The sequence below is a fragment of the Sceloporus occidentalis genome, unplaced genomic scaffold (genome assembly GCF_023333645.1).
Source record: "Sceloporus occidentalis isolate IW3139 unplaced genomic scaffold, rSceOcc1.0.p SCAF_179, whole genome shotgun sequence".
NCBI lineage: Eukaryota > Metazoa > Chordata > Lepidosauria > Squamata > Phrynosomatidae > Sceloporus > Sceloporus occidentalis.
In genome coordinates this window covers 125,693-269,871 of record NW_028317159.1, presented here as the reverse complement: position 1 = coordinate 269,871, position 144,179 = coordinate 125,693, and the positions used below count along the sequence as shown (strand labels likewise).

The window sequence follows — 144,179 nt, the reverse complement described above, 5'->3', positions numbered from 1 at the left end:
GGGACCACACTGACGTCAGTGTGCAGTCCTAGCCGCGTCCCACAAGGGAAGGCTCCGGGTAGCCGGAGCCAAGAAGTTCCCAGGTATGCTTATATCTAAAATAATAGTTGGGAGTTGTCATACTTATAAGCTAATGCTAATAACCCATGTTATTACCTTTGTTATAACATTTGCTTTAGTATAGTATAGTAGGTTGAAAAAAGTCTCCAGTTCATCCAGTTCAACCTTTCACACATAAACACTTCTAAAGTTCTAAAGTTGATTCAAAAGAAGGCAACAAAAATTCTACTTGGGGTAATTACTCCTCTTTGAACTCCTTTCAAGTTCAGTTTTTCTTGTTTTTCTTCATAACTAAAATTCTTCATTCCTCTAATTAACTTTGTAACCCGAAATCCTTGTCAATATATCACTCCTATAAGTTTCCACCAGTGATCAGGTATTACAATCCTGTCATTTCTCACCAGTGCAAAACAATCCAACCAGGTGCGCTCGTGTTAACCGATAAAATAAAATGATATAAAAAAGAAAAAATAATAGTGTAGAGGTATAAACAAGAGTACTGACTGATAGGTTTACTTTATGCACTCACAAAGTGAGTGGTGTTTCAAAGTGGGGTTCTCTTTAGGTCCGTATATCCACTTGAACATGTAGACAAAACACAAAACCAAAGAAACATGGGATGGTATCGTTTAGGAAAAAACACCGTGAGGTGATGGATGCACTTACTCTTATGTAGAAAGTGTTCAGCGTGTAATGTTCCAAGGTATCTCCCAGTCAGTTCCTCTCCCGTGTGTGTCCGCAGTTCCGTGAGGGTCTCAGTGGATATTCTCAAATTATTATCAATGTTAGGAACCACTATGAATTAGTGTCCAACCAGATGGTTAATAAAAAGAAAATTTATTTGAGGCAGAGCCCTGTATATATTCCAGGTGAACTACAGGTACATGATTCCAAATAAATAAATAAATATTGCATCAATAAATAGATAAGTATTTAAAAATCCGTCCGTATAGTGCAAATTCCTTAAAAAAAAATATATTAAAAAAAATAACTACTATTGTACAATTGTTTATACCTCTACACTATTATTTTTTCTTTTTTATATAATTTTATTTTATCGGTTAACACGAGCGCACCTGGTTGGACAGGGTCGCAGCTGTGTAGCCGGTCCAAGAAGGGCAGTATCCCTCTTTTCTATTTTATTTATACACTTTATATACGGTCTGAGACTGGTTTTCACAACCTTTCACTCTTTTACACATTTCTCACCAGTGATCAGGTATAACAATCCTGTCATTTCTCACCAGTGACCAGGTATAACAATCCTGTCATTTCTCACCTGTAGCAACAGTACTATAATGTAATATGCAGATTATATTGGAAGATCGGGTTGACAGATTACTGGGGGGGGGCTGGAGAAGACCCAGCAGTCATGGTGCACATTGGCACCAATGACAAAGTGAGAGGTAGGCGGAGTGTCCTTAAAAATGATTTCAGGGACTTAGGTAACATAGTAACATAGTAACTGTGACGATACGGATACCTGGAGCAGCCTCTCCCCCAGGATGTATCGTCCAGAAAGGAGCGTTGCTGAGACCGGGGTCAAGTCGGTGACTATATCTCCCCCAGGATGCTGGTCTCAGTAGGGTAAACTTCTGGAGCGAGGCTGAAGGGTCAGTAGACGGTAGCAGGTTTGACCTGAGCTGGGGTAGGCATCGAGTCCTTTAACCACTGGATAGGAAGGCAGGTATTGATCCCTCTGCCTCCAAGTACAGCCCTTACAGAGGCTGCCAAGTGTTAAGCTCAATGCTGACAGATCCGAAGACTCTGCCGCAACCCTCCCAAGAAATGGACGCACACCAAACTCTTGGGGAAGACTTCTCTCTTTATTGCAAGGCATACAAGGTTATATAGGAAAACAAGGGGTGGGTAAAACACTACAAACAACCAAGTACTTTGTATACAAAAGGAAAGTTAAAATAAGGAGATTAACTCAGGCATTTCATTAATACAATACAATAGTTCACGCCACAACAAAGGATCAATACCATCACCTCAAGATAATGGTATTGCAGACGGGAAGCGGCACCAATAAACATAACGGGATTATACAGGGCAAGAACTTTTAAACACATGAAATACATCCTGGGATACAATAGTTCACACCACAACAAAGGGTTAATAACATCAGCTCCAGATAATGGCAGTACAGACAGGAAGCAGCACCAATAAACATAAAGGGATTATACAAAGAAGGAACATCAGTTTGAAAATACAAAACACACATTAATCCTTGTATGCCCAAAAGTCTCAGACGGCTACCATCACACTTCTCCCCCAATTATAGAGGGCAGATTGGGGTGGTCCCTCCCGAGACCTCACAATGTCTGACCTGCAATATGTACGAGAGATTTAGTTAAACATCCTCTTGGCGGGATAGTCCATCTGCATTACTATGAGCTCGGCCTGGTCTATATTGGACATTAAAATTATAAGGTTGGAGAGAGAGACTCCAGCGCAACAACCTCCCATTGTCCCCAGATACTCGATTCAGCCATTGCAGGGGGTTATGGTCAGTCATTACTGTAAACTCCCTGCCATAGAGATAGGGCTGGAACTTTTTAAGGGCCCAGACTAAAGCCAGACATTCCTTCTCAATGGCTGCATACCCTACCTCCCTATCCAGCAATTTCCTACTAAGGAAGGCTATGGGGTGTTCTTCTCCCTTTTCATTGATCTGGCTGAGGACAGCTCCAATACCAAACATGGAGGCGTCAGTTTGGACTACAAACCTCCTAGAGTAGTCAGGGGCTGCTAGCACTGGAGCATTGGCTAATATTTCCTTTAGCTTTTGGAATGCCTGAGCACAAGCCGGAGACCAGATGACAATACGGGGTAAAGCCTTCTTAGTCAGGTCCGTCAGGGGTTTGGCAATACTGCTGTATGATGGCACAAATTTCCGGTAATAACCAGCAGTGCCTAAGAAAGCCAAGACTTGTTTTTTGGTAGTCGGGGTGGGCCAGTCTACAATAGCGGCAACCTTTTGGGGGTCAGGTCTGAGATGTCCTCTTCCTACGTTATGACCCAGGTAGTTCACTTCTGCCATCCCTATCTGACATTTATCAGGACGTATAGTAAGTCCTGCAGCTTGTATTCGGTCTAGTACATCCCCAAGGTGGTGTAGGTGTTCATCCCAGTTACGGCTATAGATGGCAATGTCATCGAGGTAAGCGCAGGCATAACTCTGCGCTCCATCGAGCAAGCGATCCACAAGCCGTTGAAATGTGGCTGGGGCATTCTTCATCCCGAATGGCATAACCTTAAACTGGTATAGGCCAAATGGGGTGATGAAGGCCGACTTTCTCTGGTCCTCTTCCGCTAGAGGAATTTGCCAATAGCCCCGGCTGAGATCCAGGGTGGTCAGATACTGGGCTCCTGCTAATTTGTCTAAAAGGTCGTCTACCCGGGGCATGGGGTAAGCATCAGTAACAGAGATGTCATTGAGTCGACGGTAGTCAACACAGAAGCGAGTGGTCCCATCCTTTTTAGGGACTAACACTACTGGCGATGCCCAGGGACTATCCGAGTGCTCAATGACACCCAGAGCAAGCATCTCTGCTATTTCTTTCTCTAAATGGTGTCGCACTGCCTCGGGCACTCTATAAGGAGGCTGACGCAGAGGACGATGTCCTGCTGTGTCAACCCCATGCTGTGCTAGGTGCGTGCGGCCTGGGAGGGAAGTAAACATAGCGCTCCTAATCTCAAGTACCTGTCGGACCTGTCTGCCGGCCTTTTCTCCTAATTGGGAATTTAGGTTAACCTGGTCAAGAGAGATTGCCTTACGAGTCTCTTCAAGTAGATCAGGGAGAGACTTATTCTCTTGTTCCCCCTGAGGGGCGATACAGATGGCTGTCACTGTCTCAGGACGTTCCACATAAAACTTTAGCATATTGATGTGAAAGGTGCGTTGACCGCCCTCTGGGGGGTCTCGCATTGCTACATATGTGGTATTATTAAGTCGCTCGCTGATGGTCCAAGGTCCACACCACTTAGCTTGCAATTTGTTCTGGGGATTAGGCACAGAGCTAAAACTTTCTGTCCCACTTGAAACTCACGGTATCTAGCTGTGCGATCATACCAGACCTTCTGACGTGTCTGAGCAGCTCGTAGATTATCATGGGCAAAACCGGCTAGCGTCACTAATTTTTCCCGCAGTTCTAGAACATAGGGAAGGATAGCATTTTCTTCCGAGAGTGATTTTTCTTCCCAGTACTCCCGGAGTAGGTCTAATGGTCCCCGTACTTTATGCCCATATAGTAGTTCAAAGGGGGAGAATCCTGTTGATTCCTGTGGCACCTCCCGATAAGCAAAGAGGAGGTGCGGCAGATATCTCTCCCAGTCTGGCTCAGTGTCCACGAAAGCCCCAATCATGCTTTTTAATGTGCCATTGAAGCGCTCGCAGAGACCATTGGTCTGGGGGTGGTAGGGGGCGGTCCGAATGGCTCGGACCCCACACAACTCCCAAATTTGTTGTAGGAGGTCCGAGACAAACTGAGCACCACAGTCCGAGAGGATCTCCCCTGGGAAACCTACACGGGTAAAAATGACAATAAGGGCTTCAGCTACCCTCTTAGCAGTGATGGAAGATAACGCCACTGCTTCAGGGTAGCGGGTAGCATAATCAACCACTGTAAGAATATATCGTTTCCCTGATCGGCTGGGTTTGGCTAATGGACCAATAATGTCTACAGCGACCCACCAGAAGGGCTCCTGAATGATTGGTAAGGGATGTAAAGGCATTCGGGAGTGATCTCCACTTTTACCAACCCGCTGACAGGTATCACAGGATTTGCAAAAGTTACGCACCTCTTCTGTGACACCGGGCCAAAAAAAAGCCTTCAACAAGCGTTTAGTAGACCGTTTCACCCCCAAATGACCCGCCAGCGGAATCTCATGGGCGACTCTAAGAAGTGTCTCCCGGTAGGGTCGAGGTACCACTAGTTGTTTTTTCTCTAACCAGGGTTGTGCGGGGTTTGGGCTCTCTATTATACGATACAACAGTCCATCCTCCCATTGCACTCGAACCATGTTTTCCCCCCTGCCCCCTGAATCTGCTTGGGACCGGAGAGATGACAAGGATGGGTCCCTTGCTACCTGTGTCTTAAAGTCAGCAGGGTGGGGCCACTTTAAAGGTGAACAGTCAAGGTCAGGAAAGTCAGAAGGCAGCGTACTCACTATAGAAGGGTCTCCAGCTGGTTCAGATACATCTAGGTTGCCGTTTCCTCTGGTCTGGCTGCGAGTTACAGCAGTTATTTCTTCCTGCGGCCAGTATTGGCTAACCAACATTCCCAGATCATTTCCCAATAATACATCCGCAGGTAATCCATCCATTACTCCAACTACGACAGTCCCTTGTCCTGTCCCCCAATTCAGGTGGATCTTGGCAGTGGGGAGGGTATGATAAGCACCCCCGGCTGTGCGGATAGTAACCTCCTGAGGTAACAGGTTATTTGGAGGTAGACATTTAGGTTTGACCAAGGTGATAGTGGCCCCAGAGTCTCTCAATCCTGTGAAGGGTCGCCCGCCCACAGTAACAGCCTGCATATGTCTGTCTAGACTTGAGTTACTAGGTAGATGGGTAGTGTAGGCCTCATAGACAGTCTCAGTCACAGGAGAACATTTGCAGTATGGTTCGCCTTGGACAAATCCCACAACAGCAGACCTCGGACATTGAGCTTGGACATGTCCAAATCCATTGCATCTGTAGCATTGTTTTCCGGAGGAGGACTGCCGAGAAGTAAAGGATGTGGTTCGGGTGGGAAAAGGTGGTGTGTTCTCTGTCTTAGGTCTGGTGTTGCCAGCTGGCGCTCTGGCCCACGGCTGTCTGGTCAGTGGCTCTGTTAGTGGGTTATGATGGCGAACCTGCATATCAATATCTCGATTTGCCACATATTCGTCTGCCAGCCGGGCAGCATCACTGAGGGTAAGAGGTTTCCTATCCCTTACCCAGTTCCGAATGTCCTCGTGGCAGTGCCAAAAGAATTGCTCCATTAACATCAGCTGTTTTAGTTTATCAAAGTCCTGGATATCTGCCATTAGGAGCCACTGCTCATAGGACCTGTTTATGCGACTGGCCCATTCACTATGGGTTTCTGAATCTTTCAGTCTATCATTTCGGAATTGCCGTCGATACGTATTGGCATTTAAGGCATATCGGTCCAAAATAGCTCTTTTTACTGTTGCATAATGGAGGGCCCCCTCACCTTGTAGAGCCAGAAAGGCAGCTCTAGCACGACCCGTAAGGTTACCTTGCAGCAGGGGAACCCAGTCAGCCTCTCTGATCCGATAGACCTGGCACTGCTTTTCGAAGCCCTGTAGAAAGGCGTCAATATCCTCTTTAGTTTCATCAAAGGGTAGGAAGGATTGTCGAGTCACCCTTAAATCAATTTGTAATCCATGGGAGTCAGACTCCCCTTGTGTACGCTGGCTGCAGCTCTGCTGCTCCTCTCGAAGTTCCAAACGAATTTTATCCCGCAGTGCCAACTTTTCCTCCAAGGTGACAGGCCTATCATAGAGAGCAAGAACCTCCCTCATCCGGAGATCAAACTCTGTCTGCGGGGTAGCCATGTTGTGTTGTTCCCCATCCATGTTGTGCAGGGTTTGGATTAATGCTGCTTTTCGCTGCTGGCCAGGATCACCTCCTCGGGCAGTCACTAGTTCACGAAGAGTGGGAACAGTCAGCAGTACATAGTCCATTAGTATTAGTACTCACCAAGGTAGAGTAGGTACATCCCACCGCTTGCCACCAAATGTGACGATACGGATACCTGGAGCAGCCTCTCCCCCAGGATGTATCGTCCAGAAAGGAGCGTTGCTGAGACCGGGGTCAAGTCGGTGACTATATCTCCCCCAGGATGCTGGTCTCAGTAGGGTAAACTTCTGGAGCGAGGCTGAAGGGTCAGTAGACGGTAGCAGGTTTGACCTGAGCTGGGGTAGGCATCGAGTCCTTTAACCACTGGATAGGAAGGCAGGTATTGATCCCTCTGCCTCCAAGTACAGCCCTTACAGAGGCTGCCAAGTGTTAAGCTCAATGCTGACAGATCCGAAGACTCTGCCGCAACCCTCCCAAGAAATGGACGCACACCAAACTCTTGGGGAAGACTTCTCTCTTTATTGCAAGGCATACAAGGTTATATAGGAAAACAAGGGGTGGGTAAAACACTACAAACAACCAAGTACTTTGTATACAAAAGGAAAGTTAAAATAAGGAGATTAACTCAGGCATTTCATTAATACAATACAATAGTTCACGCCACAACAAAGGATCAATACCATCACCTCAAGATAATGGTATTGCAGACGGGAAGCGGCACCAATAAACATAACGGGATTATACAGGGCAAGAACTTTTAAACACATGAAATACATCCTGGGATACAATAGTTCACACCACAACAAAGGGTTAATAACATCAGCTCCAGATAATGGCAGTACAGACAGGAAGCAGCACCAATAAACATAAAGGGATTATACAAAGAAGGAACATCAGTTTGAAAATACAAAACACACATTAATCCTTGTATGCCCAAAAGTCTCAGACGGCTACCATCACAGTAACATAGTTCATAAGGTTGAAAAAAGACCAAAGTCCATCAAGTTCAACCTATATACATATTGTGTCCCTACTGTGTTGATCCAGAGGAAGGCAAAAAACCCTTATGAAGCAGATGCCAATTGCCCCATACCAGGGGGAAAATTCCTTCCCGACTCCAAATATGGCAATCAGAATAAATCCCTGGATCAACGTTCTGTCCCTATTAATCTAATATCCATAACTTGTAATATTATTGCTTTCAAGAAACACGTCCAGGCTCCTTTTGAACTCTTTTATTGAGTTTACCATCACCACTTCCTCTGGCAGAGAGTTCCATAATCTCACCGCTCTTACTGTAAAGAACCCCCGTCTGTGCTGGTGCAGAAACCTTCTTTCCTCCAACCGTAGAGGATGTCCCCTTGTTATAGATACAGTCCTGGGTATAAATAGGTCCTGGGAGTGATCTCTGTACTGCCCCCTTATATATTTATACATAGTTATTAAGTCCCCCCTAAGCCGTCTTCTTTCCAAACTAAATAACCCCAATTCTGATAATCTTTCTGGGTACTGTAGTCCTCCCATTCCCCTTATTACTCTGGTTGCCCGTCTTTGAACCCTCTCCAGCTCCACTATATCTTTCTTGTACACTGGTGCCCAGTACTGTACACAGTATTCCATGTGTGGTCTGACTAGTGACTTGTACAGGGGTAGAATTATTTCCTTGTCGTGGGCATCTATGCCCCTTTTGATGCACCCCATGATTTTATTTGCCTTAGCAGCAGCTGCCTGACATTGGTCGCTACAGGTAAATTTACTGTTAACTAAAACTCCTAAGTCCTTTTCCATGTCAGTCGTCCCCAGTGTTTTCCCATTTAATACATATCCCCAGCCTGGATTTTTCTTCCCCATGTGCATAACCTTACATTTATCTGTGTTGAACCTCATCTGCCACATCCCAGCCCAAGCCTCCAACCTACGCAGATCCATTTGTAATCGTGCGCTGTCCTCTATTGTGTTAACCACGTTACAGAGCTTAGTATCGTCTGCAAAGATTGATACTTTACTATGCAATCCCTCTACAAGGTCATTAATAAATATATTAAAAATAATAGGACCCAAAACCGACCCCTGTGGTACCCCACTAGCAACAGTCACCCACTCAGAGTATGTACCATTAATAACCACCCTCTGTTTCCTATCACTGAGCCAGTTACTTACCCACATACACACATTCTCCCCCAGCCCAAGCATTCTCATTTTATGTACGAGCCTTTCATGTGGCACCGTATCAAATGCTTTGGAAAAATCAAGATATACGACATCCAGCGATTCACCCCGATCCAGTCTTGAGCTCACCTCCTCATAAAAGCTGATCAGGTTAGTTTGACAGGACCGATCCCTTGTAAACCCATGCTGATATGGAGTCATACATTTATTTTCATTGACAGGGGCGTAACTAGACGCCTCAGGGCCCGGGTGCGAGAATCTGTTAAGGGCCCCCTCACCCCCCCCAAAAAAACATGATTTTTACCCAACAATTTTTTTTCAACTAATTCAACAAATTCAATTTACATATTGAATCATAATCAAAGAAAAAGGGGCGCATGTACAAAGGGCATAATCCAGGGGTGTCCAAGTTTTTTCTGCAGTGGGCCACTTCATCAGAATTGTATACGTGTGCGGGCCGCACTCATTTTTCACTGTGACAAAAAATATGGCCTTTAATAAAATATGCAGATTAAAATAAAGTAAAATGACACAAAACCTTTACTCTTCCTCTCACTGATTTCTGGGCCTTGAAAGTTTCGCGACTACAAATTCAGGATTCCCTAGATTTATTCTAGGGATGAACTAAAATGAAAATTCTGGACCAAAACATTCAGGGTTCACTTAGCCAAAACCGAAAATGACCCCCACCTTTAAAAATAATAATAAAAACTCACATGTTTAATAAAAGTAGGTAACACGCAATTGGACAAAATTAGCAATATGACTTGGCATGATAGGAGTGTGATTGCTGTTAGCCTAGGCAACCAGTAAATGCTGGTACCTAGGCATGATGGGACTGTGCTCGCTGTGATTGCTGTTAGCAATCACACTCCTATCATGCCAAGTCAGCCAGTACATGCTGGTACAGGGTGGCTGTAAGTGATGTGCAGACCCCATACTGCTGGCAGCATCACTACACAAGGGGGCAGCTAGCTAGGTTTCAGCATGTACTGGCTGACTTGGCATGATAGGAGTGTGATTGCTAACAGTAGTCACAGTCCCATCATGCCTAGGTTCCAGCACTTACACATCCATCCAGTAAATGCTGGAACCTAGGCATGATGGGACTCTGATTGCTGTTAGCAATCACACTCCTATCATGCCAAGTCAGCCAGTACATGCTGGTACAGGGTGGCTGTAAGTGCAGACCCCATACTGCTGGCATTATCACTACACAAGGGGGGCAGCTGGCCAGGTTTCAGCATGTACTGGCTGACTTGGCATGATAGGAGTGTGATTGCTAACAGCAATCACAGTCCCATCATGCCTAGGTTCCAGCACTTACACATCCATGCTATCACACACACACACTCATTTATTCATATAATCATTAATTCACAGATTCATTCCCTCAATCACACACACTCATTCAAACACCCTCCCCACCCCCTTACCTGTACTGCAGCTCCCTCGATGCCGCTCACAGACTTCACCAGGGGGCGCGGCCTCCCTCTGCCTTCTCTGCTAAAGCACAGAGGAAGTAGGAAGTCACGTGAACTCCGCTTCCTCTGTGCTGTCCAGAAGACCCTCCCACAAGTAAGTAGCAGGGCTTGAGGTGCAGCTCGTGTAAGATCGGTTGCCCTCGCTGCCGATCTTACGCGGGCCGCACCTCGAGGTCTCGCGGGCCGCATTTGGCCCGCGGGCCGCATGTTGGATGCCCCTGCCTTATTTAAAAACGTAAAAAAGATTTCGGGCGGCCCCTTGGCTTGGGCCCCCCTGCCGCCGGGGCCCGGTCGCAGTCGCGACCCCTGCGACCCCGGTAGATCCGCCACTGTTCATTGAGATACTCCAAAATAGCATCTCTTAGGAAACCCTCAAACAGTTTACACACAACAGAAGTTAAACTAACAGGCCTATAATTCCCCGGGTCACTTTTTGCCCCCTTTTTGAATATTGGCACAACATTTGCTATGCGCCAGTCCTGGGGAACAGACCCTGTCACTATAGAGTCCTTGAATATTAGAAATAGGGGTCTGTCTATTACATTACTTAACTCCCTTAGAACGCGGGGGTGAATGCCATCTGGACCTGGTGATTTGTCTATTTTGATTTTTTTTAGGCGGCACTGCACTTCTTCCTGCGTTAGACAGGCGACATGTACTGGGGCATTTATCTCATCCTGCTGTATATTACCTGGCATTTCATTTTCCTCTGTGAATACAGCAGAGAAGAATATATTTAATAGATTAGCTTTTTCCTGATCCCCGTCTATAACTTCTCCCTCATTACTTTTTAAGGGGCCAACGCTTTCATTTTTAACCTTTTTACTATTTATATAGTTAAAGAACATTTTGGGGTTTGTCTTACTCTCTTTGGCAATGAGTCTTTCTGTCTCCAATTTTGCTGCTTTTATCTGATTTTTACATATTTTATTTTTTTCCCGATAGCTTTTTAGTGCTTCCTCACTGCCTTCCTGTTTTAGTAGCTTAAATGCCTTTTTTTTGCCATTTATTGCCCCCTTTACATTTTTATTTATCCACATTGGTTTTCTCTTGTTCCTGACTCTTTTATTCCCATACGGTATGTACAGGCCCGGACTGGGACAAAAAATAGGCCCGGGCATTTGAGACTGAGCAGCCCATTTTTATTTATTTATTTATTTATATGCCAGAGATGCCACTGTGCCCCCTGATATCCCTTATACCTCCTATATGACACTCTGTCCCGTGATAGAAAAACTGACAGCGCTAAAATAGGTATGAAAATATATGCTTTAATAAATAGACAAAAAAAATTGATAATACATAATACAATATCAATATATATATATAAATATATGGACAATACAAGCAATAAATCAAATATTACAGCAATCAAAAAAAAATAAAAAAAAATTCAAGAATGCACATAATTAATAGATCCCGAAAAAATTATATCTGCCCACCAGGGGTTAATATATCAACAGAAGAAACATGGGGCAAATAAGCAAAAAAATAAAGATAATACTCCAGGCTAAGCTTACCCAGTGGTGCTTATTTGCCCTGTTTTTCTTCTGTTGATATATTAACCCCTGTTGGGGCAGATGGAAGTGAAGTAGTGGAAGTTGCGCACTAAAATCCAAATTCCCCGCAGCACTGCAGGGGACCTGGATCCTCTCTCGCAGCCAGTCACAAACTAAGAAACTCAGACCACGCCAACTGAATTGCGGCGCTCAGCCAATCTTCTAGGCTGAGCAATGTGACTAAAAAAAGTCATCATACACGGGACCCCTGAAGCCACAATCTAGTGCCACAAATCCTTTTTAATAAGATACGCAGGTTGAAATAAGAGTAAATAACACAATACCTTTACTTTTGCTGGGCCTAGAATGTTTTGACCTCTGAAGTGACAAATTCAGGAGGGCGTTTTATCTCTGGATAAGTAAAAATTAAATAGTTCAATTTAATCCTACAGAAAGTAAAGAGCCAGAAAACCGATGACTAAATACACATCAGGACAGGCTCTGCCACCCAGTCAGTCACACACACACACACAAGGACAGGCTCTGCCACACCAACACCTAAACACAAACACCAGGACAGGCTCTGCCACACTGACACCCGCATCTGGAGGGTTTCCACGGACGCTTTCCCTTTGATTTAGGTGATGGCCGCAGCTGGCTCTCTTGTGTATTGATGCTGCCAGCCCCCACGTGTATTTATGCACTCAAGAGAGCAGCCCCACTTTAGTATTGATTTATGTGATGCACTGATGCCCCAGCCAGCACTCGCTTGTGAATTAATGCCCCCACACCCTTGCGTATTGCCCCGTCAGCCAGCCCTACATTGTGTATTTATGCCAGCCACCCCCCTTAGTATCAAATCAGACCTGGCACCCAGACCTGCCTAGGACCCAGATTGGAAGAATAGGACTTGCCATCTTTGGCCCCAAAACAGCCCGCCTGTGGCATCTTTGGCCCCAAAACAGCCCGCCTGTGGCGTCTTTGGCCCCAAAACAGCCCGCCTGTGCCATCTTTGGCCCCATAACAGCCCGCCTGTGGCATCTTTGGCCCCAAAACAGCCCGCCTGTGGCATCTTTGGCCCCAAAACAGCCCGCCTGTGGCATCTTTGGCCCCAAAACAGCCCGCCTGTGGCGTCTTTGGCCCCAAAACAGCCCGCCTGTGGCATCTTTGGCCCCATAACAGCCCGCCTGTGGCATCTTTGGCCCCAAAACAGCCCGCCTGTGGCATCTTTGGCCCCAAAACAGCCCGCCTGTGGCATCTTTGGCCCCAAAACAGCCCGCCTGCGGCATCTTTGGCCCCAAAACAGCCCGCCTGCGGCATCTTTGGCCCCAAAATAGCCCGCCTGCGGCATCTTTGGCCCCAAAACAGCCCGCCTGTGGCATCTTTGCCACCAAAACAGCCTGCCTGTGATATCTTTGCCCCCCTTACACATCCATGCTATCACACACACACATATTAATTCACAAATATTTACTCACTAATTCACAGATAATCCATTCACTCATTCAGATATTCATACATTGATACTCATTAATTCCCTCATTCAGACACTCATTTACATATACTCATTCACAAACATTCATTCACTCACTCCTTCACAGATACTCATTAATTCACTCAATCTCAAACACTCCTTCATGCAGCCTCCCCTTACCTGAACAACTGAAGACTTAAAGAGTACGTGCCGCTCGGCGCTCGCAGACCAACCTGTTCTTCTGCACAGGAGGAAGCAGATGCGCAGCAGGGTCATGTGACGTACGTCACGTACGTCACGTGATTCTTTTGGATTCCTGCGTCCCCGGCATCCTCGGCTAGTCAGTAAGTAGCGGGCCCCCGCGGAATTAGTCGTGGGGGTTGCACGGGCCCCCTAGAGTGGCGGGCCCGGTCGCAGCTGCTGCAGGGTTAAGGGGCAGGTGCCCCTTTTGCCCTGCGTTATAGACGGCCGTAGAGGCCCAGTCAGTCCGGTAGGGGCTTGGAGCTGCAGCTCCATCAGCCCCTAAATCAATCCGGCCCTGCCGCGGCCCGGCCCACCGGGCAAATGCCCGGTGTGCCCGATGGCCAGTCCGGGCCTGGGTATGTACCTTTCACAGTGAGAATTTAAGATATTCTTAAAAATCTCCCATTGAGCATCTGTACTCTTGTTTTTGAGGACATTTTCCCAATTTACAGTGTTAAGGGCTTCTCTTAGTTGATCAAACTTTGCCCTCCTAAAGTTCATAGTTCTTGTGGCTCCTCTAAGAGTTCCCTTATTGAAGGACAAGTTATAATGCATCATATTGTGATCACTATTTCCTAGATGCCCCCTGACCTGCACATTAGTTACTCTGTCAGGTCTGTTGGTTAATATTAAGTCCAGTAGGGCGCCCCCTCTGGTCGGGTCCTGTACCATTTGGGACAGATAATTATCCTTACTTATAGTCAGAAACCGGTTTCCTTTATGAGATTCACAGGTCTCTGTTTCCCAGTTTATGTCGGGATAGTTAAAGTCCCCCATAAGAACCACCTCATTGTGATTAGCTGCCTTGTTTATTTGCTTTAATAATTGATCTTCTGCTGCTTCCATTATATTTGGTGGCTTATAGCAAACCCCGATCAGTATTTTATTATTTTTCTTTCCATATATTTCTACCCATAATGACTCCACATTATCATTTCCCTCACATATATTCTCCCGCAGTGTGGCCTTTAGGCTGGACTTTACATAAAGGCAAACTCCTCCCCCTTTTCGTTTTTTCCGATCCTTCCTGAATAGACTATACCCCTGTATGTTAACCGCCCAGTCATAGCTATCATCCAACCATGTCTCTGTTATACCCACTATGTCATAATTTTCTTCAGACATTATTAACTCCAGTTCGTCAGTTTTATTGGTCAGACTTCTGGCATTAGTAAGCATACAATTTAGAGGTGTATGGTTTTTTTCCCTATGAAGCCTATCCCTATTAACTATTCTAACCCCTCCCTCTGCTCCACCCCCAGGTACATTAATAAGCCCCAGCTCTCTATCTACACTATCTTCCCCTTCTATATTGTAGTTTCCCTCCCCCCCTTTCCCTAGTTTAAACACTCCTCCACCCTTCTGACCATCTTCTCCCCAAGCACAGCTGCACCCTCCCCATTGAGGTGCAGCCCGTCCCTACCGTAGAGCCTGTATCCGACAGAGAAGTCGGCCCAGTTCTCCATGAACCCAAACCCCTCCTTCCTACACCAGCTTCTGAGCCACTTGTTTAGCTCCCTAATCTCCCGCTGCCTCTCTGGTGTGGCACGTGGTACAGGTAATATTTCAGAAAATACTACCTTGGAGGTCCTTGCCTTAAGCTTGCTACCTAAGTCCCTGAAATCATTTTTAAGGACACTCCGCCTCCCTCTCACTTTGTCATTGATGCCAATGTGCACCATGACTGCTGGGTCTTCTCCAGCCCCTCCCAGTAATCTGTCAACCCGATCCGCGATGGTAGCAAGCTTAAGGCAAGTGGCCCACTTGGCATTTGCCTGGTGTGCCAGATGGCCAGTCTGGACCTGCATGGAGTTGAAGAGAAATTAGAAAATTATACTATGAAGAATGCTTTTTATATTTGGAAAGTATATAAGCTGTTAGGTTCTTAAATGATTTCCAAAATATATTTTCATGGGAATGTGTATTTTTGGAAATATTCTATATTTAGGAAACAAGGAAAATATTAAAATAAAATATATTTAAAGAAAACATAAAAATATACAAAAAAAATTAAATAGAAAAAAACATCAGCTAGCAAACAAAAAGCCTGTGCAGGTAAGAGAAGAAAGGTAAAAACTGTATCCCTGCCGGTTTAAGGTTGTGCTGGGTTAAACTTTTTCCATAGATCAACACAGAAAGTAAATATTTCCAGATGTGTTCATGAAATACCATTGTATTCAGGAACTGATTGATCAGCCAAGGCAACTAAATATTGTAAAAGGACTAAATGGACTCATGGAGATGAGGTGTGGATGCACATCAAGGGTATATTGTTAATCCTAGATTTTTGAATAGAAGTAAGAGGTGTAAGAATAAAAATCACAAGGGTTACCCTCAAAGATCTTTCCTGAAGTGTCTACTGAAGCTTCTTAAATATCACCCCACATGTCCCCTTCCAGAGAGGAGCCTACTTCCTGCTTAGAAGATTTCTTATGGGTTGTTGGGTTGTAAAATGAACATAGATTATGTTAATAGACCATTTTGTGTGAAGTCCAATAGCACAAGTTTTTTGTTTTTTTCTAATCACAGAAAACTGTACACTTCTATATATCTGAATAAACCTGAACGCAGATTTCAATATAAGCTTGATATGAGCAGAGGGTCGCAGTATTGGCACAATATGATCTTCTTGAAACATTTCCCTAAACCTACTTATGCCCAGTTGTTCCATATGAAAATATATTGGGGTCATACACAACTGGTTGCCTCTTTAAATAGAGCCAGGAGAAGGAAGAGTTACTAGCCCTTCTAATAACCTTGCCCCATTCTGAAATAGACTCAAGGACAGCTGGACAATGAATACGTAATATGAGCCATTTCTAATTTTCAGGATTAATCCCTTTTAAGTGTTCATCAATTGCCTATCCCCAAGTGACCATTCGATTAATTTGTGTTTGGTCGAATGCATTAAAGTACTATTTAATATTTCTGGATATTTCATTTACAGCATATTTAATTTTTTACCATTTCAAATAAATTTTGAACCCAATATATAAAGTTTTTTTTAAATAAAAGTAGTACTTTTAAAATTAAAAATAGCTTGAAGTTAAAAGAAAGTTAGAACTCTTGATTTAAAACAGACAGATCCCAGTCATACAGTTATATTCCCCTTAATGGAAAACAGAGACAACTCCACTAAATATTTTGGTTACAAATTTAAGTTGTCAGCCGGGTCTATGGGGCCCAAAGAAGCAGGTCCCTGATCTGTCTTGGCCCCTAATTGACCCTCGTAATCCACTACCATGGACTCAGCCCCTGCCATCTGCTACCCAGAAATGAGTCCTTGTGCCACACTACCCATGTCTGAGTCCTTGTGGGCTTTGGGAGCCCCAATGACCCCTTTCCAAGGATTAGGGCCCAGTTGCCCTCTTTTTCAGGCTGTAAGGCCTAGTGATCCCATTGCAAGCATAGGGCATGGCAGTGGGAAGAGAATGGGGCAGGAGGAACACGGAGAGGAACAGTGGTAGGAGCATGGGTGAGATGGGGCAGGGTTTCTACTGGGCCTCATTGAGACATCCTGTCCTGCCTTTACCTTTATATAATTACATTAAAATGTCCCTGGATTATGGTCAGTTTAGTCTGTAGGTCAACTAGGCCACATAGAGGGTGAATTGGTGGTGGGTGCTATTGGCTTGTACACGGGGACCGCAGATGTAATTCACCTAGAGTGCTACAATGACTAGGTCAGACCACACTAATAAACTTTGTGCTCTTTTTATTCAATTAAATAAATCTGCTGGTGTCAGACTTTGGGACACAGGTGAAGCTTTATATCGCAGAACAAGCAATTTGTACTTTGGCCATTGTAAAAAGATTTGATTAATATTTGATTGTATAATGTTAAGGATGATTTGGTCATGTGTTGCCTTTTCAGTGCCCTGCTTTCACAAGACACGAGAAAAAAAGTTGATGTTAAATGGATCAGCATGCAAGCAGGACTGGTCATATAATGCACATGTTCTTTCTGCATGAAGTGTCATAGCTGGTAACTTCCCAAAGCAGATTCCCATATAGGAAGCAGAAGGGATCATAGTCTTAATAAAGGGTCAGGGCTAGCCCACCATAGACATGAGGCTGTCCCCAAATAGGCTTGAAAGGGGTGTGGAGAAGGTATAACATAGGTGTAGACTAGTTGGGCCCAGTGATGTATCCTGGCTTAGGCTGACTAGGAACAGCATCCATAGAATGCATTAACTGATTTCTGCCTTTGGCAAGTATGAGAGTGAACCCTTATAGCCATACCTGGGAACTCTCTGGGTTTGACCCGGAGATTGCCGGGTGAGCGCTGCTCCTCCGGTTCTCCGGGTCAAGACCCGAATCCTCCGGTTCGCGGGAGCGGGGTCTTGACACACCCCGCTCCTCGCCCATTTTTCCATTAAATGGGGGTGTTTCCCGCTGCCGTCAGCGGGAACGCCCCTGACGTCAGCGGGAACGCCCACTGGCGTCAGCGGGAACGCCCACCGGCGTCAGCGGGAACGCCCACCAACGTCAGCGGGACCACACTGACGTCAGTGTGCAGTCCTAGCCGCGTCCCACAAGGGAAGGCTCCGGGTAGCCGGAGCCAAGAAGTTCCCAGGTATGCTTATATCTAAAATAATAGTTGGGAGTTGTCATACTTATAAGCTAATGCTAATAACCCATGTTATTACCTTTGTTATAACATTTGCTTTAGTATAGTATAGTAGGTTGAAAAAAGTCTCCAGTTCATCCAGTTCAACCTTTCACACATAAACACTTCTAAAGTTCTAAAGTTGATTCAAAAGAAGGCAACAAAAATTCTACTTGGGGTAATTACTCCTCTTTGAACTCCTTTCAAGTTCAGTTTTTCTTGTTTTTCTTCATAACTAAAATTCTTCATTCCTCTAATTAACTTTGTAACCCGAAATCCTTGTCAATATATCACTCCTATAAGTTTCCACCAGTGATCAGGTATTACAATCCTGTCATTTCTCACCAGTGCAAAACAATCCAACCAGGTGCGCTCGTGTTAACCGATAAAATAAAATGATATAAAAAAGAAAAAATAATAGTGTAGAGGTATAAACAAGAGTACTGACTGATAGGTTTACTTTATGCACTCACAAAGTGAGTGGTGTTTCAAAGTGGGGTTCTCTTTAGGTCCGTATATCCACTTGAACATGTAGACAAAACACAAAACCAAAGAAACATGGGATGGTATCGTTTAGGAAAAAACACCGTGAGGTGATGGATGCACTTACTCTTATGTAGAAAGTGTTCAGCGTGTAATGTTCCAAGGTATCTCCCAGTCAGTTCCTCTCCCGTGTGTGTCCGCAGTTCCGTGAGGGTCTCAGTGGATATTCTCAAATTATTATCAATGTTAGGAACCACTATGAATTAGTGTCCAACCAGATGGTTAATAAAAAGAAAATTTATTTGAGGCAGAGCCCTGTATATATTCCAGGTGAACTACAGGTACATGATTCCAAATAAATAAATAAATATTGCATCAATAAATAGATAAGTATTTAAAAATCCGTCCGTATAGTGCAAATTCCTTAAAAAAAAATATATTAAAAAAAATAACTACTATTGTACAATTGTTTATACCTCTACACTATTATTTTTTCTTTTTTATATAATTTTATTTTATCGGTTAACACGAGCGCACCTGGTTGGACAGGGTCGCAGCTGTGTAGCCGGTCCAAGAAGGGCAGTATCCCTCTTTTCTATTTTATTTATACACTTTATATACGGTCTGAGACTGGTTTTCACAACCTTTCACTCTTTTACACATTTCTCACCAGTGATCAGGTATAACAATCCTGTCATTTCTCACCAGTGACCAGGTATAACAATCCTGTCATTTCTCACCTGTAGCAACAGTACTATAATGTAATATGCAGATTATATTGGAAGATCGGGTTGACAGATTACTGGGGGGGGGCTGGAGAAGACCCAGCAGTCATGGTGCACATTGGCACCAATGACAAAGTGAGAGGTAGGCGGAGTGTCCTTAAAAATGATTTCAGGGACTTAGGTAACATAGTAACATAGTAACTGTGACGATACGGATACCTGGAGCAGCCTCTCCCCCAGGATGTATCGTCCAGAAAGGAGCGTTGCTGAGACCGGGGTCAAGTCGGTGACTATATCTCCCCCAGGATGCTGGTCTCAGTAGGGTAAACTTCTGGAGCGAGGCTGAAGGGTCAGTAGACGGTAGCAGGTTTGACCTGAGCTGGGGTAGGCATCGAGTCCTTTAACCACTGGATAGGAAGGCAGGTATTGATCCCTCTGCCTCCAAGTACAGCCCTTACAGAGGCTGCCAAGTGTTAAGCTCAATGCTGACAGATCCGAAGACTCTGCCGCAACCCTCCCAAGAAATGGACGCACACCAAACTCTTGGGGAAGACTTCTCTCTTTATTGCAAGGCATACAAGGTTATATAGGAAAACAAGGGGTGGGTAAAACACTACAAACAACCAAGTACTTTGTATACAAAAGGAAAGTTAAAATAAGGAGATTAACTCAGGCATTTCATTAATACAATACAATAGTTCACGCCACAACAAAGGATCAATACCATCACCTCAAGATAATGGTATTGCAGACGGGAAGCGGCACCAATAAACATAACGGGATTATACAGGGCAAGAACTTTTAAACACATGAAATACATCCTGGGATACAATAGTTCACACCACAACAAAGGGTTAATAACATCAGCTCCAGATAATGGCAGTACAGACAGGAAGCAGCACCAATAAACATAAAGGGATTATACAAAGAAGGAACATCAGTTTGAAAATACAAAACACACATTAATCCTTGTATGCCCAAAAGTCTCAGACGGCTACCATCACACTTCTCCCCCAATTATAGAGGGCAGATTGGGGTGGTCCCTCCCGAGACCTCACAATGTCTGACCTGCAATATGTACGAGAGATTTAGTTAAACATCCTCTTGGCGGGATAGTCCATCTGCATTACTATGAGCTCGGCCTGGTCTATATTGGACATTAAAATTATAAGGTTGGAGAGAGAGACTCCAGCGCAACAACCTCCCATTGTCCCCAGATACTCGATTCAGCCATTGCAGGGGGTTATGGTCAGTCATTACTGTAAACTCCCTGCCATAGAGATAGGGCTGGAACTTTTTAAGGGCCCAGACTAAAGCCAGACATTCCTTCTCAATGGCTGCATACCCTACCTCCCTATCCAGCAATTTCCTACTAAGGAAGGCTATGGGGTGTTCTTCTCCCTTTTCATTGATCTGGCTGAGGACAGCTCCAATACCAAACATGGAGGCGTCAGTTTGGACTACAAACCTCCTAGAGTAGTCAGGGGCTGCTAGCACTGGAGCATTGGCTAATATTTCCTTTAGCTTTTGGAATGCCTGAGCACAAGCCGGAGACCAGATGACAATACGGGGTAAAGCCTTCTTAGTCAGGTCCGTCAGGGGTTTGGCAATACTGCTGTATGATGGCACAAATTTCCGGTAATAACCAGCAGTGCCTAAGAAAGCCAAGACTTGTTTTTTGGTAGTCGGGGTGGGCCAGTCTACAATAGCGGCAACCTTTTGGGGGTCAGGTCTGAGATGTCCTCTTCCTACGTTATGACCCAGGTAGTTCACTTCTGCCATCCCTATCTGACATTTATCAGGACGTATAGTAAGTCCTGCAGCTTGTATTCGGTCTAGTACATCCCCAAGGTGGTGTAGGTGTTCATCCCAGTTACGGCTATAGATGGCAATGTCATCGAGGTAAGCGCAGGCATAACTCTGCGCTCCATCGAGCAAGCGATCCACAAGCCGTTGAAATGTGGCTGGGGCATTCTTCATCCCGAATGGCATAACCTTAAACTGGTATAGGCCAAATGGGGTGATGAAGGCCGACTTTCTCTGGTCCTCTTCCGCTAGAGGAATTTGCCAATAGCCCCGGCTGAGATCCAGGGTGGTCAGATACTGGGCTCCTGCTAATTTGTCTAAAAGGTCGTCTACCCGGGGCATGGGGTAAGCATCAGTAACAGAGATGTCATTGAGTCGACGGTAGTCAACACAGAAGCGAGTGGTCCCATCCTTTTTAGGGACTAACACTACTGGCGATGCCCAGGGACTATCCGAGTGCTCAATGACACCCAGAGCAAGCATCTCTGCTATTTCTTTCTCTAAATGGTGTCGCACTGCCTCGGGCACTCTATAAGGAGGCTGACGCAGAGGACGATGTCCTGCTGTGTCAACCCCATGCTGTGCTAGGTGCGTGCGGCCTGGGAGGGAAGTAAACATAGCGCTCCTAATCTCAAGTACCTGTCGGACCTGTCTGCCGGCCTTTTCTCCTAATTGGGAATTTAGGTTAACCTGGTCAAGAGAGATTGCCTTACGAGTCTCTTCAAGTAGATCAGGGAGAGACTTATTCTCTTGTTCCCCCTGAGGGGCGATACAGATGGCTGTCACTGTCTCAGGACGTTCCACATAAAACTTTAGCATATTGATGTGAAAGGTGCGTTGACCGCCCTCTGGGGGGTCTCGCATTGCTACATATGTGGTATTATTAAGTCGCTCGCTGATGGTCCAAGGTCCACACCACTTAGCTTGCAATTTGTTCTGGGGATTAGGCACAGAGCTAAAACTTTCTGTCCCACTTGAAACTCACGGTATCTAGCTGTGCGATCATACCAGACCTTCTGACGTGTCTGAGCAGCTCGTAGATTATCATGGGCAAAACCGGCTAGCGTCACTAATTTTTCCCGCAGTTCTAGAACATAGGGAAGGATAGCATTTTCTTCCGAGAGTGATTTTTCTTCCCAGTACTCCCGGAGTAGGTCTAATGGTCCCCGTACTTTATGCCCATATAGTAGTTCAAAGGGGGAGAATCCTGTTGATTCCTGTGGCACCTCCCGATAAGCAAAGAGGAGGTGCGGCAGATATCTCTCCCAGTCTGGCTCAGTGTCCACGAAAGCCCCAATCATGCTTTTTAATGTGCCATTGAAGCGCTCGCAGAGACCATTGGTCTGGGGGTGGTAGGGGGCGGTCCGAATGGCTCGGACCCCACACAACTCCCAAATTTGTTGTAGGAGGTCCGAGACAAACTGAGCACCACAGTCCGAGAGGATCTCCCCTGGGAAACCTACACGGGTAAAAATGACAATAAGGGCTTCAGCTACCCTCTTAGCAGTGATGGAAGATAACGCCACTGCTTCAGGGTAGCGGGTAGCATAATCAACCACTGTAAGAATATATCGTTTCCCTGATCGGCTGGGTTTGGCTAATGGACCAATAATGTCTACAGCGACCCACCAGAAGGGCTCCTGAATGATTGGTAAGGGATGTAAAGGCATTCGGGAGTGATCTCCACTTTTACCAACCCGCTGACAGGTATCACAGGATTTGCAAAAGTTACGCACCTCTTCTGTGACACCGGGCCAAAAAAAAGCCTTCAACAAGCGTTTAGTAGACCGTTTCACCCCCAAATGACCCGCCAGCGGAATCTCATGGGCGACTCTAAGAAGTGTCTCCCGGTAGGGTCGAGGTACCACTAGTTGTTTTTTCTCTAACCAGGGTTGTGCGGGGTTTGGGCTCTCTATTATACGATACAACAGTCCATCCTCCCATTGCACTCGAACCATGTTTTCCCCCCTGCCCCCTGAATCTGCTTGGGACCGGAGAGATGACAAGGATGGGTCCCTTGCTACCTGTGTCTTAAAGTCAGCAGGGTGGGGCCACTTTAAAGGTGAACAGTCAAGGTCAGGAAAGTCAGAAGGCAGCGTACTCACTATAGAAGGGTCTCCAGCTGGTTCAGATACATCTAGGTTGCCGTTTCCTCTGGTCTGGCTGCGAGTTACAGCAGTTATTTCTTCCTGCGGCCAGTATTGGCTAACCAACATTCCCAGATCATTTCCCAATAATACATCCGCAGGTAATCCATCCATTACTCCAACTACGACAGTCCCTTGTCCTGTCCCCCAATTCAGGTGGATCTTGGCAGTGGGGAGGGTATGATAAGCACCCCCGGCTGTGCGGATAGTAACCTCCTGAGGTAACAGGTTATTTGGAGGTAGACATTTAGGTTTGACCAAGGTGATAGTGGCCCCAGAGTCTCTCAATCCTGTGAAGGGTCGCCCGCCCACAGTAACAGCCTGCATATGTCTGTCTAGACTTGAGTTACTAGGTAGATGGGTAGTGTAGGCCTCATAGACAGTCTCAGTCACAGGAGAACATTTGCAGTATGGTTCGCCTTGGACAAATCCCACAACAGCAGACCTCGGACATTGAGCTTGGACATGTCCAAATCCATTGCATCTGTAGCATTGTTTTCCGGAGGAGGACTGCCGAGAAGTAAAGGATGTGGTTCGGGTGGGAAAAGGTGGTGTGTTCTCTGTCTTAGGTCTGGTGTTGCCAGCTGGCGCTCTGGCCCACGGCTGTCTGGTCAGTGGCTCTGTTAGTGGGTTATGATGGCGAACCTGCATATCAATATCTCGATTTGCCACATATTCGTCTGCCAGCCGGGCAGCATCACTGAGGGTAAGAGGTTTCCTATCCCTTACCCAGTTCCGAATGTCCTCGTGGCAGTGCCAAAAGAATTGCTCCATTAACATCAGCTGTTTTAGTTTATCAAAGTCCTGGATATCTGCCATTAGGAGCCACTGCTCATAGGACCTGTTTATGCGACTGGCCCATTCACTATGGGTTTCTGAATCTTTCAGTCTATCATTTCGGAATTGCCGTCGATACGTATTGGCATTTAAGGCATATCGGTCCAAAATAGCTCTTTTTACTGTTGCATAATGGAGGGCCCCCTCACCTTGTAGAGCCAGAAAGGCAGCTCTAGCACGACCCGTAAGGTTACCTTGCAGCAGGGGAACCCAGTCAGCCTCTCTGATCCGATAGACCTGGCACTGCTTTTCGAAGCCCTGTAGAAAGGCGTCAATATCCTCTTTAGTTTCATCAAAGGGTAGGAAGGATTGTCGAGTCACCCTTAAATCAATTTGTAATCCATGGGAGTCAGACTCCCCTTGTGTACGCTGGCTGCAGCTCTGCTGCTCCTCTCGAAGTTCCAAACGAATTTTATCCCGCAGTGCCAACTTTTCCTCCAAGGTGACAGGCCTATCATAGAGAGCAAGAACCTCCCTCATCCGGAGATCAAACTCTGTCTGCGGGGTAGCCATGTTGTGTTGTTCCCCATCCATGTTGTGCAGGGTTTGGATTAATGCTGCTTTTCGCTGCTGGCCAGGATCACCTCCTCGGGCAGTCACTAGTTCACGAAGAGTGGGAACAGTCAGCAGTACATAGTCCATTAGTATTAGTACTCACCAAGGTAGAGTAGGTACATCCCACCGCTTGCCACCAAATGTGACGATACGGATACCTGGAGCAGCCTCTCCCCCAGGATGTATCGTCCAGAAAGGAGCGTTGCTGAGACCGGGGTCAAGTCGGTGACTATATCTCCCCCAGGATGCTGGTCTCAGTAGGGTAAACTTCTGGAGCGAGGCTGAAGGGTCAGTAGACGGTAGCAGGTTTGACCTGAGCTGGGGTAGGCATCGAGTCCTTTAACCACTGGATAGGAAGGCAGGTATTGATCCCTCTGCCTCCAAGTACAGCCCTTACAGAGGCTGCCAAGTGTTAAGCTCAATGCTGACAGATCCGAAGACTCTGCCGCAACCCTCCCAAGAAATGGACGCACACCAAACTCTTGGGGAAGACTTCTCTCTTTATTGCAAGGCATACAAGGTTATATAGGAAAACAAGGGGTGGGTAAAACACTACAAACAACCAAGTACTTTGTATACAAAAGGAAAGTTAAAATAAGGAGATTAACTCAGGCATTTCATTAATACAATACAATAGTTCACGCCACAACAAAGGATCAATACCATCACCTCAAGATAATGGTATTGCAGACGGGAAGCGGCACCAATAAACATAACGGGATTATACAGGGCAAGAACTTTTAAACACATGAAATACATCCTGGGATACAATAGTTCACACCACAACAAAGGGTTAATAACATCAGCTCCAGATAATGGCAGTACAGACAGGAAGCAGCACCAATAAACATAAAGGGATTATACAAAGAAGGAACATCAGTTTGAAAATACAAAACACACATTAATCCTTGTATGCCCAAAAGTCTCAGACGGCTACCATCACAGTAACATAGTTCATAAGGTTGAAAAAAGACCAAAGTCCATCAAGTTCAACCTATATACATATTGTGTCCCTACTGTGTTGATCCAGAGGAAGGCAAAAAACCCTTATGAAGCAGATGCCAATTGCCCCATACCAGGGGGAAAATTCCTTCCCGACTCCAAATATGGCAATCAGAATAAATCCCTGGATCAACGTTCTGTCCCTATTAATCTAATATCCATAACTTGTAATATTATTGCTTTCAAGAAACACGTCCAGGCTCCTTTTGAACTCTTTTATTGAGTTTACCATCACCACTTCCTCTGGCAGAGAGTTCCATAATCTCACCGCTCTTACTGTAAAGAACCCCCGTCTGTGCTGGTGCAGAAACCTTCTTTCCTCCAACCGTAGAGGATGTCCCCTTGTTATAGATACAGTCCTGGGTATAAATAGGTCCTGGGAGTGATCTCTGTACTGCCCCCTTATATATTTATACATAGTTATTAAGTCCCCCCTAAGCCGTCTTCTTTCCAAACTAAATAACCCCAATTCTGATAATCTTTCTGGGTACTGTAGTCCTCCCATTCCCCTTATTACTCTGGTTGCCCGTCTTTGAACCCTCTCCAGCTCCACTATATCTTTCTTGTACACTGGTGCCCAGTACTGTACACAGTATTCCATGTGTGGTCTGACTAGTGACTTGTACAGGGGTAGAATTATTTCCTTGTCGTGGGCATCTATGCCCCTTTTGATGCACCCCATGATTTTATTTGCCTTAGCAGCAGCTGCCTGACATTGGTCGCTACAGGTAAATTTACTGTTAACTAAAACTCCTAAGTCCTTTTCCATGTCAGTCGTCCCCAGTGTTTTCCCATTTAATACATATCCCCAGCCTGGATTTTTCTTCCCCATGTGCATAACCTTACATTTATCTGTGTTGAACCTCATCTGCCACATCCCAGCCCAAGCCTCCAACCTACGCAGATCCATTTGTAATCGTGCGCTGTCCTCTATTGTGTTAACCACGTTACAGAGCTTAGTATCGTCTGCAAAGATTGATACTTTACTATGCAATCCCTCTACAAGGTCATTAATAAATATATTAAAAATAATAGGACCCAAAACCGACCCCTGTGGTACCCCACTAGCAACAGTCACCCACTCAGAGTATGTACCATTAATAACCACCCTCTGTTTCCTATCACTGAGCCAGTTACTTACCCACATACACACATTCTCCCCCAGCCCAAGCATTCTCATTTTATGTACGAGCCTTTCATGTGGCACCGTATCAAATGCTTTGGAAAAATCAAGATATACGACATCCAGCGATTCACCCCGATCCAGTCTTGAGCTCACCTCCTCATAAAAGCTGATCAGGTTAGTTTGACAGGACCGATCCCTTGTAAACCCATGCTGATATGGAGTCATACATTTATTTTCATTGACAGGGGCGTAACTAGACGCCTCAGGGCCCGGGTGCGAGAATCTGTTAAGGGCCCCCTCACCCCCCCAAAAAAAACATGATTTTTACCCAACAATTTTTTTTCAACTAATTCAACAAATTCAATTTACATATTGAATCATAATCAAAGAAAAAGGGGCGCATGTACAAAGGGCATAATCCAGGGGTGTCCAAGTTTTTTCTGCAGTGGGCCACTTCATCAGAATTGTATACGTGTGCGGGCCGCACTCATTTTTCACTGTGACAAAAAATATGGCCTTTAATAAAATATGCAGATTAAAATAAAGTAAAATGACACAAAACCTTTACTCTTCCTCTCACTGATTTCTGGGCCTTGAAAGTTTCGCGACTACAAATTCAGGATTCCCTAGATTTATTCTAGGGATGAACTAAAATGAAAATTCTGGACCAAAACATTCAGGGTTCACTTAGCCAAAACCGAAAATGACCCCCACCTTTAAAAATAATAATAAAAACTCACATGTTTAATAAAAGTAGGTAACACGCAATTGGACAAAATTAGCAATATGACTTGGCATGATAGGAGTGTGATTGCTGTTAGCCTAGGCAACCAGTAAATGCTGGTACCTAGGCATGATGGGACTGTGCTCGCTGTGATTGCTGTTAGCAATCACACTCCTATCATGCCAAGTCAGCCAGTACATGCTGGTACAGGGTGGCTGTAAGTGATGTGCAGACCCCATACTGCTGGCAGCATCACTACACAAGGGGGCAGCTAGCTAGGTTTCAGCATGTACTGGCTGACTTGGCATGATAGGAGTGTGATTGCTAACAGTAGTCACAGTCCCATCATGCCTAGGTTCCAGCACTTACACATCCATCCAGTAAATGCTGGAACCTAGGCATGATGGGACTCTGATTGCTGTTAGCAATCACACTCCTATCATGCCAAGTCAGCCAGTACATGCTGGTACAGGGTGGCTGTAAGTGCAGACCCCATACTGCTGGCATTATCACTACACAAGGGGGGCAGCTGGCCAGGTTTCAGCATGTACTGGCTGACTTGGCATGATAGGAGTGTGATTGCTAACAGCAATCACAGTCCCATCATGCCTAGGTTCCAGCACTTACACATCCATGCTATCACACACACACACTCATTTATTCATATAATCATTAATTCACAGATTCATTCCCTCAATCACACACACTCATTCAAACACCCTCCCCACCCCCTTACCTGTACTGCAGCTCCCTCGATGCCGCTCACAGACTTCACCAGGGGGCGCGGCCTCCCTCTGCCTTCTCTGCTAAAGCACAGAGGAAGTAGGAAGTCACGTGAACTCCGCTTCCTCTGTGCTGTCCAGAAGACCCTCCCACAAGTAAGTAGCAGGGCTTGAGGTGCAGCTCGTGTAAGATCGGTTGCCCTCGCTGCCGATCTTACGCGGGCCGCACCTCGAGGTCTCGCGGGCCGCATTTGGCCCGCGGGCCGCATGTTGGATGCCCCTGCCTTATTTAAAAACGTAAAAAAGATTTCGGGCGGCCCCTTGGCTTGGGCCCCCCTGCCGCCGGGGCCCGGTCGCAGTCGCGACCCCTGCGACCCCGGTAGATCCGCCACTGTTCATTGAGATACTCCAAAATAGCATCTCTTAGGAAACCCTCAAACAGTTTACACACAACAGAAGTTAAACTAACAGGCCTATAATTCCCCGGGTCACTTTTTGCCCCCTTTTTGAATATTGGCACAACATTTGCTATGCGCCAGTCCTGGGGAACAGACCCTGTCACTATAGAGTCCTTGAATATTAGAAATAGGGGTCTGTCTATTACATTACTTAACTCCCTTAGAACGCGGGGGTGAATGCCATCTGGACCTGGTGATTTGTCTATTTTGATTTTTTTTAGGCGGCACTGCACTTCTTCCTGCGTTAGACAGGCGACATGTACTGGGGCATTTATCTCATCCTGCTGTATATTACCTGGCATTTCATTTTCCTCTGTGAATACAGCAGAGAAGAATATATTTAATAGATTAGCTTTTTCCTGATCCCCGTCTATAACTTCTCCCTCATTACTTTTTAAGGGGCCAACGCTTTCATTTTTAACCTTTTTACTATTTATATAGTTAAAGAACATTTTGGGGTTTGTCTTACTCTCTTTGGCAATGAGTCTTTCTGTCTCCAATTTTGCTGCTTTTATCTGATTTTTACATATTTTATTTTTTTCCCGATAGCTTTTTAGTGCTTCCTCACTGCCTTCCTGTTTTAGTAGCTTAAATGCCTTTTTTTTGCCATTTATTGCCCCCTTTACATTTTTATTTATCCACATTGGTTTTCTCTTGTTCCTGACTCTTTTATTCCCATACGGTATGTACAGGCCCGGACTGGGACAAAAAATAGGCCCGGGCATTTGAGACTGAGCAGCCCATTTTTATTTATTTATTTATTTATATGCCAGAGATGCCACTGTGCCCCCTGATATCCCTTATACCTCCTATATGACACTCTGTCCCGTGATAGAAAAACTGACAGCGCTAAAATAGGTATGAAAATATATGCTTTAATAAATAGACAAAAAAAATTGATAATACATAATACAATATCAATATATATATATAAATATATGGACAATACAAGCAATAAATCAAATATTACAGCAATCAAAAAAAAATAAAAAAAAATTCAAGAATGCACATAATTAATAGATCCCGAAAAAATTATATCTGCCCACCAGGGGTTAATATATCAACAGAAGAAACATGGGGCAAATAAGCAAAAAAATAAAGATAATACTCCAGGCTAAGCTTACCCAGTGGTGCTTATTTGCCCTGTTTTTCTTCTGTTGATATATTAACCCCTGTTGGGGCAGATGGAAGTGAAGTAGTGGAAGTTGCGCACTAAAATCCAAATTCCCCGCAGCACTGCAGGGGACCTGGATCCTCTCTCGCAGCCAGTCACAAACTAAGAAACTCAGACCACGCCAACTGAATTGCGGCGCTCAGCCAATCTTCTAGGCTGAGCAATGTGACTAAAAAAAGTCATCATACACGGGACCCCTGAAGCCACAATCTAGTGCCACAAATCCTTTTTAATAAGATACGCAGGTTGAAATAAGAGTAAATAACACAATACCTTTACTTTTGCTGGGCCTAGAATGTTTTGACCTCTGAAGTGACAAATTCAGGAGGGCGTTTTATCTCTGGATAAGTAAAAATTAAATAGTTCAATTTAATCCTACAGAAAGTAAAGAGCCAGAAAACCGATGACTAAATACACATCAGGACAGGCTCTGCCACCCAGTCAGTCACACACACACACACAAGGACAGGCTCTGCCACACCAACACCTAAACACAAACACCAGGACAGGCTCTGCCACACTGACACCCGCATCTGGAGGGTTTCCACGGACGCTTTCCCTTTGATTTAGGTGATGGCCGCAGCTGGCTCTCTTGTGTATTGATGCTGCCAGCCCCCACGTGTATTTATGCACTCAAGAGAGCAGCCCCACTTTAGTATTGATTTATGTGATGCACTGATGCCCCAGCCAGCACTCGCTTGTGAATTAATGCCCCCACACCCTTGCGTATTGCCCCGTCAGCCAGCCCTACATTGTGTATTTATGCCAGCCACCCCCCTTAGTATCAAATCAGACCTGGCACCCAGACCTGCCTAGGACCCAGATTGGAAGAATAGGACTTGCCATCTTTGGCCCCAAAACAGCCCGCCTGTGGCATCTTTGGCCCCAAAACAGCCCGCCTGTGGCGTCTTTGGCCCCAAAACAGCCCGCCTGTGCCATCTTTGGCCCCATAACAGCCCGCCTGTGGCATCTTTGGCCCCAAAACAGCCCGCCTGTGGCATCTTTGGCCCCAAAACAGCCCGCCTGTGGCATCTTTGGCCCCAAAACAGCACGCCTGTGGCGTCTTTGGCCCCAAAACAGCCCGCCTGTGGCATCTTTGGCCCCATAACAGCCCGCCTGTGGCATCTTTGGCCCCAAAACAGCCCGCCTGTGGCATCTTTGGCCCCAAAACAGCCCGCCTGTGGCATCTTTGGCCCCAAAACAGCCCGCCTGCGGCATCTTTGGCCCCAAAACAGCCCGCCTGCGGCATCTTTGGCCCCAAAATAGCCCGCCTGCGGCATCTTTGGCCCCAAAACAGCCCGCCTGTGGCATCTTTGCCACCAAAACAGCCTGCCTGTGATATCTTTGCCCCCCTTACACATCCATGCTATCACACACACACATATTAATTCACAAATATTTACTCACTAATTCACAGATAATCCATTCACTCATTCAGATATTCATACATTGATACTCATTAATTCCCTCATTCAGACACTCATTTACATATACTCATTCACAAACATTCATTCACTCACTCCTTCACAGATACTCATTAATTCACTCAATCTCAAACACTCCTTCATGCAGCCTCCCCTTACCTGAACAACTGAAGACTTAAAGAGTACGTGCCGCTCGGCGCTCGCAGACCAACCTGTTCTTCTGCACAGGAGGAAGCAGATGCGCAGCAGGGTCATGTGACGTACGTCACGTACGTCACGTGATTCTTTTGGATTCCTGCGTCCCCGGCATCCTCGGCTAGTCAGTAAGTAGCGGGCCCCCGCGGAATTAGTCGTGGGGGTTGCACGGGCCCCCTAGAGTGGCGGGCCCGGTCGCAGCTGCTGCAGGGTTAAGGGGCAGGTGCCCCTTTTGCCCTGCGTTATAGACGGCCGTAGAGGCCCAGTCAGTCCGGTAGGGGCTTGGAGCTGCAGCTCCATCAGCCCCTAAATCAATCCGGCCCTGCCGCGGCCCGGCCCACCGGGCAAATGCCCGGTGTGCCCGATGGCCAGTCCGGGCCTGGGTATGTACCTTTCACAGTGAGAATTTAAGATATTCTTAAAAATCTCCCATTGAGCATCTGTACTCTTGTTTTTGAGGACATTTTCCCAATTTACAGTGTTAAGGGCTTCTCTTAGTTGATCAAACTTTGCCCTCCTAAAGTTCATAGTTCTTGTGGCTCCTCTAAGAGTTCCCTTATTGAAGGACAAGTTATAATGCATCATATTGTGATCACTATTTCCTAGATGCCCCCTGACCTGCACATTAGTTACTCTGTCAGGTCTGTTGGTTAATATTAAGTCCAGTAGGGCGCCCCCTCTGGTCGGGTCCTGTACCATTTGGGACAGATAATTATCCTTACTTATAGTCAGAAACCGGTTTCCTTTATGAGATTCACAGGTCTCTGTTTCCCAGTTTATGTCGGGATAGTTAAAGTCCCCCATAAGAACCACCTCATTGTGATTAGCTGCCTTGTTTATTTGCTTTAATAATTGATCTTCTGCTGCTTCCATTATATTTGGTGGCTTATAGCAAACCCCGATCAGTATTTTATTATTTTTCTTTCCATATATTTCTACCCATAATGACTCCACATTATCATTTCCCTCACATATATTCTCCCGCAGTGTGGCCTTTAGGCTGGACTTTACATAAAGGCAAACTCCTCCCCCTTTTCGTTTTTTCCGATCCTTCCTGAATAGACTATACCCCTGTATGTTAACCGCCCAGTCATAGCTATCATCCAACCATGTCTCTGTTATACCCACTATGTCATAATTTTCTTCAGACATTATTAACTCCAGTTCGTCAGTTTTATTGGTCAGACTTCTGGCATTAGTAAGCATACAATTTAGAGGTGTATGGTTTTTTTCCCTATGAAGCCTATCCCTATTAACTATTCTAACCCCTCCCTCTGCTCCACCCCCAGGTACATTAATAAGCCCCAGCTCTCTATCTACACTATCTTCCCCTTCTATATTGTAGTTTCCCTCCCCCCCTTTCCCTAGTTTAAACACTCCTCCACCCTTCTGACCATCTTCTCCCCAAGCACAGCTGCACCCTCCCCATTGAGGTGCAGCCCGTCCCTACCGTAGAGCCTGTATCCGACAGAGAAGTCGGCCCAGTTCTCCATGAACCCAAACCCCTCCTTCCTACACCAGCTTCTGAGCCACTTGTTTAGCTCCCTAATCTCCCGCTGCCTCTCTGGTGTGGCACGTGGTACAGGTAATATTTCAGAAAATACTACCTTGGAGGTCCTTGCCTTAAGCTTGCTACCTAAGTCCCTGAAATCATTTTTAAGGACACTCCGCCTCCCTCTCACTTTGTCATTGATGCCAATGTGCACCATGACTGCTGGGTCTTCTCCAGCCCCTCCCAGTAATCTGTCAACCCGATCCGCGATGGTAGCAAGCTTAAGGCAAGTGGCCCACTTGGCATTTGCCTGGTGTGCCAGATGGCCAGTCTGGACCTGCATGGAGTTGAAGAGAAATTAGAAAATTATACTATGAAGAATGCTTTTTATATTTGGAAAGTATATAAGCTGTTAGGTTCTTAAATGATTTCCAAAATATATTTTCATGGGAATGTGTATTTTTGGAAATATTCTATATTTAGGAAACAAGGAAAATATTAAAATAAAATATATTTAAAGAAAACATAAAAATATACAAAAAAAATTAAATAGAAAAAAACATCAGCTAGCAAACAAAAAGCCTGTGCAGGTAAGAGAAGAAAGGTAAAAACTGTATCCCTGCCGGTTAAAGGTTGTGCTGGGTTAAACTTTTTCCATAGATCAACACAGAAAGTAAATATTTCCAGATGTGTTCATGAAATACCATTGTATTCAGGAACTGATTGATCAGCCAAGGCAACTAAATATTGTAAAAGGACTAAATGGACTCATGGAGATGAGGTGTGGATGCACATCAAGGGTATATTGTTAATCCTAGATTTTTGAATAGAAGTAAGAGGTGTAAGAATAAAAATCACAAGGGTTACCCTCAAAGATCTTTCCTGAAGTGTCTACTGAAGCTTCTTAAATATCACCCCACATGTCCCCTTCCAGAGAGGAGCCTACTTCCTGCTTAGAAGATTTCTTATGGGTTGTTGGGTTGTAAAATGAACATAGATTATGTTAATAGACCATTTTGTGTGAAGTCCAATAGCACAAGTTTTTTGTTTTTTTCTAATCACAGAAAACTGTACACTTCTATATATCTGAATAAACCTGAACGCAGATTTCAATATAAGCTTGATATGAGCAGAGGGTCGCAGTATTGGCACAATATGATCTTCTTGAAACATTTCCCTAAACCTACTTATGCCCAGTTGTTCCATATGAAAATATATTGGGGTCATACACAACTGGTTGCCTCTTTAAATAGAGCCAGGAGAAGGAAGAGTTACTAGCCCTTCTAATAACCTTGCCCCATTCTGAAATAGACTCAAGGACAGCTGGACAATGAATACGTAATATGAGCCATTTCTAATTTTCAGGATTAATCCCTTTTAAGTGTTCATCAATTGCCTATCCCCAAGTGACCATTCGATTAATTTGTGTTTGGTCGAATGCATTAAAGTACTATTTAATATTTCTGGATATTTCATTTACAGCATATTTAATTTTTTACCATTTCAAATAAATTTTGAACCCAATATATAAAGTTTTTTTTAAATAAAAGTAGTACTTTTAAAATTAAAAATAGCTTGAAGTTAAAAGAAAGTTAGAACTCTTGATTTAAAACAGACAGATCCCAGTCATACAGTTATATTCCCCTTAATGGAAAACAGAGACAACTCCACTAAATATTTTGGTTACAAATTTAAGTTGTCAGCCGGGTCTATGGGGCCCAAAGAAGCAGGTCCCTGATCTGTCTTGGCCCCTAATTGACCCTCGTAATCCACTACCATGGACTCAGCCCCTGCCATCTGCTACCCAGAAATGAGTCCTTGTGCCACACTACCCATGTCTGAGTCCTTGTGGGCTTTGGGAGCCCCAATGACCCCTTTCCAAGGATTAGGGCCCAGTTGCCCTCTTTTTCAGGCTGTAAGGCCTAGTGATCCCATTGCAAGCATAGGGCATGGCAGTGGGAAGAGAATGGGGCAGGAGGAACACGGAGAGGAACAGTGGTAGGAGCATGGGTGAGATGGGGCAGGGTTTCTACTGGGCCTCATTGAGACATCCTGTCCTGCCTTTACCTTTATATAATTACATTAAAATGTCCCTGGATTATGGTCAGTTTAGTCTGTAGGTCAACTAGGCCACATAGAGGGTGAATTGGTGGTGGGTGCTATTGGCTTGTACACGGGGACCGCAGATGTAATTCACCTAGAGTGCTACAATGACTAGGTCAGACCACACTAATAAACTTTGTGCTCTTTTTATTCAATTAAATAAATCTGCTGGTGTCAGACTTTGGGACACAGGTGAAGCTTTATATCGCAGAACAAGCAATTTGTACTTTGGCCATTGTAAAAAGATTTGATTAATATTTGATTGTATAATGTTAAGGATGATTTGGTCATGTGTTGCCTTTTCAGTGCCCTGCTTTCACAAGACACGAGAAAAAAAGTTGATGTTAAATGGATCAGCATGCAAGCAGGACTGGTCATATAATGCACATGTTCTTTCTGCATGAAGTGTCATAGCTGGTAACTTCCCAAAGCAGATTCCCATATAGGAAGCAGAAGGGATCATAGTCTTAATAAAGGGTCAGGGCTAGCCCACCATAGACATGAGGCTGTCCCCAAATAGGCTTGAAAGGGGTGTGGAGAAGGTATAACATAGGTGTAGACTAGTTGGGCCCAGTGATGTATCCTGGCTTAGGCTGACTAGGAACAGCATCCATAGAATGCATTAACTGATTTCTGCCTTTGGCAAGTATGAGAGTGAACCCTTATAGCCATACCTGGGAACTCTCTGGGTTTGACCCGGAGATTGCCGGGTGAGCGCTGCTCCTCCGGTTCTCCGGGTCAAGACCCGAATCCTCCGGTTCGCGGGAGCGGGGTCTTGACACACCCCGCTCCTCGCCCATTTTTCCATTAAATGGGGGTGTTTCCCGCTGCCGTCAGCGGGAACGCCCCTGACGTCAGCGGGAACGCCCACTGGCGTCAGCGGGAACGCCCACCGGCGTCAGCGGGAACGCCCACCAACGTCAGCGGGACCACACTGACGTCAGTGTGCAGTCCTAGCCGCGTCCCACAAGGGAAGGCTCCGGGTAGCCGGAGCCAAGAAGTTCCCAGGTATGCTTATATCTAAAATAATAGTTGGGAGTTGTCATACTTATAAGCTAATGCTAATAACCCATGTTATTACCTTTGTTATAACATTTGCTTTAGTATAGTATAGTAGGTTGAAAAAAGTCTCCAGTTCATCCAGTTCAACCTTTCACACATAAACACTTCTAAAGTTCTAAAGTTGATTCAAAAGAAGGCAACAAAAATTCTACTTGGGGTAATTACTCCTCTTTGAACTCCTTTCAAGTTCAGTTTTTCTTGTTTTTCTTCATAACTAAAATTCTTCATTCCTCTAATTAACTTTGTAACCCGAAATCCTTGTCAATATATCACTCCTATAAGTTTCCACCAGTGATCAGGTATTACAATCCTGTCATTTCTCACCAGTGCAAAACAATCCAACCAGGTGCGCTCGTGTTAACCGATAAAATAAAATGATATAAAAAAGAAAAAATAATAGTGTAGAGGTATAAACAAGAGTACTGACTGATAGGTTTACTTTATGCACTCACAAAGTGAGTGGTGTTTCAAAGTGGGGTTCTCTTTAGGTCCGTATATCCACTTGAACATGTAGACAAAACACAAAACCAAAGAAACATGGGGTGGTATCGTTTAGGAAAAAACACCGTGAGGTGATGGATGCACTTACTCTTATGTAGAAAGTGTTCAGCGTGTAATGTTCCAAGGTATCTCCCAGTCAGTTCCTCTCTCGTGTGTGTCCGCAGTCCCGTGAGGGTCTCAGTGGATATTCTCAAATTATTATCAATGTTAGGAACCACTATGAATTAGTGTCCAACCAGATGGTTAATAAAAAGAAAATTTATTTGAGGCAGAGCCCTGTATATATTCCAGGTGAACTACAGGTACATGATTCCAAATAAATAAATAAATATTGCATCAATAAATAGATAAGTATTTAAAAATCCGTCCGTATAGTGCAAATTCCTTAAAAAAAAATATATTAAAAAAAATAACTACTATTGTACAATTGTTTATACCTCTACACTATTATTTTTTCTTTTTTATATAATTTTATTTTATCGGTTAACACGAGCGCACCTGGTTGGACAGGGTCGCAGCTGTGTAGCTGGTCCAAGAAGGGCAGTATCCCTCTTTTCTATTTTATTTATACACTTTATATACGGTCTGAGACTGGTTTTCACAACCTTTCACTCTTTTACACATTTCTCACCAGTGATCAGGTATAACAATCCTGTCATTTCTCACCAGTGACCAGGTATAACAATCCTGTCATTTCTCACCTGTAGCAACAGTACTATAATGTAATATGCAGATTATATTGGAAGATGAGGGAACCAAGTAATCTTTATAGAATTTAGAGTTTTAAAGATCATATACCTTTGACAGCCACAATCAAATATTTCTGGATAAAAAAGATGAATAATATTATGAAAACTTATGAAGTGATTACATATTCATGAAGTGCACAACTATTTTATATATATAACACTTTTCTTTAAAAGGTTAAGAACACTGAGTTCTGAGTTTCTTACGAAGCTGTTTTATGCCACTGAAATTTACTGAGGGATCTTCAGGCTTCAAAGGAATTTAAAAATGGCTGCACCCCTATTCAGTTCTCTCAGCTTTGTTCGGCTTCCACAGTTTCTTGGCTGCTGCACGGGGATGGAAAGTTCTCAAAAAGAGACTCAAAGGATTGAGTTGCAATTGCATTTTAATCATTCTTTTCCTCCTCACTCATGCATTCTTCCACCACTGACAACGCAGCTATTGGGGTAACCTGGGACACCATTCATACTGGGCCTGTGATGTTTGCTACCAGACTGATGAAGTACTCAGTTAGTGTCTAATGTAGTTTGATCTGCAGAATATCTAGAAAGACTCAGACAGTGTAGCTGTTTTAGCCTCATAACACAAATCATGGGGCTTCCTGCAAGATGGCAAAACTTTAGACCGTATACTGTTGTCCATTTAAGTCAGCGGCACTCAGCATGGAGGAAGGCGGCTGCAGAGATAAAAGGCAATGGTGTGGCTGACTCAACCTGTGTTGTGTGATAAAAACATTTTCATGAAGTTTGAGTTAACTTTGTCCATTGGCAAAACATCTAACTCCAACAAAAAAGTTAAGTAGGCTGAATTGGAACAGAAAGCTTTACACAATGTAATCACTGACATGAATGTTGTTACTAGGAACTATACTAAATGCAAAAACAATTGGAAGATGATGGCCTTGCCTTGGCAGCTCCAAATAAAAAGGTGATATTTTAACATCCAGTTGCTCCCATTTACCAGAAGTTCACAAGTCATCCTACAATCACTTTCAATAGAAGAGGGATTATGCTTGGCTGACAATACAATTAGCTATTAGGCTAGGTTTCCACTTGGTTTTTTTTAGCTAAAAACGCCCATAAAAACGCCAATAGCGCCACCTGGCGTTTTTTTTAGTGAAAAAACGCAGCAGCCAGATGTTAGCTGTTCTTCAATAGGAAATCGCAGAATGCCATATCCACTTGGCGTTTTTTTGTTTGGCGTTTTTTCAGTCCTCTTTGGCGTTTTTCTGCTTTTTTGGGCTCTGTGGCAGTTTTTCAAAATCGCAGCATGTTGACACTGGCGTTTTTTGCAAGGAAATCTTGGCGTTTTTCTCCAATAGAAGTCTATGGGAGAGAAAAAAAGCCATGAAAAAGCCATGTGGGTTTATTGCCTTGGCGTTTTTTATGATGTTTTTTCCACAGTTACAATGCAGAGGATGGACCCAGTATCTGTGTGTCCTACGAGAAATAGGCTGGAAACAAACAGTTTGACACAAAACAAAGTTCATATTGAATTCTACACCATTTGGAACAAACATGCCATTACAAACAAACACACCCAACTGGATCCTGCGTGCCAAAAGCAACAGCAAACAATTTGCACCATCATTTGGGGCCAATCTTCCTAGAGGAGCAGACATTCGGAAAAGTGACAAAAGGGTCCGCCAGGGCGTTTAAGTAGAACTCTACCAAGTAAATGACATCAGGGGGCAGATACTTGCCATTTATCCGAATCCCTTTTAGCTGGGTGAAACTTCTAACTTGTAAAGGCTGGAAAAACTGCCTAAGGTCAAAAAAAGCAATTTCCACAGAAAGGCTAAAACGCCAGAAAAAACTCCAGAAAAAACGCCAAAACGCAGGAAAATGCAGTGGCAGTTTTCTTGGCGTTTTTCATCAAGAAAAAAAACGCAGGACAAAAACCCAAGTGGAAACCTAGCCTTACTGAACCTTTTCTTTTGTTTTTTTATTTATCCAATTTATCCAAATTGGATTATGCTTGGCTGACAATACAATGTAGTCTCTGCTCTAGTATATCGCATACCTTGGGCTTAACAGCATTTATTATATTAATCATTTCTTGTCAATTGCGGTTGAAAATGCACGATTCGATTACATGTCTAAAGGCAAGTTGACATACATGCCAGAAATGTATCAATCTTTATTGATGAATACCCGCTTCTGCCAAGAAAATTGATTAAAGGCACCTTAATGCTATGACAGCTATCTGGTTCCTTTACATTTTTGTGGTATCTGCCTTGCAAATAAGTACTTTTTGGCACTCTATTGGTTAATCACGTGAAGGAAGAAAAAAAAAGACTGATGCAAACACAGTAAACAGTTAAATAATTAAAATATATTAAATCCACCCAACACCTGCCCAACATTAACCTCACTAATTAGTACATTTTACTCTTAATTTATAATTTAATAATCTTTGTATAATTAACGGATTACAACAGAATTTAACCAGCATCTCAACATTTATAACAAAAGGAGAATCTCTGTGTGTTGTTACAGTTTATTTAACGTAATTGAACTTCATTTGTCAATTATGTTGGCTTTATGAGATACATGCCCTAAATGTGTATGTGGCTCTGAGCTATTACTGAACTTTTTCTTTTGTTTTTTAATTTATCCACTTTATTTAAGTTAGTATTTTTTTAGTGAGAATATTGAATAATCAGATTATTGATATTATTGTTCATATTATTGTTCATTCACGGTTTAAAATTACCCCATATTTGGTATTAGCTACCTTTATATTAAAATAATCCATAAACCTGGCTTGTTACTGTAGGACACATATATATATATATATATAAAATTATAGGTGTGGGTGTAACCATGTCATTACATTCTACAAACTTTTAGAGTTCAAGTGTTCAACTAATCAAACTATCTACCCAAGGAACACTATGCTAGCGTGAAACTTACTCACACTGAGCATCATGTAATAATGTAATAAAGTTACATATATAGTATTGAATGTCATAAGAGTATTAATAGATAATTGTATCATACAAACATTCCGACCATTTATTTATTACATTATCAAATAACTTATGTTGTGTTGTTTTTCAACATCATCTATGTTTTTTCTATTTGGGAATTATTAATATATTATGTTGTTTGGAGTCTAAGGTTTAAGTTGAGTTATTACGCATGTTGATTGGCTCAATTCTCTGCTTATGATTACGTCCCGGTTGACGGTTGACCAACAGGAGATGTTCTACTAATGGCTGGCATTATCTACGTTGTGATATATTGAATTTGGCGTGTCCATGTTTTTATTGAGCAAATAAATATATTTCTTCAAATAACACTTATCTCTGAATATTTTAATCGAGTACCTTGGTACTGCCAAAGTGGGTGCTGTATTATGCTACAAATGTAGCACGTTCCCTCTGGTCTACTAAATAACATTAATTTGCTTTGTAAAACTTAATCTAAACATCCTATAGAAGGATTGGGTAATATCTTCAATCAAGTTGTTCTTTGACTCTTGTATGAAACTCAACAAAACCTTTGTGCAAAGATCTCTTTATACAGAATATGTAAAATATGGATTTTCTTTGTCATATTCAGTTTTATTCCATCATTCATTCCACCTCCTTTCCTTTGTCTTTCATCTTTATTTGAATATCATTTGTTTCTATTTAATTTAGATCCTGCTCATTTGTTTTTGGCTATTTCCACACAATTCCTCTATTTGATCCTTTCCATTCCCTTCTATTTGTCCCCTTTAAGACTTCCTTTTAATTTTGTATTTAACCTCACCTTTCCCACTTTAGGAAACAGCACCATTTGTTAGCCAGGCTTTGCCAGCCTAATCCACCTATGTGTTCCATGACATCAAGCCATTAGAAGTTAATGTCTATATTGACACCTGGCATATTTGGCACAGTTTGCATAATACTTTGGATCTTTGGAGCCAGTAAATTAAATCAATATTCATTAGATGTCATCAGGTAGGTATCGAGCACAAACATGAACCAATAATTGACCCAAGGTGAAAGTGCTGTTGGGAACATAATACATACTGACTAGTGACTACATAGATGTGATGGTGAATTGCAAATCAATTTGACCTTTTTGTCTTCTGTTTGTTTATGATGCAGTATGATGAAGATATGACATCGACAGTATTCAAAAAAGACTAATATAAGACATAGTAAACCAATGTTTGAAAACTGTATTATGTGCCCACAAACAGAACATGTGTGTCCCACAGCAATATCGGCATACCTGGGAGCTCTCAGGGTTTGGCCTTTAGTCTCAGGGCTTTTGCCCTAATGTTAGGGTGAAGGGGCATATTCTCATAGTTAGAAATTACAGTAACTCCTTACTATTCAACACTGCTAGGATGTAAGTGTCCCAAGTGGCGCTTTTTCTACCAGAATTTAATGGCTGATATCCTAATTTGTCAACACATTTTGGCGAGTCACTACACAGAATTTTCACGGTGGGTTATTTCAAGAGTCATAGGGTCAGCAAATTGAGTTCCCAGGTATGAATATTTGGGATTGTGCAATTACCTGCATTTTAAAGATTTGAACATTGACATATATATGTATTTCAGCATTTGATTTTGCTATGCAAAATGATTTACTTTAGTGCTTGCCTTGTGTAAAAATTTTCTTATACACAAGAGACAGTGTGGTAGGTTTGAGTAAATATTCACTATGCCCTGATAGATGTCCCATGAAGAAGTGAGCATTCTCACAAAATGCGTAGGGCATGTAGAGCTAACAATTTGCAATTTAGTACCGCTTGGTGTGGAGCCCGCGATTTATGTTACTAATTTCTGATTCACTATATTAATTTGTTAGTTTTGATTCATTATTCAATATTTTTCAATGTCACTTATTGTTACTGTTACTTTACCTTTATCGTATAGTTTCAAAACAAGTCCATGCCATTTCAGATGACTATGTTTGAGTTTTAGTTAGTGTGGCTAAATACGGTCAACATAATACATCAACTACAGTCATGGGGGCAGAAAAGAAGGTGGGGGGGCAATTGATGGGAAGATCAGTGCAGATCAAGCAGCAGCATACCAGGGGGCCTGATCACCCAAATAGTTAACCCCTCCCGGGTTTGTGGAAAAAGGACTGTCATCCTTTGGACCTGCTACTCTTGGCCTATGCCAGAATATGTCACTCCTACTATCATCACATTTTCCCTCCTGATCAACCCAGGAAAAAGGGAAACTAGATATCGATTTAGCACTTGCTTGTGGAAAAAAATACCTCTGTGTGTAGAATAAGGGTGTGGAAACAAACATTAAAGTCCACTATTAATGCTTGTTTACTTTGCTTTAAATTGTATAAGGTAGGAAACTGATGCTTAGTATGTTCCATAGAACATAAAATATTTCCAGAGCACTTCTATCGAAGATAACAAAAAACTGTATTTTTTTCTTAGTTCATAACAGTAATATAATGAAAAAAAAATCTTAATATTTGATTTGGCTTTATATTATATTAATATTATATTACTTTATGTGTTCAGTTAGTAAAATACTTACTTAATGTAGCCCCTTAATGATAAGAATGTTTTTTTACTTGTAGTATAAACAAAGACATTGTTTGGAGACAAAAGCTGTTTTAACATTTTTGCGGTGCACTTTCTTATTTAGTGCACCCACACACATTATATATTGGGGGGGTTTTCAGGACAAGCAGGGCTTTCTTTAGATACCATTATTTTTATCATATCATCTAATTTACTATAAAAAAAAATTTGTTTGAAAAATCTTTTAGAAAATATACTTTATATATGAATTTACAGCTCCTGGTATATGCCACTGTCAAACAACACCTCAATATATGTTCAGCAACATTTCTTGAGTATATGGATACCACCCATGCATTGATGTGTTGGGTTATCTGGGAGGTAAAAGGTCACCTTTGCGGGGTGTGCATTTTTTGGAATTTAGACATTTGGTCAGTCTGTGCCCATGTCCTATTTTTGAGACATCTTTGAACATGGCCGATTCGAATTACCCCATCAAATCATACACTTTTTAAAAATAGACACCCCATGAGCATTTAAATGGACAATGCATTTGTGACAAAGCCCATACATGTATGGGCTGCTTTTCAGTGCCAGCGATCGCCGCAATCGGCGGCTTTGCAGCATCTACGGAAGCCTCACAAGTGGATATTGGGAGGAAAGCCATCCCTCCCGATCACAAAGACGTGAAGGGGTTAATACATATGGCTTTTGAGATAATAAGGACCATTAACTGTCCCCTATATTGCTTAACAAGAAGCTGAAGTAGTGGGACTGCACTGCATTTAACCCAGTGGCGGAGTAAGCAATATATGGTCATATATTGTGACGGAATCCCTTATATTCATGCCTTAGATTGGTGTTTTTTAAATAGTATCTGCTGGGATTGCACTGAATCCTTGCTTTGTTTTGTGTATTTATTTGTTATTATTATTATTATAGCAACACTAAATGATGGACTATATGTGTAAACAATGCATCACAAGAAACCCTTGTCTGTCCTTGATACACTAGCTAGGAAACAAAAAAATAAACGAAGGTTAAATAACCACATGGCTTAATTAGCAAAAAAAATCCTGCTATCAAAAATTACCTTAAAATGTATATCCTTTTCAGGACTTTATTATCCATCTGCCACTTGATTTTTTACTTTCCTTTGACTTTTAGGTTACATGTTTTTGTACTTGCTTTATTATATGCTTTATTTTTAAATAGTTTTCTTCTTTTTGAAATTGCTCATAGGCTTCCGAAGCTTTATCTGTGCTGCTTAAACCTGATTGTCTGTTCTTTTTTGAGTTGTGCTCTTATTTTAATCCCTCTCTACTCTATAATTAACTTTAAGACTTGTATGTTTGCTCTAATCTAATCTAAGTTTAAGATAATGGAGTTTGGACCCTGTTCCTACCTTACTTAAAGCTGCTGTGTCACCTACTCTGCTGAATTTAACCCCCTCCACACATTCCAAATGATCACGAGGGGCACTTAGGAGGCATGAATTTAGTGCCCCTATGGTGAGGTTCCTTATAGTCAGATACCAATGCTCTATGGCCTCCAAGCAGTGACAGGCTTCTCTGCCTCTTCTCACAATGCAGTCCCTGGCATTATTGGTTTGGTCAGACATTCTTCAAATGATGATAAAACATGTGTGTTACCAGCAGTCTCTAATACAGAGGAACCAGAGAATGTAATCTTTTCAGTATCTTGAAATAAAATATAATATTATTAGAAATTTTGGAAGGTATGGAAATGTATCATAAAATTGCCCTTCATTAACAGAGTATGCTTTCAGTACAAATAGACTATATGAACAAAATTATTGGAACATACTTCATAATTACTAGATTCAGGTGTTTCAATTAGACCCATTTTCACGGGTTTATAAACTCCTAGCCATGCAGTCTGCATTTACAAACATTTGTGGAAAAAATGGGTCATTCTGGAGAGCTCCGTGAATTCAAGTGTGGCACTGTGATAGCGTGCCACCTTTACAATAAGTTAGTTTGTGAAGAGTTCCAAACTTCCGCTGGCATTAATATCAGCACAAAAATTGTGCAGTGGGAGCTTCATGAAATGGGTTTTTATGGCTGAGCAGCTGCATGCAAGCTTCACATCACCAAGTACAATCCCAAGCGTCGGATCAAGGGGTTGTAAAGTACACCGCAACTGGATTCTGGAGCAGTGGAAACGTGTTCGGTGGAGTGACAAATCACGCTTCTCTGTTTGGCAGTCTGATAGGTAAGTCTGGGTTTGCCGGATTACAAGAGAACATTATTTGCCTGACTGCATTGTCCCAACTGTAAAGTTTGGTGGAGGAGGAATAATAGTATGGGGCTGTTTTTTCAGGGGATGAGCCCTTACTTCCAGTGTAGGGAAATCTAAATCCTTCAGCCTACCAAGACTTTTTGGACAATGCTATGCCTACAACTTAGTGGGGACAGTTTGGGGAAGGCCCTTGTTCTATTCCAGCATCACCATGCCCCATGGCACAAAGCAAGGTCCATAAAGACATGGTTGGATGAGTTTGGTGTGGAAGAACATGACTGACTGCACAACCCACACAGTTTAACACCTGAATGTTCATTTGTTCTAAACATTGCTTGGTCTAATGGGTTTATTAAATTACATTAATTACGGATGTTTTATTTCAGAGTGCAGCCTGCTGATTTACATTGAATTCTGCCACACGTGTCTACTAGACATGTCCAGATGGGCTAAAAATGATTTGGACTAATTTCTTTGGTTCATCTTTGGCCCATTCGTTTTCAGGCAACGAATTTTGGGGGCATTAATTCAGGAACTAAATTCTTTGCCCGGTGCCCACTCTCACTCATTCTCGCTCACTCTCTCTTACACAGACACAGTCTCTAAATGTTTCCCTACCTTCTCTGCTGACCACATCGACTTATTTGTTCTCACCCCATTCCCTCAAGATTGTGAGCAGGGCTCTCTCCACCTAATGTATCGGTTTGTCTTAGTCTGTCAATTCTCGTCTTGTCATACTTCATGAATATATTCATATATTCATACTTCATGAATATATGAATTGTATTAAGTGCTGCGTACATTGTTGGCGCTATATAAATAAAATATAATAATAATAATAAAATCTATCAAATCTTTACTTTAATCATTTACATTAATATCTGCTATAATAAAATAATCAGCACATCATCAACATATCATCAACAGAGGAACAGGTTCGCTCCAAAGGAACAATTGTTCCAAATATTTGTATCTTCCCAAATGGCCATGAAAATATTCAAGAAAGCCCCGGGTGAAAGAATGGAGCAAAAGGGGCACATGACTGAGGAGAGCCATTATATATATTATTATATTAAGGCAGCCATTATATATATTATTTCTATAAATTTTATTGAGTTGGGTTAATTCCATGCTGAGCCTGGGCATAATATCGTTTAATTTTACCTTTCTTTTCACCCCGTAATGGTATTTCATATAATTTTGCATATAGAAAAGGTGTTGCATGTAATTTCTCACTTCCTGATAAATTTAATTTTAGTTTTAACTATCATGATATAACAAAATGGATGTGGCCTGTATTTTTGTGGCACTTTTCTTCGGGGGTGAGGGGAAGCATTTCACACTCCATCCCAGGCAGCACAATGTCTTGGGCCGGCCCTGTATTTCAATCATTCAACTGTCTTTCTGCTTCCTCTCAATAAAAAGACTATTTTCTAATAAAAGTCACCCTTCCTTTATCAGTCTGTCTCACTCCAATATCATGTTTCTCTTTTAAGAGTTTAAGAGCACCTGAATCTTTTTATTAACATTTGAATAGACATTTACTTTCTTACATATTTTTTCCAACTCTCCTGAAAGACTGCTATCTGTTCACCTTTATCCCAAACTGCATAAAATTTGGGATTGAGGCTTCAACTGGGAATGAACAAAATAATTGGCATTTTGTTTGAAGTTAGCAATCACCAAAAACACGTTTTGTTGAATAACATAGGGAAAAAGAAAAACCAATGTTTAAAAGAGATATGTACATACACAATATGGAGTATTGGGGCACCCCTCCTAATTATTGAATGTAGGTGTTTCAGCCACATCCATTGCTAGCAGGTGTATAAAATCAATCATATAGGCAGCCATCGCCATTGAATGGGTTGTACTGAAGGGCTCAGTGATTTTAGACATGGCAGTGTCATAGGATGCCACCTTTGCCAAAAGTCAGTTTGCAAAATTTCTGCCCTGCTAGATCTGCCCCGTCCATTGTGAAGTAAAAATGTCTAGTAGTAGCTAGAGCTACCAAGCAGACCAAGGCTGGCGAGTGCTGAAGAGCTTAGTGCGTAAAAATGATCTGTTCTCTGTAGCATCTTTCACTACAGAGTCCCAAACTGCCTCTGGAAACAACATTAGCACAAGAGCTGTGTGTCAGGAGCTTCATGAAATAGGTTTCCATGGCTGAGCAGCTGCACACACGTCAAAGGTCACTATGCGCGATACCAAGCATCGTCTGGAGTGGTGTAAAGCACACCACCACTGGCGTCTGGAGCAGTTGAAATGTGTTCTCTGGAGTGATCAATAAAGCTTCACGATTTGAAAGTCAGAAGGATGAATCTGGCGAATGCCGGGAGAATGGTACCTAATCGAATTACCCTTAGTTGCAGTAAAGGGTAATATTAACGTTATAGTGTCCAAAGACATTTTAGACAATTGTATGCTTCCAACTTTGTGGGAACAATTTTGGGAAGGCCCTTTTCTATTCCAGCATGACTTGGCTGGGGATGCGTTTGGTGTGGAAGAACTTGACTGGCTTGCACAGAGCCCTAACCTCAACCCTACCCTTTGGGATGAACTGGAACGGAGATTGCGAGCCAGGCATTCTCATCCAACATCGTTGCCTGTTCTCACAAATGCTTTCGAAGAATAGGCAAAAATTCCCACAGAAATGCTCCAAAATCTTATGGAAAGCCTTCCCAGAAGAGTGGAAGCCATTATAGCTGCAAAGGTGGGACCAACTACATATTAATGTCTATGTATTTAGAATACAATGTCATAAAATTCTCTGTTGGTGTAATGGTCAGGTGTCCCAATACTCTTTTCAATATAGTGTATATTTAAAAATGTGATCTAAAAAGATACAAAATGAGATTTCATTATAAAATTAAGTCTTGAATAATTATTTTTTAAGAATAAAGAATATATATATATATATCCTTTAAACAATTTAGACACAATTTAGGCCTTGGTCTTCCCTGTCCGCGTACTTACTACAGAGCTTTCCATTACAGAAACAGTGAATCGGAGTGGAGAGGAAATGTGTTGGAGTCCTGATGCAGACTTTGATTTGGCTCAAACCGCCTGATGCCATTGTTGCTGTTTACTATATTGTACTGATTGTACTGATTGTATACTCTTCTTTGAAAATCTACAAAAAGTGATTTACCTTAAACACATTTATATTTAATGTGATTATTGATTTTTGTCTGTTTTTGATGCACTTCAGTTATAAATTTAGAGCACCTGGTATATGTCACTGCCAAACAACACCCTAATATGTGTTTAGCAACATCCCATAAGTGCAGTGATACAATCCATGCATGGGTTTGCCTGGTTGTTTGGGAGGTGTGCATTTTTCAGTTTAGAATTTTACCATCTGGTAATCCTTTGTCAAATACAGTGGTAGTGTTTTTCACACACATTGTACTTTGGGTATGAATCCACAGCCCTTGGCATATGTCACTGACAAACACCCCAATATGTGTTCAGCAACATGCCTTTTTCGTTTGTCAGGTTGTTTGGGGGCTAAAAGGCCACATTTGGGAGATCCACAGGTTTTTTTCATTTTGACATCTGGTTAGTCTGCGCCCATGTTCTATTTGGGGCATCTTTGAACCTGGCCAATTCCATTCATGCCATCAAAGCATACATTTTTTTAAACTAGACACCCCATGGGTATTTCAGATGGTAGTATTTTAACTCTTTCCATGGCAGGATTTTTGGGAAGATACAGCACTAATTTTAGCACTTGTTCATTAAAATAAAACTTTTTAGATTTTTATTTATATCACTGCATTGTTATTTTTAAATAGTACCACATTTTTTTCAGCTATTTTGATTTTTTTCCAATTTTTTAATATTTTACTAATCATTGTGATTAGAAAGTTTGTGATTGTCTTGCATGGTTGAATGCAGTACTTGCATCTTGCAAAATCTCTCACAGTGGCGCTTCTGACCTCGCAGTGTGCGTCCTGGGGTGGGTTATCCGTGTCACTGAATGCCTTGCAATACAGATTAAAATGTATCTTAAAAAACTGGAATGAGCTTGTTCAATAACACATTTAGTCAAACTACTTACAAGTTACCTTTGTTATTTAGAGCTAATTTTTGCAGATTGACTTCAAGCATGAATAAACAGAGAAAAGTAAAGAAATTAAAAAATGAGGAATAAAAAAGAAAAAGCAGGAGAGAAAAGGGGAAGAACATAAAAGCAGGGGGTGAAAGCATGGCAGGCGTGTAAAATAGGGGCAGCCAGTTAATCCTTAGTCCCAGCAGGGTTTATGGAATAAGAGATTCCTTTCAAACCGGGAGAATACTGATTTTTCAAGTATCACCTAGCAACTCCTATGCCACATTGCACTAGTTAAGTGACAAAGAGAGGAGGTGGGCTACAGACAATAACAGATACAGCTATGGGGGAACTGTAATCGTCTTAGTTTGTAGATAAATACATATATCTAACTGGCTGTAGCTTCTGCTTTTTGTTTTGCAATCCATGATATTGTTTTAGAGGTATGTATGAAACATAATTTGTTAAATTACCTTAGTGTAGCAGAGATCTTGAGCACAATGTGACAAAACTAGCATACGCTATCAAGTGAACTGAAAAAAAATTGAGGAGCAATAATCATGCAGATCACTTTAATGATTTCATTTACATGAATTGTAATGTGAGACACTGTCTCTTTAAGAGGATATGTTATAAAAATATATAGATTCCTGCATCTTCTGCTTGCCATGTTTAAATCCAGTGATGACAACTGACATGCGAGGCATGTAGTTAAACGAGCATAGAAAGCAATCAATGATTGCTTTCCTTTTTTCAGCTGGTGTTGCTGCAATGCTTCGACATTGAGACATCCAACAACACCAAAAAAAAAAAAAAAAAAAAAAAGGAGCCCCGTGCAATCGCTCCTAGGAACGGTCGTATTCATCATAAAGAAAGGCCATACGCTTTTCAATTATGGCGGCACCTGGCGGCTAAAAAAAAGGTACTTATCAATGTTCCCCTCCTAAGCTTAGCAGGTGTTGCTGAGGTGTCTCTATATAGAGGCATACAGTGTCACCCAAAAAAAAAGTCAGGGGCCCTGTTTAGTCTCTCCTAGGAGTGTTTCACACTGCCTCCAACCAGATGGGCCTTTTAAAATAAACAAATTCCCAGAGGGTCTTTCCCCCTGCAGGTTGACTTCAGGTAATGCAGCCAGTCATGCAGGTCAATGGAGCCCAGCTCAGTGATCAGTGAAATAAACGTAAAAAAAAAAATGAAAGTGTAAACATAGTTACAAAAATAAATAAAAATGTAATAAAATGTAAACATAGTGATGTCACCATGGCATCATAAGGGAAATCATCCAGTTTAAAGAAAATATCTCCAAAAAATCTGACCACATGGTAAAATTTAAGGAAAAAAAATTGTGCACCTCCCAAATGTGACCTTTTAGCCACAAAACAAACCTATGCATGGGTGGTATCACTATACTCAGGAGATGTTGCTGAAGGCATATTGAGGCTATAAATACATACCTAAACTACAATGTGTGTGAAAAAAAACAAAATAACAAAAGATTACTACTACAAGTTTTGGCAAAGTCTGGTGGTAAAATTAGTACAAGGAAATAGTTAAAATACTAGCATATGAAATATCCTGGGGTGTCTAGCTTTAAAATATATATGGTTTGAAGGGGTAAACGTTCAAAGGTGTACCTAATAGGGCATGGGCACCGAATCATCCAAAGTCAAAGGTGAAAAGTGCGCACCTCCCAAATGTAGCCCCCAAACATCTAGGCAAAGCTATGCATGGGTCACTGTAGATGTAGCTGAACACATATTGTTGTTTGACAGTGACATAAACCAGTAGCTGTAAATTCATACCTAAAGTAGAATGTGAAAAACACACACACAAAATACTACTGCAAACTTTGACAAAGACTGCAGCCTTCTAAGTACTTTTTTTAGCTGCCGGGCACCGCCATAATTGAAAGCCATATAGCCTTGCCAAAAAGAAAAGCCACGGCAGGAACCAAAGCAGGTAGTCAGACGAGCCAGAGCCAGGAGCAGGAAGATCAGCAAAGTCAGGAGGTTAGTCAGACAAGGCAGGTCATACTCAGGAACAAAGGAATACATTTGGTAGCAGGAAGCAAAACACAAGGGCAATGCATGCTGAAGGCTTATATAGGCCAGATCAAGGTGGAGCTTCAAAGAACCACCCACAGTAAAAAGGCAGAGAGCTCACAACACTAGAGAAATCTCAAGTGTGGCTGTGAAACCATGACACAGGGTCATTTGAGGAATCTGATTAAGGTAACTGTCTGAAGATCGTATCAACAGACTTTCAATATCATTATTGGGACTAACAAGACTTTAGGTCTGATCTGTTTTATTTATTTTTTACTTTTTTCATTTGTGTGTTTGTTTTACTCTGTCTCATTTTTGAGCAATTCCTTTTAATCAATTCCTTTCCAATTTGCACATATGTGTTAAAAGATATATGTTTTGATAATTTATTTATTCACTATTAATGAATTCCCTCTTGTAGAGTTTCTTTTGATTTACTCTATTGAAAGCCCAGCTCATGTGTGAAGTGGTCGTTTTATACAATTTCATTAGCATTTTTTTTGGTGATATAATTACTGCATTCTGTGGCTACCGACCCAACACATTGTTCCTTCCTGCAAAGGAGGCTTACCCTGTGGTGGGCTAATAGGATGGGAGCAGTGACCTGTGCCTCATAATGGGACACTCCAGCCATCATATGCACTTTAATGAATTCTGCAGAATCTTCCCAAATCCATTTGCCCCTTTCCTCACCCTCAGATAAATGCCCTGCAGGAGATGTATTTGGCCAAATGCATTTCCCTGCACATGATGTACTCACCTCCAGTCAGCTCCAGCTCCAGCTCTGGCTCTGTTGAATGCTATGCGCCATGCTCTGTTTAGACCCCATATTCAATGTGTAAAGTCTTCCCATTGATTTCAATGAGAGCACCTTCCAGCCAATGGTGGCTCCTTAAGCATTCAATGGCCTTAAATGTCTGATCATGGAGATAAATACATGGCTGCAAATTCTATGGCAGGTAAGTGCTTTATTAATTTTTTTCTTTGTACGTTTTCAAAGATACATATTAACATACCCACTGATGTTTAGGGTTACTGACAAAGTGCTTTAATATGCATTCTTCTATGGTATGAGTGTCAGGGACACTAGCCTGTCAAAACCACCCTAAACCACATCAAAACCACTTTTTGGCCATGTTTTATATATTTATACTGGATGTCAATACTTTATCATATTGTTTTATTTATTTATGTTAAAACAGGTTGAATAGGGCTGTATTGTGGCATAAAATGGCTGATGTATTTCCACCATTGAACCTGGTCCAAGAATGTTATGGTTACCTTCAGCATTATATGTTGGCTCACCAACTCAAGAGACATATAGGAACTAGTTATTACACAATGTTTTTATATGTGCATGCAACCGTTTTTAAACATAATGCAGGAAATAACTGAAAAGAACAGATATTAAGACTCAACTACTCCATTTACACAGAGGTTCAAAACATACACGCTATCTTCCAGAATGTTGTCTCCAATGAAGCACTGCCTTACTTAAATGAGAGTGCCACTTGGGTATTCATGACTCTCGGCTTTCTTGACAACATAAAAAAAATCTCCAACTTTGTCATTCCAACTTGGAATCAAACTGAATACAGCTGTGATTTTTTTTTTTTGCAAGTTAATTCTGTTAACTTCTGTCTGGGGCTTGGTTACTTATGAACTCGAGTTGTCGGGGGTAAAATCGCTATGTTATTAGACACTTAATGGATTTTTCTTAAATGAAGATTTGTGATCCTTGTGTTCTGTGTATTTATAATATGTGTGTGTATTTTAACACAAAGCCTGTTGCACTTAGCACAGAACTCTCATGGTTTGCCTCTGAGTATCTAGTTTTTTACCTTAGCATGAAAAGTCCTTGTTTTTCTACATATTATTAAATGTTATCTGAACACCCCAGTTGGTGCTTTACTTATTGATATATAGCGATTGAAATCCATGCTTGAACACAGGTGACTTAATTCATGATAGCTTTACTTCTGGTCAGCAAATGGCTCTTATATGAACTGTTGGTAGAATAATTTTTATTTCTGCCCTTCAGGGACACACTATGATGCGGACACACTATGATGCGGACACACTATGGTGCGGGTGAGATTAAACCCACAGGTGTGTATGTATGTATATATATATATATATATATATATACCGTATTGGCTCGGATATATGCCGCACCAAAATATAGGCCGCACCCTAAAAGTAGAGGTGCTTTTTTAAAGAAAAAAATTTCTGCCCCCCCGCCAAGATATGCTGCCACTCTGCCCCCAAGATGTGCCCCCCCGAGATATGCTGCCACTCTGTCCCCAAGATGTGCCCCCCCCACCAGACTTACTGGTGCAGACTCCAAGGGGTCTTGCAGGGCCGGCGGGGGACATCTACACATAACGTGTATTCAACTTCCGGTGCCGGCACTTCCGCCGTGGAAAGTACCGGCAAGGAAGATTAACGTACATTGGGCAGACGTTCAGCGGCTGCGGTGATGCGAGCATAAACAACCTCTGCTGCCGGCACCTCTGCACGATGTGCTTTAACAATCTCCCTTGCCGGGACTCCCCCCGTGGGAGTCTTTAAAGACTTAAAGTGTGGGGGGGAAAGTGCGGCCTATATTCGGGCGAATACGGTATATATATATATATATATATATATATACACTATTATATATTAATTGTTAGGAAGGCTTGGAAGCCATGTTGATTTCAGATTTAATAATATACATACAATCATTACAGACATGAGTGGATTCAGAGTGTTAACCCCTCTATTACCAGGCATGAGCAGATTCAGAGAATCAACTCCTCTATTACCAGACGTTACACACACAGTCACACAAACAGACAATCACAGTGACAAACAGACAAACACAGTCACATACACACGTACCTGGTGCTGGCTGCAGCTTACATTGAGCTTGGTGTGAAGGAGGGACTCCTAAAATTGCATTATATCTTCACAAAAACCCTGGCATGTAAGGAGTTAAAATACTTGCACTTGAAATACCCATGGGGTGTCTACTTTGAAAAAATGTATAGTTTGATAAATCAAATTGGCTGGGTTCAAAGATGTCCCAAATAGGACATGGTTACAGACTATCAAAATTCCCCAAAAATGTGCACCTCCAAAATGTGGCTCCCAAACAAACCAATACATGGATGGTATCACTGTGCTCAGGAGGTGTTCCTGAATACATATTGGGTGGTGTTTGGCTGTGGCATATACTAGGGGCTGTAAATTCATACCTAAATTGCAATATGTGTAAAAAAAAAAAAAACACAAAGAAAAATTCTACCACAAACCATTACAAAGGATTCTGGTAAAATTAGGTAAAAGCATAGATTTATTGAGAAATACTTTAATTCTCTCATTTACATGAATTAAAATGTGAGTCACTGTCTCTTTCAGAGGATATGTCATAACAATATGTAGATGCCTGCACTCCAGTTGATAAAATAAGAATAATTTTCCATATCTTCTGTTTGACATGTTTTAAACATGTCTTCGGTCATCCATAGACTGTTAATATCACATCCAATGTTTCAGATCCTCCCCTAAGGAACTTCTTCAGGTTCCACCCTAATAGAATCATCTCTGGATTTGTCCCTGAGAGCGCAACAGAAGACTGGTCTTATCATTATTATTATCCTTTATTTATATAGCGCCAACAGTTTACGCAGCGCTTAATTATCATATTTATGTCCTTTGGTAGAGCTTAATTATGTTTTCTCGATGCAGGTTCCTCCATAAATCTCTTTCCAGAAGAAAGTCATGATTAATATAAAAAGTTATTGGAATCTTCATCTGGTCATAGTAATGATCAGAATAGTTCATGTAATCATCTGTCATGAAACCATAAGCACTGACCTTCAAGAAAAGTTAAACAAAAAGATGTTACATAGACCTTTGTGGTGTTGAAACAGGGGACAATTATATCATACAATGGGAGGTTTATGGAAATAAATTGGAGCAATGCATAACAAGGTATTAGGGAGGTAATATATGGGGGCAACTTGAATTCTTAATTACATGAGCTACATTGCATGCCATAAATCAAGTGTATTATACAGCCATAAGTATCTCAATAAACCTGTAGGGAAACATGAAGAGAAACAAATATGAAGATTATAAGTTAAAATAGTAGACTGGGAAAAAATAGAAGTGTGTTGGAAAAAGCTATGAGCAATAGAAGCATGTATTATTATTATTGGAAAAAGCTGTTTAAAACAAAGAAAAAGATCAAAGATGTAACACAGTGGAACATACTGTTCATGATTATACACCATCCTCTTGTTCCTACAAGTTCTTGTAATAGGTGACAGATTTGTGGGATCAGTAATAGTCACTATAAATCCTAGCTACTTCAATGTGCTTTGGGTTAGGCACACACATAGGCTACTTTATTCAATAAGGGGCATGCAATCCTTAAAGGGGGTCTAGTGTAGAATGTACACTATATGGACAAAATTATTGGGACCCCCCTCTTAATTATTAAATTCGGGTTTTTCAATCAGACCTATTGCCAATACATATTCCATGGTCAACCAAGTGGTATTATTGGAAAGTGGAAGTGTTTAGGAACAGCAGCAAATCAGCCACAAAGCGAAAGGCCAAGTAAAGTCACAGAGCTGGGTCACTGATTGTGTAAAACTCTCTGCTGATTCCATAGCTGAAGAGTTCCAAACTTCCACTGGCATTAATATCAGCACAAAAACTGTGTGGTGGGAGCTTCATGGAATTAGTTTCCATGGTCAAGCAGCTACGTGCAAGCATCACACCACAAAGTACAATACCAAGCATTGAATTGAGTGGTGTAAAGCACGCTGCCATGGACTCTGAAGCAGTGAAAATGTGTTCTGTGGAATGACAAATCACGCGCCGCTGTTTGGTAATCTGATGGGCAAGTGTGTGTTTGGCGGATACCAGGAACGTTGCCTGACTGCATTGTGCCAACTCGAAAGTTTAGTGGATGAGGGATATTTGTATGGAGCTGTTTTTCAGTGGCCCCTTGGTTCCAGTAAAGAAATTCCCAATGCTTCAGCATACCAAGACATTTTGGGCAATGCTATGCTTCCAATTTTGTGGGAACCATTTGAGGAAGGCCTTTTTCTATTCCATCATGACTGTGCCTCAGTGCACTAAGCAAGGTCCATTAGGACATGGTTGGATGAGTTTGGTGTGGAAGAACTTGACTGGTCGCACAGAGCCCTGACTTCAACCTCATCAAACACCTTTGGGTTGAACTGGAACGGAGGTTGCGAGCCAGGCCTTCTCATCAGACATCAGTGGCTGAACTCACAAATGCTCTACTGGATGAATGGGCACAAATTTCCACAGACACTCTCCAAACTCTTATAGAAAGCCTTTCCAGAATAGTGGAAGCTGTCTATTAGAATACAATGTCATAAAACTCCCTGTTGGTGTAATAGTTGGATGTCCCAATCATTTTGTCCATTTAGTGTATATTGGGGAGAATAAATTGAACATATATTCTTCTAGGTACAAAATAACAGCCAAAATCCAGTTACCTGGTTAAATATACTGGAATGCAGTAACAGCAGGTTCAGTGATGACATATAGTAGATGACATTTGTGCAGATAGACTCAAAAAGCATACATAACATTTTCATGACCAGTAAGACACAGAACCTATTTAGAATTATGTAGTTTTCTTTCTGTTTAGTTCAACTTGAAATGGTAATTGTTGTACTTAACTAGATAGCATAGAAATATATTCCTTTATCAATTAAAGAGCTGCTGTTCTGACATGCTACACATAGTTACTTTTTGGTTGTTCAAACTCCACCAGTTTCTCACAATATCATGGTTCTGTCCCTGAAATCCAATAATACATTGTTTTGTATTGCTTATGTTTATGGCGGTCTGTCTACAAGGATATGTAGGCTACCTGGAGTTATCCCTCTTCTGTATGTAGCAGAGGATGACCCAATATAATATAGCTAACTGCTGCAGTGCCATTATGCTAGTGATACATGGGGGTAGTGTGGAAGGCATCATCAAGGCCATAGGGAAAAAAAACTCTCAGGATTCACTTAATTGTAACTGGGGCTGAATTGTCTGAACAATTCTGTCTCACTTAACTATGCAATATGAAGGGCCAACTTGGACTTTTTAGGCAGAAATTGTAAGTCCTCCCAGGTGAATATAGTAACATGCATGGGATAGGCATATGGCTATTCTAAAGCTAAGACAAGGCATAGGATTGATTAAGACTTTAGTCATCACATCAGAAAAAATGCCAAGCTAGATTAACCGAGGGGTTCTTATCTGCCGTCAAACTCTTTGTTTCTGGTGGAGTGACTTTGTGTACAGGCAGGGCTAATTTCAGACGACCTTTAGTGTGAGAGACCTATGCGGGCGCAGAGGAAGGTAGATGAGGGGCGGGTTGAATGTGGACAGGGAGTCGACAGGACTTTACCTGGAGACTCCGGGTCAAACCCTGAAAGTTTCCATGTAAAGTCATTAGATGCGTCCTCTTACCGTATCACACAGATGCATTGCCGTCAGCAAAACTAAAGCACCTGTACTTGGCCTGTAGAGATTCCAGTGTTTTCCATCCAATACATCTGACCTTAAAAACCTGAAAAAAATGAAGCAGAAAACCATTCATGGTTCTCTTGTTAAAATGTGTGTATATCAACGTATATGGTATTCTTGTCTTGTGAAAATATCAATGGCTTTGTATACATGTTTCTCCCAGTATTTAGAATGTCCAGAGGCATGCTTTAGTTTTAAGGCATTGGCTTTACCAATACTTTTTATATGATTTAGTCGAGGAAGACATTTAGAGGAGATATAATTTTTAAATAAGAAAAGAGGGATATCAGGGGAGCTGCTGACCTTTGTTCTGTGTGCAAGATGGCTAGTGAGCAATATCTAAACCATATATTTTAGGTACTAAACCAAAGTAATGTACATGCAAAACATGGTCACTGTTGAATGTCATAATTATATCTGTATTACCAAAAATGATTTAATGCCCTAATGTTGACTCTGTTACAGGAATAGCTTAGCTTTAGCAATTAAGCTTAATAGTTAATAAGGAAACTCCAGGGAAGCAAGCAGAAAAAACATAAATAATAAAAAAATATATATAATATAGAGGCCATAGTCTTACAGTTGTAAGACTATGACCTTTATATTTTCTATTTTTTTTTACATAACACATATGGGTCACTTAAGTTAACTTTTTTATGCCCCTTTTTGCATATTATTAGATTCAAAAAAGTATAAGGGTGATAGCAAGTCTAACAGGTTAAGAAGAAAGCATACATTGTGAATTTCTGTAGATTTTCAATGTACCATGATAAAAATAAAAACATAAAATATACGTACTGATAATAATAGTATTAAAAAAAAATCTGTTGGCCTAAATATTCTAGATCGCATGGTCTCTCACCTGTTTTTCAGATATCTTACAAAGTCCGGATGAGCGACTAATAGCTTCTTTGGATCAAAAGAATTCCCAAAATCATCTTGAGGACGCAGCCTCGGAATAGAGAAAAAGATAAATATGCATGTAAAAATAGGGTTGAAAACAGCATAGATATTGCATGTCTGTAAAGTTATTTTGTTTGTTTCTCAATTTATAAAGATTTATATAAATAGTTCAGTAAAGAATTTCAGTAAACTTAAATTTCAGTGAAGGGTGAAAAAAAAAAAGACTTAAAGGTCATCTATATAATTTTTAGGAACTGGAAATGAAAACCCTTGGCTCACACAGTTGATGCAGCTAGAGTTCGTATTCTTCATCACATCATTCTATCTATGGGGAGTTACTCTCTTATATCCTATGTATTGGAACATTGATTTCGACCTCTATAAAGCCTACACTACAGAAGGGGCTTGTAAGCCGGCAGTGGCTCTTATGGCTACCGCTAATACCCTTGCATATCAGGTGTGAGGATATTGAAAAATGAATCTGCAGACATCATATTCTGGACACAGTCAGGGATATCACACAGGTTTCAGAATGAATATAATAGACATCCACAGATTTATTGAAGATTTTCTCTAAGCCTTTGGCCCTGTCCGCTGCAGCCTTTTAGCCTTTAATCATTGGGGCTTCAAACAGATGCTATATAACATTTCTTCCAAGGAAGATATGCTCTTCATCAAGGAATTAGTTGAGGCCACAAGGAAGACTGTAGGGGGGCAACAAGGTGAATTCCTGATAATGATATAAGAGGAAGATAAAATGGATTATTAACCTCTTAGATAATGCTGAAAGGGATAATATGACCCTATGGATTATTGCAGTAGATGCAGAAAAGGCCTTCGACCAGGCATCATGGGACCTTATGTTTCAATATGTAGAGCTTTTGGAATTAAGGCTTTTTTCTGCGATGCAATAAAAACTTTGTACTCGGATCCTGTGGCAAAAACAGCAGGGCAAAGTATAAAAGCAGAGTGGGCAACCAGACAAGGCAAGGTTGCCGCTTATCCCCTTAACTATATTTTACACACATAAACCATAAAACCAGCAGCTATTCCATTGCTAGAGAGGAGTTCAAAATTAGTTTGTATGTAAAGGACATATTATTGACTGTAACAGATCCTCTGAACTCCATGCAAGAACTGATGGCAACAATACAGGAATACTCTCTAATGTCAAATTATAAGTTGAACATTGAACAAATTATGCCCTTTATAAGAATATAAATGATACTAAATTAAAGAATCTGAAAGCAAAATTTTGCTTGGAATAATCAAGAATTCCAATACTAATTATTACTACCGGCATTGAATTTAAGATGGATAGAAATGTTATGGCATTACTAAGAGAAACAATTATTTCCAATTATAAATGGAAAACGGATTAAGATGGATGAATAAGGACATGAATAAAATCTGCAGCAAAATGCGGGTTGTTCCAAACTGAAAGCATTAAGCAAATAACTTTTTGTATGTGATGGCTTGTGAGGTCTGGGGCTACTGTACAAAAGTTTTGAAATTAATAAAGATGTAATAAAAACAAGTTAAGGAGAGGAAGGATGAGGTGAACAAAAACATATGAAAAAAATGAATATTTGAAGGGTTTTTATTCTTTTTTTTTCATGGGGTCCTTCCCTTTGTTTCAGATCAATCAATTTGAATCAATGCACAAATTGGGCAAAATTAGTTAAAAATGAAGCTCTTTCTAAATGGAAAATTTTCAAACTTGACCAAGGTATTAAGTGGAGTACCTCGGAGGCCTGTCTTCAATCCTCTTGTTTTTAATTTGTTTATTAATGATCTCCCATATTGCAGTCTAATACTGCAGTCTATTGCAGAGTTATACAGTCTAACCTTGATCTTGCTTCTCTGCAGGAAGATTAAGTGGGAGAGCAGGCAAGCAAGTGGCACATTAGGTTAAACAAATGAAAAGCTATGTGTTATAAAGAAAATAATGCAACATATACTTTAAATGCTATCTCGCTGGGGAAAAAAGATTTATGAATAATTGTAGACAATAAACTTAGCCACAGTGCGCAATGCCAGTGAGCCGCTGCAAAGGCCGTTAAGATATTGGCATGTATAAAAGAGGGTACTGATTCACAGGAGAAGTGATATCATCTTGCCTCTTTATAAGGCAATGGTAAGACCTCACTTTGAATATGTTGTGCAGTTCAGGACATAAGGATCGGTATCCTTAATAAAGGACATTATGGAAATAGAAAAGTTGCAAAGTAGAGCTACAAAATTAATAAGGCGATTGGAAGATCTTATTTAAGAAAAATGGCATCTTAGATAAAAAGACCTATCCAGTGACCTGTTCATTAAGAGCGGTGATTTCATACACAACAAAGGAAGGGATTCTTAGGACAATAAAGGTATGGAATTCACCGATAAGGTGATTAAATAAAATGGATGCAATCAAAATGGTCTGGATATTTTTTTGGAAAAGCAGAACACACAGGGCTATAAATGATAAAATAAATATATATATTTTTAGACCTTCTTGATCCAAGGAAAAATCTGATTGCCTTTTGGAGTCCAAAGGGATTTTTTTCCCTAAGTGGCAAAATCCCAAATAATAATTCAGGGTTTTTTTGCCTTCCTTTGGATTAAAAGCAGGAAGGGTAGATAAAAGGTTTGAACTTGATGGATTTACTATGTTACAATGTTACTCTTACAAGTCTAGTAGGCATGTATTGTTTAATTTAGCAGTAATAGTGTAAATAAATGGGGTACAATGGCATCAGTCATATAATAAGTATAATAGTCATGCTAACAGTATTATTGGGGCCCAATAGAGTTTACACTCTAGAATGTTACAGCTATTGGCTATATCGGTAACATTCTAGACTGTAAATTCTCACAGGCAGAGACCTCCTTTCCTAATGTTCCCCAATCATAATGTCAGCATGACTACTATACTTTATTTACATATATTACTATTTTAGTAATAGGTGTAACAGTTTTCAAATGGAGAACTGTCATGGAAACCCAGCACTTAGGGAATTCAATATTTTGCATGAACAGTATCCCAGTTGGTTGGAAAAAAAGCCAAGGTATTTATCTTCTGAGATTAAATGATATAATGTAAGTGAGCAGAATCTGCCCCCTGTATTGGATAATGAATTCGATGGTATGAGATCATATATTGACCATATATTGAACAAGATTACCTTGATGGCAGTGATAGACCACACTGTGAGAGACCTCATGGCGAGTATTGCGTCATATGGGGAGAAGGAGGAGCATTATATGGATGGGTAGCTCCAAAGAAAGCATTTTACAGATAACATGTGTTTTACCTGTAATGCTCCAGAGTCCCTCTGCTGATCTCTTTGTTCTGTTGTAAAGCCTTTAACCACTCGTAGTCTCTGCTGCCCTCAGTGTAAAGGATGTACTTTGTCTCCTGGGAAACTCACAAAGAGAAGTATCATTACTTTACTAGCCCTAATTATCTGCATTAAATATGGATAAGTCCAGGTAGCATTTACAAGGACTCTTTTATTCAAATGTTCAGCCTGCAAGCCTATATATAACCTGTCCAAGCTTATATAACAACCAGAAAAATAACTTTTGAGCCACTTGATGTGGGATGGAGTACCAAAAAAATATTATTTAATGACAGCTGTGCTTATGGCATCTTGATCTCTCTGTGTATTAATTTGACCTACCTTGTCCTTTGGGATACTGGAAAACCCTTTTTCAGTAAGGAGGTAGAGGGAGGATAGCATGGTGAAAGCTGTGAACCCATAAAATGAGGTCCTTGTTCCTACATCTTTTTCAAATCCTTGGATCACCGCCCCATTGACACTAAAGGAAAGCATTAAATAACTTTGAATATGATAATAAACAATTACAGAAGTGAGAAAATTTTATATGTGCCAGCTTCAAAGGGCTTGCTTGTGTTTATAAGAAACCTTAAGTCTTTCTAAGACCCGGAGAATCCCTTGTCCTGCAGGAGTTGCAAGGCCAGATAGTAAATATCTGTTTTATTATCACTATAATAAGACAGACTTGGGTAACTAAGTGAGTAACACAGTATGCCATCACACAGATCAGTAACGGCGTTAAGGGCTTTTTAAAGCTAAATTAATGGCAAAACACCCACTTACTTACAAAGTAAAAATACTCTGTTGAATATAATTGATTGATAGCCAGTGTTATGCCCTAGAGACATTTTTACTGTCATTTTGCCCTTATGTCCTTGGGCCAACTTTACGGGCATTATACCGTGGTTAGACCTTGAAGTTAAAAAATGTTTGGTTATACATATCCTACATTGTTGCAAGTGCCATGTAATCTAAATGATATGAACCTGTGGTCTGCCACCATGGTAGCATGGATACCATGTTGATTTGGCACCCTCAGATTTCCTTTGCTTTTGAAACAAAGGCAATTTCCCGCATGTTTATTTCTTATAGACAGATTTATTAGAATTTTTAAACTTACCGAAAGACATAGTCATGTGAGTCGATCTCCTTACCAAGTCGTGACCCATTCAGAATCCCCCCATTACCCACTACTGCACAGCTAATACAGAGTGGACTCTCACTTTTCTGGGCAGAAAGAAGGATTTGCTGATCAGGCAGATGAGGGAGAACAGAGACCACCTCTTTGACCACTAGACATGGGACAAAAGCAAATAATAACAAGACTAGAGGACATAGCTCAAACCTTAGTCTAAGAAAGAAAAAAACTTTAGGTCACTAATTTATGCTTTTTTTTTTTTTGCAAACTAGGTAGATCTGATTTCCTCTTTCCCAACAGGCACTGACCCCTGCTGGTGCTAAATCAGCCTGACATGTCATGATAAAGTGTGTTTTAGTTTTTGACATTATTTTTTTCTTTTAAGAACTAGACCTGTGCTTTCGGATTTGTACAACTTTTTATTTAAAACAAAATTTCCATTAATTTGTAGGAATGTCCAAAAACAAGGAGGGGGCCCAATGAAACAAACCAAAATGAAGCAGAGAGCCCAAAGCTTTTGTTTGCGTTTCATTGTTACTCAAGCTCTCTAACACTCTTACTCTCTCTCACACTCTCTTTCATACTCATTTTCACACTTTTTCACACACTGTCTCCTGCTCTCTCTGTTTTTCCCTACCTTCTCCACTGACTGCTTCTATGTCCCCATTTCCTCTTCTACAGCTCTGCTTCTTCTCTTGCTTCTTCTTGTTCTTCTGTCTTCTCTCTTTGTCTGCTTCTCCCAGATATCAGCTCCATTCATCATGCCTCCAGAGCATTTCCTTAGATGGGCAAACACATACCCTCTCCACCAATTGAAGGAACAAGAGAGAGGCTGCCCCAGTGACTCCGTCCATTTTTGGAAGTACTCCGAGAGGCCAGAACAATGCAGACAAACATGTGGAGAAAGAGAGGTGCAGAAACGCTTATCTTTCTTCACTGATCCATCCTCACTATTCTGGCCTCTTGACTTACATTCATAAAAGGTCGGCCTCTTCCCCATTCCTCCTATCAGGGAGAGGGTGTCCTTTTTGCAGAACAACTCCCGGAGGCCTGATTTAAGGAGCTGATACCTGGAAGAAGCGGACCTGTGTAAAAGGACACAGGTATACGGAAGTTGTAGTCAGAGAAGGTAGGAAGACTATGAGAGAGTGTGAGTGAGGGTGAGTGAGAGTGTGAGAGAGTTTGTGTAAGATGGAGTGAAAAAGCAACAAAATGCAAAAGAAAATTTGGAGCTCTCTGCTTCATTTTCGTTGAGCCCCACACTTTGTTTTCAGACATTCATATGAATTCATGGAATTGGCAGATTTTCTTAAAATAAAAATTTGCACAAATCCGAATGCACAAGTCTAGCATTGAAAAAGCCCTCCTTAATTTCATCTGACCTGAAAAGGGCAGGAAACAAAATTAATTGTCTGAAACCGAATGGACCAAAAACAATAATTTTTTGTCCATTTGTCTTTAAAAAAGCTGTACCCATTTCTGTGGCAGATATAAGGAATAATACTAAACACACAGGCATAGACTGATGGGTATGTATCTGGTATAGCATTTCAACCTGTATAATTTAATTCCATCCAACCAAAAGGTGGAATGAAGTGTCCGAGTCTGTCCCATTCCTGCTTGTCGAAATGATGTTTTTCCATGAAAATCACAACTTGAGGAAGAAATAGCTCCTTCAGCCAAGATGAGTTGAGAGCCTTGATTTTCACAGATATTGGGCAGCTCTAAAATATGATTGAAAAAAAATCAATATGCATAAAAACAGGGAGGTTAAATAGAATGGCTTCTTTGAAAGAAAAAGGAATATTACCGTATTTGCCTGTATATAGGCCGCACTTTTTCCCCCACTTTAAGTTTTTCAAGTGGGGGTGCGGCCTATAATCAGGGTTTAGGGCAGGGATGCGCAATTCGTATCGCCCGACGCCCGGGACATGCAGTTCCGCTAGGGCTTCAATGCTGGAGCTGACGGTTATGTCAAGACGGTGCTCCACCATATAAGCCCCGGTGGAAGGCAGAAAGCATATCTAGGGGGCGGAATGGCATTTTTAGGGGGCAGAGTGGCATGTCAGGGGAGCAGAGGGGAATATCTATAAGTAAGGTGCGTTATGAATTAAGGGGAGAGGACCTTAAAATGGGTATTGTTTTTCCAAATTTCTGTTTATAAATAACATATGCTGACTAACAGCATATTAGATACCAAAATGTCAAAATACATGTATCCCGGTAATTGGATAGAATACTGTTTTACCTTTCCACTATGTATTTTTCTTTAAAATGGCACCAAACTTTTAGGGTGTGGCCAATAATCGGGTGCGGCCTATAATCTAGCCAATACAGTATATAATTTTTTACATAGATTTGGTAACTAATCTGCACAATTCTGCATACTTTATGAGTAAAACATTTAGGTTGACTTCTTACAAGGTGCTTTCCATGGCCAAATCCTTTTTCTAATATTTTTTGGGCCAACAGAAAAAGATGTAGAATCACATAACCTTTTTAGGACCTCAGGCGTATTTTACTACATGTCAAGAAGAGATGGATGAGGTGCAGAATGCATATATGACTTTACATCTTTTTCTATGCTGACTCAATGAAAGGTATCAGCATCAATTTAAGACTATATCTTCTCTTTGACCAGAGACATTTGAGAAAGACACGATGTAAAACAAGTACAATATGCAAATATGTTTTTTGTGCAATAAAATCATAAAACCTGAAAATCCAATTTGTTTCTCTTCACATTAAAATTCTATGTACATGTCTGATTATAGACATTAGTTATGTGTACCCTTCTATGGATATAAAGGAGGTACAACAACTATGGAAGGCCTGAAATAGGAAAGGCTCCCAAAACACACAAATCAAAAGATCAGTGCAGGTCTCAGTTCTGCTGCTTGTGTGTGTCTCCGCTGTATCTCTGAGGATATGGTGATAATGTGAATTTGGAATTTACCCAATTTAAGATCTGAAACCTAACATCAATTTTCAAATCTCCAGTATACATTAGAGATTAGCTTTGCTACGTCTGTTCGTGCTTTCAACAAATACTTAATATAGGCTGAGAAATTACATGATGCCAGATTGGCTGGGACACAAGTGGGTCACATATTGTATGTATTGACATAACAACAAGTCTATAGCAAGATACAACTGACTGATTCATTGACTGAAAAAAAGTTTCAGTGATATCATCATACAGCTTTGCTATAATCATTAATTCCCTACATCAGAATAAAACAGATCATGTGTGCATTTATTTGTGCACATATACAGTACATATGTATATATATGTGCACACACATAATGGCTAGATGGCGTGCCCAGTTAGTTGTGTGTAGGGTTTGTTCTTTTACACTTTATTGATACTTACTGTTTGCGTAGAAGAAGTGTCTAGAGTGTAATCATCACCAAAAATCCAGTGGGGCTCAGCAGTAAAGTACTCAATCTTCAGAGGTTTCCTTTGAGTGTGGACCGTAATGGATGATGAATTTCTAATTTTAGCTGTAAACACTTTAGATTGAACTCCAGTAGAAGATATCTTGAGCAAAATTCCACGTTCCTGGACAGTTCTAGAATATTTGACCGAAGGACCTCTTCTTGTTGTGGCATTTGTAGTACTCGTTTGGGTTCTGTGTGATTGTGAAGAAGGCCGTAGTTTTAGTTTAAAGTTTGGCTTAAGGGCAGACTTGGCTGTGGGTATTGTTTTTTTATTAGCAGATGTTTTACTCAGGATCTGTTTGAAGACCATTGGAGGATTCTGGGGTCTGAACTCATCTTGTGGATTGTTCTCAACCTCAAAGTCATCTTTCTGTGTTGAGTATCTATCTGCAACATCTTGGCTCTCTATGTTCAGATCTTTAATGGTTAAGCTTGTGTTTTCTTGATGCCTGGGAAACCAATATATGCTGTTAGTATGGGCATTTAAGCCTTATTTATATATATATATATATATATATATATATATATTGTGACAAACCCTATAGCATTAGGGCCATACATGTCACTTTTAGGGGTCCTAAGCACAGTCCTCTAGGGCAATCAGAGTCCGGAACAGCAGCTTTGAACAAAACAGTGCTTTATTTTAACCGCTTAAACCCCAAAACCAAATCATAAAAAAAAAAAACCTAGCTCCCAATCGGAGCCCTCTCTAACTGAACTATGCTGGTCCAGCCTAATCACCCACTACCTCAACCTCCCAGCCAGACCCAGCTACGCCAGGTTTTGGAAAACCTCCCCCAGACAACACACAAAATGTCCAGGCAGGTATTGCCTCACTTGGCTCCGCGATGGTCCTCTTGTGCAGGGCATCTCCTTGCCCTGGGAGCTCAGGGAAACTTCCTCTTCCCCCAACAGTCTCTCTGAATATCAGGCTCCAGGGGTTTTTAATGTCCAGCACCTGTGCCTGACGCCAGCCCCATAGGAATCCCGGACCGGATCCTGCAGATTTCTTGCCTCCTGGAAAACCCGGCATGGAATTTCCACAGCATGGGGAAACGGAGCATTGGCCGTTCTCCAATTGCTCCACCCCAGGGACCCATATGTATAATCTGCATAGCAGCTGTACCCAGATGCCATGCCAATCAACTCCCTGGGGTTCACAGTCACACAATATATATATATATATGTTGTCAGTGTTTAGCCCTGCCCAAGTTCTGCCCCTTACCCTTCTCTTTTAAGTCTATTGAACTTATCCCAACCCCTGCATGGCTAGCCTTGGACCTTAAGGGGCCTTAATCACCTAATTTTGTGAAGTCACAAAATTTCTCATTTAAAGTGGACAGAGCAATGCAAGCAGAGCTGGATTAACGTAGGGGCTGATGAAGCTGCAGCTCCAGTCTCCTACCTAAAAAAAAAAAAAAAAAAAAAAAAAAAAAAAAGCCTAGTCAGTCAGGGCTGGACTGGCCCACCAAGAAACCGGCAGATTTCCTGGTGGGCCCGCCGGTCCGAAGCTGTGTGACACCACCACCTCCAACAGCCACCTAATCTTAAAGCGGCTGGCTTGTGGACGCTATGCCGCCTAATGCTTCAGTGAGGCTCCTTGTCCCTCTCCCTTGAAGATGCGCCATGACACTCTAGGGGACGGGCTCACAGTTACCGGGTTCCTCGTGTGGCAGTCTCGTGGAGGAGTAATCGGAGGAGATCAGTTATTTATTGAAATGGTTGTTGCATTATTATGTTATTAAGGACATAACAGGAGGGCTTTGGGGTTTTAGAGCACTGGGCTTATTATGATTTGGGGTACAATCTCTATTGTCATGATGGATTGCATCTGAATGGAAGATGGTCCAATGTGTTCGGCAGAGGATGGCTAGACAGCAGTAAGATTTTTTAGGAAGGGGGGCAATAAATATTGGGCTAGACGGTATAGAAATAGAAATTGAGGGCTTGGTTAGTACAGATAATAGGGGAATCTATCATGGTGGAAATTTGGGATTTAGGGGGAGGAATTGGGTGGTAGGTTATTTAAGGTGTTGGTTTCCCGGGCCAACTTAGTATACTTAGGTTGCGTGTCCCTCCCTCCTCTTTTAGATTCTGGGAAGCTGTGTGTGGAGTTTGTCACAGTCTAAGGGGAAGCAGCTTGTCAGCTATCCAGGGGGTTAATGCGGTGGTAAGATAAGTGTTGGTAACAACTGGAGGGAGGTTCTTGGCTGGTGGTGCTTGGAACCTCAGGTCCGGGTGGGGGCATCGGGGTATGTCAGTTCACTAATTGGTATTTGGCTTTGGTGCCTGAATTACTTGGCAAGCTTAGTGGGTCTTCTTTATTGCGCCAAGGGGGTCGCTTAGTATATCCACCTTGTAAATATTATAGTACCATTAGTTACTGTGTTTGGGCAGCAGCTACTCAAAAGTCTAAATATATTTGCACATGTGCAATTATTCCATTACATGTTTTGCTCTGTAGTATAATTCGCTATGAACCATATCATGTTAATACCTCTGTAATGCTTTCAAGCCTTGTGTACATATTATTTTTCCAGTTTTGGGTTCAAATTGTACCTCTATGTTTCAGAAAGGAAATATCATTCTTATTCCATATCTTGATGAGTGTTTTGGAAATAAATCAACTTCTCTGTAGAGAAATGATTTATTATGTGTTGTTGTATTCAGGGCCGGCCCAAGGCAAAATGCCGCCTGGGGCGAATTTTAAAATGCCGCCCCCCCTTATCTACCCTTCCTCTCCCTCCGTCCCTGCCGCCCCCCCTATCTACCCTTCCTCTCCCTCCGTCCCTGCCGCCCCCCCATTATCTACCCTTCCTCTCTCTCCGTCCCTAACGCCCCCCCTCCCTTGTACTTACCTTTCAGCAGTCCTGCGGCGAGTCTCCATGTTCGGTCTCGGTGCCAGCTTGTAATGCTGAGCACCGGAAATCTTCCAGCACTCAGCATTACAAGCCGGCACCGAGACCGAACAGGAAGACTCGCCGCAGAGGAGAGAGAGAGGGGCGCCGAGCGGGTACTGACAGCTTGGTAAGCGAAAACCACTCGGCGCCCCTTTCTCTCTCTTTCGCTTTAAAAAAAAAAGGGCTTGGGGCGGCAAAGTGCCGCCCCTTCAAAAGTGCCGCCTGGAGCGGTTGCCCCACTCGGCTCCATTGTCGGGCTGGCCCTGGTTGTATTACGGTAGCTGTAATTTCACAGCGCTGGGACATTTATTAAACCTCCATTTGTTTTAAACATTTTTGGGAACTGGAAGGTTCTCCTGATGGTGACATCAGTGGGAAATTATTTTTACATGTTACCATGTTAACATTTTTTTTTTGCGAGTGGCAAAATCACTTGCACTGGCGGTTGTGACCGTTTTGCAGAGCGGTCACAGCGCGTCCTGGGGCTGGTGTTCCTGCAGCCGTTTAAAGCCATGACGGTCCTGGCACATCAATTGTCACTAACTGTATGTTAGTGCATGACGTGCCCGGACCATCAATTGTCATTAAGGGGTTAATGGTTTCCGCAATTCTGAGAAGCTCAGACATACTTTTCCATCATGCAATACCATAAGGGAGGCATCTGAGAGAAGCAACTGAGGCTGCCGTAATCCACACAAGAAGTGTGTTTAGTTCTCCACAATCTTTGGAACAACCTACCTGCCGATTTCCTTAAAAAAAAATAAAAAAAAAAACTGTCTGCAATTGATTCTGTTTTGAAGGCAAAGGGTGGTCACATCAAATGTTGATTTGATTTAGATTTTTCTTCTGTAAACTCACTTTGAATTTTGTTAAGTGAAGTTAAAATAAACTCTTAGCATGTCTATTTTGAAAGCATTCTTACGTTACACCTTTTTTTTTACATCTGCCTAAAAAAAACCACAGTACTGTATATGGCAATAAACTAAAGGCGGTATTCCACGTTGTTTTTTTTAAGTTAGTAGCAAAACTAAACATTATGTTATTTATCTAGTGCAACTATGTTGGCCCCTAAATCTTTACACTGGGCAAAATCTTGGGACAATAACTATATTTCTTACACATTATATTTCTTAAGTACAACACAAGGGTGGAATGAACTGATGTTTCAAACAGGTAGGTATAGAGATTGTTGGCCATGTGCCTCTTATCTGTCATCTTATTCTGCATCTGACCTGCGCCAAGGGTGTATAAATGTTTTATTTGGGAAGGGCTGGTCCTTTTCTTTGTCTTGGCAGAAGCAAAAAGAAACCTAGTAAAGATAATCCTGGGGTTTTATTTTTTTCAGAATGGCAATATCTCCACTCACAAACTATGAATTACAGACTTGAGATAAAGAAACTGACAGTAATAGCTCAACTTTAATAAAGTATTGTGAGCAGTAGCGTGACTACAGGGGTCTCAACTGCGACTGGGCCCATGCCTCTAGGGGGTCCGGGCTACTCCTGCAACCACTTCTTCCTGTAATTGTGTGTGTGTGTGTGTGTGTGTGTGTGAGCAGGGATGTGTAATTGTGTCTTTGTGAGCAGGAATGTGTAAGTGGTGTGAGATAGAGTGTCTGTTAGCATGAGCATTGTAAGAGGGAATGTGTGTGTTTATAATGAATGTGCACATGTGTGTTAGTAAGTATAAGTAAGTTTGTGTATTTGTGTAAGTGTTTACATGTGTGTGCCAGAGTGTATGTTGGGGGGGTAAATGACAAAGAAGGCACAGACAAGTTGTTTGGGGGGAATGATGGCACAGACCAGCTGTTTGGCACAAGGATGGCACAGATAAGCTGTTTGGGGCAGTGGTGGCACAGACAGGCTGTTTGGGGGAAGGTGGTACTCACAAGCTGTTTATGACAATGGTGGCACTGTTGGACATGTTGCTTGGTGAAGTTGGGGGGGCAATTTACACCCCTGATTGTGAGCCAATGCATTTTATTTTTAGATGTTGATCCACAAAAAGAAGTAACGGGTTGCAGACACGGATTAAGTCAAACCTCCCCATCTTGGAGCAAAAAAGGGAAACTGGTATAAAGCGGCATTAAATATACATTTTTACCCATTAATTGTTTACAGTGATATTTTTGCCTGTAGAGAACTAAAGCTTCTGTACCTGGGATAGCATTTTCAATTTGTAATTGACAATTCAATTTATCTGATATTGAAATACAAATTGTTTTTTCTTTTATAAACATTATTTTGCTGTGTGTGGGAGGGTTTGAGTTGGATTTTTTTGTTACTGTTTAATTTTTTTATTAGTGGTTATCGAATGTTGCCACGTATGAATAGAAGAACCTTTTAATAGATTTATTAGTATTACCCAACAATACATACATTAAATACATAGTCACATAGATTGAAAACATTTCCAAATACCCATATCTATTGATCCAGTAGAAAGGAAATAAAAAAATCATAGTGCCACTTTTATTCAATATTGTTCCAAGAGGTATAATCTTTATTGACTACAGAGATAATGGGATTAGCATTACCTATGCTAATGCTAGCTTGTTATAACCCTGAGTGCCTTTTTTAAGTATTGACTGAATAAGCCAAAACCACAACAGTTGGTAGTGTATTCCACATCTTAACTGCTCTGACTGTGAAAAGAAACATTTCGTTTGTTCAACAAGGAGCCTGTTTTCCTCTAATCTTAGAGCAAACCCGTGTGCTGTAAGGTTCTATGAGCGAAAACTAGCCCCAGGCAGGGCTTTGCTTTGTCCTTGAATATTAATTTTAGAACATCTTCTAAAATTAAACATCTTTGCAAATTCAAAGCAGGATTTATGGAATAGTTATCCAACAGAGGTGGTAACTTTAAAATAAAAAAGCCACATTTATATACTTTACAATGATTAAACAATCTTAAAATATTCTTAAGCCCTACATCACAACCCAACCACAGAGATAAGGAGAAATATTTTGGTATCTAAACCTTATTTAGAGAACCACCATCTGCAAGACCAACAAAGACTCCCTGTTTCAATGTCAGAGACTTACCTTCTGGGGTACACCTGTTCTTGTCTGGGGTTCCGAAACAGGAGGATCAAGAACAGAATTATCACAACCTGAGCAGAGAGGCAAAGGTATGTTTTAAGACGACAGAACTTCATTGTTTCATGGGACAACGGGTCATCTTATGTTAAAGGGTGAGGTTTCAGTCTCTTTCTAGCTCTTTGTTGAATCCAACCCACCAGCCTTCTTTTACAAACCTGTACACAGTTTGCCTGCGGTTCTATCTGACAGGAGATTACACATGGATAACGTCTGTGTAATTCCCACCAAGTGAACTGGTGTTTGCACTGCTAATACACCCACAAATTAAACAAAACGTGGTTCTTTTCCTTAGGAGAAACTTTGATTTGAGAAAGCATAGACAATTAGCAGCCAGAGCAAAAAGACAAATTGGTTCTTTTATTTAACCAATGGAAGAGTTATGTAGATCTATTTTATATTACAATACAGTTACTTATAAGAAGATACTAACTTATCCGGAAACTTGCTCTGTGAGCTGAACTAAGGACTCCTAAGCTAAGTATGATGTAAAGCCAACATCTAGTGTTGTATATAGGTATGTATGTTGACATTGACAAATAGCTGGTTTTATCTACTTTTCTTCCCATGAACCTCCTTTATCTGCAGAGCTGGAGGCTGCCGTTGTTGTCAGCATGTGATATTTTGAGGGACATTCCCTGCACAGTCACCACACCAAGCAATGCCATGAAGTCCCTTTATTACATAGATTTCCATTAGTCTGAATGTCTGGCTGGGTGATTAACAATGAGCCATTCTGTTTTTTACTACATGCGGTATGATAAGGAGTCAGTGTGTTTGTCTAGTAGATTGGGCTGGAGCTAGAACACAAATGGCAAATATGCAGCTGCCTAAAAACATTATAATCTATAACCAGCATCATTCCATCCTCTTCATGCCCCCTATTCACTTCATGTCTCACGACCAGTATTTCCAATAGACCAAGCGTCCTCTGGATGTGGATCTTTTTATAAAACCATGTAAATATTGCAAGTATGTGACTGGGTGTTTTAGTGTGTCTGTGTTGGTATGTTAGTGTTTCTGGGTATGGTATCCATGTGAGCATGTATAAGTGTGTGAGTATGGATTGTGTATGTGTGCGAATGAATCTGTATATGTTTGTGAGAGCATATATGTGTTTGTGTAAGTCTGTGTAAGCATAGATGTCTATATGTAATTGTGTGTTAGTGTGTGCATGTGTGTTGGTGTGGTTGTGTAAGTCTGTGCAAATGTGAGAGTGTGTGTAAAAGTGTAACTTTTATTTGCCTGTGCAACACTACATAGACTTCAAAGATTTTCTTTTTAGGCCACTCAAATGTATATTCCGGCTTCACAACTAGTTGTGTCGCTTATCAAGGATTGGCCAAAGACACCCCTTTTGTGAATCCGCTTTTCCATAAATAAGGCCATAATTTGCAGCCTTTTTAGAAATCCGCCACCCATATATTTATGCAATGCCGTTGCACACTACATTGTATGCAACACTACCACTGCATTGCTCCAAGTTCCAGAAGGCTTCAGGCCTCAAGGTAAGACGCAAAAAGTGCCAGAGGATCATGGGTAGGTGAATATACCTGTTAAAGCTCCAAGTAACAAAATGAAAGATTTAATCAGAAACTTAAATAAAACATTAAATACGTATAACTTACATACTTAATGTTTTATTTTTAAAAACAAACTTTTGGGAGGTCGATGGGATCACCTAAATGCCCGTTGGAGTCAAAAGGAACTTGTTGTGTGGACAGAATTCCAAAGAGGTAGGCAAGTATTTAGTCTAATTTATCCCTTAATGCCTTAATGTTTTGTAGCTAATAAAATCATTAGAATCATATTTTGATACCACTGCATTTTTATTATTCAATATATGCAAATAATTAAACATCTAGGTGCAAGAATCAAGGATCTTATTTATACAAAGAAATGTTGTACAAAAAATTAGCGAGCATAAGGTTTGCAAAATATTTTTTATTAGAAATTATATGAAATGTTAAAACAAAAGTCAAATGTTATCTGCAAAAGGCCTGAACATCTAGAACACCCAGCATAAGGGATTATACATCATCTTCTATGTGTTCTTGTTTAGCAAAATGAGAAACAGCATATATAAGGCAGAACTAGCCACGGCAAGCCAGGACATATGTACAAGTAATGTCCTACTCTGTGACATCTGAGTCTAACAGAACTAAATAATTAGTCAACGAGTTCCACATTGGGAAAAATTAACCCATGTTGTGGAGTTAGACCAAGACCCATAGGTAAGATCATGAGGATCATTGGCTTCTGGTTTGCCTTAAAGCATTGTAGCGTGTATGCACACAAGCAATGTTGCCCACCTTATTACAAAGCTTGGTGCCATCTTAAAGTCAACACCTCAGTTTTCTTTAACAATGCATTTTTTTAGAATTTTTACATTTGTACAAAAGGATCATGCAGTTCTTGTTTGAAGATATCTTGTACCATTTTTGAAGGGGCTAAACACCAAAGGCTTTTATTGACCTCGGACATGCGTAATAAGCAGTGCTTGCAAATTCCATTCAAATTAATTAGGCAAACATTCCTATTTAGTATCAGGTTATATCCAAAATCAAACTCTTATCAATTATATAAAACACATCTAGAAAAGATATTGCCATTTTAATCAGTTTGTCTCCTTGAGCACCCACATGGGATTAGCACAGTCCCTGAAGAGATGGACATAATCTTCCATTTTGATGCAGGTTGCTACTTTAAGGCATTGTATGACAGCACAGGTTGATTTTATAAAATAGCCATTTCCGCAGTTTTACCAGAACCCGATTTCTTTTGCTGGAGGAACCTCAGGAGGTTTATGGTTTGGCTCTGATCAGCAACGTTTTGTCAAAACTACATATTTTTTTGGACAGGCTCCTGTCTGCCCTAACCATGCCATGCCCAAAAGGTATTTTTCTCAATATTATTTAAAAAGTAGAGTGCTTCTGTAGTATTTCTTCCAAGAGATGATTCGGGTGTAAATTAAGCCCTAGTGGAGTTTCATCTCTTTTAACTTCCTATATGAGAAAATGAGGAGGAAGCATTATAAACTTGGGGCACCTGGAGATAAAGAGATTGGCAAACCAGCAATAGACATAGAATAGTTACAAAATGTTTTGTTTTGTAACCTGAAAGTCCCAGTAATAATGATATTCTTGCTAAAAATAGAGCATTATTATATTTCCTGCAACATCAAATCATGCCAGCAACATTGCAATTTACCAGTAGAGTCTGCCCTGCTTTGGAACTTTTTTCCAGCTACATATTGTAGAGCTTCAGCTGGTCCTTGACATCATGGTCAGACATCTTCCCAAAAGTCTCCTGGTTTTGCTCCATCATTTGGAAAATGGCACCCAGCTGTTCTCTCTGTACCCTGGCAAGGAGAGCATACATTGTATCGGACTTTTGCCTGGTCCTGTCATTGTAAAATAAATCCCCATTGTACCTTGCAGAGCTTGCAATCCACTTTTGGTGGTTTGGAACGAAGTCAAAACATATTCTGGTCTTTCCTACTTAGAGGGCTATTAAGTGACTCTTCACCTTTAACATTTATAATAAATAGAGAAGGATTTTGGATTGAAACGTGCTTTGGTCCAACAATATTATGTGTATAAAACCTACACAATTACATGCAAGTTACTTGAAAACATATGGTTTGTTATATGGAGTAGTCTAGGAAGCAGTTACAGACAGGAGTTAAATTTGGTGTTATATGCAAAAGGTGAGTAATGATTTGTTGGGGGCTATAAGGAATCTATGACAGGAAGGTAGTGTTAAAAAAACAAAAAAAACAAAAAAAAAAAAAAGGGGATACCTGGGAACTACGGGCTAAAAAGCCAGCACGGGCTGATCCAGAACCCAGGCTTGGTTTATTGAGCTGTATGCAGGCCGAGCCAGACTTACGGCAACAAGTTCAAGGACCTAAACGCTTAGGTAGTGGAGGCATTTTAGCCGGCTTTTCACCTAAACCAGTTTCCCATAAATGTCGCCCAAAAGGTCTCCCCCTCACTCTGCATGGCAAGGGGAGCACACCAAATTCACATCATGACTACCTGCAGGCCAGTGGTAGAACACAACAGGAAGTGGAGCTTTACACCTTCTCCCCACACTCAGAAATCAGAACGACTACACCATAGCTTATGGCGCACATTCTTTAATTTCCAGAGGATGATTACAGAGGGTCAGAGGGTCTCGAAAAACCACGATCAAGGCCCGCCAATCTAAAGAAAATTTGTTAGGAGGGAAGTCCTACAGAGCACTCAAAATGGAAGACTTAGGAAGCATGGAGGCTCTGACGTGAACCTGATTATTATGTAGCTCAGTATCTATTTGTATAAAACATATCAATATGTATTCCCCACATGCGTCATATCATCACAACTCCTCTTTGTATGTGATCCATCAATTCCCAGGCATTAGAGCTGCTAACAACAAATGAAAACCATGCTAGCATCAAAAATAGTTATTTAATTATGCCATGCAGATTTCTTGATTTACGCTTCTACTATATATCTTAACCTCGGAATAAATCCAGTGTTATTTTTGTGACCATTTAAGGCATCATTGCACAGGCAAGGACTAAATATTGCATATATATAAAATATATATATATATATATATATATTCAGACTGACAGGTCAAGGGCGCTGTGTCTCCAAGAGCCTTCCAATACATGGATGTCATTTTACACACTTTGTGTACACGCAATGCTGGTGGGGGGGCCCCTGTCAAGTTCTCTCCAATGTTACCAAACATGTGCAGGCTGGGGGGGGGGGGGGGTGCCAGAGACATTGTCCACCGTGGGGGCTCTAGTGTAGCCCGGTATAGGTGGGTTACAGTCCTTGCCTCCTTATCTGTGTCAATCTTCCAATGCCATTGGAAATAATACTACCTGCATCACATGCTATGCTTTCTACATACTTTCAATGACTATATTTTTGACACTTTTTTTTTAAGTTTTCCTTTTTAAAGTATCTATAAAATGTTGGTGAATAAGTTTGATTTTTTTTTTTTTTGGGTGAAGAAAGATATTTTGGTGTTTTCAGCAATTCTCTTTAGCGGATTATGAGGATAACTTCTCAACATCTTCAGTTCTGTAAAGAAAGAAAAACAAAATGGAATAACTAACTTCACATGAGTATTAAGACTCAGTGCGATCCTTATTTTGTGATGTAAGTTTTACCTTCTATTGGAAAAGCTGGGCATAGTGATAGAATACAAAATTTCAAGCTGCTTTGAACTAAATGTTACAGCAGACATGTCACATGGCACAGAACTAGAATGAATGTGTTAAAGGGAAAAATTCCATGGAAACATTAATATTTTTCTTTACGCTTTAAACAGGGCGTTGTTTCTATGGTGTGTTGTAACGTATCATCACAGTAAAGAAAAGCAAATTTTGTTTCATATTGTTCCAATAAACTTTTTTTTTATCTGCAGACCTGGAGGTTACCGGGCAGTCAAGTTATGTTTTATTCATCCGCTAGTCAAAAAAATAGCTCAAGGTAGAGAAGGATGAGTCGGCTATAACACTCGAAAACCTGAATTGATGGTCAGCCCCATAGACATGCCCAAGGATGGAGGTTGTGGGAGCACTTAAGTCAGATTGAACTCCAACTTGGCAATGGCTGGCTGGATTATACCGTTCTTGCCAAGCAGGGCTGAGCCAGGCATAGGGTTCAGGCCCAACTTGAAGCTACCCCAGCCTCTCAGTGCAAATGAATGCTATGTTGTACGTGCTATGTTAGAATGTATTGGGGGCATGTGAAGATATCAGGATGGCTATCCTTATTTGACCTTGCTGATCTCCGTGAACCTGACCCCGGGTATCCTTCTTTGACTTTGCAATTCAACTCTTAAGGCACAAACCTAAAAAGCAACTAATGTGAACTTTTAAAATGCACCTACACATTTTAGAGAGTGCATCTCATAATTACAACCTAAATTACATTGGGTCTGACAAGATCGTCAAAAAACCTTTAAATTGATGTTATAAAAAGTAGCTGCCACAGCAGAAGCCCATTACAAACCAATGTGCTCTTACCAATAGCATAAGTACTTTTATATTTACTGATGTTTCTTTTGATGTAACTCTCTATTAAATGAGTATATTTGCTTTGCTCTCCAGTTAATATGTATCAACCAATCCAGCCAAAATAAATAAAAAACATAATCACATGTATGTGCCAAGTGTGAGAATCGTAGTAGACAAGGTTTTTTAATAAACAAAAACTGTCTGAGCTTCTCACCCTAATAAAGTGTTTTTAATAATCTTAAATGCACAAGTAGAAATGTGTCCTTTTACGTTGCTTCAATAGTCTGCAGACTAAAGTAAATTGCTTTAGTAGTTTGATTTTTATTGATATTACTGCTGCAGTCTGGAACCCACAGGTGCAATTAGGAGTTGCGGCAGGGAGCTGAATCACACACCATGCATTTTCTACCACCATCAATACCAATCACGGTTTAGAGGGGTCATTAAATCAAGCCCAGGAAAAATACTTTAAACATCAAATGGGCCGAAACTTAAGGAAAAGACTGTCATTAGTTTGGGAAATAAAAAAAGTCTGATCTACAGATAGCAACCATTATTGTGTTTATTTCCTCCATTGTAACAGGAACTGCAATATAATGCAATGAGAATGCATCATTATCTAGCAGAAAAGTATTATTGAGTATTTATGGCACAGTCCCACCGACTGAATAAAGGGGTCCGACAGCAGGATTTTGCTTCCCTAACTCCTGAAGAATGCTCCTGGCAGCGGCCATCTTTTTTCTCGCATGGACAGTTTCACGCCAAAACATTTCGACGTGAAAATACATGTACAGTAAAAACACTAAATTAAACCAAAAATAGTTAATTACTAATTAGTATTAAATCCTTCATGCAAGGTCGATTAAAATAGGAATCCACAATGTATTAATAACATCTCTCTTGAGAGTCGCCATGTTTTATGGGTAATGGTCTAAACGTGGATGAGCCATTAGGGTGTTCTAAAAACGGTGATATAACATTGATTTAAAATGTCACATAATTGTTACTGCGAATGAATGATTGTAATCATTGTAAGTCATCGAAGTGTGTCCCTGAATAGGTTGCGTTACAGGGAGGTTTCTGGCAGCGAATGGGTAAAGGTCAAATGGTATGTCCAACAATAAAAATCCAAGTGTCACCGTTACATGGTGTCCCTTAAAGTTACCAGGAGAGGGAGGCAGAGCTCCACCTGAAATAAGGTCCTTTCTGCGCATGGAATGGAATGGAATGTCTCTTCCTGTGACATGCATTGAACAGTAAAGAAGGAAGGAAAGTTATGGTAATCTCTAGTACCAGGGCAAAAGGTCCTAGTACTCTGTATACGGTTCCTTATCATTTTTACAAATATACTACTGACCACTGGAAAAAAAATATCCCCCATATACGGATCAATTAAAGAGCATGCATGAATAATTCTTTACATATAATCAGAGCTGAACCTTTAACCCTTTCAGTGCTAGAGTTACCATAGTGATGGAATTCACACATGGGTGGGATTCGGGATTCTGTAAAGGGTGTTAAAAGGGATTACTGATGTAGTCTAATTACTAACAGTGGGTAGAATGCCTTACCACATAGTAACAGTGTATGTTACAAGGATGTGAGATCAGAAGTCAACTCAATCCTGCAAGGCAAATGTACGTTTCTTATCACAGAGTTGAGCGTCACGTGGGAAATTTAAGTCACATGTATGATGATATAGAATAGTACATATGGAATGAAAGCTATGCTTACCTGAAGTTCACTTCTTCTGCCGGTGAGTGGGCTAACATGTGCATCCTCATGCACCTATTATGCAATACACTCACTGGCAGATAAAGCAAACTGTATTTATATCTGTAGGCTGATACATAGAGATATAAAAGTTTCACCCAAAACATATTCATTATATAGTTTGGTGTCACGTGTATATAGGAAATTTCCCCTCTATAAAGTGCAACCAATAAATGTTTTTGGGTCATATTGGTGAATTTATTAAATTACTTCCAGTATCTCAAAGGAGGACCTTTACCTGTAAATCTTGCAAGTATGAGAGGTGAACAAGCCCAGAATAAGTCTCCTTTGTACACACTTTATTTTATTCTTTTAATAAATTCCCTTCCACCACCAAAAGCCGATTGCAAGCTCTTTGATATAAGGGCCCAGCGTCTGTGTAGTGCTTCTGCTTATTATCAGGAACGTTCGAAGCTGTGCTATAGTAAGGATACTGTGTTTATTTTATGCTTTTCTTTTGCGTAACTGAATGGAATGAAGATTTTTCTGTGACTTTTATTCACACATTAAGCTGTATTGCTCCAGAGATATTGCAGGGATTATTCTGCAACTCTTTTATGGTGCAGAGTTCATAGAGCTGGGTGGAAGTTGAGAAAAAATGTTGCCACAGAAGATCCTGAGGACAAGACACTTATTCCCATCTAACACCTATGGGGGGCATCGATGAGCATGGAAGATGGCAGAGACCACCGGTTTCCTACTGATGACGTCTCACGGAGATGAAACCTCCGGTGCTTCATGATGTCATAGGCGCTCACATGATGTATACGCTATGATGCATATAGGAAAGAAGTATCAGGAAAAACCAACGGATCTTAATATATACCTTTGACAATGAACTGTGGGGTACAACTGGAGGCTTAAATGCTTAGATATAAAGTGAGAAAATAGAGTGATGGATGCATGAATAGAGTGATGGATGCATGAAATAACCTTCCAGCAGAAGGTGCATAGGTTGGTGAAAAGTCAAGGGAATAGGAACCAAGTTATAAAATGTGTGGCTTAGATAAATGAAGCCGGAAGGCAGAGTTGGACAGCATCCAAACCTAAACACATCATTAAAAAGAAGAGGTACAAAAAATCTGTAATATCTGTGGAGCAATGAAGCCATGAATTGTAAGTCCCATCTTAAAGGCTTAATGTAACATTTCCAACATTAAAATAATTGCAGCGACTATTTTTGGACAATCTAAGGAATTAGATATGTGAGTTGTAGGCAAGAAGAATGGTGCCCAACTTCAATCTATGTTAAGATGTATCTTTGAATGCAGTTCTAAATTAGTCTGGCCCTACTCCTTAGGTGCTACTACTACATGAAACTACATCTAGAATGCAGGTATATATTACCTCTGTTCTTCCTCCAACTCGTCCTTGGTCAGCATTTTCTCATACTCACTCCCACGCAGTTTTCCTGGGCAGTATTTAAAGGAGAAATCTTCATCATCTGAAAAAAAAAAGTGTACAAAAATGCACCTGAATTGTTGGATAGAATACAACGGAGAAACAGAAGGTCTTTGGCTAAGTCAGCCCATAAATCATTCATTACAACTTGGCAGATCTCTCTGGAGAACCTAGAGAGATGAGTAAAGCTTGAGCTTGTAGCGATTGTCCCACTGATTTGAAAACCATCTTCACCTTTGCAGCACCGATATATTCAAGAGACATGAGGGACCCCAAGCATACAATTGTTGCAGACAAATTACTATATAAATGTGTATATTGTGTATAAAGGCTGTTTCCCAAGATATAAAGCAAATTAAACCGACAGTGAAAATCTTGAGACCACAAAATGCTACATGTATGTAAAAAATGGATAATAAGCACACAATACACCAATCATATTTAACATGCATGCTTATAAAAGGTATAGTCTATTGATGCTAAGAAATAAGGTGGACAATACATCATGACAGTATGAAGCCCATACAGCTGAAGGACTTATTATAAGAGTAGTTGATAAATCAATGAGGTAAGGCAGTAGGATACAGGGAAACATTTCCATACTACTACTTTTTTCATGCAGGTACTCGTGCTTCTTATCTGTCATGTGAAAAATTGCGGGTTGGTGCTCCAAAAGTGGTAAGGCCACGGTGGACATCAGGTCTCCAGACTTCCCCTACTGGGGCCCACGGGGGATATGTAGCCCCTTAATTCCCTTCCCAGACCAGAGCCAGCGTTGTGAGTTTTCAATCATTTATTGTGGATTCACACTATTGTACCATCTTTTTTCTTCCCTTTTCGTGGAGCCATTAACCCTAGGAGGGAAACATCAAGTGGATCTCCCTTTGAACTTTCGTTAATTTATTTGGATGATTTTCATGAACTGAGTATTATTAGATTGGACTTTGCTGAACGGGTTACCTATTTATTAATTATTTACACCAAATAACATTATGACCACTGACATGTGAAGTGAATAAAACTGATGATCTTGTTATGATGGCACTTGCCAGTGGGATATATTATGGAGCAAGTGAACATTTCATCCTCAAAGTTGATGTTTTAGAAGGAGGAAAAATGGGCAAGCGTAAGGATCTGAGCTTTGACAAGGGCCAAGTTGTGATGGCTAGAGCATCTACAAAACTGCAGCTCTTGTGAGGTGTTCAGTACCTCTCAAAAGCAGTCCATGAAAGAAAAAGCTGTGACCGGCGACAGGGTTTTGGGCGGCCATTTTGTTTTTATTATCTATATATATATTTATTGATATATTAGCACGATTCCTTTGCACATATTTATAATGTATTTATTTACACATACTTATTGTTCATTAATTGCATACTGCACTTTAAGATAGCACAGAACGTATCCCTTTTTATTGCTAACACATATCTTTAGGAGTTAATGTTACGTAGGATCTTTTTTTCCCTAAGAAGGGCTGGATCTCTAAGGTTTCTTGGAAGATAAGACCCAATGAAGTCTTACAGGGGGGTGGCAGCCAAATGGCTACCAGTGTGCGTCCATTGCTAAGCCATGAAAGAGAGAGAGAAGCAAATTAATAGGATTTTCTTTGGCGGCGGGTATTTAGATTGCAACATCAGACAATCAAGGGTTTAATTGGCAGTAAAGAAATCGGGTCAGGAGATGCACATTTCATCTCTGGGTCTTCCTCTTTGTTAGATAATATGTAAAAAGCATTCCATTCTAAATAGGGAGATTCACAAATGCCTTATTGTTTCTGGAAAAGTGATTCTGTTTATAGGGTCAATGATTCAGCACAAACACCTACAGATAAAATTATCTGACCAACAAAGCGTCCTTTGAGTTTGGTCTCATTAGAGTAGCTCGTTAGAAGACAGACTTGGAAGCTCACTAGCAAGCTGATATTTTGCAGGAGTCTCTGATATCCTCACTGGTTGAGGTTTAGAAGATGATGCCTTTATTGCCGAATTGCATTAGAAAACTTTTGAGATTACGTATGTCTCTTTTTCAGGCATATCATACATTTAAAGATGAAATTACTCATATATTACTCATATAGATTTTCCAGTAGGCTGCCCCAAGGCAGATGGGAGATTGTGATCTCCCCAACCGGCCCTGCTAATGTCCGCAGTGCATACCCAGGCACCATGAGTGCTGGTCTGGGTAGCAGGTGGCCACGGGGCCCCCTGCTGACCAAGGCCGGTTGTGGAGTTCACAATCTCCCTCTGACCAACACAACTACAATTAAGGGAGCGTGAGGTTTGGAGTGACAGAACTTGCACTCCCACGACAGACAGAAGATGGAAGAAAGAAGATGGAAGAGGAGAAAGATAAGAGATAAGGAGAAAGGGGCTGAGAAATGGAGAGAAAGAGGTGCTGTAAGGACAAGCGTGAGCCAGCATGTTGGTGTGTATGGGCAATCATCCATGTGTATGTACACATGTATGTGTATGGACAGACCTGTGTATGGGCAGTGTATGTGTATATGTGTTAATATAAGCGGGCATGCATAAGGGCAGTCTATGCCTCTCCGACCAACTATAGGGTGGGGTTTCTTTAGCAAAGGCTATTTTGGGACTCAGTAGCTATTTACTCCTTGTCAGGTAAAGACTTGTTTAGCTGTTCTCTGGGCCTATTGTGATTATTCTGTGTGTCTCTGTGTATAGAACCCTGGCTTGTCTTTGACCTTTCTGCTTGCTCCTGACCTTGACCTCAGCTTCAAAATTGACCTCAGTTTTGTGTATTGTGTCTGTCCTGGCTTGTCTACCAGGCTTTGCTACCTGACCCTTCAGTAATACTTACCTGAGTTCTGCCCTGTGGATTCGTTTCTCCTGTTCTATCATCAGTTACATATGTGTGTAAGGGCAGTGTATGTGCGTGTCTGCTTTGCCCAGGTCCTACAACGTTGTTAAGACGACCCTGGTCTGCGAAGTTAGGGAGATTCAGCTGGCGCAGACATCACCCCTCGCGCTGCACTCCCTGTCTGATGCGTCCCTGCTATTTAGAGCGAATTCAAGGCTGAATGGTGCCAGACTTAGGTCATGAGGTGACATGTTTCAGGTCACATTGACCTGTACACAATTCTTAGTTTAGAGACAAACACATAAACCCCTATATCTTTGAAATATACAACATAAAAAAGGTCTTAAAAACCCAAAATTGTAAATATACTTGAAGTACAGATAACATAACTGGGATAACCTAAACAGCAATTCCAGTGCAAACCTGTAAAAATGGAGACATCAGCAGGAAGATCACATCTGTACTTAAGATGATTGGACAGGTTTTATCAAAATTACACTTTATATTTCAATTAAGTTTCAACTCACCTGCATCATCAGCCTCACTGATCTTCAATATTTTATCACTTTCTACTTCAAAGTCCTCGTCCTGTAAAAGTCACATAAAGGTCCATAATTTAAGGGTGCACATATGCCCTTTTAAACCATAGCTATTAATTAGTTAATAATTTACCTTTTGATTACTTTTCCCGATTTTACAGCATGTAATACGATATATAAACATTATACAAACCTGTTCAGTAACAAAATAATATTTTGTACAATTAACACATCTTATGGGCTGACAGCTTGGTTATGTGCAGAGAGTCTTAACTATTATTTTAATCATTACCTCTATTTATATACAAATAAAAAGAAGCCCATTCTCTAGATCAAAACATTTACCCCGAATAAACAAAATATTAACACTGGGACACAAATTTTAGAGTTAAGAGTATGGATGGTCTGTTCTTCTCTGCGTCATCTTGTTCTTTGTCAGGTCGTGTTAGAATATTCATGGATACCAGTTGGTTAACTGTGCTAAATAAAACCTTCCTTTCCCAGAATGGCCCTGTAGATGTTACTCGTGATTGTATGTACTGGAATATGTGACCTTGTCCTTCCCAATACCAGAACTTATTCTCTGCCGCAACCTATAAATGGCCTCACTTAATAAAATGCACTCTGTATTTAAGGTAAAGGTTTGTCAACGAAAAATGAACTCAACACGGCATGGTAAGGAGACGTAAATCCAGCAACTAGGCAACTGTAGTCCCGAAATACTACATTCTAAGCACCGAATGTGTATTATGTTAAATATTGCTCAACCATTTATAATTTTGACAAAAACACAAAGCAACGTAAATGTAGTGATGCAACCACCTAAACACAGTGTCTCTGGACTGAGATATATGCTAAGGACATTAGTGAATGGAATGAAAATGGGCCAGAGAGCGTCTAAACCCTGATCTAACCTATCTTTATACAGTGATAGACATTTGCAAATTTCGTTGAGCCAGCGCATGGCAGGAGATGTTTTCAGCCGCCACGGAAAAAAGCAGGGGGTTAGGTAAAGGGGCAAATGGGAGATTCTGCAGGGACTGCCATGATAATTTAAAGGGACCTCTCAGCTATGATTGCATTAAAGTGCACTTTATGGCTGGAGAGTAAGGGTAAATAATTCTGAGACTGATGTGTCAATATAATGCACATACTGAAACATCATCCCATTCTTCTCTTACCCTCCATTCCAAACATACATAATTATTATTATTAATACAGGAAGAACAAATATACATTTTTCACATTTGGAAACGTTTTCAAATAAACCGGAGGAGAGACGCCAAGCTCATGCTGAGCAGAGTCATGCAGAACATGGCATCTGGAATGCCAAGTCTTACATGTATACGAGAGACAGTATGGTTTAAAAAAAAAAATAGAAAATAATTAAGTAAATTGTATTTATATTAAAAGTAGGGTTTATATAGTTCTTCTCCAAAAACAAAGAGTAAAGAGTAGTTTATCTTCTCTACTCTGTTTTGCTTTGTTAAATCTCTTTTTCATAATGACTGTTTCATTAAGAAGAAATAAGTCTCATCAATAAATGGAAGTGATCTTTTAAAGAAAAAAGAGCAATGTTTTCAGGTTGGAGAAGTCTTAGTGTATTGAGTTCAGAAGAGGAGGTACATTATATGGACAAAAGTATTGGGACACCCCTCTTAATTATTGAATTCAGGTGTTTCAATCAGACCCATTGCCACAGGTGTATAAAATCAAGCTCCTCGACATGCAGTCTGCATTCACAAACGTTTGTGAAAAAATGGGTTGTACAGCGCTGCGGAAGATTTCTGGCACCTTATAAAACAATCAGATAATGTTAGCTTGTTGGTTCATATTTTGAGCAAAATTGCATTTTTAGATCCATTTAGATCCAAAACAGGAAACATATAGGGGGAGAGGACCCTCAACACATTTTGCAGAGAGGGAGCAGGATTTTGTGTTACACCACTGATCCTATGCATTAAGGTAAGATATTTCATACTTTAATCCATGGTGGCTGACTTGTCAAGTTATTCCAAGGTGCATCCCCATTTCAATTGAAAATGGGGCTTAAAGTATGCATTAAGTACTCTGTGAGTAACCTGTGAGTAACCTGTGAGTAGATGAAAGATGAAGAGAGAAATAGAGATGAATACAGATAAGGAACGGAGACCTCTTTATAGGAAACAGTGAGAATAGTCTTATGACATGCTTTTCTGTACTCATTTAGATGTAGAATCATTTCATAAATAAACCCAAAATGAATATGCAGATTTCCTGAAGCCGTAGCGTCTGATACCTAGCAGCAGAGCCACTCATGGTGATGAAATTCTATGGTGGACCTCGTAGCTGAAAGGTTAATTAGATAAATGGTATAAATGTTTAATAAACTATGACGTACTGTTCTACTTGTAACATCCTGGTTCTCACTTAAACAAATGTGACTATTAATTGTATAACAAAAATGACATCCTTATAAAGAGGGAACACTTACCAAACGTGTCAGATAAAATACGTCTTTGAAAATAGCGTGCTGTACAGAAAAACTGTTCTGGTATTTGCATAATAGAATGTTTTCAGGGAGCTGAATTAAAATTAGTCCTTTAGCTCTATTATCTTAGCCCAGTGTCATTAACAAGCATTGCCGTAAATAATCAGTTCAGTGTGATGATTGTGCACCCTTAATATCACATGACTGACAACAATGGCAGCCTCCAGGCCTACAGATAAATTAAGTTTATTGGAACAATAGGAGATAAAGACAGATTATGCAGTGCACCAGATGATACCAGAGGAGAACGCCATGGCTTTGGTCCATAAATTACATTGCTGGCTCCCTGCTGACTGATTGGCGCCAGTACACTGTCATTAAAGGAATGCCTGATCACACGATTGGGCATTTCTTTCTGGTAGGTGTCACTGCTGACACCCACCAGAAGTTCGATTTGAGCACAGACGAACCTCAACAAGGTCTTTTTAGACCCTGCTTGACTGTCCCATTACTCCCTCTGTTGGCTGATTGCAATTAGTGCAATCTGCAATGCAGGGATATGGGGCCCTGCTTGCTGATCACATCGTGATCTGCACAAACAGATCAGGAGGAGACGGAGGAAAATAGTATCTTCCCTCCCAAAAAAATAAAAAAATAAAAAAGGGGAAAAAATATAAATGAAATAAATAATAAAAAAAATTATTGGGAGCCAAGTGATGTCACCATGACATAAAAAATGACCATGACAGGCATAAAAATGTATGAGAGATCTCAAGCCATACTGCACTGGAACCATGGAAAGTGAAAATAAAATCATAACATAAATAATTAAAACATTCTAAAAAGTGCCCCTTGGCCCTTCCACTGTAAGTAAAACAAATATTAAAAAGTACCCGAAAACCTCTTATGTAAATAATATAAACAATATGTAATAGAGTGTCATATGTAACGCATAGATGTGGCAATCTGAAACATAAAGCTATGTGTGTAGGGTATGACTGTAACCTGGGGATGTTGCTGAACATAAATTGGGCCATTGTTCAGCTGCGGAACCTACAGTATAGAAGAAAATGTGAGCAAGATTTTAGTATAGGTTATTTTCATCTATTAATCACTAATAATAATTATATTGTATGTATTTCTATTATTTTGAAAAAGGCCCATAACTCTTCTGAACAAAATTATTTATTATTTAATATATATATTTTTATACGGAAAAGGGGAATCATGTTTAACAAACATATAGTAAAAAATGACAAAAAAATATTTTGGCACTTTAGTTATGAAAACATGCTAACACTCTCACGATGTTTCCTTACCTTTCCTGTCTCTCTGTCTCCTCATCATAGATCTCCCCCTAACTGCCCCAAACAGTGGTGTAAATACAGAGATCCTGTCTCACCATGTCCGTTCAAAATTGTTCAAAAAAGGCCATTCCAACCTAGACCGGGTCAGCCCAGGTCAGAAGGGCCCTTTCTAAACAATGTCACAGGGTGACAGGAACATATCAGGGTCACATTACGTCACGTGACCCCACGTTGAACCCGAGGCTGCTCACACAGTGTGCAAGCATCAGGACCTAAAGTAAGCTGCAGGAGCGGTAAGGAGGTGCGGGGGGGTGGGGTGCAGGAGGGGATATGTATCTTTGAATGCATGTATGTTTAAATGCATGTGAGCATTAATGTGTTTGTAATCATGAATGTCTCTGTATAAGTGCATGTGAGCATGAATGTCGGAGGCTGGAGGAGAGGAGACAGAGAGACAGGAATGGTAACGAAACATTGTGAGAGTGTTACAAAGCATGAAGCATGTGTATAACAAACAATAACTTCCATCAGTGGTGTACAGTGCACCTTTACTCTTATCACTATATACTAAGCCAGGCACTGATTGTGGAATCTCTGGCGCAGTATATAGTGATGGCAGTTATACTGTATCACTTTCAATGTCTGGGTCAGTATATAGTGATGGCAGTTATACTGTATCACTTTCAATGTCTGGGTCAGTATATAGTGATGGCAGTTATACTGTATCACTTTCAATGTCTGGGTCAGTATATAGTGATGGCAGTTATACTGTATCACTTTCAATGTCTGGGTCAGTATATAGTGATGGCAGTTATACTGTATCACTTTCAATGTCTGGGTCAGTATATAGTGATGGCAGTTATGTCATAGTAAATATATTTACTTTTATATTTTTTAGATTGATTTTCTATATTTATATATTTATGATTAGGATTACTTGTATTTTTTAATTGCTGCCAATATTATTTAATATTAATTATATTTATATTGGAATTGGTTTACACCAAAAGTAATTTTTTCTTTTATTTCTACAAAAATCTAAAAAAATAGATCTGAGGGGGTGTAACCACAAGGGAGGGCTTAACCAAGAAGAGGTGTGGTCATGATTGGGTGTGGGTAAGGGAGGGGCATCACCACAGGGGGGGCCATGCCTTTTTGTTTCTCGGGGCCTTGGATGGTCCCCTGTTTCTTGCCTTGTAGACATTTTAACGTGGGTTGGCTTTGTTATGAGTCAAACAATGTTTATTCTATCAATAAAAGGTGCACACTATATGCTAGTTCCATCTAGACATACACAATAAAAAAAATACTTCTCTGAGCTGCATGTCATTTAGTTACAAAAAACAGGGGCTGGAAATATTATTGTAGAATTAGGAGCCATCCTGATGTAACTAGTAGTCAAGAGTGAAAAGAGGGGATTACGTATGGGGGGACCAAACAAAAACTTTAACAGACCACTCAACTATCATATAGGTTAAAGTGTGTGTGATGGCTGAGTGGCAATGTTAACATCAGAGTGTCAGCCAATAGTTATTCTATTCTTACAGAAAGTATTAGATGATCTTGTCTAAGATTAGATGGTTTAATCTTTTACAGACTATAATCTTCTTATTTGCTCTGACAGGCCCCAATTACCCTCGCCACTGCACAATATACAGATAATCCCACTGCATACCTGACAACAAACTCTAATTAAAGAATTATAGTCCTGGCAACACAAAATCTAGAATTTGCACAATCAGTGTCATTAGTGATCAGAAACACAAGACTAGAAATGACACGAATGGCGAGAGGGGGCAGATTCTGGGACAATGAAATGATGGAAAGGATGAAGTGTGGCAAAGGGAAGAGGAAAAAAAAAGGAACTGGGAAAGAGGAACATAGCAATATGATGGGGAACTAGTCTCGGCTTTGGGTGCAACATCAAAAAAAGTTTTATAATCCTGGAGAAGGCACACAGAGTGAGTCAGGATCTGAACCTTTGCCTTGTAAGGCTGGATCTCAGGATCTCAGCTGGAGTGACTCACTGTGGAATGAGATGCATTAACCCCTCATCTGCAATAATTCACAAGGCAAAATCTTGTATTAACCCCTCTATGAACAGTGCTGTGAAATGAGTTATTGCTAACTCTATATGCCTAGTACAATAATATATAATATTTTGCCCCACTTGTTGTATTTGTTGGGAACACTTAATGGTCATATGACACAAAAACAGGCCCTTATAGGTTGTTTTTGAAAAAAGTTTTTTTTATGTGATTAAACCTTTAAGAGTAAAGAATGAAATGATGGATCTGCCAAGGTATGTTTCACAAAAAAATGCAATTATAATAAATATATGGAGCATATTTTAATCTGTAAAGACCCTTATGTAGGTATATAACCTCTAAAAATGTATACATCTGGAAAAGCGAGCAACATTAAGCCATCCCAATGAAATGTCCCATTAAACCCATGATATATGCAGGTTACTCCTACTCTTGGTCTGCTTTGGGCTACTCTGGTACTTGGCCATTTGGTGGCCTAAATGTTCCCAGCCCCCCCTTGGTTAGAAGTAATTTGATAGAACTGTGAAAAGTTTGAGGTCTACAACGTTAATTTGACATGGTAGCTATTGGTTATTAGCCGCATAATGCTGATTACAGATCAGTCGGAAGGGACGTGCTTTTGGTGGCCACTCCACATTGAGCACATTTCTCTTTTATAAGTCTGAGCTGGCAGGGAAGAGTTACGAGCCTGGAATGTGGGGAGGAAATTAGGCAGCTTCTGGATATTCCATTCAAATTCCAGAGCCAGAGGGCAGAAACCAAAACAAACAAGGACGGACAGACGGACTCGCAGGCCAACAAACTAAAACGTTGAGCAGTAGCATTTACATGCTCACGATACAATTAAACAGGTTTATGTATACAATGTGATCTGTATACACACAGACGTATGCACAGACACCTATACGGGAGACATACAGATATACAGAGACTGCCGAAATGTGGCACAATCCTAACAGTGGTATACATGCCTTCAGAGGGGAGACAGATACATATAGGGGTAAGAACTAGAGACAGATATACAGACATTTCCCTAGGCAGACATAAAACTAAAACAGCTTATATTAGTGATAAAACAGTATTTAAAGGTAAAGTGAAAATGATATATTCTGCATTGTACCCAATGGTTAATCACTGTAGAGTAGAATAAGATGGTATATTAATTATATTATTATTATAATTATTATAGTAGTTAATATAGTGTTAATACAATCGCTCATCCTCTTTCAAGTGAACATCACCCGCATACTTAAAACATATTGAGAGTATAGTGTAGTAGTGTCTGCTCGGAGTGCTATGAACTCACTGGCGTGACATCATTCTTCCTTTGAACAATGCACACTAACTATTCACAGGCTGGATGCCAGTTACACGCTGGCACCAGGATCTCGCCTGCAGCCATTTTACTTAACAAAACTTTTGAAGGTGTTCTGCTACGTAACATAGAAAACTTTGTAAAGTATTCATATTTATTATTGGACGTCATATAAGCCACATTCCAAAAGCATTTACATTTACTTCTTACGATGCTGAGATAAATGTCGAGGTAAGGTGACCCTTGACGTTGGAGGCCTGTGTGAAGTGTAAGCTCTTGAGTCAAGGTGATTAAGTTGCAATGTAAGGAATATGAAAATACTGTGGCTTAATTTAGAGACACCCTGGAGGAGACATCACCTCCATGCCTTGTATAAACATCTTACCTTACTGTCCTCTTCTTCTTGGCTGGAATGGTTGGATGCCCTCCTCTCCTGGACAATACATTGTTCGTCTGTCTCGTTATCTTTTATGCTTTCTTGAGGAAGCTCCTCACTTGCCCCAACTTCTTCCACTGGGATTCCCTCTGTTTGTGGTCTCACCCCCCTTTCATGATCATCTCCCTTTTCCTCCTTTTGTATCTCCTCTTCTTCTATGTGCTCAGTCACTTTAGACTTCTCCTCTTCTTGGGGTGCCTCCGCTTGCTGCTTTTCCCCTCCAGATCGTAGTTTGATGAGGACTGCGGCTACTATGACAGCTAACACAGTAAAAATCAGCGGTACGGCCAAGGAGTAGTCATCTTCGTATTCCATACTGACTTGCGATGAGAAGGCTTTTGTTCTCAGTCCTGGCAGGAGCTGAGCAGATGGGAGAATGATGGAGCTGCTAAGGGAAATGATCCTTTTCCTCCTCCCAGCTACCCTTCCATAACACAGCTGTCATAGACCTAGCCCTGCCTCTCGCTCCAGATTCCCTCTCCCCGGCACAGCTCTCCACCCTGCTCAGGATAACTCACACAGTGTCAGCGACCACAATAACTGGTGGGCTCACCCACTGCGTCCTTTAAACCTCATTTAAAACCGTTTCCTCTCATCCCAGCTGATACGTATTTAGTTAGCTCGTTTCTATATTAACCCTAATCACATTTTACAAGATAGTCACACAAAAAGTCCATGAAACCCGGTTAACCCCCGCAGCGCCACATCATGATCCTGGGTACTAGAAGGGTAAGCTTGCGAGCAGGGCCCTCTTTATCTCATGTATCGGTTTGTCTTAAGCCTGTCTGTTCTAGTTTTGAACGTATGTATTGAAAGAAGCGCTGCGTAAATTGTTGCCGCTATATAATGAACGATAATAATAGTAGAACTGGGGGTCCTGAAGAATTTCACGATTCCCAAGTTAACGAAGCCATTAACACTGTGTATTACTGAACACTTTACCATGAAAACAAGGTGTGTCTGTAGTCATCGTACGCAGGAGTTTGTTGTCCTGGATTTAGATCACAAGGACCCAGAACTGTGTTATTTATTACTGCGCAATTATAATTATTGTGCCTCGTGCAAGGATTGCGTAATAACACGCATGCAACTCCCGGCAAAATAGAAATGGAAACCAAATATAGTACTTAAAAAGCCAGAATACCCCAGTAAAATGTTATCGTGCAATATTACATAAAGATACATATAGTATATATAATATAAAGTCTGCTGCTGGTGATTTTTATTAGGATACAGTCTATCAATCAATGTTTTTTTAACTTTGAGGTACTTTGGAAGTATGTTCAGGGGTGGGCAAAGCCCTACAGGGGTACTGGTGTCTACAATAAGGCCTTTTAAAGGGATTAATGCCTAGGGGCATGATTTATTGATAGGCCTGCCACAAAGCATGTTGCTGCCTGCCCCTGATTCTTCAAAACGAATGCTTATCATCCAGTAGCAATACTAGGAATGAAGGGTCTAGGCCCCCGACTGGCCATCGGACGCATTGGGGAAATGCCCCGTGTGGGCCAATGGCCAACAGAGCCACACACTCCCCCAATACGTTCCAGATCCGGTGCTGCAGCCAGTGGCTGGATGTGCCCGGCTACATACATGCTACACGGGCATAAAAGCGGAGCACGCAACTGCACATATCCAGACGTCAGCTGCACTTATGTCATCAGACCTTAAAGTGCCAGGGCCGACAGTCTAACCCTGCAAGCGTTGCACATTTATAATCACAAAAAGCAACCGGAAGAACACATTTGGTAAAAATGACACTTTTATCGGCTATAAAAAAGTGTCAGACTGTTTCAGAAATATATAATACTATCATCTTTACTAAACTAGTTATTTTTATTTCCAAGGCTAACGCGGTACAACTCTAAAGGTATAAACTTTGGAAAGCGAGCAGAGAGTTAACGTTTGTTTTTTTTATCGGCTGTCACATTGTGTTTATGTTCATTTCAGCGTTGCGTTCTAGCGGGAGTAGACAGGGCGTCACCGGGCGCCTGCCCATAACCGGGGAGGGTGCGAAATTCATTTTGTTTGTTTGGAGGAAAACAGCATCGTTCCAGCTCCAGCACCTACGGGCTACTTCGAGGAGGAGCCCAGGATTTAATCTTACGGCCCAGCTGTTTATTTAGAAACGAGCAGCTATTTGCAGTAAGAGCTCCAGCCACTTCTCTTAATCTATTGTCCCACGTGCTGCGGATGATTAACGGGGGGGATTTGATGAGAAGCAAGTGGCTTTGTGGAATGTCCCAGGCTTTTAATCATCGAATATATCGCAGATTTGTTCTGGGAGAATATCATTCATGTCGTTCTTTTGTTATATTGTCACAATTTTATTTGCATAAATGTGTTTTTTAGTTGCAATGCTTTCTTATACAATTCACAACTAAGCACATCATCCAATCTATCCGTCAGCGATCTTACAGCACATCCATTCTATAATAACCATCTCCCGTTTACACAGAATTTCCGGTCACCCCAGGGGAGGCGAGTCTGATGCAGTGCCGGGAGTTGCATGCGTGTTATTACGCAATCCTTGGACGCGGCACAATAATTATAATTGCGCAGTAATAAATAACACAGTTCTGGGTCCTTGTGATCAGTTAATTGTATTATTTTGTGGTTCCCCTGTAAAGTGACGCTGTACCCATTCCTTGGAATTCCCTAACCCCTTCTTATCAGACTAGTGATAGATCCGGAGCCTGGTCTCGGGAGGGGCACTCACACTAACATAACCCGACACAGACACCAAGACATTCACACATACTCACGCACAACCAGATACACACACTAACAAATCCAGGCACTCACACCAACACACACACAGACACCGAGACACTCAAACATACTCAAACACCGCCACTCACACTTACTGCAACACAACCATACACTAACAAATCCAAACATCCACACATACTGAAGCACAACCAGACACACACACTAACAAATCCAGACACTCACACCAAACACACACAGGACACACATACTCAAACACAGCCACTCACACTCACTGTAACACAACCAGACACACACATTAACAAATCCAAACACTTACACCAACCCCCACCAACAGCAAGACATTCACACATCTTCAAACACAACCACTCACTGTAACAATCAGACACATACACTAATAAATCCAGACACTCACACACCAAGACATTCACACATACTCAAACACAACGACTCACTGTAACAATCAGACACATACACTAATAAATCCAGACACTGACACTAAAATATTGCCCTGAATTTTGGAGGGGACAATTGCCCCATTGCCCCTCCCCCGCATCAGACTTCCTATAACTTTCAAAATTCAAAAACACCCAAGAAACATGTAATATGTCCCCCTTAACAACCATCCCCTGCATTCTAGAAGCCATAAATTCTTCCATGTTTGAGGCCGCTAGGTTACTTACACCACCAGCAGTCCCTCAGATTCTGCCTCATTCCTCTTTAACCTCCTATTAGATTGGAAGCTCACTTTAATTTACATTATCCTGTTTAAAGGCCACCACCCTTAAAAGAAATAACTAAGTCTTGATATACTTGCCATGTTTCAGATTTGTTTGCTTAATTATCTTTGAAGAACAGACCTCAGTCTTGAAATCTTGTGTTAAATACCATAAAAACTAACACTTTATTACAAAAGTACCGTTGACACTGTACTAATTGGCTTTTAAGATTCATCATAGAGGGAGCTAAATAAGTAAGGGAATAATGGTTCAGGGTAGAGGAGACTAGGCATAAAAGGCTTATGGCCAAGACAGAGTAGCAGCTCATGGACCTGGTACATAAGCCAAGACACGTGTCACTATACATATACTGAGGGCCCATGGGGACCAACAACAAGTGGAGCTTGTTTATGGCAATTTAAACTCTTGCCCCTGCCTATGGGATAGGGGCCCATACATTGCATCTGGCTCAGACTTTCCAACTGAGCTCAATGCACAATCCAGTTCTGTCAGCGCTTGGCTGCATAAACAGGAATACAGAAAGCAGCCATTGTTGGAAGAAATTCAACCTAAATACCAGACCGCATGTTATTCTCATTGCCATTTATGGAACTGAAAATGGTGGCAGCCTTGGGACAAAATCCCCCTATCAACATGGCAGCACATGCTATCAACGGTCTTCCTTCGGCCGAACTACAGAAAGAAAATATAGAGCACCGAGAACTATATAGAGTTTTGTCTTGCCTGTGAATTCCCACGATAGCATAGAAATTGTGCCTGCTGGCAGGGACGGCAAGGAATATACTGGTCCCTTAAGCGGTGCTCCTGTTATATTTTTTATAGGAACTATCACGTTTGTATTATACACTTCTATGCTTCTTCACGAGAATCCTTGCGTGCTTAAATGGATACACATACAGCCTACAAAGTTGCTTCACGATAATAAAAAATTCAACTCTGGATCAATCAATTTATTTTTGTTAGAAAAAATATATTAAGAAATACAATTAAAACAAATGGCGGAAAGCACATTTTAAATAAACACTTTATCACAAAAGCATTGTTTTTGCTAATTTGGTAAAGGAGCGTATTAATTTGTAAATGTGGTTCATGGAAAGATAGCGTCTGAACAGTTCAGATTCTTAATGACATCACAAAAATGCATTCATAGAGCATGAGCACCTACGCTAAATTGTTAACGGTCTGACGTAGAGCTCCTAACTATATATTTATTATTAATTCATTGTGGGGCAGTGGGTATCGGTGAGCCGTCACATTATAATAAGTGCAAGAGTCGGACTGCATTTAGTTTCTTAGGATTAAAAAAAAAAAAAGACAACTCTACTCCAACAGTGCCAGTAGGCAAAGATCATTAGGATACCGTTATGTAGATGCTGGTAAAACAATTTGGGGGAAAACACACTGTATTACGACATTACGTAGCAGTTTAGCTGTAACATTGTATTCATTGTTTTTGTGTATTTATAAACATAGCATAAAAAAACGTGAATTACGTCAACCATCTGGATTTAAGCAAAACAGTCGACCCAATGATGTTTCCTTCACGTATTAAAAAAAAACAAAACAACAAACATTTAAAAGACCTGTGAGAAATAAGCTAACCGGCAAAGATCTGCTATGTAATGTAAATTAGCGCTACATGGATAATACATAGCACACAGCTAATAGGCACAGTAATGTATCACCGCCAGTCCAGGAGCACAAAGCTGGGGTAGACGTAGATGCATGTTGTGCGAGAAAAGCACGGGTGTAGCACATACGGCTTTGCTGGTACCCATGCTACAGTAATTCCTGGACTGGCAATAATAATGTGTTTGAACGCTAGAATATTGCATTATTACACATCAGTGTCTGGAAAGCAAACTGTTTCATTCAAGGAAGGAATCAAGCAGAGTGCATGGCCTCTGGAATATGTCTGTGCAAGCCAGTGATGGCCATAGCTGCCTACTGACACCCGGGCGAGCATAATTTACATCACGTCCTCCCTCAGGACCTGCAATCATGCAATAATGAAGCATGGTTTACTACGCATCATAAGGGTTGCAGACGTATGCCGGTTATCCAATGAAATGTTTAGGTTTATGGAACCTGATGGGTTGTTAAAGTCCCCCCCCCCCTTTATGTCAGGTATATCAATGCAACATATGCCCTCCCAAGATTTACAAAAGGGGATATGTTGGTCAGGCACATGGGCACCATTACTGGGGCACGGACCACGTGTTTTATTTTAATGCAGGATTGGTTGCTCGCTTATACAGGTTGTATTAGTTATATGGTAAACACTGCACTGCAAGAGACGTTACTATAAAATACTCTAAATGATTTGATAGAATAACGGTTCTGGTGATAAAGAATAAAAAGCTAAAGGACGCCTCTGTATGGCTAATACAGTTTGTACTTAATGCCATTGGTCGCAGAACCGGTGTCCTATGTCATAATGCACAGTTTTTACTGAAATACAAGAAGCTGCCAGGTCGGTAAACTGAGGTTTATACCAAGAAAAAAATGTAACGCATCAAGACACTGGGCGTGAAGGTCATCAATCATCTGAAATCTGTTCTACAAAAATTAGGTAATCAGGATGTCATTTACAATTTTGCAGGGATTTTCCAGTTCTATTCTTAACATCAGAGGGTAAGGATCAAGGACCCTAAGTGACTACCTGCACATAGCATCCGATATTTGCCTTCATTTTTAGGTGGCTGTCGAGTTTCTAATTTTGACCAACATTCATAAGCATTCAAATCAATCTGAAGCCAGAGGAGCTTCCACAGGTGAAAGAGAAAATAAAAACAAACCACATGCCGAACTAAAAATATATACCTTTTAAGTCTCTGCATGTGCAAATTATTGTACAATACATTGGCATTGAAATTGTTCAGCAGGTACGCGGCAGCAGAGGGCTGAAGGGGTTATCAAGACTCGGCCCCCTTTTGCATTTGAGGGAATAGGCGTTGTGACAATTCTATCCCCGGCTCTGGTGGGGCCGTGTCACCTGGAGGAGCTACGTTCTTTGCTGACGCAGTCATCCTGGGTGGACGTGTCCCCGTTCCCCATCCCACCACACGTTCTCCTCTTCTTTTTGCGGTGCGATATTGCTTCTGTTCCAGAGCTTGAGTCATCCTGTACAGAGAATCGAGAGTTGATATTGTAATAAAAAAAAACAAACCCAAAAAACCAAACAGTCACATACAAATTAAAATACCCACAATGTCCCTTTTTGTACCTCTCTAATGGCTCTTGAAGTAGGACAGGGGAAAGGAAACCTTTGAAGGTTATTGCTGAACTATACTATTATACTAGGAGGTGAAGTATGAAGTCAGACAGTTACTACTCACCTGTGGGACACTTTTAGATGACAAAATATCACCATTTTTATATATTAAAACAAAAGATTGTAAGGACAGCTGCAGACTTCAAGTCCTCGCAGGGTTGTAACTGTCTTTGTTTTATGGTTACACTCACTATATTCTTTTTGCATCTGCAGCTTGATTTCTGCCTGGCATTTTTTGACCTCTACAGAGGTTATGGTCCGTTGAAAGATCACACTTTGCAGCATTGTATTAAATTCTGGTCCTACTTGCATATTTGTACAAAAACAGCTGTTAAGAAACTTATTTAGGAGTTTTGAGAGATGTTTTGGAAGCGGTTAATCAGGTGACTTCTGCTTGGTGTCACCGAGCCAGCAATAGGATTTGGACGCACCACTGATCCATCAGACTAAATCAGACTCACAGCTGAAATGGGCATCGCCTTACAGTGATGGCATCACCTATTATCTCTGCGTGTCAGGCGGGATTACCACTCAACTTCACAATCTGCTGCAGGGAGAGAAGTACGTTTTTCACCCATGTCTCCTTTTTGTTCTGGTTTTAGTTTTTCAGACCTTACCTCAGAACCAGACTCTGAAGAACTGGAGGATGAGGAGCTGGAAGAATCACTGGACGAGTCTGAGGCGATGCCAGTGGATTCCTGTAGATCCACAGAATCCGCCAGTGCTGCGAGATCCGGGAGCTCCTGCTTCAGGATTCTAAGGGAGCGAGCAGGCACAAGAAAGAACATTACGTCATTTCCCCCAATCCACGGCAGGTTCTGACACTTCTTTATAAATGGTAAAGTATGGGTTCAATGACAACTCCAAATATTTAAATAAATTACTTCGGAACAAAAAGCGATCGATATTTGAGGATGCTGTGTAAGCGAAATCTTCATGATGTGGATGTTACTTGAAAGAACAAGCACCTTATTGCCATTTAAAAATGAAAAAGCATCTTACTGCTTACATCTCAACTTTGTACTGTCCTAATGGATTCAAATAAAAATACTATTTTGGGGACAAGACCAAAAAGGTGTGTTCTCTGCAAGCTTGATCCCTGTAGTTCTTGGGGGCTCTTATATTAGACCACAAGAAAAACTGGTAACCAGCCAAACTACTACAGAAAAGAGGTTAGATCGGGGGGAGGAGGTTAATGCGGCATCAACACATGCACTGTATGCAAATTACGCATTAAAGAAAGATAAAATTAAACATTTGACCGCTATAATTCAACATCAATCATTCTGCTGCATGGAACGGGGGTGTATTCGATACATGCAACCGTCTCATTAAAACTCCCATCTCACCTGTACCATTTTCTTGAAAGTTTTGGTCTGCCTCTTACAGTCTTGTGCCAAACCACAGGAAAGTTGGTACAGCTGGCAAAATTTTGGGTAACGGCAATAGCAGTGTCCAGGTTCAGAACAACATGCCACCAGCCACCTGAAGACAGAGAGTCTTAGTCACTTTAAGAGCAATGAATAAATCCCGGACTCGCGCGTTCCTTGGATCATCCTATCCAGAGATTGGAGGAACCATCGCGAACAACACAAATGTACATATTGCAAACAAAGTGGACAAAGTCTGGAAGCAAAAATGTCAGAAATCCAAGCGGGTGATGGGTTTGAGCTTGTGAGTTTTAACATGCAGGTGTGTGTGTTTTCGCTGCTCTCACTGCATGACTTTCACATACTTTGAGTCTGTTTCCTGTGTGGCGTTTGTTCACCAAACAGATGGAATATTTCTTCTCACCATAAAATATGCACTTGGGAGTATCTGGCTGGCCACTGACAACGCAGGGTTAAAGATAAGAAATATTTGAATGACATCCCAGGGATTCCACCCAACCACTCACCTTTCTTTCTCTGAACCAACAGCGGGCTGGGGAAATGGGGGCACATGTGCCGCACCTCCCCTTGGAACCTATATCATTAAAAAGAAGAGGTTCATGCTGCTGCCCCCAGGAAAGCTGGGCAATTAAACATGGGGTTCAATGTAAAGCAAAAAAAATTAAAAAACACAGATTCTAGTGGAGATGCCCATTTACCTGGCACAAACACGGTCTCTCCCGGCTTCTGTAAAATCTCCAGAGGTTTGAATTCAGCCGGCCAGGTTGGAAGCAGCGTGCGTGGATAGATGACATTAAACCAGGTGATGGCCTCATCCTGTTGGTTGCCCCCCTCCTCCCGTGTCACTTTGATCAATTCACGGGGTGTGTTGGTAGGAAAGAGGCACCAACGCTTGTGCCCATGAACTAAGGAGTTCCAGGCGCTGGTGCCTAGCGGGTCAATGTGAATTCCAGTTCCTGAGCGCTGAGGACCCATCACAAACCACCTAAAAAAAAAAAGAAACATACACGAAGCTTAGCTATTGCATTTTGTTAATCCAGTGCAATATGCATATATAAAAATACTACTATACAGTACGGTATATAGGGATAATCCTTTCTGAAGGCTGCAGCAAGCGCCATTTATATTGGAATAAACAAAGGGAGGCAAAAGTGTAGTTCCAAGGGACCACAGCAAATACTACTTTTGACAACTTTTAGGTAAACTGTCACCACCACAGCTTTTAGCTTGGTAAATATGTGTTATTTTGTAACAAGCTATGATATATATATATATGTGTGTAATGAAAACAGAACCGTACCTGTATGGAGGACGTCGTTTCTCACCCGCATACTGGAAGAGATCATCCCGAAAATACTTTGGCACCACATAATCGTCCAGCAGCTTTTTCCTCTTTGGATGCTCTCCATAGCTGCTGTCAAATATGTACAAAGGACTGTCATCTCCCGTTCCCTCCATGTAGTCTATGTAATATTTCATCTTCATTTTAACAGAGTAACCATCATTGTCCTCCCCGCATTTAAACTTCTGGTTGCGGTACTTGCGTTTAAGCCTTTCCAGCGTCCATTTTTCATGGGCTGGCCAGCCAGCTTGGGCATTTAGGATCACTACCGGTTTATATGGCTTCTCGTATCGCTCAATGAATTCCTCCAGCGTGAGCTGGGCAGCATCCACGCGCTCAACATTATCCTGTAAAGAGAAGAAACGTACGGACCATGTAAGCAAACCCTTAAAAGTTTAACTTTGGATCAATACTTTCTATGGAATCAATAAACATGGCGAGGATCTTTTTTGTAGAGAGTGTCTGTTGAGATCCTTCTGCCATCCATAACTCTCTTCTACCAGGATCCCAAGCATCTTTAAATGGTGTCGCATCAATGCTTGGGTCACTTTTCACCTTTAATGCTCTATATCCTCATCAAGGTGTTAACTTACTATTGTAAGAGTCCCCAGAAACCAAAATTAAGCTTTCAGGCAAAGTGTATACGTTTTCCTATTATTACCATTAAATGGACTTACTATAATGAATTGGGGGGGGAAATGCTTATTTGATGCACTTATATACATGCGTTAAGTGTTTCTGGATTTATTTGGGGAAAAAAATTATGTTTCCAACTGGTGGTACTTTTTTTGCTGACATTCTCACCATTCTAATATTCACGCTATCAAAACTTTACTTTCGTTTTAAACCATTTCCTAGCCATCTTTCTGCCCATGGCCAGTGCAGCCCCCAGCGCCAGGTGGCCCCGATCCCACCAGTTCCCCAATCACTCGAATTAAACGGTTTAGTTCAGGATATAAACTATAGGCCTCTAACAAAGAAAGAGAAAAAACAAAAGCTGGCTTCCAAAACCCTCTGCATGGCTAGTAAATCCTAATGGAACATGCCATCCCTGTCTTGTCAATGGAGACTTATTACAGCCTCCCTCACACACACACACACACATATATATATATATATATATATACTGTGGGATTTCGCCTCCTCTGGTGTCAGCCTGCACTCCATCCCAAACTGTGGTACCCGGACAGGAAGCCAGCATCCATCTTCTTTTATCTCCCTCCTCCTCTTCCATGCTATAACCCCGTGCCGAGAAGTGATGTAGTAGCCCCCCGCACATAGGCATGCGTCTCACCCGTACGCTGCTTGGGCTCAGGCGGTAAACCTCTGCGTAGTTGTGCCGGCACCAGTCTTGGGAGTCCTTAAGCTCAGGCCTAGCAGAGCGCTTCGCCTCCTTGATTCTTTTCTTACTCTTGTGGTTCATCCCTGAATTTCTCCGTTCCGGTCACTTCTTAGTTCCGGTAACCGAGCACACCGCTCCTCTCCAGAAGCTTCACGGTAACTCCTCCCCGCCGCTCTCTATTGGTGGAATGAACCCAGGAAGCTCAAAGATGTCCGCTGTGGAGCGACCGGGCGTCCATCTTAGGAAGGGCAGAATATTATACGCGCTGAAGGACTGACATACTAAACAAGGTCAAGTGTTTTTTTTATATTTATACTAGAAGGCATTTTCACTGCTGTATTTATAAGCCAGAAGTTGTATTCTCCGTCTAATGTATCGCACCCAATATTGAGTTTGCAATTTTTTTCCCAATTATTTACTACTGATGCGTAACAAGTTAGTGTGCCTCTAGCAACATGGCGTCGGTCATGCCACCCTCCCCTTTTACGTAATTAGAATGCGACTTCGCGGTATCCCACGTGTTTAGATAACGGGATACAATGTCTTTCTACCCGTTAATAATGAGACAAAACGATAACCAACGGGTTGTGGTCCGAGAATATATATTCCGAGAGGAAGAGGAGCAGGGTCTGGAAGAAGAGAAAGGAGAACTTCGAGTGTCCATCCCTGAGGTGCCTCATCACACCGGCCGTGCCATGGTCTACGTGCAGATCGGCAGGCGCAGCTTTAACCATGACATTGCCGGAAAGGAGTTGTACCACTAGGGATAGAATAGCAAATTAACCAGCAGTACGAACAAAATAAGGGTGGATTTCATTTTAAAGATAAGCTCAGATATTATCAAGGCCTGACCCAGGTCCGTGCCCCGTGCTGCCCCTCCTGGCTCTGCCGTCCTTGCTAAAGGAGCGCCAGGAAATGACATCATAACCCAGCGTTCTGTGTCTTATGGAGCTTCAGGTTAATCGGTGCTCCTATATTTTTGCCTTTTAATATATATATATATATATATATATATATATATATATATATATATATATATATATATATATATATAGTGATTTATAGGTACATTGAAATTCACATAAAAAAAGGTAACCTTGCATATTATTTTTGAGAGTTGCAATTAGTGCATCATTTAATGCTGTCTTCAAAAAGAAATCATAGATGGCTGACCCTTAAAATAATTGACAGGGATGCATTACTATACCATTCTATGCGGATCTGTGATATATAAAACAGTATTGAATAAGTTAGGATTTCTGGTACTCGATGTGTCAATCAGCACATACATTTGGATGGCTTCCTTTGAGATTGATCTACGGCAGGAGAGTCTTTTATTTCAAGTCACTTGGTTCGCAGTTCATTACAAGAAGAGCTGAGATTGCCCTGCATACTGTATAGTTCAATAGGTTAGGAGAATTTTGAAGACATTTCACTCTACATGATACAGGGCAAACACAGATTCTTGGAGCCAAAGCTCATTGGGGATAACCCTTCATAATGTATACTGAAGTCAGGGAATTGAAATCAGAGCAATCCAATATTGTAACCAAAAATTGCCCATTATATTGGTTATGGCCCGTAATAATTGTTCTGTTTTTGTTTTTCAGGTACTAGATTCCCAGTATGGGATGCATGTTTGGCCTTGTGCTTTGGTGCTTGCACAGTACGTGTGGTTTCACTGCCAAATTCTTAGAGGCAAGATGATTTTGGAGGTAATCCAGGCGTATATGTCCAAAAAATTCACATCTGGCCATTTCAAGATTTATTCCATTTTTTGGCCTTAAAGCAGGTTAAAAAGTACAGAGCAAACATCTTCATGATTCCAATCTTCTATCCATTTCCTTGCTGGTTTCTTTTGCCATAACTTCCCAGCGTCCACAAGTATTCTTGGAACATACGAGGAGCTGTAAAATAATTATTCTACTGTTTATTACCCAGTGTCTCCGGCCCTGGCAGGTGCATCGTGAGACAGGCCGTTGCTGCTGTGTCCACATTGAACTTCCAAATCCTTCTTCATGGAGAGATTCCCATAAAACAATGATTTGCCATTTTATGGCAGCAGACCTTTATGTTTCTTATACTCATCCAGCAGTCACTGTAGGGATTTTGTGTCATATTTCCTTTTACCATAATTCTAATTTCTTAATAATGATCATACCTGGGAACTCTCCGGGGTTGACCCGGAGATTGCCGGGTGAGCGCTGCTCCTCCGGTTCTCCGGGTCAAGACCCGAACCCTCCAGGTCGCGGGGGTCTTGACACGCCCTGCTCCCCACCAATTTCCCCTTCAAATGGGGGTGTTTCCCGCTGCCGTCAGCAGGACCGCCCATCTACGTCAGCGGGACCGCCCACCGACGTCAGTGTGCAGCCCTGGCCGCATCCTGCAAGGAAAGGCTCCGGGTAGCCGGAGCCAAGAAGTTCCCAGGTATGATAATGATGTCGTAATCCTCCCCTTTCAAACGTTGTAAGTTCTATTTCCTCTTCCACCTTCATGGAAAAGCAAAGGATACAGGTATATAGAATGTAATCTCCAAAGCGGGCCCACCATTCTTCTTGGGATCTTTAAATGAAAATGCCATAAGAGTAGATTGCATCTATCGGGCAGGGCGCTCAACTCCTGCTTTGTGTCTTTCTGTTAAGTATTTGTAAACCATCCTATATTAAAAAAATGCACAGGAATGTGAAATATGTTCATAGTAACGCATAAGGGTTAATAATAATATTAAGGTTGTTTACCGTAAAATAAAATAATCTGAAGGAACATTACAGAATACCCCATTTGTTACATTCTTCTGGGTCAGCAGCTGAACCCAAGTTTGAACGTCACATGCTGCTTTTGTGGACATGTCCCCTGTTGTCTGATCAGTGTAATAGTTTGTCTTTAAATTTGACTTCGTTTTTTTGCGGGGTTGGGGGGTCAGGATTTACTTACTTGTCTTGAACCCTTCCTTATCCTAAGGTTTTCGCCAAGGGAGTCGGCAACTAAAAGAGGTGTTTGGCTTCAGCGGCCTTGTGGATTTGGTGCCACATTTTTAAATTTGTCTCCAAATTGGGTGGATGTTTTTAACGTGTATTAAGTACTATTCATTAAAAGTAATGGATGTATTTGGGGGGGGGGGGCAGGCAAACCTTTGAAGACATGTTGAAGACCTGTTTAGGTAAATGATTATTTTCTGTATCAAACGCTGTTGCCCACGTCCGTTGCGATAGCCTAAATTCCCATATTTTGATTGTTTGCGTTTGTACCATTTTGTCCCAGATCGGAGCTGGCGTTAGTCTTCCTGGTGTTGTGGCAGCAAAGTGCGGGGCTGCTAAGGTGGTTTTATCAGATTCAGCCGAGATGCCCCGGTGTTTGGAGAACTGTCGCCGGAGCTGCGAACAAAATAATATTATTGGAGTCCCAGTTGTTGGACTCACATGGGGAGAAATATCGCCCGATCTGCTCGATCTACCGCCTGTTGATGTTATTCTGGGATCTGACGTCTTTTACGAACCAAAAGGTAACAGATCGAGCGCGTACGTTTTGAAGAAGCCTGTAGCAATCAGGCAATGTCTTTATGGTGTGTTTTAATCCCAATGCTTCATTAGATTTTGAAGATATCTTGATGACTGTGCGTTTTCTAATGGAAAGAAATCCACTCGCCCAATTTTGGACAACCTATCAAGTCAGAAGGTACTTTTGTTATTTTTCTTCTTGTTTCTTTTTGTTTGGGGGGGGGGGTTATAAGATACCTGCTCCAAGACATGCAAAAGGTGGGTAAGCTGAACCTGTCCTGGTTTGTAGAGCTGGTGAATGGGCCAAGTTGGCCTAACCTAAGCAAACACGGGTTATTGTCCATGTTCAGGACACCGTGACGACCCATTGCCGGATATGAAGGGAATGGGTCTGCCAGACTGAACCCGGCCATTATCTTTATAGAAAAGTAATCATATAAATGATATTAGCTAAAGAATATTAATGTAATCGACATGTTAACAATTTAAAATATAATTAACCATATTAAGAACACTTGTCAAGAAACATCCACAGGAAGCAGGAAATTACACTTCTAGTCCTGTACAATTCTAGCATTATATCATAATAAAATAGAAAACAAACACATATATTAGTTTTTGAAAACTCTGACGGTTACTTTAGCTTATTGTGTTTACGTTTAAGAGTTTACGAGTATTGATGCTACCCTGCAGGATGGAGTCTGCACATCACTTACAGCCTTCCTGTGCCATCCCCTCCACTTACACATCACTGCTATCACACACACACATTCATTCATTCACTCATATACTGATTCACAGATGCTCATTCATCCTCTCATTCACAGATGCTCATTCATTCACAGATACTCATTTATTCCCTCAATCATGCATACGCATACTCATTCATACATCCTCCCCCACCCCCTTACCTGAACTGCAGATTTCCCTGTGCCGCTCGCAGACATCCGCAGAGGCCACTGCTTCCCTTTGCGTTGCTTGCACTCTGTGAGAACAACTTCTCTTGTCCCTCCCGGGGAGTCATGTGATGTGAATTCACGTCACTCCGCTGGGTTCCTGCTTCCCCCGGGCGGCACAAGAGACGGCAGAGGTAAGCAGCAGCAATTGCCACCCAGCCCAGGATTTTTGGCCATTTTCGGTTTTTGGGAAATTTGCCGATCACGCCCTTTTTGGCTGATATGTGCAGAGCCTTTGTGCACACCATAGGAACAATCTCATGCTCCAGTATAATGCATAGTTACGTCAGTGAGATTTCTTCAGTCTTCCCATCCTTTAAATTATGTTATAGAGGGCCAGCTCGACTCTCCTAGCTGGAGAAAAAGTTTTTTTTAGTTTTTGCCCTTCATAATTTATAGTAAAGTAACGGGGAAAGCACAACGCTACTGCCAACTCTCCCTTTAGTGAATAATGTATTTTACTGGTAGTCACTGGCGTGGAAATGACCAAAAACCTTTTAGGAATTTTTTTTTGGCAGCACATGATATTGCGTACCATTAACTTGTAGCGTGTTCATATGATTTTGTGAATATTTTTCCCCAGTGCCGACTGGTCCATCGAGTCTCTGCGCTACAAATGGAACCTAAAGTGTACCCACGTTCCTCTCAACACGTTTAATGCCGATAAACAAGGTCTTGCTGGATCTGATCTTCCTGGAAGGCACACCGTGCAAATGTTAATTATCATGTTAGATGAAGAGGCTACCAGAGGATAAATGTATTGTTTTGCTTCATGTTTATACCTCATTATTTACCCTCATAAATACTTGCATCTGTATTTTAAAGCTCTTTAATGCCTATGAAATCTGGTTATCGCCTTTAATATTTCACTAGAATCCGCTGTGTGTTTACACAGAAAGCCTGTCCCTTTCACCCCCCACTGCATTGCAAGACACAGTTTTATTCCCCCTCAAAAGCAGCAGCGGAGTATTTTCATAAACATTTTCAGGACGTTAAGCTGTTTTAAGATATAAAGGTGGAAGTTGTTCACCTTATTTCCCCAAGCCTACCAAGAATCCCTTGCGGTTATGGCAGCACCACAAGCCTTCTGGTTGGTCTGGTGGATGTAGATAAATGTTTAATGCTTCTGCTATTTGCTTTACGTGGAAGGGTTTTCCATCACCATAACTCTTGTTATTGGTATTTAAAGAATAGCTGCATGGATTGTGCAGGGAGCTTATATCTGCACCCATATCCTTTCCGCCAGTAAACGGCGTTGCGTTTTCAATGTTATTTAAGTTGTTGTATATAGGATTTTACATTTTTGGAATATTTTGTATATAATATATTGTGCATATTTGGTCATTCTCTCGAATATTTTTGGCATACAGCTAGCCTGTGAGGTCCAAGGTTACGTTCACATCCCTGGGCAAATATTGGATGTTTAATTTTGTATATCATATAGATGATGTGTGGACACAAGAGAAGTTTGCACAGTATGAGCAACACAAGGAAGCAGTAGGGCCCCCTGCAGAAGTCTGCGAGGTAAGGGGTGGCAGAGGTTATATGAGCAAGAATGCAGGATTAAGGGAATGAATATGAATAGCAAGGCATTGGGAGGCTCCAATATTAGCTATATATCATTTTATATATATATATATTTTTTTTTTTTTGCCCAGTTTTGGCATGTTACTTTCATTAAAAGTTTTTCTTTCATAAAGGTGGTGGGTGTGGGGGTCATTTTTGGCCAAGTGAATGCTGAATTTTTGGTTCAGGGCCAGAATTTTGGTGCATCCCTAGCTTATTCACTAGAGTTGGCAAACATGAATTCCCTATACATTAAGGGCCATCTCCATGTGTCTTTGCAAGAACAGCTGAGCCAATTTAGACATACTTTACACAGCACCATGTCACCAGGGCAGACACTTTAAAAACTCCCATGTGCTAATCAGCAGTCTAATAGAGCACTTGCTCTTAGAGTAGAATAGTTAGCGAACAGGTCATCTTTAGCTGGCTTGTAAATGACCCCAGTACAGTGTAAAGGGCTGCATGAATAAGTGATAGATCAGACACGGTGCTTGCAGACAGGAGACCACAGATTTTGTAAAGAAAATTTTATTAACTACAGAAACAGTGGTTATAGTACAGAATGTTAGAGCCAGAAGATCAGTACATACATAGGAATGACACCTGCTTTTAACATTATAAACGCTTACATTTACCATGTTTAAGAGGTTGTTTCTCATCAGCTAGATGTGCTCACTGTATGCTCCATTATTTATATGCAAGGCCCGGGTGACTGGAAGTGCAGTTGTCAGGCATTCTAACAAACTGGACAGCCATTTGTTTTTCTGCACGACAAGGCAGCGTTACACAGGAGCAATCAGGAGAAAACAGGAAACAGCCAAGCACTCTGCACTGCAACACGCCACCTTAACAGCTAACCAGCATAACTCAACTGCTACACAACTGCGCCTAGTGCACAAAAATACACAAGAGAAGAGATTAGAGTTGTAGTCAAATAAAAACACTCCCTTGCAACATTGTCACATTAACATCCCATACAAGACTTGGGTGATCTGATAGCAGTTAAAATATTACATAGAAGAAAATTGACATTTTAAGAACAGATCAATGGTTGACCAATCCTTGGTAAGGCTATCAGTCCAGGTACAGTTCAGCGAAGCCTCTAACATACCTTTTCCCCACCCGCTTTATAAACACTTTATGAACTGAAAAGAATTACCTCAAAATATCCAAGCCAATAATGAAATCTGTAGTCGCTCACATCACTAAATTACAAGAAATTTTTAACAGCAACATAATGGCACAGAGAATGTAAAGTCTGCCACAAGGTTCAAATTATACAATAAAAAAAAAATGTATTCAACAAAAAATCATACAAATAACCACCTTTTCGGTAGCTGTTGCTTGCTCCATTTTTTTTTCCGTGGGCCGAAGGATTACTGAACGATCATCACCACAGTGATGTCCAGTGTGTTGGTTTCTTTATGAGGAATCTGGTGATGTGAGAAGAAAAAGACAATGAGAACGGGAAAACGTTATAACGAGCGGCTGCTGCCTTCAGGTCAAAGACAACGAGGCAAGTTCTGAGTGTTTTAAGCGACAGATGGTAAGTTACCGTCCATTACACTTGAAACATACTGGAGATGTTTTGCTACAACACGTTTCAGAGTCAAGGTAGAGAATGACCTTCAAATACGTGTATTGGGGCAGAACTAGATGTGGTGCTTTGAGTGTGAAGGAATTGAACCATTGCTGAAAGAAACAGTTAAATTAAAGACACACTATCCTTTATAAAAGTGAATTTCCATAGAGACTGGTAAACGTTATTTGCTGCTCACACAATTTGCAAGTCTTTAGTTTTAATGTAAACAGAATGCTATAGACATGAATTATGTAGACCCGCCAAATAGCGTCTGCAGTTGTGATAAGCTACACATTCCTCTCCATATTGCAGGACTGTGTCATCTATACAATAATAAACTTAGTCCAGAAGATCCAGGATAGTGCATCTTTAACATCAGACACAAACCTGCTCCAATACACACCCACAGAAACTGGTCCCTGGAGGATCAGGAAAAACCACTTAATATCTGCAATACAGCCCAATACTCCTTAAGCAACTGGAGCCCGCAGCTTTGAGGGGAAAATGCAGATATTGGTTTAAACAGTCATTGAAAGGACACCCCAATATACAGCACAGCATCAGAACCCATCATTTAAAAACTAGATAGCTTTGCATTGACCAAAAGTCCACTTAACATTTTTCCCCCCAGTAACTCTGCTTTAAAAAGGCCATATTTGAAGAACCCCACAAGTAACATCCTTTACGTGGTTTAGAACTTCAAGTATGGCCTCTCTGCAGATTACGGACTGAAGCCAACAGGCTGAATTTGTCACATCACTTTCAGCTAAAAACAAAACAAACCCCCAACAAGTAGCACTAGGAAAAGATTTTACCTCTATCCTATGAAGACACTGCTCCTTCCTCTTCTGGAGACTTTGGGGGACTCGGGGACCTTGATTTGGATTTTGAGTGTTTTGGTGGGGGCGGAGTGGTCCTGGATCTGGACCTGGACCGGGAACGAGATCGTGATCTAGACGCAGACGACGACTTGGACTTCGACCTCCGAGCAGAACGAGACTTTGAGCTGGAACGGGTCCTGGACCTGGTGCGAGAGCGTGATTTGGACCGGCTGTAACGTGACCGACTGCGAGATCTTGATCGGCTCTTGCTTCTGGACCGGCTGCGACGTCTTCTCCTTGGGCTAAAACAGAGTAACATTAGTCCATGCTGCACATTATCTCACAGCGCAATACAGTTTTCCAGCACGTAACATCAATAAAGTAAAATTACCTAATTACACAAGCTACTATAAATACACCCGTATTCACACCCAACATGCTGCTCAGAAGCCGCTGATCGGCCGCTTAATATCCCCATGGGTTTCTCGTCAAAGCAAAATGTAAATGAGCGGCATAAGGAAGGCGGCCATTTTGGAAGGCCCACGTGGTCAGAAAAAAAAAAACCGAACTGACTCTCGCCACCAGTTTACACAGGGCCATGGCGAAAATTCGCCCCCACACCGAATTACAACGTTATCGTTCAGCAAACCGTTAACAATTAGCACTAACTCATCAGGTAAACCTCCCGCGACAACCGACTCGTACACTTAAATTACCTTCGACTCCGACGACCGTAATCTCCGTATCTCCGTGGAGGTGGACCGCGTCGCCCATGGTGGGAGTCTGGGGGCCGCCCGTACCGGGCCATCTGCACACGCAACTCTCTCCCGTCTAACACCGCACCGTCCATGGCGTCCATCGCATCTTCAGCGTCGCGTTTGTCGTGGAAGCGAACGAAAGCGAAGCCTCGGCTTTCTTTTGTGTAGCGGTCTCGGGGAATGTAGACATCGCCGACCCGCCCGTATTTCTCGAACACTCGGCGCAGGGTCTCCGGAGAAGTTCGGTAAGTGAGATTATCCACTTTCAAAGACGTCATACCTTCGACGTCTGGAGGTGGACGGAAGTAGCTCATACTCATGAAACCGCTAAAATTTGCGATCACACGACATCAACACCAGCTAAACGGAGAAAGACCTTTATGTTGAGATGTTGGCCCAGCACACGGACACTGCTCGCCCGTTCCGCTCTTAAAGCCGTTTCACAATGCTACAAAATGGCGCCTGCGAGAAGATGGGCTTCCCGCTCTCCCCGCCCACTCTTATTTGGACCAGTTATAGTCCCGGAATAGTTAACGCACCTTGATTCCATTGGTCAAAGTCTTCCTAGTCCCCTCCTTGCCTCACCCTTTCTTCCTTGCAACATGGCGGATTACCTATCACGTATTATGATGTTGAATGTTACAAAATTGTAAATATATATATATATATATATAATGTCAAAATATCTCTGAAGCAATAGACCTGATGAAGAGAGGATAACTCTTGAAAGCTTGTCTTTTAAATATTATGTTAGTTAAATAAAAAAGGTATCACCGAATACTCTGCAATACTGCAATTTTTTAACATCGTGTCTACTGGACTAATATGGCTTAACCTTTTTTTTACATATATGTATATATATATTTTATACACGGTAACCTACATACATACAATGCACATGTATGTATATAGGAACCCATGCTTTCTTAGGAGTGACACTATTAAGAGTTTAATGCACCACACATAATATTGGTTTTGTTGCGTTGAACTCTTAAAAGCGCCTTGCCATTATCGTGCCAAGTGTCTGGTTAGGAGGGACCGTCCCTCTTTGGAAAGGTGACCAGATGTCCCCATGGGAGACATTTCCCCTGAACCCCTCAAAATCAGAGTTTTATGAGGAAGGATAAGGCGCTTTGGGCCCTGAAGGAATCACACAGGAAGGGCCCCTTCTCTGGATTTCCTGCTTTAGAAACCCTTCCCCCCTTTTTTTCTCTGTTCGCTGCCTCTTTTGTTTCTGTTCTTTTAATCTTCTCTCTCTCTTTGCCAATTTCCTTTGGCCTATCTCTTTATTGCCCCTCACTTGCTGACACCTTTTCCTCACTTTTGTTTCTTCCTTTTTCATCTTGCTTGTCTGCCATTTGTAATCCTTCTTTTAGCTTCTATTCTGCGCATACACATATACACGTATGTTCATATACATTCATGCACATCTATTCACAGTACTGTTCTTACCGCATCCTCCACTTCCCTCCCTTGTGGCCTGTAGCTCTCTCTCTCACTGAGCCGCCATATGATGGCGTCACACAACGTGTGGCAATCATCCCCTCTATTTGACATTGCACGCTGACAAATAATAGAATTATTGCATTGCCGCTGTGTGGGACAGGTGAGTGGTACTGTCCAGTCACAACTCCGGGGGGCCCTGGAACAATTCCTGTAGGGCCCCTCAGCATGTCGGGGCCCTGGAGCAATTGTGTGCTCTGCTGTTGAGCACTGTCCATGAGCTTAGTATGTTCGGAGGGTATGGCAGGATCTGTGTTCTACAGCCCTTGTAATTGTTTGAGTTAAAGGGGCATTAAAACCTTTTTTTTTTTTTTTTTAAGTGTAACGGAACTCGCTCGGCTCCTCGCTGGCTTCTGAAGTGAATTCCAAGCAAAAGATGGCAGGAGGAAGGCAGCATCAGATGGTTAGTTAAAGGCTGCATTTCCTCAAAGCTCTTAAGCGTCCAGCGTCCCAGGGAGCCCCCCACCAACGAAAATACTTTGTAAGTTCACAGAGCCGGCGCTGTGGCTGACTAGCGGTAAGTAAATCACACGCAAGGAGATCTACAAATAGCAAGTAAAGTTGCATACAATGCCTCTATAACCCTCCGTCCCAAACCCCTTAAACAAAGGAGCCCCTCTGGCTATTTGAAATGTTGAGGGGGCAGCAAACTTGTGAAAAGAAGCCTGTGGCGCAGAAACCCCGCTGTCAGGACTGTCGTCTCAGATCAGAACTTAGGACGCTTTCAGCTACGTGACGGTGACACATTCTTATAACCAGGAACACTCCGCTGTCATTAAGTTCAATCTACATAAGAATATTGTGTTCCTTAGTTTTCACATGATTATTGTTTTTTGATGCTTTTAATTTAATCAATTTCATTTTTTTTGGGGGGGGGGGCTCAAGGGGTCTTACCTGTCAGATGACCCCCATTACTCCCCACATATACCCCTACATTTCATCCAATATATTTAATGACAGTTTTCGCATGTGGGATTACCTTTTTACTCCCCAAAAATATTTAACTGCTCGAAAAAAATGTACGACATTCCCAGTATTATTACTTCTAAGTACCAGGATGTATTGCGTTGTGTTTAGAGGAATGGTTGGGGGCAAAGGTTGAATTAAGGCCTTTTAGTGACAGCTTTTTTCTAACAGATTTATTCAGAAGCCAAATGATTTATTGCATTTATAAAATTAGATTTATAAAAATATTCTCAGCTGCTTATATGCACAATACTGTGACCTTTAGGGCCTTAAAACATAACCATCCAGCCTTCTGAGCTCTTTAACAGAGGGGCATCTGGGTAGGAGAGGCAACATGGGGAATGTGGGGGCTTAAAAAGGACACTTAGAGGAGGTATTTGGGTACTAAACTAGGGAGCAGCACGTGCAATTTATATATTATTATTATTTATTAATTTATATAGCGCCATTCTATTCCGCAGCAATGTACAATAGGCATAGCACATAGTTCATAAACATGGCAATTTGGATTGAAAGTAACAAAAGGTAAGGAAGGCCTGCCCAAAGATATACAGGCTTCAGAAAACATGCAAGGCCTGCAGTCGCTATCAGGAAGCTCCTGGGTTTAGTTATAGGCTATATTCTATCCTAATTATTAATACACTGAAATCGATCTTATTTACCCATTGTGTGTGTGTGTATATACGTGACATATGTGATACGTCTGGAAGTTTTTGTTAACAGGACGTGTCAGCACGCAGGGTGCCCTTACAGCAGTGAGGGAGTTAACCGCTGTTGGCCAGCCTATGATGATGTGGCATACACCCGAAGGCTTCTGGGATATGTAGTTTACAAGGTTAACTTGCTATACACATGTGACCGAGGGGAAAGAGAGAGACTGTGGCTACCGGTAAAGGTACGTTAAAATGTTCATTGTCTAGAACTCTAAGCGGATATTTCTTAATTAGCTGAGGTGGTAGAAGCAACTTTTAATTGTTCGACTCCATCTAAAACGTAAGTCTGACAATACACTCTTATTCGTTCCACAACGGAATCATTCCCGAGGTGTATGCATTTATTTCCTGTTACATATTTGCTCGGTAAATGAACAATTTCCTTTACTGGCCGTAACAACGAGTTAACGGGATAAACCACGTATAAATATCACAATAAACAGCCTCTTGGTAGCTCCCTTAGTCTGGCGATATGTGACAATAAGAATCCACTTCCCATAATGCACCGGGGGCCTCCTTCTGGGTCAGCTGACTCCTGGAAGAGGTCTGCAAATGTTCTGTCCCAGCAGATCACCAGCTCTCCCTACGCCGGCAAACTTAGTAATATAAGAAGGGGTAGCAGCCAGACATTTGATGATAGAGTCAGATCTAACTAAAAACGGGGTAAGTTAAGATCAGGGTGATATCATTTATATCGGTTATTCTGGATTCTGGGAGCTCGGTAGAGACAAGTTTAATTGTAAGTGATGTATTGGGGGTTATTAATCAATTATGGTTTTGGTGCCCAGTGGTCTTATCACCATAGCAACCAGTACACTGTTATGCACTGGATTATGTGTAAGAAGTTTCATTGTTCTTTAATTTTTCATTACTATTCCCATTTGAATGTTAATAAATCAGTGTAAACATTCATCAAGTCGTATAATACGGGATCCATGGTCATTTGCGCATATCCCGATCCTAAATTCAGCCATAAGAAATGGCATTTTATTTGTAGAGGTCCAGCAGGTTCCATAGAGCTATGACAATAACATTAACGGTACACAAAACTGACAATAATAAGCAAACATATTTAGACGTAATGATACAGAAGGAGACCCTGCTACCGCAAGCTTACAGTCCAGTAGAAATGATCTCGGTTACAGGATGACATCACATCATTAGCAAGGGCTTTATTAGTAAAATAAGTCTCCCAAGGAAGCTCTGGTTTTCTTTCTTTATCACATAGCCTTTTCTAAAAAAAACTTAAGAGCAAAAGAGCAGAGCTTCTCAAGGTCCCTTCTCAATTACCCCAAAAGCTAACGTAGTAAAATGGGGTAATGTGAGGGGATCCCAACAAAACTGCCCTGTGTATAGAGTCGCCACCTTTTCTGACAGGTAGAAACAAGTTTTACCTCTTACATGTGCGACATGACAATAATGGAGTGTGGTTGCAGCTGATTAAATTATCATAACCCAAACCTTTTCCAAATGTATCCTAGTAGGGTTTGATTTCCATCCAAGCCAAAGTTAAAATGGTTCCAAAATTCCCCAAGAACGTTAAATGGAATGGTTTTAGACTTGAGGACCTGCTTGACTCATTGCCAGCCTACTTATACTAATACAGAAATACAAGGATAATGAAGCTTCATCCAAACATTAAAGTTGTAACATAAAGGGGAAAAAACATTTCTTGTACATTGCTTAATGTAGGTCGGCAAACTTCCTTTATCCGCAGCCCTGTAGGCTGCCATTGTTGTCAGTCATGTGAAGTCTGTTCCTCCATAGACTTTCCTAAATCAGAATGTGCGGCTGGGTGATTGCCTTTGTATGGTTCCCCACAGTCCGTACGACGAGGAGTCGGGGTGTTTGTCTTGTATTTGTTTAGAGCGACACTAACATTTCGTGCTTAGATCATTGAAAGAAAAAAACGACGTTCAAAGTACTAAACCAACATCTTTTGTTTGTTCTTCTAGGATCGTGTTTAAAGGATCCATATCTTCCGGCTCAAAACAACCACCGACGAACAATCATGTCTCCAGAAAAAAAGAAACTATTAAACATTTTTATTCTGGGCTTTTCTTTCATGTTCTTATTCACTGCCTTCCAGACCTGCGGGAATGTAGCGGTATGTTTTAAAAGCTCCTATCTATTCCCTACTAAAGTTATGATAGTCTTTTTAAAGCGATGAATGTACTCATTATGCAGGCATAATTCCCTTCTAATTCCTAATATCCCAAATAGATATTGCTTCTTCTGCCGCACCCTTGGGCTTTCACCTTAAGACATGCTTTCAATTTTTGGTAAATTCCTGTTACTCAGGTTTTTAGTACCCTTGTTCCCTTGTTAATGTTTCACCTGCCCGAAAGTCTGTATTCGCCGTCGCTAATAAGTATAGGTTGTAGTGCAGTTGAAGCTGTTATATCTTAAAAATATATATTTCCACGGATACCATGAAGTTGCTGATTAACAATTTTGTTTCTCTCTCTTCAGCAAACGGTTATCTCAAACCTAAACAACACTGACTTTCATGGAAGTGGCTATACAAGGTAACTTTAGGATTGTAACTGTTGTTATTATATGATTCCACCAAGACGTCCCTGGCCATCGTTGCTGCCTTCTTTGTATAAAGCCTACTACAAGTAAAGGTGCTCTTCGGGGGGGAAAACGGTGGCCTAAAGAACCCATACCCCCCACACGACACACCAGTCGAGATGAAACAGAACCCTATTTTAGGACATAGACAGGACTAACATAATTAACACATAACATACTAGCGAGACAACACAGACACTAGACTAATCTCCCGATGCATACAACAATGGCAAATACACAACAGAGGTGAAGGGACTGGGGAAGTAACACTTAAACGTAGGCGAGACAGGGAGTCGATCTGAATACACATAGAAATGGGGGAAAAAGAGGGTGAATGTATGAAAAAGCCTAAACAATCCTAAAGCATGGGTCCAAGATTAAAACTATTGCCAAGTAAAAAAACAAAAAACCACAGTATCTTATACATTAAAACCATATGAAGATACGAAACAAAACAGAGAAAATATAATAGCAGGGATGTAACCCCAATAATCGCGTATAAACAGGGCCGTGTCCTGTTACATTGATTAATAAAGCTTCGTACGCAACATAAATAGCGCATCACATAACGAACTGGACTTACGGAAAAAGAATAGTTTGAGGGGCCTACACTTTACTATTCTATGTATGTATTTTTATTTATTGGAGCGCTAATTTACTTTGGGTTTTACAGTATAACAAAGAGGACGTACAATAAGTGGGTCGAGTAATAAGTAAAGTAGTCTCCAGTCCTTTTATTGTGGTATAGTAGGTATAAATACATTAGGAAAGGAGGTCCCTGGCCTGTGGAGCTTACATTCTAAGTAGTAGTAGGGTAGTGGGTAGACGTACAGATACCATCAGGGTGTGGAAGTGCAATAAAAAGTATACTTGGGGGGGGGGGGGGGGAGCGACATGATATATAAGGCTTCCATTCTAAACTCCCTTCCTGACATTAATAGGGTGAGAGGATTTAAACGTGCAGAGCAGAGGCATAAAGTTATCCGGAATTCAAGACATCTCAAGTTCCTACTGCAGGTGAAAATGGGCCACGTTAGATATTGAAAGCCAGGGTGACCGGTCAGCTAAACGGGGCGTAATAAGTCAGTCAATGGTGTTTCTGCACCCTTTTTTCGTTACTTCTGTTTTCTGCTCACCGAAAAGTGTCCCTGAGTCACAGGTTGTGTGGGTTGTGTGTATATATTTGTGTGTATATATTTGTGTGTGTTTCTGCGATCTCCTATTTATCAGCCTGTTTTATAAACAATGTTGAAAAGTGAGAATTTTTTTTTGTATACAAATCTTTTCTTTCTCGTATTATTATTATTATTATTTTTTTTAGTATTTATCATTATTGATCTCTCTTTCTTCATTTCAGCCTGGCCATTATATATAGTGTGTTTTCTGCCTCAAACCTTATAGCTCCTTCTGTTGTGGCTATTATCGGCAGTCAGTTTTCCATGTTCCTGAGCGGCTTATTTTACAGGTAAGCGACATCTATCGTTCTCTAACTTTCTTTCAGAACTCTGCATGGCTGGACTGGGGATGGCTAAGCGGCCCAGGCACTTCTAGTAGCTGTCACATCCTATACATCCACTGGCTGGATATGCACAGCCGCGCATTAGGATTTCTGTACCCGATCTGCTATATATATATATATATATATATATATATATATATATGCGGCCCTATTAGCCGATGGGCATTTGCCCGTGTGCCAGATGGCCAGTTCTGGCCGTCACTGTATGTTATTGGAATTCCGTTTGAAAGAATGTATCTATGTATATATATTATATGCGCATTTTGGAAATGTCCCCTGCTTTGTCATTTCCCACTAATCTGAAATCGTGTGTTTTTTAACAAACATGTAAGGAACCTAATCATAACCATGGTGTGAATAATGCTGTCCTGCAGAATAAATGTTTGATTGGTAATAATGTACGCCGGCATAATATGAACATTTGCTTTAATCATTTGTTTTTCTTTCTTCTAGTGCCTATATCGCCATGTTTATCCAGCCCTTCACGTGGTCCTTTTACACCTTGTCTGTTTTTATTGGGATTGCCGCTGCAGGTGACTATTTTGTTTTCTGGCCCCCGATGTGCTGTTTTCTTGTTTCTATTCAGAAACGCGCTATCCCAATGCCAGCCATCACTGAAAATATGCAAACAAAGCATAGATGTATAGTGTTTATTACATACGGTTCTTTTCCTGCTGCTAAATGCACATTTACAGATCAGGACAGGCGACATAATCTAAGATGATTTCTAATACAACAGATTGTATTGCGATAAACTAAAGCAGCCACCCAGCTCGTAGCAGGTGTTATGTGCTGGGGGCTTACAAAACGTGCATCTCTGACATGTATTCACTAAACTGGCCCTCTGTAGAAAAGGTGGACATTAAAGGGACGGTCTGATGCCCCAAGCAGCTTTGTTAATGATGAATGCATATTAAAAGGACTTGGTAAGCAATAAAACAGCAGCATAACCCCCTCTTCGCTCAATCAACCAGTGGCGGTGCCAAATACGCACTCTGGAGGACATCATTAGACCCCTTGGAAATCTTGTGCAAGCTTTGGAATCAATCAAGTTGTTGACCTGAAATGTTTTTTTTTCAAAGTTCTAGTTTACTGAATAAATGACTTTATATATCCAGCTGCCCAACCTCCATCTTAAGCTTTATTCACCAGAGAGCTGTAGTTTCATCTCCCTGGATTAACTTCATGTTACCAAGGGCCAACCGGTGAGATTTCTTCAGTCACCCCCACTGATTAAACTGTATATATTATACAGGCTTATATATTATACAGGACCAGCTCAGATAAGCTATCCTTGCGAAGATGTTTGCCATGTGTGACTCTTTATAATGCAAATTTGTAATAGTGAATAAAGGGAGGTAAAACCACAACTCTTCCACCATCTCTTTATTAAGTACGTTGTTTGTTTCTGAACACCGAAGATAAATAAATAAACGGGCCGAGCCATTTCTTGTGATTAAGCTGAACCGGTGACCACTCCATCGCCTGTTATTTAATACCCGTTCAGCCTGTCTGACAGTTCATTCACAAAGCCTTAAAGCGCCATCACGATCCCGCGTTCTACAGACACAGTCCACTTTTGTTGCTTTTTTTTGTAATGCAACAAGTCTTTTGGTTTACTAATTTCAATTTAAATGGGCAAATCACAACAAGCGCACGTTTTTGTGTTAAAACAAATGCTTTGTGTTCTGCCGGGGCTTTGTTCATCATCGGTCTGTGTGATGCTAATTATCACGTTAGATGGTGAATATCCAGCAAACGAAATGCTGAGCAGGAAAGACCAAAGAGCCATGGAATAACAGAAGACTGATTTTCGCATTACGTTGTACCGCATAAGGCCTTTTAATATTCTAAATACATATACAATACGAATCTTTCACAACCTAACTGGCAATTTTAGAGAAAAAAAACATTTCATTGTTATTCTGCAGACAAAGCTCCCTTTTTTTACAATATGTCTTTCGATGGCAATTTGGTAATTAGGTAAGGTGTTAAAAATGACCCAAAAATAATCTCTTTCAGTGCTCTGGACTGCTCAAGGAGCCTGCTTGACCGTTAATTCTGACGAAGACACTATTGGGAGAAATAGCGGCATATTCTGGGCACTTCTGCAGTTCAGGTTCGTTTTAACGCTGTGGCAGGTTTGATCACTCTCTAAAAGTAAACTTTGCAAGTTAACTTTGTTTGCTTTGGTTTCTTCTTCAGCATGCTGTTTGGAAACCTCTACATCTATGTGGCATGGAAAGGAGAAGTTAACATATCGGGTAGGTTTCATTGCGGTAGGAGTACTTATCCCTGGTTACACACATCTTCCCCCTAAAAACATCTTAAGGAGGGTTGCTTCTGATCTCCCTAGAGATATCTTGACGTCTGTATGCTGAGTACATGGCTAAAGAAAGTTCTATTTCTCTCCGTATCAGAAAGGGATCGCCGGACGGTATTCATAGCTCTGACCGTCATCAGCTTGGTAGGCACCGTCCTTTTCTTTCTCATCAGGACGCCAAATTCTTCCGGGTCAGAATCACTGGAGGATGACGGAGGATCAGACAGTAGCCTCGGCGGAGAGGGAAACATGTGAGTGACTCCTACCAAAGCACACAAATGCACTACTGCGCCACTAAAGCCATGTCAGAAATAAGTTACGTGTATTCTCAACAGCTCACAGTAGGGAAGTGGCATAAAGCAACATGATAAACCCATTGAGATGCAGATAAGAACCATTCGATCCACCCAGTCTGCTGTAAAGACCTTAAAGGAGAATGCCCACCATTTTTTTTTGTATTAGTAGATTAAAATAAGTTTTAAAAGCATTGTGCCTTCTTTCTTTAAAAAAAAAAAAACAACTTTTTTTTTTGTTTGTTTACTGTCCTGGGATGGCAGGCAGTCGGTTCTCACAGGCTTTTATCCTTGTCTTGTAATGTTTCAACCAAACACTTGGGGGCGCCATAAGCAACGCGTTAGCTTTTTATTTCTCTTTTTTTCTTCTTTCTTTGTGGCAGTGAAGATCACTACAATGCTTTGGTGAACAGATTAAAATTGCTGACATGATATTTTATTAAGTGTTTTTGCCTTTTCACAGTCTATGTGGTTTTATTTGCCAGTCATCTATATCATCCATTCTGGAGACAAAGGCTAGTATACTCGGTGCTCATTCCCTTTGCATCTGGATCAACCGGTGCTCTGACATTAAAGTCAAGTAACTGTAATTGCCGTGTGATACAAACAGGCCAGGTTTTAAGGCTACATAATGAATAAACACAGAGCATACATCGTCTTGATGGCCGATACATTGAACAACCGTTACCTAAGAAGAAATTCTTACAGCGCCATGTGATCGAGCTCCAAAACTAGCACTGGACATGTAAAATGCAGTCTAGGCTTGTGCCTCTGAAGCCTTATTCCTTCTTTCAGTTAATTCAGGTCCCTGATGAATCTTTAAATTATTTGTGATCATTCAAACTCTGCAAGCTAATCCAAATACAATTTCCGAGGACCTGCCGCAGGACCGATCTATCATTTTAAAAAATGTGTTTTAAAAGCTTTGGATCCGCTAACCTTACAAAGCATTGGTTTACATATTCCATATGTTTGCTCTGAAAGCATCTCCTGTACCCCATAACTTATGTGTTGATTCTTTTCAGCCACAGGTCTTCGCAAAGCAACATGTCAAAGGCCGTGAATGCTTTCAGTAAGTGTCCGCTTAAGGTGATTGTGTTTGAAAGGTAGACGTCTCCCCCAGGAAAGCTTCTAACCGTCTCTATTCACACGATGTTTTGCAGCCAGATCTATGAAGCTGTGTGTCACAAAAGAAATGCTACTGCTGAGCATATCAATGGCGTACACAGGTACGTGTGTTATTATATCGGATTGTCGACGCAGCACCGCACCTATACCGGTTTGTCAGTCGAGTATAAATATTTTGGAGATTTCTTGAAACGTTTACCTGATGGAAACTGAGATCTGTGACTCGCGGCGGCACATCCAGTATATCGTTATTTTAACTTTGCTTTGCATTAGCACCCTCGCAAAGTATATCTGATCCAATCTAGGGCAGAGAGATAAGTTAATGGGCAGGAATATCACGCAGATCACGAGAAAACAAATTGATACCTGGGGGTGACAAGACTGCCCTGGCACTAGCGGCCAAATAAATTAACCCCGGCTGATGGCTGGATATGCTTTTATGATCATGCAGCCAGGCATTTCCAGCCGGTTTATGGAGTGGTGTTGGCCAGTGGCCCACCGGGCATTTGCATTGGTTTTCAGATGGCCAGTCTAGGCCTGGTTGCCATTTTTGCAGCCGCTGTCTGGGAATTCTTTCAAAGTTGAATCTTTGAATGCTACGAAAGTGATCCCATGATAGACGCAATAGTATTATTAATAAAAAAGGCAATTACGGCAAATTCTAATAAGAAATCTGAACGCCGTTTTAATGAGAAAGGCTACTTGGCCAGGGAAGCCTCTTGCCGTCGCATGCTTCGTGAAGGAGCCTACATTCATGGCACGAGCGCGTTAAGGCACGGCACACAGGCAACACAAATGTTGTTTTTTTCTTTGTGGCTGGGTTACCACTGGACCCAGTGACTCCCTCTTTGTCAGCGGCACAGAAGCTCAAAGTGCTCCTCATAGAAGCCGGCTTAAAGGTTAGTTATCCGACGGCCGACGCGGATACCAGATGAGGCTGAAATGCCCCTTTTCTGGAAGCCAAAATCTATGATGCGTTTCTACATTGTGTGTCACCGGACTGCCCTTTATTTATGTGTTACCAAGACGATTAGTTTGACACAGAAAGAGGCCAATAGGCTAATAGAACCACATTTGTCATCCAATGGGATAGGGGGGCGCATCACGCGTATCAAATGGCCCTCTTCAGAATCCATTATCCAGAAGGTGACAGATTGCCGGATACTTGAAATGACATTTCTAGCCCTGGAATAGAAAAACGTTATTCATTTATATGCTCGTTTTTTATTCTCTCAGATGTGACTTTTTATCAGCTGCCTTTTGCCAATATTGTTGTCTATAGAAGACGTTTGTGAGATGATAGGGTTGTGCATTTGTGTTACTGATGTGAAATCCTGATGAATTGGCTTCTGTTCTTCACATCAGGATGGAACATAACGCATTAAAGATGACTGCGGACTGGCAATGACTGCTGTATTAGTGATTGTATACCATAACAAAAGGTTTTGGCACCTATGTGTTCATATGCTATATATTCATGTTAAACCCTGATGTTTAAATGCCCAATTTATTTTAATTTTTTCCCCCTAAGGGTTGGAACTCACATTTTATTCTGGTGTGTACGGAACCTGCATCGGTTCTATTAACTGGTTCGGAGCTGAAGCCAAGAGCCTTATCGGGCTGTCTGGAATATTTGTTGGCCTTGGAGAAATTTTAGGTTGGTATCTATGGGTTTTTTCTAAACATGTTTATGTTTAGGTATGCCTTGTATTTTCATTAGACTGGCCCATGGTCTGTGGTCATCTTCTATAAGACTGTCTGTAGTCTTTCCCTTTTCTGTTAAGACCAAATGGGGGTGTGTGCACACACTCACTCACTCACTCACTCACTCACTCACTATGTGGACAAATGTATTGGGACACCTGACCATTACACCAACAGGGACTTTTATGACATTGCATTCTAAATACATAGACATTAATATGAAGTTGGTCCCCATTTGCAGCTAAAACGGCTTCCACTCTTCTGGGAAAACTTTCCATAAGATCTTGGAGTGTTTCTATAGGATTTTTTGCCCATTAATCCAGTAGAGCATTTGTGAGGTCAGGTACTGATGTTGGACGAGAAGCCCCGGTTCGCAATCTCTGTTCCAGTTCATCTCAAAAGCATTCGATGGGTTAAGGTCAGGGCTCTGTGCGGCCGGTCAAGTTCTTCCACCCCAAACTCATTCACACACCGAACTTATGGAGCCTGCTTTGTGCCGGGACACAGTCATGCCGGAATAGAAAAGGGCCTTCCCCAAACTGTTCCCACAAAGTAGGAGGCACAGCATTGCGTTAAGATTTTCCTTCACTGGGCCTAGCCCAAAAGCCTGATTTCAATAATTTTGATTAGTGTCCCAATAATTTTGTCCATATAGCGGTCCGTAAAGACATAGGCGGACGAGCACTGCGTTTCCCCTGAGCTTGTGATACTCCTAAATAGGACGTTGTCTTGTTAATACTTTTTCTCATCTTGTCCGATTAACGGCTCTGTAATATCCTTGTCTATTTTGCAGGTGGTGGTGTTTTTGGGTTGCTCAGTAAGAACAGCCGTTTTGGTCGGAACCCTGTGTTCCTACTCGGTTTGGTGGTTCACTTCCTGGCATTCTACTTAATATTCCTCAACGTGCCCAACGATGCCCCCATCGCCTCTCGTGATGGAACGTTCAGCCGTGCGTTTGTAGATCCAAGGTACCAAACTCTTACTTTAATCTATTCCATCTAGGCTCCTCAAGCTTCCCAGTAATTTCTCCCTGTTCAAGTCAGGTAGCCATTGCTCCAAACTATTTTCTGCTGGCACCCCCATTCTGTTGTTGCTCTATATTGGTGTTGATGCATGCGCTCTATCCTGGATCATTTGGTTCTATGCAGATTCCCTACAGATATCCGTAAAGCTTTCTTTATAATCACGTCAGTGTTTTATAGCACATCAGCTAATGTGTGTTTTCTGAAAGAGGCTTTTACGGCCCCAGTTCCTATATAGTCACAATGTAAATAATACAGTAATGTATCCGATACATTAGAAAGCAAGGTACATCTTTGCTATTGGTGTATAGTTAAAATGTTAGGAGAAGTGCCTGGAACGATACAGATTAACACCGAAAAAATAGATAAGCGCAATACAATTAATAATAATAATTCACCTATGGACCCGCTAAACGATCCCCCAACACTCCATGTCTGTGTGTTGCTATGGTAACACATGCTAATGCACTAACTGCAATCATGAAGCAGGGATTATGCCATCTACATCACTGTTTACTTTGAACTTGTATGTTTTTTATATATATATATATATATATATATATATATATATATAAATTTACTTATGTAAGAGGTTTTGTAGCAACTAAAATTGGGCAGAATTGTTTATTCCATAAAAATCACTTCAGCCGTGTTTATTGGGTCATCTGGAAACATGGGTTAACATGGTGTGTGTGTGTGTATATATGTATATATATATATATATATATATATATATATATATATATGTGTGTGTATATCCAAGTGTTATGATTAATTTATCCTCTTTGGTATCATCATCTACCCGGGCTCCATGAGAGTAATCATGTAGTAACTGCAAGCCATCAATCTTCATTTTGGGATTTGTAGAACGCTTGTGATAAATTAACACTCGCATTCTGTTGTCTTTTGCAGCAAGTTCCTGGCCCTGTTCAGCAGCTTTTTGCTGGGACTGGGAGACAGTTGCTTTAACACTCAGCTTCTCAGTATTCTGGGGTCTTTGTATGCGGAGGACAGCGCTCCTGCGTTCGCCATTTTCAAGTTTGTTCAGGTATACATCAAAAATCTTCAGACTGTGTTTTCCGTGACTATACCACGTGTCTTTGTGGGCTTGGACACATAATCAGAAATGCAGACAAAATCTCATACTGTTAATGGTTTGTTAAATGTAAGTGGAACGTTACGGGGAACGTGGGACGCATGAATTGTTTACATTCTGAATGTTACAGAAAACCTTTTTGTTTGCATTGATGGAAATGCAAGCACATGTATAGGTCAAAAGGAAGCAGTATTTCATTTTGCTGTCCGCAAAAAATGCAAATTTAATCTTTTTAGTTGTTAATTTGCATGTTGGGGTGTCACAAATGAATGATTATGAAACGGATTTAAACGTTTGACCTGGTCTCAGGGTATGGTTGTATTTCTTCCGGCACACTGTACACGTTTTATGTACCTCCTGCCCCAGATACGTGGCATATATCCGTACTCTATTTCTCTTTAGCCTTTTAAGAAGGATTTTTTGTTTTTTTTTATGGCAACCACCTATCTACGCCTGCTTTTGTGTCACGAAAATTGTCAAAAATATTTGTTCATTATTAAAGAACTCGGAAAGGGTTTAGACATTGAACTTTATTAACGTCCAAACCTTTCTATTATAAAACTTGATTGCCTTAATGCTGTGTGTGGTAACAAAACATGTTTTGTTCAGGTGGGAAGGTGATATAGCTTTGAAATGAAGGATACGGTTGTATTCCGTGCGCTGTATAGGAAACTCATAGTGAAGATTCCACTTTTCTGCGAATGACTTCTAAGTGCACTTATTTTACTTGCTGTCTTACTCGAGGCATACAATCAGCAGTCACTAATACGCACTTTCCTTCTCTTTCAGTCCATAAGCACGGCTGTGGCTTTCTTCTATAGTAACTACCTCCTCCTGCAGTGGCAGCTGCTTATCATGGTGATATTTGGCTTCTTTGGAACCATTGCGTTTTTCTTTGTGGAGCTGGGCGCAGTCCATCAGGGGCCTCAGGACACTCGCTACGGAAGTATATGAGCGGACACGCTGTTACCCAGACACCGACTATGAATCGTCTGCTTGCCGATATACTGGGCTAGGAATGGATAACCAAATCTTACCTTTGCGTTTAGAGAGACTCTGAGAACCAACAGGCTGTGATAAACCCCGTGTCCCAACAGCCCATAGTTTTGCTTCTTACCCTCATATGCCTGTAAAAGAAATTGGTTGGTATCTACTGTAAAGAAAGCGGCATACAATCTACTCAGGCTTGCAAACTTGGAACTCTTGGAATTGTATTAACTGCTACACAATTGGCATAGAGATATTCTGGATCCTGCTTTCAGGAGTTTCTAGACCTGTTCTCAAGTAACACTTTCCAAAGCATCCTTGCTTGACCACAATTGGAAGACTTCACTCCCCAGTCCTGCTGGCAGACTGTTTTGTGCTTGCGGAGTGGCTTGTGACACTACCTTCACACTGGTATGGGAATTCTGTGCACCGTGTAATATAATCTGGCATCACTATTTTATACTATATTTTACAGACTATGATCGGGTTTGTTTTATTATTATTATTAGTGTTTTTTAAGTTTGTGCTGTTTGTGTAAAAGGGATAAACCAGGGTTGTGTTTGCACCATCCTTGAGGATTTGATGACTGATATCCGTTATCTGATAATATACTTGAGATCTAAAGTTAAATTATTATATTGTGGAGACGGGGAAAAAAAAAAAAAAAAAGCCAGAGGCTTATGTGAATTAATTTAACCAATTTCTTACAGGCAATGTGTGAATATAAGGCTGATGTGTTTATTGCCCAGATGAGCTTTTGAATTCACCGCTACTATGTACTATAAAGGATCAACTCAGCCCTTCAGACAGAAGTCAGAGGTTAGGGTTGGTCCTACGTAAAACAAAGTCAATTTTATGAGATTGGTCTTTTGAGCTTGCCGAAACCCTATTTTTATTTTTCATTTTTGTCTGCTTTGCCTAGCCATTTTATACGGTGTCTTAACATGCTTAGGCAAGCTAGGATTTAAAAAAGACAAATGTTCTTTAAAAAAGAACTCTTTTGTTTAAATCTACCGGTATATTTAATTTAAAGGAAGAAAGGGTTATTTTAAGCGGTGCTTGTAGATTACATTTTGATTGGTGACTTATTTAGTATTGCAATATGAGGGCACTGTTGGAAGAAAAAGATCTTGATTTAAAGGGGAAGGCTCAACTTTTTTTTTCTTTTTCATCAATATTATCAGAAATTAAAAATATGTTTTAAAATATATTATGCTGCTTTTTTGTTTTGTTTTAAACATTCTACTTCTTTGATTTTATAATGTGTTAAGGACAGCTACATATTAGCCATTTATAACATATGCACTGGATGACATGTTAGCACTAGACAATTGTCCTGACCCCTTATCATTCATTGTTAATCACCCAGTCAGAGACTCAGACTGACTATGAAGGAACGCACTAGAATAACTATAAATAATCAGCTCATTGTGTTGTTTTGAGCAGGGAAAGTCACCAAAGTATCTCTTGACAAATACGACAGCCTCCAGGTCTGCAGATAAAGCACGTTCATAACATCAAACCAAGGTTGTGTCCATGCTTAACCTACATTATTGAATACAGTACTGTATTCTATGCAGAATGGGGAAAGTATTTTTTTTTATTGGATTTCCCCTTTAAATACCGGTTTCCCTGTGTAGTAATAAGTGTTGTACACCTTAGATGATTTTACATGCACATAGATAAAGCTGTCTATTTAAGGATGCACAGGGTGAACACTAAACCATCAGCGTTCCCTAGCTATTTAAAGTCTTTGCTAAAATGTAATTCTTACATTGATCACGCAAATCTTTTTTCCCCTTGTCTAATGAAAAGAGAAATAAACAACTAAACTGTACAGTCTCTGTATCCCACATGACCATTTACATTCTTATTTTGTGGTTATATTATTAGTATTATTAGTAATATTAGTAATGACAATGTTTGCTGTTCAAATGCCACATTCCAGTGAAAATATGCAATTTGATCTCACTGGTGTAATAGATACTAGTTTTTGATTAAAAAGCATGCACTTTTTTTTATTTTGCATTAAAGGCATCAGATTGTCAGTAATTACACTTTTTTTCAGTGGTGCTTAAGACCAGAGTGAAATATTTTAGAACAATAAACTGTTCAGTAAATATACAAGTGTTCAGTATTTATTTCTGACGTGTCAAATGGCTACAAATCTGTGCGCAGAATGTAAAATATAGGCATGTGTAACAGATTAGGGAAAAGATGTCCAATGCCCCCCTTCCCTTGCTTAATAGGGGGTCCTGCAGTCCCCTGTTAATTTTTGTAATGTATTGAGAGGGGGCATAATGTGTGTGAGTTTTAGGTGAGAACATGCAAGTTTAAATTGGCTTGCACCTGTCCATAAAACTTCTCAGCAAATAGCCCCAAGAGTATAATATCTTAATATCGGGTAAATATGTGTATAAGAAGTCTGTATAAAAATGTATTTACAAGGTATCCTTAGGCTATCTCTGTCTTGTAATAGGATAGAAAAATAAAAGACAAATGGTATATATGCCAAACTCTGAACTCTCTGCGCGGTTGAAGTGGCGCAAGAAGCACTGGCAAGGACCCTTGATAATCATTATTTCTAAAACATTTTACATAACATGCATCTGCTATAGTATCCAACAGGGCCGTAGGAAGGGCGAGACGAGAGAGGTACTCGCCTTGATCGCAGCTGCGAGGGGGCGCACAGCCACCCCGATCAGCAGCTGCAGTCTCCAGGACTGGTTGAGGAGGTCACGGATCTCTCTAACCAGCTCAACAGGACCCCATGGTGTTTTTTTTTAGGGGGTTCATGTTCAATCACATTGTGTGTGTTTGTAAGTTGGTGTGTGTAAGGGCAGTGTGTTTGTAAGCTTGTGTGTGTAAGAGCAGTGTAGACCCCATCGCGCAGACCCCCACCAGCTGACAGAGAATCATCCTCTCTGTCAGCCGGTGGGGGTCTCAATCACAGACAGCCTCCGTTACTGCCCTTCACTTACGCTGCAACGGAGTCGGGAGAGAGGCAGAGCGGTGTATGGGAGGGGGGGAGGAGTCAGGGATGTATGGGAGCCACCCTCCCATACTCCACTCTGGCTCCTCCCCCTCCCATACATCACTCTGCCTCTCTACCCGGCTCCCTGGTGTCTTCTGAACCTCCGTTGCTGACAGGAGGCATAGTGGAGTATGGGAGGGGGGAGGAGGCAGAGTGGAGTATGGGAGGGGGGGAGGAGCCAACATGGTGTATGGGAGGGAGGAGGAATTAGAGTGGAGTATGGGAGGGGGGAGGAGCCAGAGTGGTGTATGGGAGGGGGAGGAGCCAGAGTGGTGTATGGGTGAGTTATAGTGGTGAATGGGAGGGGGAGGAGCCAGAGTGGTGTATGGGTGAGTTATAGTGGTGTATGGGGGGGTATTATGAATTTCAGGGCATATAGGGGGTATAAGGCATATCGATATTAGGCATATCAGGGGGGCATAAAACATATCTGGGGGTAAAAGGTATATCAGGGGGCTCAGTTGCATATCACTGGCATATAAGGAGTATAAGGCATATCAGGGGCACAGTGGCATATCAGGGGGCACAGTGGAATCTCTGGCATATAGGAGGTATAAGGCATATATGGGGCAGAGTGGCAAGCTGGGGGTCAGATGTGCATAACTGGGGGCAGTTTGGTAAATAAAAAAATATGAACAAGGCTTTTCTCAGTTTTTATCAAATATGAAAAATAGTTAACATATGAATTAATATTTACTAATAACTTTGTATTAAAACCTAGTTTGAGAAACACTGTTTGGGTTCTTGTAGCTTTTATTATGTCAGTAAAATAAGAAGGTGAATAGAGAGAGGCCATTGCAATAAAGAGAAGAGTGTAAATTGTACGTTTTTTTATTACATTATTTAAAAAAAATTGCATTTTTTTATCCGATTAATCGGGGGGAAAAAACAAAAAAAAAAACGGCCAACTAATCAATTATTAAAATAATCGTTAGTTGCAGCACTAGTGTATACACGTGTGTATGTACAGGCTTGTGTAAGGGCAGTATATGTGTGTTTATGGGCACGTGTGTGTAAGGGCATAAATTATTCAGCAGGCAGGCTCTACTGGCAAGTGGAGCTGGATTTTTAAGCAATGTTACAGATTTCAGGCTGCTAGCAGTTTTTGCAGTTTAAATGCACTTCCAAGTATAGCCACCAGGGGGTCTAGAAACCGTATTTAATGGTAGATCGGCACTATTCATTTCATCTAGTCTGCCCATGTCTATAGTAGACGGGCAGCATTTCCATGATGACTGGATCCTTTCTATACACACCCTAACTCTAAATGGGTTGCAGACAGGACAGAGGAGCGCACCATAAGGCAAATGTGTTTGTTTTTTTATTACTAGACTTAATCTATTCCTTACTGGATGGATAAACCCTAAATCTGAACGTTGCCAATAATAGGATGCCTTTCACCTTTGACAAACCCTTTAATTTGTAAAATGTATCATCTATGAATAAATCACTTTAATCACTAAAGCTAAATGCGTAGTTTTGAGCAGAGAAAAATAATAGGGACAGATTATATATATATATATATATATATATATATATATATATATATATATATATATATATATATATATATATATATGGTTTTTCCTGCTTCTAGGGCGCTTGAGTTTTCGATTTTCCTTTGAGATTAGAGAGTGCAATCTTGTTGATTTATGAGAGTCTGAAATGCTTCACGATTATAAACCTGAAAAGAAAAAAAAAAAAAAGAAACCTCTTGTGGGTAAAAGATGAAAAAGAAGGAATCTGAATGCTAGAATAAGAGCTGAGGATTCCTTATCTGTATCAGTGCTCCAGGGATAGACAATAGGAAGCGCATATCTGTGCAGAGACCATTTTTAGTAGTAGTAATGCATTTAAAGATACCTTTAATGCCATGGTGGTCCCTGTTCCTACACTTCTAGTAGGTAAGATTACCTGAATTTCATCCTGTTGATGTGGCACATTTTCCTTGTGAGAGGCCATGGCAATTGTCATAGTTGTTCTATAGTTAGATTTATAAGAACCCATCGGCAGGGATAGGCAAAGTGTCCGTACAAGGCAAGATTTGTGAAGCTCCGTAGAACATCATTAAATTGTCCGCCATAAGCAATGTTGATGCCTACCCCTGCTCATTGGGCCATCCAGTCTGTAAACACTCAGACCTTAATTAGTCTTCAGCCTCACCTTAGAGTCAGGATATCATTATGCCTATCACATGCATATTTAACTTCTGCTGGGATGTGGTAAGACCTATCTACACCCCCCACAGCTTCCTTACATCTAAGACTCTGATCATCTAGTGTTAGATTATGAACTCTTGAGATAACATTTCACCTCCTTTGAAATACAGTTCTCTCCTGTGTCTATACCCTCCCCTGTCTTTTGTCCCCCCCCCCCCCGAGTCATACGTATTTAGTCTTTCCTGATATATTTTTATTCTGCAAACTGTTTACCATTGGCACCTTTATAACATTATAACAGATAGTTAACATGGCTTGATAAAATGTCCTGTGACATTGTCCCAAATCATTAGTATTTATAGCAAGCGCACAGATCTATTGTATTATACATTTATGTTGCAATTACATTATTTTCCTGTATCTTGATGTTTGAAGACAACTAAATCTTATTTATGGGGAACTAGACTTCAGAATATGCATGGTAACTGAGGAACACAATGCATGGTCGAAGGCCCCGGTGGGAAAATACATTGTAGAGTAATTGTTTATTGCACGTCAATGATTGTGCTTACAAGACAGCAAAAGCTTGTAAAATACTTAATGAAATGAGCTCCTTTTGAGACAATAACAGCTGGTATTAGATATAAATCCCAATGTAATTTTCACAGAAACAAAGAAGTCACAAAAAAAGGACGACATTTTGTGAACAGACTCTCTAACACCAATATAAAAACTACTTTTAAAACAAGATATGAAAGATCCAACTCATGATCTGGTGCCACCAGATGACCAATAGACATTACTACTAATTCATTCACTTGTGATATCCCAGTGGATACTTGAAACGCTCTACTAACTGCCCACCTTCCATGCTTTTACTGCTCTAATCCATTCTGTCAGAATCACTTTCTTATCTCATCACTATACCCTACCAAGCCTTAACCAACACTCTTTCCCCTATATCTTTCCTCTTACCAAATAACTTTCCTAACTATCCTCTGTGTCTCTTCTATAATGTTATCACCTCGTCCCATTTACATCTCCGGTACTTTACTGGTGCCGTAACTGATGTAAGGAATTGCAAAGCCAATAATTTGATGACGGCCACCGGTTTTAAAGCGCCAGGGCCACCTCACCATCCCCAGTCCGACCCTGGTCCCAAAACAACAAGATTCACCATTTACCCCAAAAAATGGATTGCCTCTAAATAGAGATGTCAAAACCCAAGGCAAGTAAATAAATCCTTGATGGAGATATGAGCTGAATTCTGAAGAACTCAGTCACAATCACAAGTTCTATTAGCAACTGTATAAAACAGTGTAAAATAGATCATAACCAAATGTCTAAACATCGTTCTAAACCTTCCCAGTTAGATTTTCCATGGACATGGAGGTTGTAGCAGAGCCCCAGCTTTCCCAGCAAATAGGTTTTATGGTTTTAGCTGCAGCGGATGCATCTCGTTGGGTTTCAGTTCCCCTATGTCTGCTTGTGCCTCACACCCGGCTATATATATACCGTTTCTGCCGTAATTCTCATTACTGATGCATCCCTGCTGCTTTCATATCCTTCTTTTTTCTAGCTCCTCCATATATTCTCTCTTGCATGATACCTGCAGAGATCTGTAATGTGTTTTTCCAACCCAGCAACAGCTTTCAATTTACCCTACTGTACGTTTGCCCTTTTCTACTGGCATTATGTTTAGATTGCTTATTTGCCTCCAGCAGGGTGCACTGTGATATAATGCATCATTGGCAGAAGCATTAAGGCTTTATATACACTTGCCTTAATCTCTTCTGTGCTCCATGGAAGCTCACAAATCATTGACGTTCATCCGAAAGAGTTAATGATTTTTGGATTGGGAATGAGATAAATTGTGTGAGCTCCAGAATGAGCAGGGGAGCTTTATCCATGTTCTGTTAATCCTGAGTGACGCTAGTGAAATGTGTTCATGATCTATCATTTTTATGTGTTTTTAAGTATTGTCACGTGTCACTTTATTATTATCAGCACCCGAGTGGTAGCATTACTCAACCTGATTTAATGCTCAGTAGAAACATGTTTTGTATTGTAATAGTTCCAGATTTCAGTATTCCACATCTCAAACACCAACCACATCCAGGGCTACTCTCACTGGGCTGTGTTCTGCAGCACTGTATGGGGCACAGTTTACAAAGGGCCTGGAGTCTCCAAAAATACACACAGGTTTTAACTTCAAAGTAGGGACATGTAATTTGTTATAGGAGACAAACTGTACACCATTTATGTTGGGTCCTTGGGGGAAGAGGAACAATCTGCAGAGGCAAGATGGAGATATAATCCAAAGGTATCAGAGAATCAAGCAGAAAGAGTAAAGGATACCAAGTAGCTGTGGCAGGCTAGGAGTTACCTGGTCTCCTTGGGTGATTGGGTTGGGAGTACGACTGCAGCCAAGCCTTACCACAAGCACTTTTCCTTGTTTTTATTAAGTAAAACAGGGCAACCAACCCCCATATTTCCTTCAAGAAGAGGACAGGCAGTGGCACAGAGGCTGGGTCCCATACAGCTGTTGATGAATAGAATCCAGTAGAGATGGTCAATAGCTGAGTCATTCACAGATAGAAATTACCCTTTGTAAGTTCTCCAGCTCAGAACAAGAGCAATGCATTTCTGGAATAATTATTTCAGCCTGTGTGCTAGCTTCCGATACTTCTTGGCTCCATCTTCTCATTTCTCTGATGTACGATGCACATACAGAGTGATGACAGTTGTTCCTGTGCGTTGCTTAATTATAGGTGGCTTTCCCCTGCAGTCTTGGTCATGTGAATGGATGCCACCAATATTCTAATCAGATGTTGTGTTAGCCACGACTTTTAGGATATGGAGCCAAGCCTTTTCGCATCTTCCACAGGTGTTCTGTCGGCTGTCCCAATTATACCACCAAAATTCCTGCTGATCTCTTTAATCCCATAATGACAAGTGGTTTTCCGTTGAGGACCTAGTAGTGATAGCCTGGTAACCACATCCAGCAAAGGCTTTCAGCAGATGGAGTGAAGCCTGTTCACACCTCTCGCAGACGTTCTCCTGACTGGACCTAGGCCATCCTGAAATCCTCCCCAATGACTTCAGATCTCCTGGTTGCTGCCTCTTGCTGCTCAATGCTTCAGGATGGCAGCCATTGGCACCATAGCAACTGTACGGGCTGTTTGTTGTACTTTCATATTATTAAAAGATCTTTGTTATAGAACAACATCAATCCAAGGAAATTAATAAATGGATAGAAAATGATAGCATTAAACTTACTGTCAGCAAGTCTAATTATATACAAGGTCAATAATACCATGACTACAAAAAGGATCAACAAAGTAAGACTAAATAATGCTAAATAATTCCGTTTGTTTCTGTCGGATTTGCTCATGTGTCTACAATCGTACTAAGTCATCTCAGAAATATACCCTCTTCCCAGCACTTACAAAGATGAGGAGCACCCAGCTACACCAAATCGTGCCAATAATATCTTTACTGGTATGATAAAAGACATCATACACAGTATATACACATTACTCACCAATAGATAAACATACCAATGATTGGTCTCAACATTAAATTATAGCCAAACAGGAACATGTATGATTATGATTAACACTATAATCCCGCCGTCTCAAATTCACTTTCACTAGTTTACAAGAACCATTCTGTACCTGTCATACACGATTAGACAAAAAAAAAAAAATAATCCTTATCTTCATCCTGCATGATTTCATCAATAAAAAGAATTGCCGGGGGGGGGGGGGGGGGGGTTATATTTTACTGAAAGCCTTTTAAATTCTCAAGGCTTGAACTTCTCCAAGTTAACAGATCCGTGTCAATGCATCGCTGGAATGTCCATATACGTTGTTTACGGGCTGACAGACTTCATAGCTGGCAGGGCCTTTGCACACATGCCCGGACCCATTAACGTTCCCTCTCCATTCTGCACGCAAAACCATAATCGTGATCGTCTGAAATTAAAGAGAGCCTGCAGGGTACTTAGGAACTGCTACAGTCACAAGATATAACACTTGCTGAAGTGACTGCAGTGTGCCAGTTTAAAATGTTCTAGAACTCTGTCTCTTCAAATATCGGTCTCCATTTTTAACCCTTAAAATATTTTCCTTTTGTAGGAACCAACGCTTTCTAACATCTCTATGAAGCATTTTTTTTATCATTGAAAATAAATAATAATAATAAAAAACCTCTATTCTTTATCTCACGGCATAAAACTCCGTCCAGAGAAATGCATCAAGCATTGTGCAACCCATTAAATGGATTACTGAATTCGCTTCAGTCTGAGAGATTTGATTCTCGGTAAATGATACACAGACAGCTCTGTGCTCAGAATACATATTATTTGGTAGAAGCATTTTGCAGTGTTGTCATCAGGCATTCGCCACTTTCATAGCCTCGTGTAGATAAAAAAAAAAAAAAAAAAAAAGCTTTCTCTGGATGGAATTGTGAAAAGAAAAAAAAAACAAAAAACCCTCATATACAAAAAAAGTATCATCAATAGATCAGTCAATACAGGAATGAGAAAAAAAAAAAAGAACAAGAGAGGGAGCTCTCATTCTAACACCTCCTCCCTTTTTCTTTTCATGCAAGACTGAGACCAAAGCATTGGGTGATGTCTTGGGTATTAAACGGCGAGCCATCAATAAAACTAGCGCTAACTCGTTCACACAGCAAGGATTCACTAATAAGCCCTGCACCAAAATATGTCTGCTGAGCAGTTGGCCTCGTACATTGCCATCGACGCAGACGTAATCTATGCTCAGTGGTCTTTGTGCATTATCATGCTGGGACACACTGCACCACTTCCAGCTGGAGGCTCAGCAAGCTTAACCCTTTGGTTATCACATGTATTGAGCGCCGGTGATCCGCCTTTCATGCAGTAATAGGTTTAACCCTTTCAGTACACAAAGCAAAATAAATAGGTTACATTCTGCTAATAAAAAGAAACAGTTGGATAAAGTTCTGAATGCTGTGTTATTTAAAAATAGAAAATAAAACAATAATTTGGCAGAATGATATGTTATAAAATGGGTAACCTCTCACCTGTATTTTGTTAAAAAATATTTAAATACAGTAAACATAAATAATTGAAACTGATCAGAACTGACCAGCATTGTTTAGACGTGACTTTACACATGACATGCAATATTACAACCAAGGTTATATTTACCTTTGGGGCCGCCTAGACCCGACCTAGGGCATCGCCCCAGTCCCCTCCACCTCTGTGGTCAGATCTCCCGTACACTATCGCGCCTTTAAGAAAAAGAGCGCCAGGATATGATGTCGCCATGCCATATCTTAAAGGCGTTGCATAAAGTTTATAGAGGCTCCACTGAGCCAGCAGGTTGGTTGGGGAGAGCAAGGATCTCTCTTGTAAACGGCATTATTGTTCGGTGGGAACTGTGGGGGCTTCATTGTCCGAGAAGTGGCCGATAGGCTACATTTTGTATGGGACTTCATTCAGTTGCGGCCTCCATATTTACATGGTGGCATCCAATGTTATCGCTACAGTGTTCCAAGCTTCAGGAGGCATCCAGCTCATAAGGGCAGAGGCCGGAGAGTGGCAGACAATGAAAACGTATAAAGGTAAGTCAAGGTGACCTTTCATGCAGAACATTTCTTTCCTGCTTTGGCATCAGTCACATGCTTTTATATGTAAAAAAATTATCTCTGTTGACAGGTGTTACTGGCAGCCTGACAAGTACATAGTTTTCAAAAGACTGCGTCGAATTTGCTCCATCACAGTTATGTCCTCCACACGCTCAGAGTGATCAGAAGTAATATCTATAAGTGATAAACGGTGGCCCGTTCACAGCTGAGATTCCCACCTGAGCCATATACACAGAAAGACCAAGGAGTATCTTTCTAGGCAGATAAATGCGTAATTGTGCAATATATGTAATAGTAGATTACAGAATTATATTAGCTAATGACAGTTGTCATGTGTCTCCTCAATGATATTAGAAAATATTGAAAATTTACATAGTTAAAGAATACAATAAGTTTGTTTACTCACCTTCATGAACGAAAGTTCTATTTGCTGAACATTACGTTAAATAGTTGACTTGCTTGTTTGCTTATGAAATATAGTGAGTTACCATCATGGACACTTTGAAGGGCAGCTTACTGATCCTCGAAGATGGCTAAAGCCATTGAGAACTGATTCTTTACAAGTCAGAGTTGAGTTTGAAGAGAAAATATAATACAAAAATAATGTATGGAAACATAGCATAGCAGGTATAGATCAACAGAACACACAAGCCCAGCTGTGCAGGTATAGATCAACTGGAAATCACATGTATGGTATAGATCAAAAACACATGGAAACAGCACTGCAGAACTCAGCGATAAAAGTATAGATAAAACCCCCTAAATTACAGGCATAGATCACAGGTTGTACACCCCAAAGCCAGCCCTGGCATCCACACTGCCCACATGAAACCTGACCAGCACCCAGATAACACACATAAACCAGAAAGGAACAGCGCTCCCTGCGTCTAGTTGGTGGTGGGGGGGGGATATACAACACAAGGATTACAAAATCCCATGAATGGGAGCCCTTATTTGTAACAACCACTTTCCACAGCGTCGACTTAAAACAAATGCAATTGCTTTAATATACAAAGCTTAAGAGTACGCATACAAAATATAAAACATATTTTCACATAAAAGTAAGCAGTCCATGCATATCAAAGAGTCTCTGAATTCTTTATATATTCTGAGGCCTTCTTTTCATCTTCCATCTTCATGATTGGGTTAAAATATTAAAACATGTTTACCCCATAAAGAAAGGCTTTCTCAGATGTAAGCGAATTAAAATGAAGTCCTTATTAGGAGTGTTAAAAAGGTTTTTTTGTATCCACACAGTGGAGACGCTCCACAAAAGGAGACACCCTGCCTTCCTTATTTACGACTCCTCACAGATGCACTCAGCACAAGAAAAAAGATTCCTATACATATAAGCAGTGCTATACTCTGGTTCTCAGCTAAGAGGAGACTGTCAGCCTCTCTGGAGACTGGAAACCTCTCTATATGGACGGGAGGGTAGGTACAAGCAGGGGGAAGAGGACAAGGGCACAGATAGGGCAAGAAGGCTGTCTTCCGTAACTGAACCGAAAGAGCAGGAAATTAAATTTGTTCTTCAAAAAGAATAAGCCACACACACAAAACAAAAAAAAAATGTTCGAAATGATTTTGAGCCTTGTGCACAAGTCTACTTGAAAGTTCACTCACGGTCAAGTTCTTCATAAGGCAGACTTGACATGGGCCTGAAGTGCTATATTTTGGGGGTTCATCTATTCAATGTATCATCTTGTGTTCAGGCCAACGTTACACTTGGTGACCTCTCACTGGGAAATAATTCCACGCGTACAATCCTTTGGAGTGAGACTGTACAATAGGTTTGTTTGTAAATATTTTTTTCAGAAGACCAGTGATGTACAATGAACCAATGAAAAACTTGCAAGGTCTAAACTTTGCAAGAAAAATGTAACACAGGAAGGTGGTTACAATAACAAGAAAATAGAGGTAGGAAGAAAAATACCATGGCACCCATATATTAAAGCAAATGGGGCAGGTGTTTTTCTAAAACCATTAGAAACAGTCATAATCAACTTTATAACACAAAGTGGTCTATTCACTAAAGTGAGAGTTTGCTGGAGAGGTAAAAATCTTATCTAACCCCAGTGAGCTTCCCCTAAAATATAAAATCAGTGAGGAGGATTTTAATAAACCTTCCAAGTTACCTATACATTATCCAGGACTAAAACTTAGACCTTTCTATAGAAGCTCCCTGGGGTTTGCCCTTTATTATAAACTGTATTCTGACTCCTTTTGTAAATAGACCACAATGCTTCAGAAGGTGCAAATAAAGGCCAACACAACAATAATACTACTATAAAAACAAAATGAAAAAAACAACAACAATCAACCCAGAAGTGTCAAAGAGCCCTATAAAGGGTTGAGTCCATGACTGGTGTCAATGGTCTGTACTGCTTCAGGGTATGTGAGCTGAAGACTTAAGTACCAAAGGGTACTCCTTGCACCATGACTCAATACACTGACATACCCAGAGAAATCAAGTCCCTGCAATAAATATGCCACAATAAAATATTACAGATAATTATGGTAAAATAATTGCAATCCCCAGAGTGTGTTATTGTACAATAAATATATTGACGAAAAAAAACTACTGAGTTATTGTGAATAATAACAAAATTGAAAAAAACAACCCATGCAATGAATTTCTGTAGAATAATTGCTTATGAAGACAAAATACCGTGCAATAAACAAACTCAGAAATGTATGTCTAAAGGCTACTGAACACAGACCCGCAGAGAGCAACTGTGCCTTAATTACTCAGGTCAAAGTAACAACAGTTACAGATGGGAATGTTCAGTAGGATATAATAAACAATAATAAATAGAAAATGGTAATTCATTTCTACAGAATAACAGAGGAAAAAATCCAAGATAATTACTGTGCTGTGAAAAATGTAGAGGACTTCAGGGTAGATAGTAACCGATACAAGCATGCAGAGGTGAATATACACAAAAAAATGAACCCCCTATGGCCAGGTTAAAATAAAAAAAAACAAATAAAACTAAGGACTTAGAAACTGCTGCATCTTATCACCCTTTAAGTAAAAACAATAATACCTGTTTTAAAAAGGAAAGTGTTTAGAATAGCTTAAACTATATGAAACAGTCATCATCACAGGTTTCAGGCTCCTGATATTTTGTCAGTGTGGGATTTAGTCATAGGCTGAATCATCTGCTTTAAATAGACTTTAAATCTACTGCCCTCCTTATTCATTTTAATAACTCTAATCCAGGTTTAATGACTGATTAATCCAAACAACAACCGAATACAAAAAATAGCCTCTTCCTCCAGACATCCTTATGAGGCTGAAGGAAGTCATCATACCTGGGAACTTGCCAGGGTTGGCCACCTGGAACTCTACCTTCATTAGAGGCAAGACCAGGGTTTGGCACGTTGGGAGTGGGAAGCAATTGGATGTAAAGTAAGCAGGGAGTAAACCAATTTGCCAAATGGCACTCCCCTGCCTTGGAAAAAGAAGAAGACCCGGGAAAGCAGGAACCTGGAGAGTATGATAGACATGCTCTGGTGGTCAGCACAGAAGACAAACGGCACAAGGAAAAGAACCTTCTCAAAGAAGGTCCTCTGGGCTGCCCTGGGCGATGCCTAGGTCAGAAGCCTCCACATTCCATACCCACCAAGTATTGAGGAGTTTTGGGAAACAAAAATTACAGATACTACCAACAGAATATAGATAAAATGTGCAAATGCAAGGGATTTAATATAAACAGAAGAAACAGATCAAATTATCGTTGCAAAAAAAAAAAAAAAAATAAAAAAAAAATCGAACTATAGTAGAGTGAGCACTGGCGTAACAGGGGACCTACGAACCCTTGTTCCTGTCTCCTCAAACCAACTCAAAATTGTTTAGGAAGGACTATTTTGAACCAGCACGGGGAGACAGGAGTGTATCGGCGTTAAGTTATGTGATGTGACCCAGCAGTGAAACTGAGGTTACCCTCACAGTGTGCAAGTAGCCGGAAAGAAAGCTGCAGGATAAATGACTCCTGTGATCCTGCACCCACACAGGGTACCAAACAGCACGGTCCTCTAGGGCAGTGCTCGACAAATCCCAGCCACCAGGTCACCATGGCGACTGAGAATTTTGTCCTGGCGCCTAGGTGTTTGTCAGCATGTTAAATCTCCCCAAAAATGGCCCCAACATCGCCACAATAGTGGTGATCGCAGGGGCGCTGCTGCTGCTGTCTGCCCAGGTGTCTGGGCAGACCAGCACAGCCACCCTGAGCCCGCCACAAGTGTGGGGACCTGACACAACATCCCCCTGCTACCTGATCGCTCCATGAGAGCAGAAGTGCAGCGTTAACCCCTTCAATGATCGTGGCATTTTAGGGGTTAATTCCCATTTTGTACAGGGCTCTGCTGCTGGTGGTCTGCCTGGAAGCTTGTGGGGACTAAATAACAGTCAATGCTGTGCTCCAATGGAACATCAGCATTAAAAGAGTTAAAAAAAAAACAAAAAAAAAAAACAACCAACAACAGCACTGACCTGAAAGTCCAGGGTGCTTCCAGGTCAAATGCTGTGATTTTAGTAAGCGGGCTGATGATCAGATCACTCCTGACCAACTGTTAGTTTTTAAAAAATCCTGGCTCCTAACTTTTTCAGCTGGCGCCTAGATTCACAACAAATTTGTCAAGCCCTGCTCTAGGGTATTAAAGCCACAGTCTCTGTGAGGTAATCAACCACAATTTATTTGTAATCCACGTATGCAGATATTAACATGATTATACAGACCACAAATTCCCTATAAACAAAAGCCTAGC

General features: G+C 41.2%; 5 protein-coding genes across 5 annotated transcripts; 2 read left to right on the top strand and 3 right to left on the bottom strand.

Annotated features, from left to right (window-relative positions):
- Positions 1–54,956: 54,956 nt before the first annotated feature.
- Positions 54,957–76,005, bottom strand: LOC149278810 (alpha-N-acetylgalactosaminide alpha-2,6-sialyltransferase 1-like). The gene is made up of 10 exons (XM_089501702.1): positions 75,875–76,005; positions 72,571–72,594; positions 66,559–66,646; positions 64,741–64,909; positions 63,168–63,339; positions 62,390–62,528; positions 62,021–62,124; positions 58,681–58,770; positions 57,762–57,861; positions 54,957–55,127 (listed from the first exon to the last, which is right to left on the bottom strand). Exons 1-10 carry the CDS (start codon positions 76,003–76,005, stop codon positions 54,957–54,959), a joined length of 1,188 nt encoding a protein of 395 aa, XP_089357828.1.
- A 23,211-nt stretch (positions 76,006–99,216) lies between these two features.
- Positions 99,217–103,655, bottom strand: LOC149278809 (bifunctional arginine demethylase and lysyl-hydroxylase JMJD6-B). Its single transcript, XM_089501697.1, has 6 exons — positions 103,527–103,655; positions 102,191–102,579; positions 101,589–101,875; positions 100,849–100,984; positions 100,117–100,255; positions 99,217–99,348 (listed from the first exon to the last, which is right to left on the bottom strand). Exons 1-6 carry the CDS (start codon positions 103,653–103,655, stop codon positions 99,217–99,219), a joined length of 1,212 nt encoding a protein of 403 aa, XP_089357823.1.
- Positions 103,656–104,170: 515 nt separating this feature from the next.
- Positions 104,171–108,782, top strand: LOC149278808 (histone-arginine methyltransferase METTL23-like). Its single transcript, XM_089501701.1, has 5 exons — positions 104,171–104,245; positions 105,185–105,289; positions 106,836–107,076; positions 107,165–107,249; positions 108,611–108,782. The coding sequence occupies exons 2-5, from the start codon at positions 105,206–105,208 to the stop codon at positions 108,780–108,782; spliced, it is 582 nt and encodes a 193-aa protein (XP_089357827.1). The 5' UTR covers positions 104,171–104,245; positions 105,185–105,205.
- Positions 108,783–111,997: 3,215 nt separating this feature from the next.
- Positions 111,998–113,068, bottom strand: LOC149278807 (serine/arginine-rich splicing factor 2-like). Its single transcript, XM_089501698.1, has 2 exons — positions 112,713–113,068; positions 111,998–112,298 (listed from the first exon to the last, which is right to left on the bottom strand). The coding sequence occupies exons 1-2, from the start codon at positions 113,066–113,068 to the stop codon at positions 111,998–112,000; spliced, it is 657 nt and encodes a 218-aa protein (XP_089357824.1).
- A 4,879-nt stretch (positions 113,069–117,947) lies between these two features.
- LOC149278806 (UNC93-like protein MFSD11) lies at positions 117,948–128,549 on the top strand. Its single transcript, XM_089501700.1, has 13 exons — positions 117,948–118,043; positions 118,409–118,464; positions 119,868–119,975; positions 120,483–120,562; positions 122,052–122,148; positions 122,235–122,293; positions 122,450–122,603; positions 123,677–123,717; positions 123,809–123,874; positions 125,305–125,430; positions 126,271–126,445; positions 127,412–127,547; positions 128,385–128,549. Exons 1-13 carry the CDS (start codon positions 117,948–117,950, stop codon positions 128,547–128,549), a joined length of 1,359 nt encoding a protein of 452 aa, XP_089357826.1.
- The last annotated feature ends 15,630 nt before the right edge of the window (positions 128,550–144,179 follow it).

Excerpts from the sequence above, each read along its gene's own strand:
- LOC149278810 (XM_089501702.1), bottom strand. The coding sequence starts at position 76,005 with ATGTATGCTCTCCTTGCCAGGGTACAGAGAGAACAGCTGGGTGCCATT. Across the intron at positions 72,595-75,874 it reads CAGCTGAAGCTCTACAATAT|ACAAGAACAGGTGTACCCCA; the intron begins GTAGCTGGAAAA and ends TCGGAACCCCAG. Across the intron at positions 57,862-58,680 it reads GTAAGATATCTGAAAAACAG|GTTTTTAAGGTCAGATGTAT; the intron begins GTGAGAGACCAT and ends CATTTTTTTCAG.
- LOC149278809 (XM_089501697.1), bottom strand. The coding sequence starts at position 103,655 with ATGAACCACAAGAGTAAGAAAAGAATCAAGGAGGCGAAGCGCTCTGCT. Across the intron at positions 102,580-103,526 it reads TGAGCCCAAGCAGCGTACGG|GATAATGTTGAGCGCGTGGA; the intron begins GTGAGACGCATG and ends TTCTCTTTACAG. Across the intron at positions 99,349-100,116 it reads CTTCAGAGTCTGGTTCTGAG|GATGACTCAAGCTCTGGAAC; the intron begins GTAAGGTCTGAA and ends TTCTCTGTACAG.
- LOC149278808 (XM_089501701.1), top strand. The coding sequence starts at position 105,206 with ATGCATGTTTGGCCTTGTGCTTTGGTGCTTGCACAGTACGTGTGGTTT. Across the intron at positions 105,290-106,835 it reads GAGGCAAGATGATTTTGGAG|ATCGGAGCTGGCGTTAGTCT; the intron begins GTAATCCAGGCG and ends ATTTTGTCCCAG. Across the intron at positions 107,250-108,610 it reads ACAACCTATCAAGTCAGAAG|TGCCGACTGGTCCATCGAGT; the intron begins GTACTTTTGTTA and ends ATTTTTCCCCAG.
- LOC149278807 (XM_089501698.1), bottom strand. The coding sequence starts at position 113,068 with ATGAGCTACTTCCGTCCACCTCCAGACGTCGAAGGTATGACGTCTTTG. Across the intron at positions 112,299-112,712 it reads TACGGTCGTCGGAGTCGAAG|CCCAAGGAGAAGACGTCGCA; the intron begins GTAATTTAAGTG and ends ACTCTGTTTTAG.
- LOC149278806 (XM_089501700.1), top strand. The coding sequence starts at position 117,948 with ATGTCTCCAGAAAAAAAGAAACTATTAAACATTTTTATTCTGGGCTTT. Across the intron at positions 122,149-122,234 it reads TGGGCACTTCTGCAGTTCAG|CATGCTGTTTGGAAACCTCT; the intron begins GTTCGTTTTAAC and ends TTTCTTCTTCAG. Across the intron at positions 123,875-125,304 it reads CATATCAATGGCGTACACAG|GGTTGGAACTCACATTTTAT; the intron begins GTACGTGTGTTA and ends TTTCCCCCTAAG.